At 47.1% G+C, this 141035-nt stretch overlaps 5 protein-coding genes and 2 long non-coding RNA genes across 27 annotated transcripts; 3 read left to right on the top strand and 4 right to left on the bottom strand.

Moving 5' to 3' along the window:
- Positions 1–32072: 32072 nt before the first annotated feature.
- On the top strand, positions 32073–44920 carry 4930443O20Rik (RIKEN cDNA 4930443O20 gene). The gene is made up of 3 exons (NR_040504.1): positions 32073–32183; positions 41569–41767; positions 43788–44920. It is a non-coding gene; the product is annotated as an RIKEN cDNA 4930443O20 gene (long non-coding RNA).
- Positions 44921–45485: 565 nt separating this feature from the next.
- Tnks1bp1 (tankyrase 1 binding protein 1) lies at positions 45486–70521 on the bottom strand. Of its 10 annotated transcripts, none has more exons than NM_001081260.2 (12): positions 67974–68074; positions 67561–67673; positions 65979–66609; positions 64182–64251; positions 59047–60408; positions 54518–56646; positions 48177–48546; positions 47777–47927; positions 47525–47661; positions 46671–46828; positions 46366–46438; positions 45486–45937 (listed from the first exon to the last, which is right to left on the bottom strand). In NM_001081260.2, exons 2-11 carry the CDS (start codon positions 67652–67654, stop codon positions 46378–46380), a joined length of 5163 nt encoding a protein of 1720 aa, NP_001074729.1. In that variant the 5' UTR covers positions 67655–67673; positions 67974–68074; the 3' UTR covers positions 45486–45937; positions 46366–46377. The 10 variants fall into 10 exon arrangements, with proteins under 10 accessions (NP_001074729.1, XP_006499274.1, XP_006499277.1 ...); XM_006499211.3 differs by lacking the exon at positions 67974–68074 and adding an exon at positions 70399–70521 and having other exon boundaries at positions 45489–45937; positions 64164–64251; XM_006499214.3 differs by lacking the exon at positions 67974–68074 and adding an exon at positions 70399–70521 and having other exon boundaries at positions 45489–45937; positions 64164–64251; positions 67561–67669.
- An 898-nt stretch (positions 70522–71419) lies between these two features.
- Ssrp1 (structure specific recognition protein 1) lies at positions 71420–81414 on the bottom strand. Of its 4 annotated transcripts, none has more exons than NM_182990.4 (17): positions 81206–81414; positions 80565–80740; positions 79996–80181; positions 78555–78660; positions 78079–78269; positions 77745–77975; positions 77512–77615; positions 77298–77426; positions 76878–77099; positions 76219–76291; positions 75703–75841; positions 75533–75578; positions 74086–74215; positions 72954–73124; positions 72762–72850; positions 72095–72281; positions 71420–71888 (listed from the first exon to the last, which is right to left on the bottom strand). In NM_182990.4, the coding sequence occupies exons 2-17, from the start codon at positions 80616–80618 to the stop codon at positions 71820–71822; spliced, it is 2127 nt and encodes a 708-aa protein (NP_892035.2). In that variant the 5' UTR covers positions 80619–80740; positions 81206–81414; the 3' UTR covers positions 71420–71819. The 4 variants fall into 4 exon arrangements, with proteins under 4 accessions (NP_892035.2, NP_001129553.1, XP_006499133.1 ...); NM_001136081.2 differs by lacking the exon at positions 81206–81414 and adding an exon at positions 81004–81083; XM_006499070.2 differs by having other exon boundaries at positions 71425–71888; positions 80565–80758; positions 81206–81343.
- An 11-nt stretch (positions 81415–81425) lies between these two features.
- Positions 81426–121985, top strand: P2rx3 (purinergic receptor P2X, ligand-gated ion channel, 3). 7 transcript variants are annotated; one of them, XM_030250185.1, is made up of 16 exons: positions 83293–83353; positions 83840–83957; positions 85168–85533; positions 85987–86013; positions 90941–91902; positions 93543–93678; positions 94081–94152; positions 94361–94424; positions 94958–95051; positions 95303–95380; positions 96045–96186; positions 96669–96805; positions 117784–117877; positions 118145–118210; positions 118851–118928; positions 119408–121985. In XM_030250185.1, exons 6-16 carry the CDS (start codon positions 93646–93648, stop codon positions 119519–119521), a joined length of 972 nt encoding a protein of 323 aa, XP_030106045.1. In that variant the 5' UTR covers positions 83293–83353; positions 83840–83957; positions 85168–85533; positions 85987–86013; positions 90941–91902; positions 93543–93645; the 3' UTR covers positions 119522–121985. The 7 variants fall into 7 exon arrangements, with proteins under 7 accessions (XP_006499273.1, NP_663501.2, XP_030106045.1 ...); XM_030250184.1 differs by adding an exon at positions 86793–86904 and having other exon boundaries at positions 83840–85533; XM_030250183.1 differs by having other exon boundaries at positions 83840–85533.
- On the bottom strand, positions 121975–130338 carry Prg3 (proteoglycan 3). 3 transcript variants are annotated; one of them, XR_866323.1, is made up of 7 exons: positions 130233–130338; positions 129742–129875; positions 129002–129309; positions 127001–127132; positions 125442–125550; positions 124369–124826; positions 121975–122497 (listed from the first exon to the last, which is right to left on the bottom strand). XR_866323.1 is itself a non-coding variant. In XM_006499901.1 (6 exons), the coding sequence occupies exons 2-6, from the start codon at positions 129800–129802 to the stop codon at positions 124768–124770; spliced, it is 669 nt and encodes a 222-aa protein (XP_006499964.1). In that variant the 5' UTR covers positions 129803–129872; positions 130233–130338; the 3' UTR covers positions 124645–124767. The 3 variants fall into 3 exon arrangements, 2 of the variants coding, with proteins under 2 accessions (XP_006499964.1, NP_058610.1); XM_006499901.1 differs by lacking the exon at positions 121975–122497 and having other exon boundaries at positions 124645–124826; positions 129742–129872; NM_016914.2 differs by lacking the exon at positions 121975–122497 and having other exon boundaries at positions 124648–124826; positions 130233–130319.
- Positions 126555–134821, top strand: Gm39868. Its single transcript, XR_866511.2, has 3 exons — positions 126555–126657; positions 134331–134617; positions 134755–134821. It is a non-coding gene; the product is annotated as a predicted gene, 39868 (long non-coding RNA).
- An 80-nt stretch (positions 134822–134901) lies between these two features.
- On the bottom strand, positions 134902–138073 carry Prg2 (proteoglycan 2, bone marrow). Its single transcript, NM_008920.4, has 6 exons — positions 138034–138073; positions 137139–137208; positions 136218–136528; positions 135814–135945; positions 135260–135371; positions 134902–135074 (listed from the first exon to the last, which is right to left on the bottom strand). Exons 2-6 carry the CDS (start codon positions 137194–137196, stop codon positions 135016–135018), a joined length of 672 nt encoding a protein of 223 aa, NP_032946.1. The 5' UTR covers positions 137197–137208; positions 138034–138073; the 3' UTR covers positions 134902–135015.
- Between the last annotated feature and the right edge of the window lie 2962 nt (positions 138074–141035).

Here is a 141035-nt window from a genome sequence, read left to right as displayed (position 1 = left end):
AATTCCAGCCCAGGCTACTATACCCAGCCAAACTCTCAATTACCATAGATGGAGAAACCAAAGTTTTCCACAACAAAACCCAAATTCACACATTATCTTTCCAAGAATCCAGCCCTTCAAAGGATAATAACAGAAAAAAAAAAAAAAACAATACAAGGATGGAAACCACGCCCTAGAAAAAGCAAGAAAGTAATCCCTCAACAAACCAAAAAGAAGACAGCCACAAAAACAGAATGCCAACTCTAAAAAAAATAATAATAATAATAGAAAGCAACAATTACTTTTCCTTAATATCTCTTAATATCAATGGACTCAATTCCCCAATAAAAAGACATAGACTAACAGACTGGCTACACAAACAGGACCCAACATTTTGCTGCTTACAGGAAACCCATCTCAGGGAAAAAGACAGACACTACCTTAGAATGAAAGGCTGGAAAACAATTTTCCAAGCAAATGGTCTGAAGAAACAAGCTGGAGTAGCCATTCTAATATCGAATAAAATCGACTTCCAACCCAAAGTTATCAAAAAAGACAAGGAGGGACACTTCATACTCATCAAAGGTAAAATCCTCCAAGAGGAACTCTCAATTCTGAATATCTATGCTCCAAATGCAAGGACAGCCACATTCATTAAAGACACTTTAGTAAAGCTCAAAGCACATATTGCACCTCACACAATAATAGTGGGAGACTTCAACACACCACTTTCATCAATGGACAGATCGTGGAAACAGAAAAAAAACAGAGACACAGTGAAACTAACAGAAGTTATGAAACAAATGGACTTAACAGATATCTACAGAACATTTTATCCTAAAACAAAAGGATATACCTTCTTCTCAGCACCTCATGGTACCTTCTCCAAAATTGACCATATAATTGGTCACAAAACAGGCCTCAGCAGATACAAAAATATTGAAATTGTCCCATGCATCCTATCAGACCACCATGGACTAAGGCTGATCTTCAATAACAACATATTTAATGGAAAGCCAACATTCACGTGGAAAATGAACAACACTCTTCTCAATGATACCTTGGTCAAGGAAGGAATAAAGAAAGAAATTAAAGACTTTTTAGAATTTAATGAAAATGAAGCCACAACATACCAAAACTTATGGGACACTATGAAAGCATTTCTATGAGGGAAACTCATAGCTCTGAGTGCCTCCAAAAAGAAACTAGAGAGAGCACACACTAGCAGTTTGACAACACACCTAAAAGCTCTAGAAAAAAAGGAAGCAAATTCACCCAAGAGGAGTAAATGGCAGGAAATAATCAAACTCAGGGGCAAAATCAACCAAGTGGAAACAAGAAGAACTATTCAAAGAATCAACCAAAGGAGGAGCTGGTTCTTTGAGAGAATCAACAAGATAGATAAACCCTTAGCCAGACTCACTAGAGGGCACAGGGACAGCATCCTAATTAACAAAATCAAAAATGAAAAGGGAGACATAACAACAAACCCTGAAGAAATCCAAAACACCATCAGAACCTTCTACAAAAGGCTATACTCAACAAAACTGGAAAACCTGAATGAAATGGACAAATTTCTAGACAAATACCAGGTACCAAAGTTAAACCAGGATCAAGTTAACGATCTAAACAGTCCCATATACCCTAAAGAAATAGAAGCAGTCATTAATGGTCTCCCAACCAAAAAAAAAAGCCCAGGACCAGATGGGTTTCGTGCAGAGTGCTATCAAAGATCTAATTCCAGTTCTGCACGAACTATTCCACAAAATAGAAGTAGAAGGTACTCTACCCAACTCATTCTATGAAGCCACAATTACTCTGATACCTAAACCACAGAAAGATCCAACAAAGATAGAGAACTTCAGACCAATTTCCCTTATGAATATCGATGCAAAAATACTCAATAAAGTTCTCGCTAACCGAATCCAAGAACACATCAAACCAATCATCCATCCTGACCAAGTAGGTTTTATTCCAGGGATGCAGGGATGGTTTAATATATGAAAATCCATCAACGTAATCCATTATATAAACAAACTCAAAGACAAAAACCACATGATCATCTCGTTAGATGCGGAGAAAGCATTTGACAAAATCCAACACCCATTCATAATAAAAGTCTTGGAAAGATCAGGAATTCAAGGCCCATACCTAACCATGATAAAAGCAATCTACAGCAAACCAATAGCCAACATCAAAGTAAATGGTGAGAAGCTAGAAGCAATCCCACTAAAATCAGGGACTAGACAAGGCTGTCCACTCTCTCCCTACCTATTCAACATTGTACTTGAAGTCCTAGCCAGATCAATTAGACAACAAAAGGAGATCAAGGGGATACAAATTGGAAAAGAAGAAGTCAAAATATCACTTTTTGCAGATGATATGATAGTATATATAAGTGACCCTAAAAATTCCACCAGAGAACTCCTAAACCTGATAAACAGCTTCGGTGAAGTAGCTGGATATAAAATTAACTCAAACAAGTCAATGGCCTTTCTCAACACAAAGAATAAACAGGCTGAGAAAGAAATTAGGGAAACAACACCCTTCTCAATAGTCACAAATATTATAAAATACCTTGGCGTGACTCTAACTAAGGAAGTGAAAGATCTGTATGACAAGAACTTCAAGTCTCTGAAGAAATTAAAGAAGATCTCAGAAGATGAAAAGATTTCCCATGCTCATGGATTGGCAGGATCAACATTGTAAAAATGGCTATCTTGCCAAAAGCAATCTACAGATTCAATGCAATCCCCATCAAAATTCCAACTCAATTCTTCACCGAATTGGAAAGAACAATCTGCAGATTCATCTGGAATAACAAAAAACCTAGGATAGCAAAAACTCTTCTCAAGGATAAAAGAACCTCTCGTGGAATCACCATGCCTGACCTAAAGCTTTACTACAGAGCAATTGTGATAAAAACGGCATGGTACTGGTATAACGACAGAAAAGTAGACCAATGGAATAGAATTGAAGACCCAGAAATGAACCCACACACCTATGGTCACTTGGTCTTTGACAAGGGAGCTAAAACCATCCAGTGGAAAAAAAGACAGCATTTTCAACAAATGGTGCTGGCACAACTGGTGGTTATCATTTAGAAAATGCGAATTGATCCATTCCTATCTCCTTGCACTAAGGTCAAATCTAAGTGGATCAAGGAGCTCCACATAAAACCAAAGACACTGAAACTTATAGAGGAGAAAGTGGGGAAAAGCCTCGAAAATATTGGCACAGGGGAAAAATTCCTGAATAGAACAGCAATGGCTTGTGCTGTAAGATCGAGAATTGACAAATGGGACCTCATGAAACTGCAAAGCTTCTGTAAGGCAAAAGACACCATCAATAAGACAAAAAGGCCACCAACAGATTGGGAAAGGATCTTTACCTATCCTAAATCAGATAGAGGACTAATATCCAATATATATAAAGAAGGTGGACTCCAGAAAATCAAATAACCCCATTAAAAAATGGGGCTCAGGGCTAAACAAAGAATTCTCACCTGAGGAATACCGAATGGCTGAGAAACACTTGAAAAAATGTTCAGCATCCTTAATCATCAGGGAAATGCAAGTCAAAACAACCCTGAGATTCCACCTCACACCAGTCAGAATGGCTAAGATCAAAATTTCAGGTGACAGCAGAGGATGTGGAGAAAGAGGAACACTCTCCACTGTTGGTGGGATTGCAAGCTTGTACAACAACTCTGGAAATCAGTCGGGCGGTTTCTCAGAAAATTGGACATAGTACTACCAGAGGATCCCGCAATACCTCTCCTGGGCATATATCCAAAAGATGTTCCAACTTAAGAAAGAAACATGCTCCACTATGTTCATAGCAGCCTTATTTATAATAGCCAGAAGCTGGAAAGAACCCAGATGCCCCTCAACAAAGGAATGGATACAAAAAATGTGGTACATTTACACAATGGAGTACTACGCAGCAAAAAAAAAAAAAAAAAAGAATGAATTTATGAAATTCCTAGGCAAATGGTTGGACCTGGAGGGCATTATCCTGAGTGAGGTAACCCAATCACAAAAGAACTCAAACGATATGTACTCACTGATAAGTGGATATTAGCCCAGAAACTTAGAATACCCAAGATATAAGTTACAATTTGCAAAACACATGAAACTCAAGAAGAACGAAGACCAAAGTGTGGACACTTTGCCCCTTCTTAGAATTGGGAACAAAACACCCATGGAAGGAGTTACAGAGACAAAGTTTGGAGCAGAAACAAAAGGATGGACCATCTAGACACTGCCATATCCAGGGATCCATTCCATAATCAGCCTCCAAACGCTGACACCATTGCATACACTAGCAAGATTTTGCTGCTAGGACCCTGATATAGCTGTCTCTAGTGAGACTATGCCGGGGCCTAGAAAACACATAAGTGGATACTCACAGTCAGCTATTGAATAAATCACAGGGCCCCCAATGGAGGAGCTAGAGAAAATTCCCAAGGAGCTAAAGGGATCTGCAACCCTATAGGTGGAATAACATTATGAACTAACCAGTACCCTGGAGCTCTTGACTCTAGCTGCATATGTATCAAAAGATGGCCTAGTCGGCCATCACTGGAAAGAGAGGCCCATTGGACTTGCAAACTTGTATGCCCCAGTACAGGGGATCGCCAGGGCCAAAAAGTGGGAGTGGGTGGGTAGGGGAGTTGGGGGAGGGTATGGGGGACTTTTGGGATAGCATTGGAAATGTAAATGAGGAAAATACCTAATTAAAAAAAAGTTTATGGCAAAAAAAAAAAATTGGTGGCTTGCTGGACATGGTGGCACACACCATTAGTCCCAGCACTCAGGAAGCAGAGGCAAGCAGATCTTTAAGAGGCCAGTTTTGGCTACATAGTGAATTTCTTTTTTATTTAATTTTATTTTTTAATTTATTTTTTACACTCCATATTTCATTCCCTGCCCCCTACCACCACCACCAATCCACCTTCTGTCCACATCCCACACCTCCTTCCCACCCCACCCCATCTCCATGTGGATGCCTTCACTCCCCACCCCACCTGACCTCTAAACTCCCTGGGGCCTTTGGTCTCTTGAGGGTTAGGTAAATCATCTTGAATGAACACAGACCCGGAAGTCCTCTACTGTATGTGTGCTGGAGGACTCTTACCAGCTGGTGTATGCTGTCTGTTTGGTGGTTCAATGTTTGAGAAATCTTGGGTTGGGGGGGGGGGGGTCCTCCTACAGGATCACCCTTCTCCTCAGCTTCTTTCAGTCTTCCCTAATTCAACAACAGGGGTCAGCTGCTTCTGTCCTCTCATTGGGTGCAAATATCTGCATCTGACTCTTTCAGCTGCTTGTTGGGTCTTTTGGAGGGTAGTCATGATAGGTCCCTTTTTGTGAGTACTCCATAGCCTCAGTAATAGTGTCAGGCCTACATAGTGAATTTCAAGCCAGCCAAGGCTACATAGTGAATCAACCCCCCCCCCAACACACACAAGTTTAGTGGCTTTTGGAAGGTGACTGACGTCTGATGCCCCCTGTAACCAGGTATGGGGTAACTCCTTTAATCCAGAACTCAGGAGGCAGAAGCAGGCCGATGTCAGGTGCTCTTGCTTTCCCAGCTCTGACTCACTGAGCCATGGTGCCTGCCCTGATTCATTCATTATTTCATGCAGTAGCTGCTGATGTCTACTGTCATAGAGAGTGCATCGATGTCAACACCCTGTTCTGTTTCAGAGTCCTCCCATACCTAGGTAGCGCTGTTTCTCTCTGCGCTGTTCTGCCCTCTATCTGCCTATTCCAGCTATTGTCTTCTCGACAGATGTGAAAACCACCCACCTCTAGTTCACCTTCACTCCATTTACTGTCAGTGGAGCACCCTCTCCCTCATTCTAGTCCTACAATCATTTTCCTTTTGTCTTTTTTTTTTTAATTTCCTACGAAAGACTAGATGCTGCAATAGTCTGATGGCAAATGGGGTCTAGGTGAAATTGTAAAATAAAGTCTTCAGTTTGAGCACGTATGTACTCCTATTTATTTTATAGCTTCTTAAAGGTTCCCAAATGTGTGTGTGTGTGTGTGTGTGTGTGTGTGTCCATGTGTGCATGCATCTGTGTGTATGTCTATATACATATGTATATATGTGTATACATGTGCCTTTGTGCATGCATATGTTTATACACATACAAGTGTGTAAATGTGTATGTGTGTATATATGTATACATATACATATGGTCTTTTTTCTATAAACCACTTGTTAATGAGTGACATCCTGCTTGGTAGCCTCTCTCCTATATTAAAATATGTTTTGTCATTGAATGAGCCCCCATAGGAGCAGCATATCACTTAATACAAATAAATTAGTGAATAAAGTGAACCCAATGGCTGTATTTATAACTATGTCTTGCCTACATTTCTCTAACTTTGACGTGGGAAAATAGCAGTTTCTGGTCACTCCGTCTCACAGTGTCACTGTCCTGTGCAAATTAGTCAGTAGCTTTGAAGGACTCTCCCTTGCTTGGATTTCCCGGGGAGAATATGCCTGCTCTGTCCTTGAGGGACACCTGATCCCTGCCTCTTCTTCCATTCTCCGGGCATCCTCTAAACACTGCATCTCTCAGAGGAAGTCTTAATGACTCTGGGGGACACAGCTATTTCTAGGTCATCAGCTCTCTTGAACCTCCTGACTTGAGTTCTCCTCTCACATTCTGCACTATCAAGGTTCCCAAAGACCTGGCAAAAGAGAAAAGGGAAAACAAGGAGGATGAAGAGAACTGGCTGTGTTCTAGGCCCATGGCCCAAGTGTCGCTTATACAGGGACAAAGGGTAGAACTCAGGCTCTTTGCCTATCATGATCAGATTCTAGACTCAGTCCCCAGCACCATATTAATTAACTAATTAATTAATATTTAAATGCCACATCAACTGTAGCTACCTTCTCTGGACCTAAAAAAGATGATCCCTATCAAGAATCAGTCAAGGAAGGAGGAGGGGGTTATGGGGCACTGCCCTTTAATTCTGACTATTGGCTATCACTAGATTCTGGGTGAAGGGGATCACTTTCTTTAGTACCTTCCGTGAGACCGACAAGCTTAAATGCATAATTCCAAACCTATAGTCATATAGATGGCCCCGATTAATCTTACTGAGGCACAGAACAAAATGAATAGGTATGAATGTAAGAGAGATTTGTTGGGGAGTGTGGATTGGGGTGGTAGGGAGGTGGGCGTGAGGGTTGCCAGTAAGTAAAGCATACATATGTACAATTGTAAATAATAATAATAATAATAATTTGTTATTATTAAAATATTCTCCAGGACACCTTTAAAAGTGAGAATGTTCCATTTTCCATGGAGGGATAGCTAAGCAGTTATGAGCACTAGCTGCTCTTTCAGAGACCTGGATTAAGTTCCCAGACCTACATGACAGGTAACAAGTATCTGTAACAGTTAATCTAAGGTCTTCAGTGCCCTCTTCTGGCCTCCTCTGGCACCAGGCATGGTGCACAAACATACATTACAACAAAACACCCAGACACATAAAATAGATTTTTGAAATTAAAGTGAGTGCCCTCCATTTTCCAAACAAAGAAACAGACCTGCAGATAGAAAAAGCCAGGCTATAGTCATTCATCGGCTAGAGCCAGTGCCTCCTTGTCTGTGATCTCCATGGGGACTCTCTGATTGCTTCTCCGGGAATATTTGATGGTTTTACAGAACCTTTGGCAGACCCCACCCCCATACCCAAACACTCCTTTTGAGAGGTGTCCGTGAAGAAATGCAGGGCTAAACCCCACACACTCTGCCTTGCCTCCTCCATCACATGGAGTGAGAACAACAGGAGAGGTGCTTCAGTAGGGCACACTGGAGCCATGCGCTCAGGCTGGCAGCCTCATTGGCACGGCTGAGCTGGCAAAGGGATGCTCGTGCAGGGCGATTGAATAATCATCCACGCTGAGCCTGGGCTTTAACCACTATCATTTTAAAGATGATTATGTGCAGTTATTTCAGCTAATTAAACCTTGAGCACCAGCCAGCCTGGCTTCCAGCTCGGAGATGATGCAGGCAGTTGGTACATCTCCTGCCTCAGCTTCTCTCTGCCTATCTGGGAAAGCAGAACTGTGGGCTAAATGGGGTGCTTTTCAGGCCAAGAGGATGGGGAGGGAGACTAGAAGCGGGATGCTCGACCTCCTATCAAGAAAGTAATAGGTCTACCTCCTGCTACAGGAAAACTCATTCTCTGTCACATCTCAGGAAAGTGCAGCTATGGCCTAATCTTTGTCAGCTCATCAGGGAAGGGCCAAGACTGGAGACCTCACACTGAAACATGGAGCTGATACCCAAACATTGAGTCAGGGTACCATCTTTACGTCTGGAAGCTGTGGCGATTTGAAGATTGCCTTGTCTCTGCATCTTTTTTTTTTAATATTTATTTTATTTATATGAGAACACTGTCTCTGTCTTTGGACACACCAGAAGAAGGTATCAGACTCCAATACAGATGGTTGTGAGCCACCATATGGTTGCTGGGAATTGAACTCAGGACCTCTTAACTGCTGAGCCATCTCCCCAGCCCCAGAATTCTTCTTCTTCTTTTTTTTCCACATTTCTTTTTTTTTTTTAATCATTAGATATTTTCTTAACTTACATTTGAAATTTTATCCCCTTTCCTGGTTTCTCCTCCAAAAACCCCCTATCCCCTCCCCACATCCCTTCCTCAACAACGAACCCACTCCCTCTTCTTGGCCCAGGCATTCCCCTACACTGGGGCACAGAGCCTTCACAAGACCAAGGACCTCTCCTTCCATTGATGTCCAAAAAGGCAATACTCTGCTACATATGCAGCTGGAGCCGTGGGTCCCTCCATGTGTACTCTTTTATTGGTGATTTAGTCCCTGGGAGCTCTGGAGGTACTGGTTGGTTCATCTTGTTGTTCATACTTATTGTTCCTCCTATGGGTCTACAAACCCTTTCAGCTCCTTGGGTCCTTTCTCTAGTTCCTCCATTGGAGACCCTGTGCTCAGTCCAATGGTTGGCTGAGTACATCCACCACTGTATTTGTCAGGCACTGGTAGAGCCCCTCAGGAGACAGCTATATCCGTCTCCTGTCAGCAAGCACTTGTTGGCATCCACAATAATGTCTGGGTTTGATGACTGTGTATGGGATGGATCACCAGGTAGGGCAGTCTCTGGAAGGTCTTTCCCCCAGTCTCTGTTCCATACTTTATCTCTGTAACTTCTCCCATGGGTACTTTGTTTCCCCTTCTAGGAAGGACCAAAGTATCCACACTTTGATCTTCCTTCTTCTTGAGCTTCATATTGTCTGTGAATTGTATCTTGGGTATTCTGAGCTTCTGGGCTAATATCCACTTATCAGTGAGTGTATACCATCTGCATTCTTTTGCAATTTTGGTTACCTCACTCAGGATGATATTGTCTCCGCATCTTTGATGCTGTCTAAAACTCAACTTCAAGAAGGCAGCAATACAACTCTGTACTATTTCCATCCAACATGGTAGACACAGGCGCATAGAGACATTTTAATTTTAATTAATTGGATGTTGAGAATATTGCTTCGTGGTACATCATATGCTTTAGCACGCTCCAGGCCCTGGGATCAACTCCCACCACCAAGACAAAAAGCTAAATCCTGATCAATTAATGTTAAACCAGAGTCTCCAGGAAGAAGTTTCTGTTAGTAAATGTCTTGCCACACAAGCATGAGGACCTGAGTTTGGAACACCAACACTCATGAAAAGCCAGGCGTGGTGGTGTATACCTGTAACCTCGGCACTGGTGAGGCAAAGAGAGTGAGGTCTCTAACCACCTGGTGAGCTCCTGTTTATGACTCAAAGGATAAGGTGGAGGCATGAAGAGAGATACACTTCCTTCTTGCGCGCGCTCGACTCGACCAGCAAGAACGACGCTGCAACAGGATCCTTCTGCACACGTTTATTGGGAGAGCTTGATTGCAGAGGCGAAAAGACTTCGAGCCCAGAACTGGTGCTGCTTTTATAGGCCTAGGAGAGGCGTGTCTCATACCCGGATTGGTTATGCACTAAGCCTCATTTGCATGTTCCTCATCTGATTGGCTACTCTCTCTCAGTACCTCACAGAGCCTCATTATCATATCTCATTTGCATGTCTCACATCCGATTGGCTACTCTCTTAGTACCTTACAGAACCTCATTATCATGCCTGGGCCAGGCAGTGTTTTTGCAAAAAACTTTCCTGCATATGTACACATTGGTTGTTTGTCCAATCTTATGTGTGGTGGCCAGCAGTAGTCAGTGCCACTCAGCAACGGCACATGTGGCTTCCCACACTTCCTAATGTAAATCTCTGGCTTCTACTTACATGTGCACACACATAGGAGTCCTGTATATACTCATATAACGCACACATATATACACACATATACACACACACTAGGAATAAAACTGGGTTCAATTCCCATCACCCACATGGCAGCTAACAACCATCTGTAACTCCTTCAGCAAGCTGATTGGCAGAGATCTCCAGAGGTTCCTGGACCAGTTAGTGTGCCATACGCAGCCACAAACAGCAAAGAGAACCTGCCTCAAACAAGGTGAAGAACCCAAGGTGGTTCTCTGATCTCAACACATTGTGACGGGCATGCACGCGCACGCACACAGTGAGAGAGAGAGACAGACAGACAGATTGACAGACAGACAGACACACGTGTATGCACACTTGCACGTACACACTCACGTACATGGAATGAGATCCATTGAAACTAGAGTTACAGGTGGTTGTAAGCCTCCACATTGGGGCTAGGAACCAATGTCCTTTACTAGAGATGCTTTTACCATTAAGCCCTCTCTCCAGCTTCACTCTTCCCATTTTTGCGATGATAAAGGTGGAGCACCCTCATCACTCCCTAGTCAGCTGGCCTAGTGAAAGAAGAGAGCTCCAGGTTCCGTAAGAGACCCTATTTCAGAAAATGTGGTAGAGAAGCAACTGAGAAAGACACCTGATATCCAGCCTCCACACGCACCAGCACATCCAGGTAGTCACACCCATCCCCCCTCCCCACACACACACACAAAGAAATAAATACATAAAAGAAATCCATGTTTTAAAGTTATCTCTAAGCCCAGTGCTTGGGCAGCACCACATCTTTGTTGTTTTGAGGATTGCTCAGGAGAAGGGGCCAGCACTGAGCTCATTGGCTAAGACTTAGATAGCCTACCATCTAGATTTGGGGCAGTTCATGACAGGATGTGACCTGAGTTAAGTGAACAATGTAATAAAAATAACAACCTCTGACTTTTCAAAAGGCTGGAATTGACAAATCATACTCCCAGCCACAATCTCAACTGACCTTACAATAACCCTGTGATTTAGACACGTTATCTCCATTGTGTGGGATAACGAGAAGGATGATGTAATCAGCTAGTGCCACACAAAACCTGCACAGGCTGGGCACTTCCCAGTGGTGGCTGTTTATTTGTTTAACTTTTTTATCATGGGTGTGTGAGCATTTGCTCTCATGCATGTGACTACAGGTAGTCACATGCCACTGCGCATGTGTGAAAATCAGAGGACAACCTCAGATGTCAGTCCCTGCCTTGCCTTCTACCTTGTTTAAGGAAGGGTCTCTCGTCATTCACCACTGGCCTTCTTAGGCTAGCTGGCCCATGGGCTTCAGAAACCTTCCTGTCTCCTCTACCCATCACCCCATATAAATGTGGAACTACAGACACACTCTCCTGTGCATGACTGCTATGTAGATTCTCCTGCAATAATCCCCTTGCTCACTGAGCCGTCTCCCCAGCCCTCAATGCCTGTTTCTAAACCATGCCCAGGGCTCTTTCCTCTGCAGGTAAATTCTACCTCCATTGCAAATTTTTATGGAAATTCACAGTGTGCAATGAGCATGTGTAGGCTTTGGGTTCCAGCACTTGGGTGTTCTGTGCATCAAAAAGGAGTTTAAGAGTGCAGACATTCCAACCAGACAGCTCTGCCACCTGCATGCTGGGTGGGTGGGAGCTGGCACGGTTATTCATTCCGACTCACTTCCCTTTTTGGAGACCTAAGGAATCACTGGCTAACCCTTAAACTTATAGCTGGGATTTAAACGGATAAGAAATACAAAATGCCTCGCCACTATGCCTGGCTCAGCATTAGAGGTTAATAAACATTGACGGATGTTGCCAAGATTTTTGTTGGAGACAGAAAGAGGCCACTGTCCCTTCCTTCCTCCCTAGAGTGTGATCTTACCTCACAGGGTTACACTCTGGCCTTAGTCAGAGGACAGCCTGGCCACTTCACCTGCTTCACTGCCTGTGAGAAGGACATGTCCCTTCCTTTGCCTGAGAATCAGCACTGACCACACCTCCCAGCCCCCAGGCCTCCCTCTTAGTTCCTTGGCCACCAGGTGCCCTGTCACGCTACACAGGAGCTGGCCTCAGAGGTGTCTCTTTTAGAATTATTTGCAGAGGAAACAGGAGGAAGGGGAAAACGAAGAGGGGAGGGGAGTGGGAAGGGGAAAAATAGAAAACATAGCCAACTCTCAGCGGTAGGTGAGGCATGAAAGAGTGGGGAGAACCCCACAGGTGATCCTGACAACCCCTATACTCTGCACCCTGAGATGGCCCTTCTCACATAAGAAAAGCTAGGGAGAAGAGAGTTTTGAAGGGGAACTGGAGGGCCCAGTCCCACTAGCACCAGGACTGCACGTGAGCTGTCGCCTCCTAAGATTGTGGGCTGTGCCCGTGGACCAGCCAAATGTTTATCTTCTGCCAGTTCTTCAGTCAGTAAACACAGGAACCAGGAAGTTCTGAAATGGCCTTTTCTAAACAGCCTTAAAAGTAAACCAACCTGAGGGACGTGTGGGAGAGGATATAAAGCATTTGCAGCGCACAATGAGAGGAAAGAGCAGCAAAGACTATGAATCGTCATTTCTCCAAAGGTGTATGAGGAAGCTGGCGAGACGGCACTCGCTACTCTCACCCGGTGCGGTCACAAGCACTTTTAATCTCAGAACTCCATCCAGAGACAGAGGCAAAGGACTCTCAGTGAACTCAGGGCCTGACTGGTCTACACAGTGAGTTCCAGGACTGCCAAAACTACACAGTTAGGGAAAATACATGGTAGGGAGGCCTCAGGAGCTGTGGCCTTCTTAGAGGAGGTGTTTCGATGGGAGCCGGCTTTGAGGTTTCAAAAGCCCAAGCCATTCCCAGTTAGCTTCCTACCTCATACTTACGGGTCCGCATGTAAGCTCTGAGCCACTGCTCCATTACCTACACCTGCCTGGTTGCTGCCATGCTTCTCACCATAATAGTCACGGGTTCCAACCCTCTGAAAACCATAGCCTCCAAATTAACTACTTTGATGTTTATAAGTTGTTTTGATTGTGGTATTTTATCACAGCATTAGAAAAGTAACTGACACACACACACAAACACACACACACACACACACACACACACACACACACACTTGCTGATCTTCAACTCAACTGGCAGCTGACAACCATTTGTAATTCCAGTTGCAGGGAAAATCTAATACCCTTTTCTCGCCTTCGGGGTACTGTGTGAGCATGTCCCTATACCTACAAATGGGCAAAACACATATAGACATAAAAATAAATGCATTTTAAAAGAAATTTTAAAAGAAGGCATACAAAAGTCCAGCATAAAATCAGAAGGTGGTCTGCATCCTCAGCCACTGGGTAAACACGTGAAACCATAGACAAGCCAGATGCAGGGACTCTGAACATTATGCTGCTGGTAGAGACAGGAAAGTGATGTGACTGCTGGAAAATAGCCTGGCAGTCCCTCAAGGGACTAAGCATAGAGGCTTATGTGGCCTGACAATACTACTCCCAGGTACATTGCCTAAAAGACACCTATGGATGCACAGAAAAGTTTAAAAAAGCATTATTCTTTTTTGTTTGGTTAGTTGATTGGTTGGTTTTTGAGACAGGGTCTCTCTGTGTAGCCTTGGCTGTCCTGGAACTCACTGTGTATATAAGTCTGGCCTGGAGCTCATAGAGATCCACCTGCCTCTGCCTTGTAAAGGCTGGGATTGAAAGTATGCACCAACACTTCCAATAGAAATGTATTGTTCTTAGCAGCCCAAAGGTGAAATCAGGTCAACCCCCCACTAAAGAGAACATATTATAGTCACAGCATGGACTATATAAAGGCATGAAGCCACCAAGAGTGGCAGCAAAGGCTACTCAGGAGTCAAAGGTAAAGAGGACTGAAAATTTAAGGCCTACCTGGAACACCAAGCAAGACCATCCCAAAATAATATATTTTAATGGTTGGGGGTCTTCATCACCTTTCATGAGCAAGTCCTTCAGCATCCTTTACCCTCACCCTAGAAAAAGTAATGAAACACTAACACATATGGTAACATGAATAAAGCTTAGAATCAGGGCTGAGGAGATGGCCCAGCAGGTAAAGGCACTTGCTGCCGAGCCTGACAACCTGAGCTGAATCCCGGGGGACTTCATGGTGGAAGAAGAAAACTCCTTAAAGTCTTTCCTCTGACCTCCACATGAGCACTGTGGCATGTGCATACCCATACATATAAACACAGATACAATCAATCAATCAATAATGTGATTTTAAATTTTTTATGTAGTTAACATTTTTTAAAAGACTAGTTTCCCTAAAAGAACAAGCAAATCACTGAGAGTTACTATTAATAGATTCTGGGTATATGAAATGTCTAGTATTGACAAGGTTATATAGCATTAGGGCTGAAGGCAAGATTGGAGTGAGGAGAAGATTATGGCTAAGAGGTATAAAATACCTTTATGAGATGATAAAGATGTGTTAAAATTGCCTATGATGACAGCTGTACCACTTTGAGAGTATACCAAACGCCGCCAAATTACACACTTTCAATGGCTGCTTTATTCTATCTCAACGCATTAATTCTATCTCAACAAAGCTATTTTTAAAAAAGATACAATAAATCAAATCCTTCTTCCCATACCAGTTTGAAAAAAAGAGCAGTTTGCAAGTCCCTCTCTCCCCACCCACAGGGATCACAGAAAGAAAGGCCTCAAAGCAGTGCCCTTCGGAAGGCAGGCCAGCTGCCTTGTTCTGCAGCTTCCAGTGTCCAAAGGCTTTTCAGGGCTGCAGCGGCTCCCTGGCCATCACTAACAGACCCAGACTCACCGAGGCTGGAGGCAGTGCTAGAGTGGATTGACGCCATGTCTCAAGGTGAGTAGCACAACTACAAAGCGTAAGGGATGAGTGTGAATCCAGGCAGCCGCCTTCAAGGCCGCTCATTCAGAACCATGGGTACCAATGACAGACAGGGCGAAGGCAGCATGTGCCTTGGTGATAGACAGACACCAACTGGCACTACTTGTCTTTCTTCCACCAGCATTCTGACCCCAGACTTGTCTTCATCTGTGAAAACAAACAGACAAATGGCCTGGGGAAGTGGTTCTCTTGGGAAAGTGTTTGCCATGTAAGTGTGAGGGCCTGAGTTCAATTTCCCTGAACCTGAATAAAGAGAGCAGGTGTGGTGGCACACACTTGCATGTAGGGTTGTGGGTCCCATGTCTGCTCCACCACAGGACACAGCCACTTTGCAGAATCACCTAAGCCTCAGATGTGTGCCCACCAAGTGTCTGGGTCTCCACCTTCTCTACCTTACCAAACTTCTTGGCATGGATTTACATCCCACACTTGTGATTAACATGCTAGGGAGGAGAGAACAGGTAGACCCCTGGGGCTCAGTTTCCAGCCTTGCTGAATAGCAAGATTCAGGTAAAAACCAGAGAGCTTATCTTAAAAAATGGTGTTGGCGATATTGAGGGATAACACCACACACACAATACATGCACATGCACGCACACACACACACACACACACACACACACACATTTTAAAGATCAATAATGATGCCAACCATGCAAGCTGACACCCCACCTCCACTCTCTATTTTCGTATTGCTTAGTCACATGTTAATAAAGGCTGCACAGCCACTAAGCACATGAACAATTCTCTCTAAGCATCTTCGCTGCAGCCCTAGACACACCTAGGACTATTCATTGTTTTTAAGACACGAAGAGAACTGAAGTTCAGGGAAGCCAGACAACCTCCATTGTCATATACCGATCACCAGCCCACTATACCAGTCATCATTTAATATGATAATATGGTATCATCACATTATACCATATCTATAGAGTGAAGATAGCATCATAGTGCAGGAAAGAAGGTGAACACAGAACTGGGTCCTCAGAAAAGAATGCTGTCGAGGCTCTACAGAAAGGACATCTCGTGACCAAGAGGGAAGCTGTCTCTATGGGCCAGCCTTCCAGCACTGTGTACCCAGCTCTGCTCCCGACATGCCCTTCCTTCAGGAGCTCTGTTAAGAAGGCAAAAACTTATGAGTGATGCCTTCTACTTCCGGGACATGAGAACAGAGGTATTCTAGTTACTCACTCTTGCTATGACAAAACACTAACCAAAACCAAATTGGAGAAGAAAGAGTTTGTCTTAACATATCATCCAGGGAGCCAAGGCAGGAACTCAAGGCAGAGACATGGAGGAACACTGCTTTCTGGCTTGTTTTCCATGGCGTGCTCAGGCTGCTTTGTATACAACTTAAGACCATCTGCCCAGGCATGACACCACCTAGGCTGGGCTAGGCCCTTCCACATCAATCACTAATCAAGACAATTTCCCAGAGACATGCCCATGGGTTGATGTGGTTAAAGCAGTACCTCAATTGAGGTTTCCTCTTCCCCCAAGAAACTCTAGCTTGTGTAAGTGTTGACAAAAAATTGAACACAGAAAGGTGGACACCAGATCTAAAAGTGATCAGGAGGTCTAAGGGATGGTCAGAGAATGAAGCAAGTAGACAGAGAGTCTGGAAAGAAATTTTATTTGTTTAGCTTTAGGTTTTTCCATTTTCTACCAGTAGGGAGATTAAAGTGGCCCTTCTAGAAGCCATCCTCTTTCTATCCTATTTATACTTACATCTTATGTTACCTCAAATTTTAACAACTTAAGGTAGCTATTGTATTCTGTACCTGTATGCCGTGGGTTAGAAGTTTGGACAAAGCATGAATGATATGGCCCGAAGGATGACATGTCTCAGCTCCATCATGTCAGGAACCAAGTAAAGTGGAGATTTCTGGTGTGTCATGTGATACAGACTCACAGGATGTCTTGCTGAAGCAAACTCACATGCTGTTTTGCCGAGGCAAGACTCATGAGAGGACATGTAATGTTTGGAGAGAGTATATGTAGGACTCAACAGATAGTGACTGGGGTGCTTGCAGAGCTAGTGGTTCAACTCATTGGTCTTGCATCTTCACTGTTCTTCACTTTGTTGAAAGAGGCACAGCAGAAAACTCCTGGCATTTTGGCTGGTCCTGCCAACTCTTGCCAATTTGGTGGAAGCCTGGTGGTTTCTGCTGGATCTTGCCACCATTGCTGATTTGTGTTTGGTTATACTTTTGAACATAACTGTTAGTATTCTGAAGCGCTGGTATCCTGACAAACAGAAATTAAAATCACCCCCAAAGAACTACTTCTAAACAAGTCCATATCCCCTTGTCCTATTTACCATCTCTTCGCCCCTGCCTTTGGATGGTGGGCTAGAAAGGCGGTCAAAGCATTTGAGAACCCTTACTAAAGTAGGTTTTGAAAAATCTAAGTCTACAATCAAGAATGGTTTGAATCTGAGGTTGATGTTATCTGGCTTTGTCCAAGAATATTCTAGGAACCCCAGATAGTGAGACTTACAAGCGTCTGTGCATGACTAACATGTCAAGGCAGTTCATCTCACCGGATGGTGGCCTCAGGGATATGAAGAGCTCTCCGATGGTAGCTTTCTTACCCTGTTGTCTATTAGCATGCCTGAATATCATAGAGTGTGTAGCTTCTATTAAAAGAAGAGGTTTATTTAGGCTGCCACCCACGGGGCTTGGGCCCTGAAACTCTGACTATTGGGCAGCAAGGAAATGAAAAACGGAGAGCCACGTCAACAAAAGAGCTGGAGTCGGGAAGGCAGTATGTGCTCTAATGGGATGCAGCTACTTTCACCTCAAACTGGAAGGTGGCAGTTCTCTATAGGTGTGCAGCCTCAGGCTGGAAACGCTCTGAAGGAAAGGAGGTTACACTTGGTAGTATTTGCACTCAGACCTCTAGGAAACCTTTCACCAACCCTCTTAGCCCAGCCCATATGGGAAATGGCTTTGGCAATCTCCCATGGGTTCTAGTCTTTCTTTGTCATGACTGTGCCTGTGTCAACAATACATATTCACTTGGGATGTCAGTCTCTCGGGCCTTCTTCTGTTCCCTACAATTTATCTCCTACTCCAGAGGCCTGGCAATCCAAGAGTGGGTTACCAACTTCTGATGAGGGCCTTTTACAGTATACATCTTTACATGGTGCATAGCATCATGTGGTAAGACCAAGCATGTTGGCTTGGGTCTCCCTCTTCCTTCAAATGTATTAATATTCCCAGGTATCCCTTCATGGTATCATCTAATTCTAATCACCTCCAAAAGGCCCCACATCCAGATACCATCAGCATTTAAGTTTGCAATTAAGACCCTAACAATGACCCTGAGCACCTTAAAACAAAAATTGAGACATGAAAGAGTACACACCAAGTGGTTTCTTTTCTCAGCATCCAAGGGAGGACAGAAGCTGCCCCCTAAGGTTCAGAGGCAAAACAGGAGCTTGTGGTCTTCTCTAAAGCTTTGTGCAATGGTGGCTTCACTATTGTATTTATGACATGTGAAGAATTAATCAGGCTCTGAACTAAGATGCTTGCAGCGGCCACGGCACCTTATACTTCAAATACAAATGTTTTTGAAAGGGCTGGGAACTGAGCTCAATAACAGAGCACAAGCCTAGCGCTCAAGGATCTTCTACAGAGAAAATAAAAGGGACGGGGAGATAAGAGAGGATACTAGGATGAGGAATGTGATCAAAGTATGTTGTTATGTATGAAACCATGAAAGAATAAATGAATAAACGAGCAAATAAAAAGAAGGTTAAATGATTAAAGTACATTGTACAAAATCCTCAAGGAACCAAGAAAAATATTTTCTACTTAAAACAAACAAACAACACGAAAAAACCAGCCAGCATGACTTTCCGTCCATTCTTGCCCTCCCCTGACCCCCACCAACCTTACATGCCTTAGGAAAGCAGATTCCCAAGCCACCCCACTCTGGCTGAGAGAAGCAATTCAGGGTGCCTCTATCCAGAGTGGAAATGTCTCCTCCCACCCCCACTTCCTCTGGTTTTCAGAATCCTGCAGGGAGGGCAGGGCCTGTAGTTTGTGTTGGGCTCACCCTCATTATGGAGAAGGAAAGCAGCAAGCAGAGGCGGCAGGGGAAGGTCAGTGGGAACCAGGGGCAGCAGCACTGGCCCTGGACCTTCTGAGACGCGGTGAGTTTACTAAAGGCAGAAGGCTGATGCTTGGTTTTTCTCCTCCCCTCCACACCCATAAAACTGTGCTCAGTGTGGGCTTTGTGTAGTCACGTCTGTTAAGTGCAAGTTTCTGGAAAGTTTCTGATAAGCTTCCAGGACCCACCCAGCTGGGCAAGGATCCCGTAGAGCCCAGGCAGAGGGCCAAAACTGACCCTTCCTTGGGGTGTGGCTCCAATGACCAGTACCAGTGGCTGTAGACTTGAAAGATCATATGCCTCCCTCCCAGAGTGGCCAGAGCATGGGGGACAGGAAGTTTGCTTTCCAATGAGCTTTCCCAGACCAAAAACAGCAGCAAGCACTTGTAAGTCCTAACGTGGGAAGCCCAATCCTGATACCCAAGGCATTCCCTCATCTAACTCCGCCCCTTCACTACCGCCTAGATCCACTTCCCTCTTTTCCACAGTCACCGAGCTAGAGGCTCAGGTGGGTTCTCTAAAATGTCTATGTTGTAGCCTCTAGTCCTTGAGCCTGTGACTAGATTTGGAGACAAGGCCTTTAAAGCCTTAGGACTGCTAGAATGGGCCCTCCTCCTCCAGCTAACTGGTGTCAGATTCAACAAGGAAATTTGGACAAAGAGACACTAAGGACACACACGCAAGACCACATGGGGCACAATGAGAAATTCCCCCATCTGGAAGCCAAGGAGAGAGGCCTCAGAAATTCAACCTACTAACATTTTGAGCTTGGATTTTCAACCTCCAGAGTCACCAGGAATTTAATTTCTATTAAGTCTGGGCATTTTTTTTTTATTATGTCCCTGACAACCTAATGTAAGCCCTGCCTTTCTGAGAGTTACACATTTTTACACCCAACCTTCGTATAAACTGAATTCCCTCAGGGAGCTCTTCTCTCCATTCTCCTCTGATGTAATGACTAACTCTACATTCCAGGCCTTCCTTGTTAACTCATCAGTGGCAAACCCTTCAAGCTTCATAAGTCAGTTGTTTTGATGAGTCACACATGGTCCAGCCATCCCCTCAACCCTTAACCCCTGGAGACATACTCCAAGGCCCCTAGTGGGCGCCTGAAACTACAAACACTACTGAACTCTGTACTTTTCATATATGTACAATAGAATTCAGATTATAGGTTATTTGTAGTAAGAGGTTAATAGCAATCTGTAATAATGAGGTTGTTGATGATAGCATTTTGGAATAAAGGATATATTTTCCCTCCCTCAAAATATTCTATTGCCTCTACTCACCTAACTTCTTATGATGTCAAAAACTAAGGAAAGCACTTCCCAGCCTCTTGGGCATATCTAAGCTGTCAGCATCACCAGTCTTGTCCTCTGAGATATTAAATAAAATTAAAGATGACTTGAACACAATTGTCAGGTGAGTAGTATATACAGTGTGTATACACTGAACCAGATGATTCCTGTCCCAGGCAAGACGGAGCAGGACAGCACAAGATTTCATACTGCTACTCAGAACAGTGTGAAATTTAAAGCACATGAACTATTTATTTCTAGAATCTCCCATTTACTAGTTTTAGACCACAATCAAATAAACATATGGAAAATGAAACCATGGGCAAGCTGACTACTATATATCTGTGGCCATCCTAAGCTCTATGACATCATAGTTTGTTTACCTCTTGTAACCTTTCTTACTAGACCTTGACCCTAGAGACTCAGCTGTATCTTGCTCTTCATCATCTCCCAAGGATGAATAATCGATGAACTAATAAAACAAATGTTGGCTTTGATTGAACTTGGGAGTCTGATGAGTATATCAGCTTCTCCCCTCAGCATTTCCTTAGACCCCACAGCACACCTTTTGGTGTATTCATCTTCTTCCTATGCAAATTCTAAGACCATTCTAGGGTCAGGAGAATTAGCAGTGCCCTAGAGAGTGTATAGGACAAAGCAGAAGTCCAGGGAAGAGCAGTACTTAACTAGAGATGTGGGTTGACTGTGTTAACGGTAGTGCAGGATGCCAGGCATGGAACATTGCAGACTTGGGGGAGGCCCTTACCACCTTTCCACCATCTGTCCCCACAAAGCCTGAGTCAACAGCTCCCCTCCCTCTCACTCGGGGTAAAGCGATCCCTAAACAGTTGACAAATCTTTAGAAGTATGCTTATATGATAGTGTGGCATGGCTGTAATATGGTATGAAGCTGAGGCAGAGGGATCAATAGTTTGAGGCCAGCGTGGGCTATACAGTGACATGTCTCTGAAAAGAAAGGAAGTGGTGAAGAAAGGCAAGGAGGAAAGGGGAAAATCAGAAGGAAGAAAGGAAGGAAGGGAGAGAGGGAGGAAAGGAAGGAAAGAAGGAAGATGGGAAATAGGAGTGAAGGAAAGAAGGGAGGAAGGGACAGAGGGAGGGAGGGAGGGACAGAGGGAGGGAAGAAGGGACAGAAGGAAAGAGGAAGGGAAAAAGAAAAAGGAAAGCAGGAAAAAAAAGAACAGGAGTAGGGAGAGTGTCTGTGTCTGTGTCTGTGTCTGTGTCTGTGTCTGTGTCTGTGTCTGTGTCTGTGTGTGCATGTGTGTAATGGAGCTCTAGAGAGAGTTGGGAAGAAGGAATGCTGAATCTTGGGGTGGGAAAAAATCCTACCTGTGTGGTGAGGAAAAGCTAGAATCCTCTGAGAGCCTAGAGAGCAATAGAAATAGCAACATCAGATCCAGAAAGGCCTAGTTTACAGCTTAGGGCTTTTCACTGAAGAAATGAGGCAGGCATTCAGATGAAAGGGTCTGTCTGGCATCAATGGCTCCTCTTCCATGGAGTACTACCTCTCTCTCTCTCTCTCTCTCTCTCTCTCTCTCTCTCTCACACACACACACACACACACACACACACACACACACACACCTCGGCCCTAATGGTGAATGCAAATCACAGAAGGCATTTTGTCCATTGCCAGGCTGGCTGGGGTTAATGAGAGAAAGAGCTGTTTCCGGAAAACAAAGGTCTGGGTCAATAGATCTAGCGCAGCAGCTATTGATCAGCAGGGCAAAGGCTCTCAGAGGAGGCTCGGTGCTTCTATTAGACCTGGGAACCCAGCTGCCCTGCAGGAAAGACAACCAGTGCCTGGAAAGGCCTTTTGTAAGCATGTCCTAGGCCACCATCCTAGAAGCACAGCGTCCTTCTCACCACCCCCGGGGCCTCCTCAAGGTCAGACTCAGAAGCATAGAGCTGGAAAAGATCCCAAGGGTTGCCCCATTCAGTTCTTTATCTGAAGTCTGTGTTAAAAAAAAAAAATTTCAGCCAAGAGTGGGGCTATAAAAGATTCACTCGGAATTTAGCACTTCTTTTCAACATAAACATAGCCAAGGAGACACATGAAACTAGGAGGACCCAGCCTGTCCTTTCTCGTTATGAGGAACAGGCTGAGCACCGAGGCTCAGACAGGCCTCTGCCCTAGCATTTGACCAGCTGAGACAGGAAGAGCGTGAGTTTTAAGTCCACCTGGGCTATATAGTAAAACCATGTTTCAAAAAACAAGCCTCCCTCCCCTGAGCGGTGTGCACAGTGACACATACTTCAGAGACAGGCGTATCACTGTGAGTTCGAAGCCATATCGAGTTCCAAGACAGCCAGGACTACACAGACAGATCCTGCCAGTACAAACAAACAAACAAACAAAAGAATGGCATTTGTCAGGGGTGAGAGGGGATGAGAGAGGGCAATGGACGTAAAAAGGACCAAAATAAATTACATACATACATAAAAGAGCAAAAACATCATAGATTTTTAAAAATTAAAAATGGAGGCTGGAGAGATGGCTCAGCAGGAACATTTGCTGCTCTTGCAGAGAATCCAAGTTCAGTTCGTGACACCCACGCATCAGCATAAAACTGTCCAAAATTCCAGTTCCACAGATCCTACATCTTCTTCTAACCTCTGTGGACACAAGATTTGCATACAGTACATATGCATACATGGAGACAAAACACTCATACATATAAAATAAGTAAATCTGAAACCAACAGATAACGGCAGGTATTTCATAGTTTGGTATGGTCATCGTGCAATTCACAAAACAGCATTATTACCTCAAAGTGACAGTTCTAGATCTTCGTGTTTGTTTGTTTTGGTCTCATGATTGCGTACATGTGTGCTCACGTGTGCATCAGGAAAGGGAGCGCACGAGCCACGGCACACGTGAGAAGGAGAGAAGACAATTAGTGGAGTTACTTCTCTCAGTTCACCTTTACGTGGATTCAGATAAAACTCGGGTCGCCGCAGGCTTACACGTAACTCTGAGCTGTCTCGCTTGCCCTAGACTTGATTGTTGAATGCATTACATGCACCGCTAAATACAAATATATTTCTTTAATATTTTGAGAACTTTTTCAGTATAATTAATTTGTTACAGTTCTTTTTTTTGTTTTTTGTTTTTTGAGACAGGGTTTCTCTGTATAGCCCTGGCTGTCCTGGAACTCACTTTATAGACCAGGCTGGCCTCGAACTTAGAAATCCGCCTGCCTCTGCCTCCCAAGTGCTGGGATTAAAAGTGTGCGCCACCACGCCTGGCTTATTTGTTACAGTTCTGTTAACATATACTTACTATATACAATAACGGGTATCCTTATGACATTTTCATTAGGCATATAATGTATTCTGGCCATATTTACACACCCATTACTCTTTCTTGTCCCCCTCTTACACACCTACTGATCACCTTCCTCTTCCTAGGTAAACCATCCTTCTTATGGTATTTTATTTTACCAGCTTGCCAGAAGAGCCCATGACACACTCAGACGCACACGTTTAAAAAAAAATGCTAAGAACGTCTACAGCTTGAGAACAAGTGTTACTGCTCCTGAGAGTATACACAGATGGTGGATAGATTACTGTGTAGAAGTGCAAATGAAAAAATAGAATAATAATAGCACTCCTCATCATGACTGAGCCAGTGAGCCTCCTAACAACCTTAGGAGGAGGGAAAGCCATCGTCCCCCGTTAAATGGGTCAGAAAACCAAGGCACAGAGACTTGACTTGGTTTACCCAAAGCTGCATCTGCACCTGGAACTCTTCTTCTCTAGGATTCTCTGAACCTGTTTGCTGAAGTGTGCTTTGGTGTGAAACTCTGGGATTACAGACCAGGGTTGAAGTCCAGCAGACTATACAACTTGACTTCACTACACACATCACAGTTGTCAACCACAACCTGAAGGCAGAAATACTACATCCATCCAGGGGTCACATGTGACTACATATGGTATGGAAAGAAAGGAAGCACACAGCACATAGCCTGGGACCTGGAAAGTGTTGGGTAACTTTGTTTTTAGTAAGGAAAGCTAAACATAGTCTCGTTTAGAACGGCTGGCTGTAGGTGTCTATTCAAAGTAACCACCAGAAATAAGATTAAAGGATGAAGACTGGAGCCCAGGTCCAAGCAACTAGCAAAATGGATATTTGCTAAGGTGAACAGATGTGTGGTGGGGTTTTGTTCCTTTGGAGAATGGTGTGGGTGGGGAATAGGTTCAAACTGAAAGTAAATGCATGAAAATATTAGTCCTTCATAATTTCCGTCCCACAGAGTACAGTGTGGGGCCAGCATGATGGCTCAGCAGGTCAAGGTCCCTGCTGCCAAGTTTCAGTTGATACAGTGTTTGCCTAGTACTCATGAGGTTTGATCCAAAGAACTGGCTAGCAAACACCTGTAATCCAAGCACTTGGGAGGTGAGGGTCATGCTCTGTTATGTAACCAGTTTGAGAGCAACCTAGGATACATGAGATTCTCTGTCTCTATTTCTCTCTGTCTCTGTGTCTGTGTCTGTATCTCTGTCTCTCTGTCTCTGTCTCTCACACACATACACACACACACACACACACACACACACACACACACACTTGCACAGAATGGGACAGGAAGAATACCTTCACAGTGGAGAACATTAGCGAGCACTCCACGGGTCCACAGGCCATCTGGTTAAAGTGAAGTCAACTGATAAATCACTGTGATAGCAAGTGCTTTCGATGTGAAAGATACAAGAATGCCAACTCACCTCCGACGCCAAAGACTCATAACCCCAGTTCAATCAGGAGAAAAATCTCTGACAAACTCAAATAAAACATTCTACAATTGCAAGGTGGTCATCAAAAACAAGGAGAGTCTGAGAACCTGTCATTGTCAGGCCTAAGGAGACACAACATCTTATCTAATGTGCTCTTAGATAGGATCCTGAAACAATTTTTTTAAAGGACATTAGGTGGGGCTGGAGAGAGGTCTCAGTATCTAAGAGCACTAGCTGCCCTTCCAGGGTCCAGGTTCAGCTCCCAGCATCCACCTGGTGGCTCACAGTCATCAGTATTTCTAGCCCTGGGTAAAGCTGGTGCCTTCTTCTGACTTCCAGGGGCACATACATACATGGAGGCAGAACAGCCATGCACATAAAAGAAAAATAAATGAATCTTTCTTTTTGAAAGGAGAGTGGGCAGAGAGTAAGGAACGGTACACAAATTACACACCTCAGTTAACAATGATGTGTTGGTATAATTTTATTTGTAACAAACAGACCATGATAGTGTAAGATATTAACACTAGGAAAAAATTGGAGGAGGGAATAGAATGCCCCACTGTCATTTCAACTTTTCTGTAAATCTAAATCTAGTCTAAAATAAAAGTATATTTCTTTTTAAAAAGAGGTTACAGCCAGTTTATTTACACGTGTGATTATTTTCTTCTTTTTCCTGAGATACTACTTCATGAAGCCGAGGCAGGCCTCAGACTTGCTTTGTAACCAAGGAAGACCTTGACATCCAGATTTCTTCTGCCGCCATCTTCCAAGTCTTAGGATTGGAGGTGTGCACCACTTCACCCAAGTGATGCCGGGGATAGAACTTTGTGCATGTTGGGTGAGCACTCCACCAACTGAGCTACACCACCAGCTCAGGCAGTATCTTCTCTTAGCTATCCTCCCGCATGTTCTCTCAGTTGTCTACAACGAATATGCTTTGTGTTTATCCCCAGAAAAAAATAGTCAATAAATATCGCTTTGAAAAATTAATGAATGGAGGTTAGGACATAGGAGACAGAGTGCTGTATAAATAAAAAGTATTATTAGAGTCATTCCTTGGACTTCGATTAAGACTCACTCTGCATCCAGACAGCTCTGGCCACCAGAGCTTGGCACCCATACCAGGGTGGGACAGGGTGACTATGAACCTTGCCAGGATTTTTTCTGTCTTTGATGGGCATTGAATAACAGGAGAAGGGCAGAAGTAAGAACAGCTACTGAAAGGGCCAAGGGGGTTTATACGTAAGCCAACCCTCTGGCTCTGAGGGACCAGAAACTAAATCAGCTCCCAAGAAAATCACATCCCACAGTCCCCACAAGCATCAGCATGCTCAGTATCATAGGCCATGGAGGCAGGAGGGCTGCACATGTTCCTCGGCCCTCACTATGTGAGCAAAGAAAAGGCAAGATGAGCCAATGCTTTGTCTCAGGGCCTGTGCTCACCCCTCTCAGACCGCACATAATCCAAACTAACACTCTTTTCATGCCTTGCTTATTTACCTATTTTTAATATTATTTGAGCATTTCACACATGCGTATAAATGCATTTTGATTAGATCCACCCCCATCCTCTCAACTCCTCTCCTATTCCTCCCACCACCACTTATCCTCCCAGCTTCATGAATTATTTTTAAAAACATACTGAGTCTGCTTAGTGCTGCCAACAGCACTAAGGCATTAGGACTAGCTATTGGAACACAGATAACCTACTTGAGGCAGACTGACTCCTACTCCTGCAAAAGCCATCCCTTGCCAATAGCACCTCAGCTAGCCTTGCCCCATCAATGCTGGGATTTTGGGATAGCTCGATCTTGTGCAAGTCTTGTGCATACGGTCATACACACCTTTCTTTTTTTTTCTTCATTTTTATTTTATATGTATGCTTTGCCTGTATGTGTATCACATGTGTGTACTATTCATGGAAGCTAGAAAGTTCATTGGCTCCCCTAAGACTGAAATCACAGACAGTCTTAAGTCACTATGTGGGCTCTAAGAATTGATCCAGTCCTCTGTAAGTGCAGCCAGTGCTCTTAACCACTGAGCCACCTCTCCAGCTCCCTTCGTTTCCTTTCCTTCTTCCTTCCTTCCTTCCTTCCTTCCTTCCTTCCTTTCTTTCTTTCTCTCTCTCTTTCTTTCTTTCTCTCTCTTTCTTTTTATTTCTTCCTGTCTTTCTTTCTTTCTTTCTTTTGTTCTTTCTTTCTTTTGTTCTTTCTTTCTTTCTTTTTTTCTTTCTTTCTTTCTTTCTTTAAAAACTTACTCTGATGGGCCAGGTGGTACACACCTTTGATCCCAGCATTCCAGAGGCAGAGGCAGGAGGATCTCTGTGAGTTCAAAGACAGCTTGGTCCACATAGTGAGTTCCAGGACAGCCAAAGTACTTAGTGACATCCTACCTCAAACAAACAAACAAACAAACAAACAAACAAAAGGTTTATTTACTGAGCTGGAGAGATGCCTCAGTATTGAAGAGCACTTGCTACTCTTGACTCAGGTTCCATTCCCAACACCCACATGGCAGCTTACAATCAACTGTAATTCCAGTTGCAGAGGACTCAGCACCCTCTTCCAGCTTCCACAGGTACCAGGCAGGCACACAGTACACATACATTCATGCTGACAAAACTGTCATAGACATAAAATAAGAATAATAAATCTTTAACAAAAAAGTTATTCTATCTGTTTACATGATCATGCAGGAACAAAGGCTAGAAGAGGGTGCCAGGCAGCCCACTCTGATAAATGGATATTATGGATGGCTATACACCACCCCATGGGTTTGAACAATTGTCCTCAGGATTGAGCAGCAAACATTCTTAACCACTGAGCCATCTCTTTAGTGCCCCTGCTTTTTTTGTCTTTTGAGGCAAAAAGTCATTTAGTCCAGACTGACCTCAGACTCTCAATCAACTATGGCTGACCTTGAACACCTGACCCTTCAGCCTCTGGCTCCCGAATGCTGAGGATGCAGGCTTGCCCCACTACACCTGGCATAGGCGTATTTCAATCTGAGCTCCAAGCGGATTGCCAAGGCTGTGAACTTTGATCTGTTCATTATGCCTTCCGAACTCTCCAGGGGAAGGACATACTTTTCTAAACTAACTCTAGGAACAAGGTATGGGCATAGTTGATAGCTGGACCACATCTCAGAGGCAGGATGCTAGAGGAAAGAAATTGCCACATATAATGTGTGTCAATCCTTCAGGTTTCCACAGTACTCTGCCACTACCACCACAAAGGTCCCCAAAGCTAGCTTGTTCAGAGAGCAATTCCTAGATCTTGGGAATGTGGGAGAACAGTAGAGGCTCCTGTCAGTTCTGGAAACATCTCCCACCATCCTGCAGCCTAGTTCGCACATGTGTGGTCTTCTCTTCGGCAAGGAAGGGCCTCTGAAGCAGAGGGCAGGGAGGAGAGGTTTGAGGCATTTCTAATTGTAATGGGATTAGGACCAGTTCCCTCTGTGGGCTACCATCAGGAGTCCCAAGGAAGAATAGCCAACTTTCTAAATGGTAAGGGAAGGGGATGGGCTGATTGTTTTTAGAAACATGCTGAGCTGCTGCATTCAAAGTGGTCCAGTGACTTCCAGAACTCATTCAACTCTCTAAAAATTGTCTTCAGAGCCACCCTCAACTCTGATTGTTCAGCCTGCTGATGACCCAAAGTCTCTCCCAGTATGAGTACATAAGACCCTGTGAGGCCACTCCTTAGAACCCGAGGCACTGTTTGAGAAAGGGCTGCATGAAAACAGTAACGTTATTCTTTCGGCAGCATCACAGACACCTGTCTTTATGTCACAGCCCTGTGTGTATTGGTGTCCTTTCCCTGACTCCTAACAAAGGCCCTACATTATTCCCCCAGATATAGAAAGAAAGTTTGAGACTCTGCTCCAGGGACTCCTGCCTCGCCTTTCTCCCAGTACCCACTCTGGCGCTGGGATCGACCCAGGCTCCATTTGTTCCCCTAATGAGTCTTAAGTGTTTGGCTTGGGTGCCTGCCAGTCCTGCTCGTACAGGGAGGAGGGGGTGGAAGAGAATGGGACAGAGCTTGTGCTGGCCCAGCCATACTAGGTCCTGGGAGGACTGGCTCAGAGGCTCCCTGACACACACCAACCCAGGAGTGCAGCCAGGCAATCCCTTTGAGGCTAGAGCTCTTCTTTCTCCTCTACTCTAGAGACTTCCCCAAATGCACACTCCTTGGGCATACTTCCTATATTGGATTCCTGGGGGAGAGCCAAGGAAAGTGCATTGTTCTTTTTCCACTGTGTGTGTGTGTGTGTGTGTGTGTGTGTGTGTGTGTATGTATGTATGTATGTATACGCACATGTGTATAATCAGCTTGCTCATGGATTCTGTCTCTACCTTCCCAGACTAGAATTACGGGTGAGATGCCGAGCTCACCGGACATTTAAGAGGATTCTGAGGCTCCTTAAGCATTTTAACCACTAAGTCCATCTCCCCACTTCTGGAATGCTCATTTTTAATCAGAACCCCAGAAGACAGTGATATGCGGTGAAGATTAAAATTTCATTCTTGGGCTGGAGAGATGGCTCAGCGGTTAAAAGCACTGATTGCTCTTCTGAAGGTCCTGAGTTCAAATCCCAGCAACCACATGGTGGCTCACAACCATCTGTAGTGACATCTGATGCCCTCTTCTGGGGTATCTGCAGACAGCTATAGTGTACCATATAATAAATAAATTTTTAAAAAATTCATTCTTTAAAGATTGGGGAGATAGTTCAGAGATTAAAGTACTTGCCACCAAAAAGACAGAAGTTTGGAACTCCAAAACCCAGGTAAATGCCTGATGGATATGTTTGTAATTACAGCCTTGGAAAGCAGAGACAGGATTCCCTGGGCAAGCTGGCCACCAAGACTAGCTTGTAAGCTCAGGAATGGGTTGAAATACCTTGCCTCAAAGAATACGGTAGAAGGACAGTAAAAAAGATTCTTGACATCAGCCCCAGTCGTCTACATGAGCATATGCACATGTACCAACACACATGCACATGTGGCCTCCTCATACATCCCAACATGCATACACACATGCAAACACACATATAAGAAGATGGGGTGGGGGGAGAAAGAGCAGTGCTTTAGAAAAATGCGGTCTCTAACATCACAAGAGGATTTTATGCAGTCACAAAGAAAAATTGAATCATAACTTTTGCAAAGAAATATATTGTAACTGGAAACCATTGTATTATATGAAATAAACCAGATTCAGAAAGACAAATACCACATCTTTTCTTGCATATGCAGAATATATATATACATACACACACACACATGCAGACTGGAGAGATGGTTAGTTCAGTCAGTAAAAGTGCTTGCCACATAGCATGAGAACCTGAGTTCTGATTCCAATAGTATGTATCTGTAATCTTAGTTTTGAGAAGCCAAGACAGAAAGATCCTTTGAGTAGCTGGCCTGCTAAGTCTCCCTGAATCAGTGAGCTCCAAGTTTAGTTAGAAAGCCAGTCTCGAAACATAAAGAGGGGGCTAGAGAGACAATTCAGCAATTTAAAGCACTTGTTGCTCTTACACAAGACTTGGGTTCGAGTCCCAGCACCCACATAGCAGCTCATAACATTCTTAACCATAGTTCCAGGGATTTATCATCCCTTCTGACTTCCTCCAGCACCAGGCACATGGTGCACAGATACACATGCAGGCAAATTTTCATATATATATATAAAGTTAACAAGTCTTTTTTATAAGATGGAGAACAATTGATAGAGTCACTAATGTTAATCTCTGGCTCCCACATGCATATACACCTGCGCTTCTGGACACACATACATGAACATATACACTCAACATTATATATATGCATGTAGGTCATGAAGTTAGAATTAGGATGAAAGAAGAGATGGACAGTAAAGTAGTGGATTACATAATGGGAAAGCCAGAGGGAACACTAACTAGAGGAAGATGGGAAGCAGCTGCACCAAGGAAAAAAGGATGAGAGACAGGGAAGGGGAACACAGAACAACAAAGTACAGCAGCAGCACATATGTATAAAGGTGCTGTGACCAAACTCACTACTCATTTTTTTAAATTAACAACAACAACAACACCCAATGCTTTTAGGAAGTTGAAAGTAGGGATTCTGGGAACTTTTGAGACATTTTATAAAGTCATATGTCCCAGTTTGCTTTCTATTGCTGTGATTAAAACACTGACCAACGTAAACTTGGAACGGAAGGGTTTATTTGGTTTACAGGTCACAGTCCATCCTCAAGGGATGTCAAGGTAGGAGCTCAAGATTCAAGACTCAAAGTACCAAGCTGGAGTAAAGTTCACTCTATAAAGACTAGAGCAGAGCTCTAGATGACAGAGCGCTGACAGTGTAGAGTCACAGGAGGGGCTTAGTGAGAACAGACAAAGCCTATTATTCCAGGAACCAATCCTCTGACAAGAGGGATGACTTTTCTACCAGTAGCCAGCCTGTGCGCTTAGCCACATAATGAAACTACCTTTCCCAGTTGGCCTTGAAGTTCCTAACAGCCAGGATTTGAATCTTGCCCAGTGGAGTCTAATCTGGGTCTCTAAGTTCCAAGTGTTTGCATTCCTTACACTGAGATTCATCTGCTGAAGTCAAAATCTCCAGTGTGATGCCAACAGAAGGTGGAACCTTATGGAAGGTGATTAGGTCACAGGAATAGAGCCCTCCTGAAGGGCTTCTGTCCTCTTTCAGGGGACCAAAATGCAGCTGCCTTGTTCCTTCTATGTGAGACAAAGCAAGAAGTGAATCACAGGCTTTTTGGACAGGGAGAGGGAGAGGGCAAGATGTAGCTATTAGTGTCTTCCATTTATATGGTGAGTCTGCCAGGATTCACCACCTGAGGATTTAGATTTAATATGGCTTACAAGATTAGGATTCTAGTTGTTGCTCCCAGCAAGTGAGTTACCATTGTTTCCGAACTAAATTTGTGTGGCGTTTTCCTTCACACAGCAGTTTGACTGGGTTCAAGGGCAGCAAAGCGTGGGTTTGCCAGATGTGTACCACAAAGGCCGTGGGGGGCCGGGGGGTGAAGCATGGGGCTGGCTGGCAACGACCCACCAGTGGGAACTTAGCAAGCTGAGTGGAGAGATTTTGGAGCTCTGAGTCAGAGTCTCCACGAGGTAAGAACTGGCTGGTGAGACCGCCAGGGTTGAGAGTAGTTGGGTCAAGAGCAGGAACTTGCCGCCCTTTTTAATATTTCCCGCAACAGACACTGTTTCTGAGGGTGATTTGAACTGTACAGACCTAGCCCAAGAGGTTTCAGTGGAGAAGAATTTCAATATGTGACCTAGAGACTGTTTTTATGGTATTTTGGTGAAGAATATAGCTGCCTTTTGCCCTTGTCTGAAGCGTCTACCTGAGGCTAAGGTAAAGAGATTTGTATTAACTTCATTGGCAAAGGAAGTCTCAAAAAAAAAACCCAGCAGAGACTTTGTTCTCTCATTTAGACTTATGAATAGCATTCTGATCGAGCATAGCAAACTTAAAAAGAAAAAATACAAACTGTATGGTTAAAAGGGTACCAAGAAGTAGAAAGGAGATGAATCCTTATCTCCAGTTCAGGGAGATAAACAGATTAAGGGAGTGGTGAAGAAAAGCTTACGTCCAGGCATGGTGGTACACACATTTAATTCCAGCATTCAGGAAAGAGAGCTGCGCAGATCTGAGTTCAAGGTCAATCTACAGAGTAAGTTCCAGGATAGCCAAGGTTAGGCAGTGAAGGAGTTGGAAAACAGAAAACTGGTGATAATGTAATAGAACAAGGGGGCCATGTTTCAGTTCCAACAAACATCTGAACTCTGCAGTTTTGGCCACATGGCTCCAGCTTTAGAGTCAAGAATAGAAGTGACTACTGGGACAATTGATGCTGGTTAGCTAAAGCTAAGAAATTGGTGGTGATTAAGAAGAGACCAACATGGCTTCTGGGCGGCGCCATCTTCAGCTCCAGACAGCCGGCCACCTTCCTGGTGAGAGCACGGGGGTCTGCCTGGCCTGAGAGGTTTGTGGCACAGGCGCCGGCGGGAGCCTTCTTGGCTCCGGGACTCCGCGGAGGGCAGGCTGCACGGGTGACCGTGTGGAATACAGAGTGCCAGCTGTTTCTGGGACGGGCGAGAGAGTCGCAGAGCTTCTGGGCGGCGCCATCTTTAGCTCCAGACAGCCGGCCACCTTCCTGGTGAGAGCACGGGGTCTGCCTGGCCTGAGAGGTTTGTGGCACAGGCGCCGGCGGGAGCCTTCTTGGCTCCGGGACTCCGCGGAGGGCAGGCTGCACGGGTGACCGTGTGGAATACAGAGTGCCAGCTGTTTCTGGGACGGGCGAGAGAGTCGCAGAGCTTCTGGGCGGCGCCATCTTCAGCTCCAGACAGCCGGCCACCTTCCTGGTGAGAGCACGGGGGTCTGCCTGGCCTGAGAGGTTTGTGGCACAGGCGCCGGCGGGAGCCTTCTTGGCTCCGGGACTCCGCGGAGGGCAGGCTGCACGGGTGACCGTGTGGAATACAGAGTGCCAGCCGTTTCTGGGACGGGCGAGAGAGTCGCAGAGATTCTGGGGCGGCACCATCCTCAGCTCCAGACAACCAGCCACCTTCCCGGCAAGAGCCACAGAGCTTCTGAGGCTGCGACATCTTCGACTCCAGACAACTGGCCACCTTCCTGGCCAAAGCAACACAGCTTCTGGGAAAGATTCTGTTTTGGGCCTTCACCTTCAGCCAGGAGGAGGTCCAAACACCAGATAACTGTACACCTTCCCTGAGAGAGGAGAGCTTGCCTACAGAGACTGCTCTGACCACTGAAACTCAGAGAAGAGAGCTTGTCTCCCACGCCTGCTGATAGAGGGTAACAAAATCAACAGAGGAACAATCTTTTAACAAAGACAACTATAACAACTAACTCCAGAGATTGCCAGATGGCGAAAGGTAAACGTAAGAATCCTACTAACAGAAGCCAGGACCACTCACCATCATCAGAACCCAGAACGCCCACTTCGCCCAATCCAGGACACCCTAACACACCTGAAAAGGTAGACCTGGATTTAAAAGCATATCTCATGATGATGGTAGAGGACATAAAGAAGGAATTCAACAACTCACTTAAAGAAATACAGGAGAACACTGCTAAAGAGTTACAAGTCCTTAAAGAAAAACAGGAAAACACTGCTAAAGAGTTACAAGTCCTTAAAGAAAAACAGGAAAACACAACCAAACAGGTAGAAGTCCTTATAGAAAAACAGGAAAACACATCCAAACAGGTGATGGAAATGAACAAAACCATACTAGACCTAAAAAGGGAAGTAGACACAATAAAGAAAACCCAAAGTGAGGCGACGCTGGAGATAGAAACCCTAGGAAAGAAATCTGGAACCATAGATGCCAGCATCAGCAACAGAATACAAGAGATGGAAGAGAGAATCTCAGGTGCAGAAGACTCCATAGAGAACATCGGCACAACAATCAAAGAAAATGGAAAATGCAAAAAGATCCTAACTCAAAACATCCAGGAAATCCAGGACACAATGAGAAGACCAAACCTACGGATAATAGGAGTGGATGAGAATGAAGATTTTCAACTCAAAGGACCAGCAAACATCTTCAACAAAATTATTGAAGAAAACTTCCCAAATCTAAAGAAAGAGATGCCCATGAACATACAAGAAGCCTACAGAACTCCAAATAGACTGGACCAGAAAAGAAATTCCTCCCGACACATAATAATCAGAACACCAAATGCACTAAATAAAGATAGAATACTAAAAGCAGTAAGGGAAAAAGGTCAAGTAACATATAAAGGCAAGCCTATCAGAATTACACCAGATTTTTCACCAGAGACTATGAAAGCCAGAAGAGCCTGGTCAGATGTTATACAGACACTAAGAGAACATAAATGCCAGCCCAGGCTACTATACCCAGCCAAACTCTCAATTACCATAGATGGAGAAACCAAAGTATTCCACGACAAAACTAAATTCACCCATTATCTCTCCACGAATCCAGCCCTTCAAAGGATAATAACAGAAAAAAAACAATACAAGGACGGGAACCACGCCCTAGAAAAAACAAGAAGATAATCCATCAACAAACCTAAAAGAAGACAACCACAAGAACAGAATGCCAACTTTAACAACAAAAATAACAGGAAGCAACAATTACCTTTCCTTAATATCTCTTAATATCAATGGACTCAATTCCCCAATAAAAAGACATAGACTAACAGACTGGCTACACAAACAGGACCCAACATTCTGCTGCTTACAGGAAACCCATCTCAGGGAAAAAGACAGACACTACCTCAGAGTGAAAGGCTGGAAAACAATTTTCCAAGCAAATGGTCTGAAGAAACAGGCTGGAGTAGCCATTCTAATATCGGATAAAATCGACTTCCAACCCAAAGTTATCAAAAAAGACAAGGAGGGACACTTCATACTCATCAAAGGTAAAATCCTCCAAGAGGAACTCTCAATTCTGAATATCTACGCTCCAAATGCAAGGGCAGCCACATTCATTAAAGACACTTTAGTAAAGCTCAAAGCACACATTGCACCTCACACAATAATAGTGGGAGACCTCAACACACCACTTTCATCAATGGACAGATCGTGGAAACAGAAACTAAACAGGGACACAGTGAAACTAACAGAAGTTATGAAACAAATGGACCTGACAGATATCTACAGAATATTTAATCCTAAAACAAAAGGATATACCTTCTTCTCAGCACCTCACGGGACCTGCTCCAAAATTGACCATATAATTGGTCACAAAATAAGCCTCAACAGATACAAAAATATTGAAATTGTCCCATGTATCCTATCAGACCACCATGGCCTAAGACTGATCTTCAATAACAACATTAAGAATGGAAAGCCAACATTCACGTGGAAAATGAACAACACTCTTCTCAATGATACCTTGGTCAAGGAAGGAATAAAGAAAGAAATTAAAGACTTTTTAGAGTTTAATGAAAATGAAGCCACAACGTACCCAAACCTTTGGGACACAATGAAAGCATTTCTAAGAGGGAAACTCATAGCTCTGAGTACCTCCAAGAAGAAACGGGAGAGAGCACATACTAGCAGCTTGACAACACATCTAAAAGCTCTAGAAAAAAAGGAAGCAAATTCACCCAAGAGGAGTAGACGGCAGGAAATAATCAAACTCAGGGGTGAAATTAACCAAGTGGAAACAAGAAGAACTATTCAAAGAATTAACCAAACGAGGAGTTGGTTCTTTGAGAAAATCAACAAGATAGATAAACCCTTAGCTAGACTCACTAGAGGGCAAAGGGACAAAATCCTAATCAACAAAATCAGAAATGAAAAGGGAGACATAACAACAGATCCTGAAGAAATCCAAAACACCATCAGATCCTTCTACAAAAGCTTATACTCAACAAAACTGGAAAACCTGGATGAAATGGACAAATTTCTGGACAGATACCAGGTACCAAAGTTGAATCAGGATCAAGTTGACCTTCTAAACAGTCCCATATCCCCTAAAGAAATAGAAGCAGTTATTAATAGTCTCCCAACCAAAAAAAGCCCAGGACCAGATGGGTTTAGTGCAGAGTTCTATCAGACCTTCAAAGAAGATCTAATTCCAGTTCTGCACAAACTATTTCACAAGATAGAAGTAGAAGGTACTCTACCCAACTCATTTTATGAAGCCACTATTACTCTGATACCTAAACCACAGAAAGATCCAACAAAGATAGAGAACTTCAGACCAATTTCTCTTATGAATATCGATGCAAAAATCCTTAATAAAATTCTCGCTAACCGAATCCAAGAACACATTAAAGAAATCATCCATCCTGACCAAGTAGGTTTTATTCCAGGGATGCAGGGATGGTTTAATATACGAAAATCCATCAATGTAATCCATTATATAAACAAACTCAAAGACAAAAACCACATGATCATCTCGTTAGATGCAGAAAAAGCATTTGACAAGATCCAACACCCATTCATGATAAAAGTTTTGGAAAGATCAGGAATTCAAGGCCCATACCTAAACATAATAAAAGCAATCTACAGCAAACCAGTAGCCAACATCAAAGTAAATGGAGAGAAGCTGGAAGCAATCCCACTAAAATCAGGGACTAGACAAGGCTGCCCACTTTCTCCCTACCTTTTCAACATAGTACTTGAAGTATTAGCCAGAGCAATTCGACAACAAAAGGAGATCAAGGGGATACAAATTGGAAAAGAGGAAGTCAAAATATCACTTTTTGCAGATGATATGATAGTATATATAAGTGACCCTAAAAATTCCACCAGAGAACTCCTAAACCTGATAAACAGCTTTGGTGAAGTAGCTGGATATAAAATTAACTCAAACAAGTCAATGGCCTTTCTCTACACAAAGAATAAACAGGCTGAGAAAGAAATTAGGGAAACAACACCGTTCTCAATAGTCACAAATAATATAAAATATCTCGGCGTGACTCTAACTAAGGAAGTAAAAGATCTGTATGATAAAAACTTCAAGTCTCTGAAGAAAGAAATTAAAGAAGATCTCAGAAGATGGAAAGATCTCCCATGCTCATGGATTGGCAGGATCAACATTGTAAAAATGGCTATCTTGCCAAAAGCAATCTACAGATTCAATGCAATCCCCATCAAAATTCCAACTCAATTCTTCAACGAATTAGAAGGAGCAATTTGCAAATTCATCTGGAATAACAAAAAACCTAGGATAGCAAAAACTCTTCTCAAGGATAAAAGAACCTCTGGTGGAATCACCATGCCTGACCTAAAGCTTTACTACAGGGCAATTGTGATAAAAACTGCATGGTACTGGTATAGAGACAGACAAGTAGACCAATGGAATAGAATTGAAGACCCAGAAATGAACCCACACACCTATGGTCACTTGATCTTCGACAAGGGAGCTAAAACCATCCAGTGGAAGAAAGACAGCATTTTCAACAATTGGTGCTGGCACAACTGGTTGTTATCATGTAGAAGAATGCGAATCGATCCATACTTATCTCCTTGTACTAAGGTCAAATCTAAGTGGATCAAGGAACTTCACATAAAACCAGAGACACTGAAACTTATAGAGGAGAAAGTGGGGAAAAGCCTTGAAGATATGGGTACAGGGGAAAGATTCCTGAACAGAACAGCAATGGCTTGCTCTGTAAGATCGAGAATTGACAAATGGGACCTAATGAAACTCCAAAGTTTCTGCAAGGCAAAAGACACCGTCAATAGGACAAAAAGACCACCAACAGATTGGGAAAGGATCTTTACCTATCCTAAATCAGATAGGGGACTAATATCCAACATATATAAAGAACTCAAGAAGGTGGACTTCAGAAAATCAAATCACCCCATTAAAAAATGGGGCTCAGAACTGAACAAAGAATTCTCACCTGAGGAATACCGAATGGCAGAGAAGCACCTGAAAAAATGCTCAACATCCTTAATCATCAGGGAAATGCAAATCAAAACAACCCTGAGATTCCACCTCACACCAGTCAGAATGGCTAAGATCAAAAATTCAGGTGACAGCAGATGCTGGCGTGGATGTGGAGAAAGAGGAACACTCCTCCATTGTTGGTGGGATTGCAGGCTTGTACAACCACTCTGGAGATCAGTCTGGCGGTTCCTCAGAAAACTGGATATAGTACTACCGGAGGATCCAGCAATACCTCTCCTGGGCATATATCCAGAAGATGCCCCAACTGGTAAGAAGGACACATGCTCCACTATGTTCATAGCAGCCTTATTTATAATAGCCAGAAGCTGGAAGGAACCCAGATGCCCCTCAACAGAGGAATGGATACAGAAGATGTGGTACATCTACACAATGGAGTACTACTCAGCTATTAAAAAGAATGAATTTATGAAATTCCTGGCCAAATGGATGGACCTGGAGGGCATCATCCTGAGTGAGGTAACACATTCACAAAGGAACTCACACAATATGTACTCACTGATAAGTGGATATTAGCCCAAAACCTAAGATACCCAAGATATAAGATACAATTTCCTAAACACATGAAACTCAAGAAAAATGAAGACTGAAGTGTGAACACTATGCCCCTCCTTAGAAGTGGGAGCAAAACACCCTTGGAAGGAGTTACAGAGACAAAGTTTGGAGTTGAGATAAAAGGATGGACCATGTAGACACTACCATATCCAGGGATCCATCCCATAATCAGCTTCCAAATGCTGACACCATTGCATACACTAGCAAGATTATGCTGAAAGGACCCTGATATAGCTGTCTCTTGTCAGAGTATGCCTGGGCCTAGCAAACATAGAAGTGGATGCTCACAGTCGGCTATTGGATGGATCACATGGCCCCCAATGAAAGAGCTAGAGAAAGTACCAAAGAAGCTAAAGGGATCTGCAACCCTATAGGTGGAACAACATTATGAACTAACCAGTACCCCGGAGCTCTTGACTCTAGCTGCATATGCATCAAAAGATGGCCTAGTCGGCCATCACTGGAAAGAGAGGCCCATTGGACACGCAAACTTTATATGCCCCAGTACAGGGGAACGCCAGGGCCATAAAAGGGGAGTGGGTGGGTAGGGGAGAGGGGGTGGGTGGCTATGGGGGACTTTTGGTATAGCATTGCAAATGTAAATGAGCGAAATACCTAATAAAAAATGGAAAAAAAAAAAAAAAAAAAAGAAGAGACCAACATCACTGAGGTGAAATCTTCTGGGAAGTGTTTTCTGAGAGTGTACCTTGTGCTGCAGCTGGACTTGGTAATGTGTAAGACTTGCCCAGGTGGTACTGGTTTTGAAGGCATGAAAGGGTCATGGAGAGTAGCTGTGGCTTGGTACTGTGAGAGGCCAGGAAAAGCCATTGGTGAAGGTGCAGCCTCAGTTGCAGTTGTAGTCCCAAGACTGAAGGGGTCATGCAAAGAAGTCGAGGCTTGGCACCATGAAGAGAGCCTATGAGAGGCTATTGGTGAAGCCTAGCTGCAGCAGAACACTCCAGAAAATTAGAGATGCCAGTATCATGGGATAATCACCAAGAACAGCAGCAGCAGTGGAGTGGAGTCAACCAGAGCCTAGAGTGATACAGCAGGCAGAGCTGGAGAAGTGACCCAAGCCCTTTGGAGGAGCTCAGAAAATCACATGTAGACCCTAGACACTGGAACAAGAAACTGTACTATTAAAGTTGCCTTGGTGGCCCCAAGATGTTTGAGATGCCAGAGCCATGGGTCACCTGCTGAAGAAAGCTGCTAACAGGGAGTGGACCAAGCCCAGGAGAAAGAAGTTTACTGAGAGGTTTACTGGGAAAGAAGTTTTCTTTCATCGAGGATGAAAGAAGTTGGAGATCTGAAGAACTCTTTGACATTGGACATGGAGATATGGTGTTCAAAGTTTGCCCATCTGGTTTTCTGTCTTGCTATGGTCCAATATTTCTTCACCAGGACATTTTGGAATGGTAACGTATATCCTGCATGATATTGGAGGCCTGCTCCATGACATGGAGCCTACATCTAGTGATGTCAATGAGGCCAAGAACAAGGAAAACATTTCATTGGAGCTTGCTTCCAGTTCCAGAGTTGGATCCATTCTTGTTGTGGCAGGAAGCATGACAGCATGCAGTCAGACATGGTAGAGGAGCTGAGAGATCTATACCTTGATCGACTGGCAGCAGAAGAGAGACTGCCACACTGGGTGCAGCTTGAGCTTTTGGGACCTCAAAGCCCACCCCCTAGTAACACACTTTCTCTAACAACACCACACCTCCTACTACTGCCACTCCCTATGGGCCTATGGGGACCATTTTTATTCAAACCACAACCATGGCTGTGAAGAAACATAGATTCACATATGAACTTACAGAGAGTAGGACAGAGTACACAGGCCTTTTGAAACTCAAGGTAGGCAAAAATCCCTACATTGTGTAAGGCATGAAGTCCCACCTGTACCCAAGGAGCTATTGGAATTTGATCGATAATGGGCGAGGAAAGGTTAGCTTTCTTCAATAGAGTGACACTTGAAGTATCAACCACACGTGAAGGCAGGCTCCGTACCCAGGAGTAGTTATCCAGCAAAAACTAGACTCGGTTTGGTTTGGTTGTTGTTTGTTTGTTTTTGCTTTACTTTGGTTTTTTTTTTTGGGGGGGGGGGGGTAGTAGAGAGGTTGAGGATGATCTGGGAAGAGTTTGGGGAAAAGGATGGAAGTGACCAAAATATACTGTTTGAAATTCTCCAGGAATAAATCAAACTATTTTTTTTAAGGCAAGCAAGCTGAGGAACCCATGAAGAGCAAGTCGGAAAGTATCTTTTGATACAGAAGCCAGAAATTCTTCCACGGTTGCTGCCTCTGTTCCTGCTTGAGTTCCTGCCCCGATTTCCCTCAGGAAGGGCTCTGTAATCACGATGTGTAAAGCAAGCAACCCCATTTCTCTCCAGTTTAAACCACCACCACCACAACAAAGTGAGCCACAAAACAGGTCCTCCCCAGATGCAAAATTTTCAGTGCCTCTGTCTTATGCGTTCTAGCTTCCCAAGCTGGGCTCTGTTGTGCATACACGATCTAGTTCATATTATTTCCCATGGCAGCTTGTGATCTATGACATAAGGTATTTTGGTTTTCAACCATGGTTTCTGGTTTGTAGCTTCCTCCCCTAGGGAGAAATTCTGATCTTTCCAAGCTTTTCAGTGGCCATAAAAAGGATAATCTGATTTTCCTTGTCTGATTGTAGGTCCTAAAACCCACTTCACTCCAGCGGTCCTATGCATTACCCTTCAAGGAAGGAATGTCGAAGAGGAGGTCCGCATAGCTTTCCCCAGCCAGTTGGTTAGCAATCATGTCTATACAATGAAATCTCCATTAAAATAAAAACCAAATTAGGGTTTGGAGATTCTGGACAGCAGAACTCATGGAGGTTCCCAGAGGATAACTGTTGTGGTTTGGATCTGATATACCTCCAAAAGCCATGCATTGAAGGACTGGCCCCTAGTGCTGCAGTATTATAGGCAGGACTTTTGGAGGTGACTGGACCATAAAGGCTCTAGGCTCCTCAATAGATTAATTCATTGATGTATCCATGGCTCAGTGGGCTATTGGAACTTTTGGAAGTGGGGCCTATTTGGAGGAAGTAGATCAATTAGGTTCAAACCTTGGAAGGGTATATATCGTCCCTGGTGCATTCTCCACCACTACCTACCCTCACCTCCTGTGTGCGTGTGTGTGTGTGTGTGTGTGTGTGTGTGTGTGTGTGTGTGTATGTGTGCATGCGTATGCGATGTATGTATGTATGTATGTATCTCTGTCTGTCTGTATCTCTCCCCTCTTCCCTCCTCCTTCCTGTCCACTGTGAGACAGGCTATTCTCTGCTACCCTCCCACGCCATGATATATTTATTACCTGGCCTCAGGCACTAAAGCAACAAAACCATGGGCTGAAATCTCTGGAACTATGAACCAAAATAAATCTTTTCTGTTGTTTTAATCTCAGATATTTGGCATAGCGGTAGAAAGCCGGCCAATCCAGTGATGCATCCAGAGAGGACAAAGAGGGACACCCCCTCTTCTCCACATCTCACAGTGTAAACGTCTTTACTGATGGGTTTTTATAATCATATATCCTTCATAATAAACCAGTTAAGTGCCTCCCCTGACTTCTGAGAGACATTCAAGCAAATGAATCAAACCTGAGGAGAGTTGTGGGAGCCACATCTGACAGCTGTTGGTCAGAAGCTCAAGTGAAAAGACATGTTATTTGGCTGAAGAGCCCCTAAGCAAAGAGTTGGAAATACAACTTGGCTTTTGTTTAATTCTTATAGTATAACATAGAAAGGATTTAAGGGTGAGATTTTGAGGTAGATGTTAGTTTTAATCTGAAATGTGCCTGCCCCACCCCACCCCCACCCCACCACATATATGCAGTTTTGAGCACTTGGACCCCTGCTTATGGGCTTCTTTTGAAGGCGTGGAGCTTCTGAGAGATGGAGCCTGCACCTGGCCCTGATTTAGCTATCCTTGCTTCCAGGTCTATTCTACATGAGACCTCTGCCACCAAACTCTCCATACACCATGGGCCATGCTACTCCATTTTGCCTTCTGCAGTATGACAGACTATAACCTGAAACCAGGAGCCAAATGAAGCCTTCCTCACCCTCCCTTGTTTCTGCCACTGCACACAAATGGCGTAGTGTGTTTAGGGGGAACACCAGGAGTGTGGTCAGGTGATCATCCCATATGAACATTAGTATAGACCAGCCAAGTGCTACTCATCTAGACAGTGAGGAACAAACTACCCTGTGGCATTTCAGAAAGGGGCTGAGCCTTCCACAGCAGGCCAAAAATGTTAGGGCCTGGGCAAAAGAACCATTCTTAAGGAAGGGTTCAGGAGCGCCCACGACGTGACTGCATACCCACTGCATACTGACATACATACAGTGCCACTTCAAGGCTCTACTCACTCCTCATCACTGTACTTCTTGTCTCTTCAGGTTCAGTTCCGTAGGCCCTGTTACAACAAAGGCTGCTCTCACAACAGAAAGTACAAGTAGGTGGTCAACTTCAGTGGCAGCTAGCTGTACAGTACCATCTCAGCGGGCACACAAGATAAACAAGTCTTCAGGGCATGGCTACCTTCACCTGAATGCCAAAGAATGGCCAAGGGTGTCTCAGGACCCAGAAAGGGAACAGTGAAGGTGTAGACTTAATTAGAGTCACACAGCCCACTCAGATCATGTCCAGTGGAGCCATGGGCTCCATGAGACCTCAGGACAGAAGGGCCATTAGCGTATCATCCCACTGTGAAAGCTACAGGCATACAATATCAACAGAGCCACAAAAATCAACCCTGGGCGCAAGCCCACCAACCAAGAAGCTCTAGAAGGTGTGCCCTCTACTCTGGTGATCCCAAGAGGCAGAGCCTTGAGACAAAGATTGTTTTCCAGGTGAAAGACTTTGGACCTTCTGAGAATGCTTGACTCCTGCCTTCTTGTCTGCTTCTCCCTTTGGACTGGGAATGCCCAGCTCTTGACTGTCCTGTAAGTGTAGTCAGGACACCTATAAAATGTCTGGTTCCATGGGTTCACAGCTGGAAAGCAATGCACCCCAGGATAAACAGCACCTCGTACTGTTATCCATGGCTGATTAAGTGATACTGAGAAAAGACCTCGGATGGCTGGAATGTGGGTCTGGAGTGCCTGTCACTGGACTGTTGCAATCCTAACCTCAAGTGGACGATAGGAGGAATAATGGGTCTCTTCTGGGAAGTGACGGAGAGTAGAGACATCATCCATGAGATCAGTAGATGATCAAAGGCCTGGAGCTGCTTGGTCACTTCCACTGTGTGCAGACACAGTGCAAAAGGAACTGTTTGTACACCATGAATTAACTTCTCACCAGCCATGGAATCTGACAGCACTGTGATTTGACATCCCAGCTGACAAATCGATCAGAAATAAATTCCCATTTCTAAGCCACTCAGCCTATTGGATTTGGGATTATAGCAGCCCAAAGTGATATAAGACTGTCCCTGCTCCCTCCTCTGAATGCTTGGCAGGTCACCCCACTACCAACTCATACAGGGCTGTACCATAAACAAGAAATAAATATTTTTGTGTCAAACTACTGAGATGGGGTAGTGGTGTTTAAATTGGAATACCCTCCTGCAGAGACACTAGGCTCAGAGAATGGAAGGGGAGTGACGTGTCTAACAGACATCTGAGTGAGTTCCTGGCAGCTGGAGTATGCTTGCTAAGTCCATTGGACCAAGACGAGCCTAGGTTAGCAGCACACATCTCTGTGGTCTAAGGAGGCATTTCCAGAAAGGGAAGATTCAGCCTGAATGTCCCCGATACTACCCAACAGCCTGAGGAGCAGGTAGAATAAAAGCAAGAAGAAACCCACTAGCCCCAAAACGAAAGGTTTCTCTGCTTCCCAGATACCATATTGTCTCTGCTCTGTTCTAGCCTGCCCTCTAACCCCTACACCCCACCCCCAGCCCTGATGGAGTGAAGCCATGTCGTTCTTCCATTGAGGTGTTTAAATAGTTTGTCACAGGGAGGAAAAGCTAAGCTCACACAGCGGGGAAGTAGCATTCTCCAAATGCTGCCCCACAGTGGGGGAATACGAGTCACACACACACACACACACACACACACACACACACACACACACACACCACAATCCTGGACAACCCCAATTCCCAAAAAACTTTATTCATTGTTTCAAGTGGTAAAATGTCATTGGTCTCTGTGGGGCACCTAGTGGGGCAGAGGGAGACCTGGGGTGGGGCTTGGGGTGGGAGCCCACCCATTACAAAAATCAAAGGCTTTTATAAAAATGCTATAAATTGGTATCAAAAGAAAACCCAAGGGAGGCAGAAGATGGAAGCAAAGAGGGTAAAGGGAAGAGACTGAGGGAAGGACAAGACCTCCCACCACTGGGCACGGGAATCCAGTTGGGGGCTGAAGGGGTGCAAGAAGTTGGGACGGTGATACAAAGTGCATAAATGTGCCTCCCAGACACTCCTCAGAAGTGGAGGGGAAAGGAGGCTGCAGTCTGAGCCCTGGTGGGGCTCCAGCTGTCTCCTCACTTGGGGACCCCACAGGAATGGCACTGCCTGAGACTGCCAGATGGGAAGGACCTGCATTGGGTGGAATAGAGGACAAAGGTCAGAGAAGAGATGAGGCCCCTGCTTCCTCTGCCCTCTGGACATCCTGATTCCCTCATGAGAGCCCAGTGCTGAGGAGGTCCCTGCTAGGACCTCAGGTTAGAAGCTCTAAGCTGCACAGTCTAGCTCAACACATAGGGGCAACCACAGCACCTGAAAGACTGTCCAACACATAGGATACAGGCCGGTATGGAAGCCCCTCCCCCTCTTCAGAGCCAGGATAAACACCAGCCTTGGGAATAAACTTAGAGGAGCCAAGGGACCTAACCAGGTCTCCCTTGTCTCCTCCAACCTCTCACAGAAAGAGGGGACCTAAGGGCTAGAAGAGAGCACAGGACAGGGCCTCCCAAGTTCTCCATACCAGGCGCTACTCTCCCCCAAGCCCAGAAGCACAGCCTCACCTTGGCCCCTGATCAGATCTTTTTCTTTTTTAGCTTCAGGGCTTGCAGCCAGTTGGGCGACGATCCTTCTGACCTGGAAGGCAGAGTACAAAGGTCACAAAAGCAAAGTTTAAAGAAACTGAACAAGGTGAGAACAGCTACCCTCCAATCAAAAGAGGCAGTCGGGTTCAGTTGCAGGTCTGGGTGCCCCTACGTAACATGAAGCAATTAATTTCAGTTTTCCACCTCTATAAAATAGGTTTCCTCTTCTGAGGATAATACCCGAACCACAGGAAATAAAAAAAGTACCTAGAAGTGTTACTTACCCTGAGGATTTTTCTGGCTTTGGGGGTAATGTAAGGGGCTTCCCTAGCCCTGGGACCTTGCAGGACTTAGAACGCTGGACGGAAGACTCTTTCTGGCTTGATTTGCTCTCTGTCACCTCCCCCTCCTCAGCTGAGCGGTTCCGGGAGCGTAGCTTGGCCTAGGAGACACAGATGAAATATAAACAGGCAGCAAGATTCAGAAGACCAGGCCTTTCCCAAGAGTGTGCAGTCCCCTGAGCCAGGCCTGAACCTTCTACAGACAGCCAAAGATCTGTCTCCCTCAGAGCAGATCCTCACAGCCTGAACACATCAGAAAGATGACAGATGAACAAAATTCAGTGAACAAGGCTGAACAAAGAGGGGTGACTTCTCACACCTATGTTTTTACTTGTCTGTTCCTACCGCAGAGCCAACTCCTGTGCCTACCTCAAGGTTAGGAGAAACTGCTTACAAGAAACCCTACCCAAGCCACCTCCCGTTCCCAGCCACGGTCAGGAAGTAACTCCTTCTACTGAACAGGCCAGGCCATGGCTGTACTCCCCCCTTTATTCCTACATTTCGCCCTTCACCTAAGCTACTCCTGGGTGTAGACTATGCCCACCCTTCAACCCCCACCCATTACCCTGGAGGCCCTGAGATGAAAGAACACCCTGTTCTTTCTTCCATCAAACTTGGCACACTGCATAGAGTCGAGCAAGGAACAAGGTAACCTTCCAGAACCCACAATGAGAGTAGAGATGAGAAAAGGGACTATAAGGTGCATGGCTGTATGGATGGCTGGTTGGTTGGAAATGCTGGGTAGAAGGCTGGCAGGCCAGATGGCTGGGTGTGTGTGCTGAATGATCAGACGGTACCTTCAAGGCTGATGGGCTCAGGCCAGGAAAGAGGTTGACTTTCAGCCCTTTAGTGCCCAAGGACATCCGTGTCCGGCGGCTCTGAGGCTCCTCTACAACCTCCTCATCTGAAGATGGCACCCGGGAGGCCCTTGGCTCTGCAAACGTTAGGGAACGTGAATCGAGACCTGAGCAACATGCCAGACACCACCCTTACCCACACACAAGCCAGACACTGACACAGACTCCATTCAATTAACACACTGATCGTACCGGTTGAATCTTGGAACAGCCGAGTATCCGAGTCTGCTGTCTCTGACAGTCCCAGGGTACCCCCAGGCCGGATGGCTGGGGCCCGGTGCCCCCGCTTACGTCCTAGGTTGGCACGACTCCGATACATGGCACTATCAAGGATCTCAGTGTCCTGCTCAAAACAATAGCAACAGCATTGCTATTGCTGACCCGGAGCCCTACATCACCCCAGAGGAGCATCTCAACATAAACCAGGAGCTGATTGATGGCTGCTGCAGTTTCTTGTTGCCATGAGATACCCCACAGCCTATGTCTGTCTCCCATGACTGCTCAGGAAAGCTCTGAGAATGGGGCTTTGTCACCCACATACCCTGACCCCTCCAACAGCCCGTCCACCACGGCCAGCTCACCCTCCACTGACCTCTATAAAAGAGAAGTCCTCACTGGGGCAGCTGGGCAGAAGTCCTCGGGGAGGCCGCCGGGGGGGCGGGGCTGATGCCTGCTCATTTTGCCTAGCCGCCCCCGTAAGACTCCACGTGCCATCCACCTCTTCTACCTGGCTGGCTTCGCCATCAGGCTGAGGCCTCGAGGATGGCAAAGGAGCTCTGCTAGGCTCCTGGGGCTCCCCTTGGCCGGCACCTGCAGCGAGTCCTTCCTCCTCCAACAGAACCCGGGAGCCGGAAGCTGCTGATTCCCTCTGAGGAGCTCCCTTAGAGCTGCTGGCTGTCATTATCCCCTCCAAAAGGCTCTGGGAGCCAGAAGGTGGCGAGCGAGTCAGACAACTGCTGGGGCTGAAAAAGGGACAGGCCAGAAACCAGAGTCATTCACCTACCTGTGAGACCTCATTTCTCTTCCCTGAAGCATACAGCATACAAAGAAATGGCTGAGCTGCTTGGTAGCTTGCAGGGTCCCAGTCCAGGTTTTTTTCACATGCTACAGGCTGGGCAGCTTTTATCAAAATGCTTTGGGTCTACTTATAGAGTCTGGACTTTTCCAAGTTTTAAAATACTTGCACATGCATAGAACAAGATCCCTTTGTGTGTCGGTGCATGTGAACCTGTATGCTGAAGCCAAAGAACACACACCCTCCTCTCCTCGTGTGTGCCTCTACCATGTGAGTCCCTTAGATGAAACTTGGATCGTTAACACTGACAGACAGAAAGAACTTTTGCCGGCCCTGCTCTCTTTTCTTTTGACAGGATCTCTCAGTGGCCTGGGACTGAGGTAAGCTAAGTGGGCAGGCCAGGGAGTCTCAGGAACCTTCTCCTCTTCGCCTCCCCAGCGCTGGGAGACTACCACACTACCACGTCTAGCCTTTTTCCTGGGTTCCAGGGGCCAAACTCAAGTCTGTAAGTGCTTTCCTGGCTGAGCTGTCTCCCTAGCCCCTGGAGGAGCTACCTGGAAAACAAAACCCAAACCAAATCTCATATCTACCTTGTACAGACTCACCCGCCACTGGAGCCGGGTGTGCCTTTCTATGTGACACCATGCTGTGCTCAGAAAGTTTCAGATCGTATGGAGCTAAAGGGGTGACAGGACCAGCTAACAACCATTTCTAATTCTAGTTCCAGGAGACCTGACACCCTCTTCTGGTTCCCACAGACAATGCATGCACACATGATACCCAGATATACATGCAAGCGAACCACCCACACACATGAAATTTAAAAATATGTGAATCTGAAGAAATGTGTTTTAAAGTTTCAGATTTGGGGTTTTGGATTTTTGAGTTAGGAACAGTACCTGTACCTGAGCCCTTGTGTGATTCCCTTTGCCTGTGAATACCCAGTGTTCCTCTACAGAGCCATTAGTGAGAGAAAAATAAAAGCCTACGCCTGTCAGCATAGCATCCAGCACTCAGGACATTCCCAGAAATAGCATTTATTACTGCTGCCCTAAGTTACTGCTGTTCAAGATCCACTCAGGAGCACATGCCTGGATGATCACATTTTCTGGGATAAGCCAAGAAGGGGCCCATCTGCTCTCTCCCCAAGCTTACACAACCCTTCAGCCCTGAGAGCCGTGAGCCCTAACCTACAGCTCTGACTGCTTTCAATCCTGTGTGTTTGTCTTTATTGCCTGTCTGGGGGCTCCTCAAGGGTTTGTCTTTGTGCCCCCAGCATCTCTGCCCCATAGATGAGACCACACAAATGATGAGAAGGCAGGGTCACCTTGGACTTCAGCACAGCAGTGTGCCTTCTATCCAATGTTCTCTCAGAGCAAGCATAAATACCAGGATGGTATCACCCACACCATGTCCAGCTGCCACTCCCTAAAACATGCTCACTCATCAAACACCTAGGATAGGGTGGGTGGGTGCTGGTACTCGCCACACCTACATGCACAGCCCAGGGCAACACCCTAACACAAGCAGGAGTAGTAAAGGCTAGCGGGCAAGGCCTGGAAGCCAGGCTGCTGAGTAGCTGGCGATACTGCAGAAGGTAGAGAATCAGGTGAGTCAGTCTTTACCAGGAAGATGAGACAGGGACAGGGAGAAATGTGTCAGTCTGTCCTCCCATAAGCTGCTGACAGATGGAAATTAAAGCAGCATGGGAGGGAGAGAGGGAAGGAGGAGGTGACAGAGGCTATACGGTACAGCAAGACGAAGGACTTGAGAGCAAATCTGGATGGGAGCCAAAGCCAGCTCACCCTGAAGCCAGCTTAGAGTCAGGGAGGTGACTCTAACCAGACGGCAGCAATGGTACCCCACCCAGCCCAGACAACAAGGCAGGCCGCTGGGAGGACGTGAACCAACTAAGAAAGAAAGATCTACTCTCAGCCCACTGTGGGCAGAAAGGAGTAAGGAACTGTCAAGTGGGCTCTAAGGGTGGGCGGAATACGGAGTCCTGGGGAATGGGGTGCACACCCACCCAAGGGCCTCTGCCTTCTGCATCTGAGAAGCGTCCCTCGCTGGGAGCCCAGGTCATCCACAACCTAAGGGCTTCCTGGCAGGACAGGAAGGACAAGAATCTGGGTGCTGAGCCTGCTAAGCCTACAGAGACATAGGCTCTGTCCTGCAGCCACAGCAGCCTCGGCCCCAAGTTACATGCCCTGTCCAAGCCTCTGCTTCGTCATCTGGTAAATGGGAGCCATAAAAGTCCCAGAACTTTACTGGGCTTCCCAGCAGGAATGTGTGCCCATGACAAAGTTGATACTTGATAGATACAAATTGCTACCATGGTCCTTGTCATTCTGGACAGAGGTTCCTCGCCTGAGAAGACGCTTTACCTAAACCTTCCACATGAACCACCCAACGTGGCTACCACCCAAACTGTCCAACACTACTCTCCACCACTGTTTCGGATGCAAATTCAGGGGAGAGATCTGCAACTCGCCCTGGTGTTTCCGGCTCTAAGACTTGGAATGAGGAAGCATCAGTTCCAGGGGCTGGGATGATGCATCTGAAGGGACAAAGATACCACAGAGGAACATGGAGGGGACTCAGAAAGTTAGGGCCCACACGGACAGAGAGGCACTCACAATCACAAGCAGTGGGAACTTGTGTAAACCACACTCTCCCTCTGCGCCTCGGTTTCTCCATCCCTGAAATGCGGTAGCCAGACTGAATGACCTTTGAGTCTTCCTAGAACCTACAAAGATTTCAAACTGGCTGGGAAGGGTTTGTATTGTGGGGTCCAAAGGGCAGGAGCAAGGAATGACCAAGAGACCAGAAAATAAGGATCCTGCACAGCTCTGGCAGCCCCAGAAGTGCCACTCTCTCCAGGATGAGATGGCCCTAGATCAGGCTGAAGCGCACCCCCACACCATGCTAGTTTATCATAGTTATTCCTGCCAGCAGTCTGACCAAATGACTGCCATCCACAGTGTATTTGTTCAACATGAGGGCAGCAACAAAAATATCCCCAAGGGGCCTCCCTTTCTGGACACTTCACATCCACACTTGCAAAACAGATAAAAATACAGGAGACTAGTTTTTTTGGGTTTCTGTTTTTGGTTTGTTTGGTTGTTTGTCTAAGCAATTAGGCCAGGAGAGGCAGGGTCGATCACTTTACACGTGTAAACCTTCTTCATGCAAACTCCAAGAGTGCCTGGAGTAAATTCTCAGTTTACCTATGACGATATGGGTCCTGAGGTTGAGAAGGCCAAAGGCACCCTGAGGAGAAAAGGCAGTGCTTCAGGTTACTCACCTGAGGTCACAGAGGTGGGTAGAGAGTCAGGACTACCACATGGGCTCCAAGCCAGACTACTCTGACCCATTCTCAAGGGTTTCCTGATACAAAGGAAATCGCCAAATTTTTCTTGAAAGGTAAGCACTCCATGGTGTATTTATTTCCCCACATTAGACGCTCATAGCACCAGCTCACCAGACATTAGTCAGGTAAGTCTGGAAAACTTTGCTCAACTTCAAGTCCTAGATATTAGACACTGAGTCACGTGCATGGCCACAGAGCACACAGCTCTCTCCAAACATGGTACTGTGTCAGAAAGGACATGTATCAGAAACACAGCATACACCCAAACAGTGATTTCCTTCCAGCTGTGGATGAAACATGTTTTCTGTTATATACAATGAGATTCAGGTGCTCGTGCCTGGGATAAATTCTAAGCTCAGATGACCATGTAGCTGTGTCCAAAAACACATGGCTGCTTAGTGGGAGCCTCCAGAAGCCTCATCATCAAAGCCATCTTCAAGCTGCCACTGTCCTGTTAAGCCTGCAGGGAGCCTCCTCCATCCATCCTGAACAGAGAAGAGAATGCTGCTCTCCCTCTTCAAGAACCAACCCCAGTGGGGCAGCCGGCAGACCCCCACTCCTTAGAAATCTGCTTTGAATAGTGGCCACACCTGAAAGCGGTTATGAGAGGGAGTCGGAAGGTGGAGGACACCTCAAGAACCTGACAGAGACTTGAGATGCCCAAGAATCAGTAGGGGAGCCTCTACCACCTTAAGATGGTCACACCATCTCTCAACTTCACAAGAGGCCAGGATCAAAGTCCCTCTCCTGCCACATGGGGCAGCCATGAAGATCCGGGCAGTAAAATGCACCGCTGAACACTCAGGCAGAGAGGGCTGAGTCCCAGGAAGAAAACCGAGGACACAGAACCTGTGTTCCCTTCTGCCAGGACTGTTGCTGCTGGAACCCTGAGCCTCCCACAGACACTGGTAAAACAGAAGCTCAGAGTCCAACAACCAGTCCAGGCGCACAGGAACACACACCCCCTCTCGCCCCCACCATTTAGATCTGCAAATTCCCAGCCCCTACTGACAGCCATTGCAACCTCAGCCACTCCCTGTCCCCTACCCCTCCTCTCAACCCGATGAGTGGTCTGAGAACACCCTGCCTCAGCTCCCTTCCTAACCCTGAGCTCTCTTCCTCTTCCACCTCCATGCCAAATGCCTCTCTCAGTCCCCACCCGGAGCCTCCCAGTCCCTTCCTGGTCCCTCCTGCTCTCCTCCCACTGCCATCTGCCCTTCCACTTAGAACAGCCCCCACCCAACACCTCCCTCTCCTTCCCTTCCCACATGGAAGCTCCCACTCTGGGCCTGAGAAAGGTAAAGCGTTCTCCACACTGAAGAGAAGAAAACCGAATCCCAAGGCATGAAAATGCTAACGGACGAGAAGCAGTGCCTTTCCGGAAGTACCCTTTTCACAAGCTATGGAAACCATGTGGGTTGGTTTTAGAACAGCCATGAGACAGACTGGTTGGTTCTTACCAGCCTGCCTCCCACGTGGCATGCCTTTAATCCCAGCACTCAGCAAGCAGAAGCAAGCCGATCTCTCTGAACTTGAGGCCAGCATGGCCTACCTAGAGTGTCTCGAGGTCAGCCAGGGCAAAGAAAAGAAAAAGGGTTGGGGGTCAAGGTCACAGGGCAGGGACTTGGTTCTCAACAACTTCAGATTCCTCGGCCACTGCTCTTCTGGGTACTACGACAAGAGCAGGCGAGATTCCTGAGTTCCCAAACCGTTGATCAGACGAGCAGAGTCACCGTCCACTATAACATAGGCTTCGGTAACCTGGGCTTCCACAGGGTTCCTTCCACTACCTGTGCAAGCATTCCAGGAGCTCATTTTCCATCAGAGCTTGAAGCCGACAGAGCTCAGCAGAAACCATACTAGGAAGATACATCACTTGGTGACGTGCTTCCCTTGCAAGAGTGAACACTTGAGCACAGTCCCCAGATCCCACGGTGTCTTCTCTTTGCTTTGCTTTGCTTTGCGGGAGTAAAAAAGGCCAGACACAGTGGTATATGCTTATAATACCAGCATTGGGGAGGCAGAAGCCAGGTGACCCGCCTGGGGCTCCTTGGCCTGCCAACCTAGCCTACTTGGCAAGTTTCAGAGTAGTGAGACAATGTGTCCCCAAAAAGATAAGACAGTGACAGAGATGACAGCAGAGGTAGTGTCATTCCACAGGCACAGAAGCTTGTAAATATGTGCCTGCACACACACAAACTCTCAGAGAGAGAGAGAGAGAGAGAGAGAAAGAGAGAGTGTTAGCTCACCAGAAACCAAAGATGTAGCAGGTTCTACTTCCCTAGACAGCCATAACTCACGCATTGAGAAAGCCCAAAATGGTGCCTCAAATTTTACATTCATCTTCTAAAATAGAATGCATTTAACTTTTGTGTTTCAAAGTTCATCATAAAATATAAAACGTGGAACTGAACAGTCACGGCCCTAAAGGACTCTGTTTTCCAAACACTAGAGTCCACTGAGAGAGCTGGGTTTCCCTCCTCAGAGAGGCCCCTTATTTAAAGAACAGTCACACCTTCCCTCCCAGCTCCAAGATGGAGAACCGTACCTGGCTCCCAAGCTGGGTGCTTCTCCCGTATCCATTCCAGTGTCTTCAGAAGGAGTCTCAAAGGAAGGTGACGAGCTGTCTTCACCCTGTGTCTCTGGCCCACTTATTTCACCAACCCCCAGCTCCCTGGCTTCCAACGGGTCTTCAGTCTCCAAACCAGGGGACAAGCTACCACTACTCTTGGGATCTAGCTCTAGGTCAGGGCCCACTCTCCCCACCCCACATTCCCTAACTTCACTTGGGGCCCCACAGAGCCTAAGGTTCCGGAGTCCCAAGTCTTGGGCCCAGTCCATTTGCCCAACTCCACAGCCCCGAGAGCCTCCCGACTCTAGGTCACAGGACACCTCCAAATTCCTCAGGCCTAGATCGTCACCCCAGTCTACCTGACCCACCCCAAGTTCCCTGGGCTCTCCAGGGCTGCAGCCTGCTCCTGGGGCCATGTTTCTCAATCCAAGATCAGGTGTCCAATCTGCCTGTCCAACTCCACGCTCTCTTGACTTAAGGAACTCTCCGGCCTCTGCCCCTGACCAGTCGGGCTCCCCCACACCACTCTCTCTGGCCTGGCTGTGCCTTCCTACCTCTGCCTGCCCTGGCAAATCTCTGTTCCTCGCCTCCACGCTGGAAGTCCAGTCCTTTTCCCCAACTCCCAGGCTCCTGGGCTCCTCAGACTCTCCAGTTCCTAAACGCCTGGCCAGATCTCCATTGTTCAAGCCCAGGCTGTCTGACCAGCCCATCTGTCCTACAACATTCTCTCTAGCCTCGCTTGGGCCTTCAGAACTCACACAGCTAGACACCTCCAAGTTCCTGAGACCTAGCTGGTCAGTCCAATCCACAGCCCCGGCCTTTGTCTCTCCGGGAGGCACAAAGTGGCCACCTCCACTCTTCCTGGAAGGGCTGAGGCCAGCACCACTCACTCTGTCATTGCCGATGATGCCAAACTGATAGCTACTCTCAGAGGCCTCCACACACACGTCCCTGCTCCAGTCTTGCCGCCCTGGACTAAATGCTGCCTCCGACTGGGCTGCAACACCGAGGCTGAACTCCCCGGCCCAGCCTCTCTGCTCTCTCTCTTTGTCTTCCAGGTCCACGTTGGTAGGGCTCTGACTTTCTGCCTGCATTCTCCCCTGCAGCCTTGTGATCTCCTGGCTGGAGTCACCATCTTGCCAGCTGCCTTCGTCTTTTGGCCTGGCAGCTCCATCTCGAGAATGAGGTGTGCTGGGGCTCAGCAGGCCCCCAGATGCTCCTTCTTCCAGGTGACCCACATCCCTGCTGGCCTCACAAAACCTGTCTTCACCAACTGGGGTCTTCTTCTCAAACTCCTCATCTTGCTGCTGAGCTTCCTCGGGGCTGAACCCTGAGCTCAGAGATCGAATTCCGAAACCTCTCTCCTGTGAGCCGAGCACCCTTGAGCCGCCACCACCACTACTGTAATCCTGGAACCAAGCACTCTTCCCGAACTCCTGGTTCTGCTGGGCTGTGGCCCGGCTGCCATGGATGTCCAGTACAGAATCTCGCTTCTCAAACTCCCGGTCCTGCTCTTCAGCATCCTGGCTGCTGTAGCCACGAGAGAGGTTCTTCATCCCCAGTTCTTGATCATTCTCATCTGTATCCTGGTTGGTGCTCACAGACGCTCTCTTCCCAAACTCCCAGTCTTGAAGGCTTGCATCTCGGGTGCTGAAAGAACCCAAGGAATCTCGCTTCCCGAACTCCTGGTCCTGGAGCTCTTTGTCGTGGATGGAGTGAGGGTCCTGGGACTCCCTCTTCCCGAATTCCCATTGCTGTGCATCAGCCTCCAGGCCCTGAGCACCAAGCTGGGCCGGCCTTCCCACTGCCCGCTCACGGACAGGCACTTCGCTCTCGTCTTGGCTGCCACCGATTCCAATCACCTCTTGGCCAAGGCTGTGTCTGCTGGCCCACTCCCTAGTGCTCCCCTCCCCGGACCCTTGCCCACACTTGCTGCTCCAGTCTCTTTTCCCAAGACCTGTGTCTCCAACGGGGCTCCTGCCCCCGAGGCTATAGTTCTGAGAAGTGTCTTGAGACCAGCTAGAAGAACCAAAACTGCTGTGGTGTGAGTCTGTGGCAACCCCAAATTCACTCTGCAGGTCTTTCTGGGCCCAGCCAAGGAGTCCCTGGGAAACAGGGGAAGAAGAAAAGACAAAAAAGAAAAAATAAAAGAAAAGAAAAGAAAAGAAAGTAAACAAAAGAAAAGGAAAGAAAGAGGATGGGAGGGAAAGGGAGGAAGGGAGAGAGGGAAGAATTTTAGAATTAATCTGTGTGGGAGTCATTCCAACTTGAGAGTGATAGCTACCTAGGGCCTTAGAGCCCCACTTTAGCAGAAGACCGCTGCCAGGATTTCAGCTGTGTGACCTTGAGCAAATCACTTAACTACTCTGGGCCTAAGGATCCTCATTCTTAAACAGGGAATTCCTACTACATGGGACCTTTGTGTGATGATCAATCAAGAGCCATTTAAACAGCCTGGCGCACATGCACACGCAGCTGGACAGTCCTGTGGTCATGTTTACAGGCCATGGGCAACACCTGGCTGCCAGCCAGGAGAGGTTCTGCCTGAAAGAGAGGCCTAAACCTGGGACTGGGAGGAGGGGGTGCACTGTCAAAGAAGGGCAAGTGATTTACAATTTACCTTGCAAACCAAGGACCTAACACCACCCAGAGCTCTTCTAGCACCAATGAACACCCAGGCCCTTCTTCCCCTCTGCACAGCCTTCCCCAGAAGACTCCACCCTTAGTCAGCCCAGGAAAGTAAGGGCACAAGGCTCCCTGCACCCCCACCCAACTTTCCCTGACTCACCCCTGAGCCAGAGGGCGGGTGGGCTTGAGGCTCCGGGCTTCGGAGCCTGCCAGCATCGTCCCGCAGTGCCGCGTTGGCCAGGAGCCGTTCCAGGACAGACATACCGGCTTCCCTCTCCCCTGGCCGGGCCATGCCCCCCCCCCCCACCTCCCCACTGACCACCCTGGGGCTGCTGGGTGAGCCAGGTACGGGCACAGGGCTGGGCTGCTCCCCTAGCCAGGACCTGTCCGACGGCTCTGGCTCCTGCCTGTCCTGGTCTCGCTCCTGGCTCCCTCCCGGAGCAGTTGCAGTTCTGGCAGCCCCGCCCAGAAGCCAATTGAGTCACCCACATCCTGGGACAGACACACCTACTGCAGGAGTCAGTGTGGTGTTAACCCTTTCCTCCTCCTCCCTCCTCCTCCTCCAAACTCCAGAGGGCCTCCAGGAGCTCCTCCTTGCCTCCAGCTCCACCCCGACCAGTCCAGTCTAGGACTGAAAAAAAAAAAAAATATGTCTCAAAAGCCACCTGGATCCCAGCCCTTAAATGCAGTCTGGTAGGAGAAAGGGCACGGAGCCGACGACTGGACTGGTCCTGGCTTAGACCCAGCTAGTAACTCTAACTCGCTGGGTAACTCTGCACAAGGCACCACTTCCTCTGGGCTTCAGCTGCCTGTCTACAAAACAGCTCCTGGACTCAACGGGAATTCCAGTTGTAAAAGCCAACACTTAACAAAGCATTTATAATGAGCCCAACACTAACCTCGGTCCTTTTACATGCCCTAACTCATTTAATCCTCTCACTCTCTGAGCTACAGCCTATCACACCCTTTGACAGACACAGAGACTGAGGCTGAGGGTAGAAAAGTATCTGACTCACACCTGGGCAGGGAACTGGTTAGAGCCAACTGAGCCCAGGTAACAGACCTACCCTAGCAGATGAACCCAGGCCCTCCAAGTCCGCACAACACTCCCTTGCATAATAGGCCCAGGGAAAACAGGTTGTCTCCTTGCAGTGCTGTACACTGCATGAGGCACTGTCTCCAGTTCACTGGAAGGCTACGTAATGAAGGTGCTTACAGCACAAGCACTGGCACTCAAGTTCAGCTCCCCAGTACCCAAAGGACTTCGGCACGTGTCTTTAATCCCTGTGATGGGATGGGGAGGCAGAGACAGGAGGATCTCTGGAGCTCGCCAGCCAGCCAGACTAGGTAAATGGGTGAACTGCAGGTACAGTGAGACCCTGTCTTTAAAAACTAAGATGCCTGGGGGGCTGGAGAGATGGCTCAGCAGTTAAGGGAGCTGGCTGCTTTGCCAGAGTTCCAGAGGTTAATTCCCACAACCCTCTGTAATGGAATCTGATGCCCTCTTCTGGCATGCGAGTGTACGTGCAGATAGAGTACTAACCACATAAAAATAAATAATAAATCTTTAAAAAAAAAAAAAAGATACCTGAGGCTGATGTGGCCCGTGTATGTGTGTGCAGCATGTGCAGACACTTTTATGAAAGGGCAAAGGTTACAATTACGTTTCACTCCTAAGACCGCTCAGCTAGCGAAAACTGGTGTCAGGACTGGAACTTAACAGCTGAGCCCTAAGCACAGCCCTAGGCAGTTCTGCAAGCACCTGCAAATAATGAGATGTGGGTGCACAGCCCTCTGTGGTGTCCATGTTAAAAGAATGAAGCCCACCTGCACCCTACCCCTGATGCCCCATCCCTCCCTCCCTTTGTCCACCTTACCTCAGAGCAGGTGCTTGGTGACTGTCTATCCTTTAGCTCAGCTCCAGCTGCCCGCCGCGCACTGCCCGAGTTGGGTGGTGGTGATGCTAGGAGGTCATCCAGCCATCGAGAACTGCTTTCAGGGCCTGTAGGCTCAGGAGACACACTACAGGGTTCCTGAGCCTCTGTCATGGGCAGGGTCGTCTCCGCCCAGCCTAGGGTCACCACGTCCTCCTCAGTAGACAATGCCTGCTCAGGATCGGGCACATCCACAAAGAGGATGCAGGGTTGGTCAGAGGGTGTTGGCTGCTGCTGTCCCAGCGCTGGCTCTAGCACAGGTAAGGCCGCCTCCCTTGCAGCCAAAGTAATGGGGGACTCGTGCCCCACTAGTGGCTCCTGGTCCTCATAGTTCTCCTTTGCCTGCAGTAAGGGTGCTCCAGGTGGGCCCTCAACTGTAGAGGGAAGAAGAGCTGGGGACCGAGGCTGACTCTCTCCATCATCTCTCTGGGGTAGGGATATGCCTGGATCATTTCCCTGAACCCCAGAAATAGGCTTTCTGGGGCTCTCTGGAGCTGGTGGGGTTCCTGGTCCCACCTGGGACACACCTTCCCCCCTGCCAGATACAGCCCAACTGTCAGCTTCAGCAGCCTCTGCGGCCTCACTGGCTTCTGTAATGGGAGATGGAGGTGGGGAGTCCAGCCGCCACACGCCCAGACCTGAGGGCCTTGTGGGAAAGGTCCACTCAAATGACTGTGACAAGCTCCAATTAGACTCTGTCCCGCTTCCGAAGGGACGATCTAAAGCAGATTGGCTCCCCTGACCTTGGGGCAGAGTAGCCAGCGAGCCTCCCAGCTTCTCTTGGTCCTGGCTAGGTGGCTGGAGCACGCCTTCTGAGAAACGACGCTGAGCCAGGCTGCTGGGACGAGATTCCGTGTGACCCCTGGCTGCTGCCTCCTCCCCACAGGGGAACGTTCGTGTAATGTCCGGCAACTCAGCCCCCTCAGTCAGGAGTTGAGGCAAGAGGACTGGGGGCTGCTCTGGGCTGTGGTGCCCTGAGACTGTCTCCACAGGAGAGCTGTTGGGGCTGAGGGTTTCTGGGGCTGCCTCAGCAGGTAACTCTGAGCTAGGAGAATGGCCGGGAGGCTCAGCAGGCAAGACTGCACTGGGGGAGGCTGGAGTCACAGGGAGGCAGATGGAAGAAGCCTCAGAAGCTGCAGGACTTTGGGTTTCTGAAAGTTGAGAATGGCAGGGAGAACTCGGGCGGCTTGAAAGCCGGGGAGACTCCGAGGCTGGGACAGAGATGTTAGCCAGGCGGACTGCACTGGTAGAGCCGCCATGCTCTGAAACAGGGTCTGCACTTGAGGTGACCCAGGTCTTGGAAACCTGCAAGAGAAAGATCAAGAGTTGTCACTCGGTTCTCAGCTGAGTCTAAACTCACACAGGGAAAGGCTCAGGAGGTGAACTCAAGCAAGGCTCCTCTACCAGGTCATCGCCCCAGAAAAGGTGCCACATTCTAGTCACTTGGCAACATTCTCACTGTTTCAGTGGCTCAAACCCCAAGGCTCACCTAAGGTTCTCCTCTGAGAGGCTACAGTTCTCGGGCAAATGACCCACACTTTATAAATAGAAGAAGGGGGAAATGTTGACTATGTACATGAAACGAAGGGAGAGGGCTTGCCCCCAGAACACTACAAGTTCATTCCAAGCCCAGAGCATCTCCTAGGATGGCCAAGTGGAGGAATGGATCTCCATCCTCTGCTCTGAGCACAGGTCTCAGTACTACCCAAGGGAGCACGGAGGCTGTGGATTCAAGCAAAGAATAAGGGGAGTCCTGAAAGGCACGTGGCTTCTAGCAATCCTTGGACTGTCTCCTATAAGTTGAACATCTCATTTCCACGGGATCTCTTCGGTCCTCGGGTTCACACCTGTACTTTAGGACTGATACCAACGTCTATGTCAGAGTTAGATAAAGATTAAATAAGATTTATGCATATGGGCCCCCGGTATAAAAGAAAAAGAAAAATCTGCTGTGGTTACTGGGAACAGAGAGAGGAGATGACATCAGGGAAAGGAAGGAGACAGAGGTGGCACCAGGCTTCTGGTTCTCCTGCACTGTTCCACTCTGCTTTCTCCCAAACACATTAAGTGAATTCACTTAATTTGAATGAATACAGACACTTGCCCAACTTCTGAACCCTCCCCGCTATGCCTGAGCCACTGCCTCCAGTGTTGTCATCGCCTGCTGGATCTACTTCTTTTCCAACCCCTAACCCCAACCCCCAATCTCCCCTGCCATAATCTAGTTCCCAAACCTGTGCCTTTAAACTGTATCGTTAATGCCCCATCCCATCAGTCTCCTGAGAGCCACTTATTCTTTGAAAACAGTGGTCACTGGATGACCAAAAGCCTGCCAGCATCACCTTTACAATTCAGAGTGGTTCCGAGAGCAGTCAGCTCTCTAGCATCCTTTGGTTCCGTTCCCTGCACTCTTCTGAGGTCATCCATTTAGCCCCAGCCCTTCCCAATAACTCTCATCACCACCATCTCCAGTCTCAGCTTCAAGTCGGCCACCAGCCCAGTCCATTTCCTATTTGTCCTGTTCATTCTTTTTATGTCCCCAGCTCTCTCATTCCTCAACCCCTTTGGGAAGCAAGGGTCAGGAACCCTACTTCCTCCTCGCAGCTCCATCCCCCCACCCCCACCCCCACCCCAGCCCTCAACTCTCTTTTACCACTATCAACAGTTGCCTTTCTCACAACCCTCGATGCCTTCTCTCTGTTCCTCATACTGTTAAAATGCAGCTGTCTGCCCGCTCAAGAACCTGGGCAGCTACGTGGCTACAGAAGAAACACATAGCAATGACACTTGATCTCCCTTCAGATTCATCACCTATCTACAAACCGGTTCCACAGTGCTCATCAACCTACTGCATCCCACCCCACACCCACCCATCACTACCCTATCCCCATTCCATGCCCCACAGACAACGTCTCCCCTCAAGCTTCCAACACCTCCTTCCCATCCTCTCTCAGCTAACAGCCTTGCTTCCGGTTCTCTGAGAACAGAAGAGAAAGCCAACACTCTGCACCTTGCCTATCCACCACCAGGAGCGTGGATTCCTGTGACCAGGCACTGTCCTTGCTCCAGGCTAAGGCCAACCCCCTTCTCTCTCTCTCCTGCATCACTGACTTTTCCCTCTCTACCGGATCCCTCCCACAGCACACCAATTGCTCTACTTTCCCGTCTAACAGAAAACAATAGAGATAGACAGAAAAAGGAGAGCCCACTCTGGCCTCACAGAGCTCTAGCTTCCATGTGTTTTCTTGAAAGTATTGGTTACCTTCACTATACACGGTTCCTCTTGCCTCACCTCTCCTAGACTCGCTCCACTCGGGCTTTCTCCTTCACGCCTTCCACCTAACTACTTGCCAAGGTCACTGTGGACATTCCTGGAGCTACAGCCAATTGATGCTAACCAAAGGAGGCAGCCCAACCTAGGTACTGGCAGCTGCTGCCACACTCCTGCAGTGGCCACACTCCTGCAGTGGCACACGCTTTGCCTAGTCAAGCTCTAGGGCTGTCCTCCCTGTCTCCATTGCTATGCTTTGGGCCTTTTCCCTTCAGTATCCCACCTATTCCCTTGGTGACCTGAGTCAGTCTCCAGCCACCATCTCTACACTGACAACATTGAAGACTTCCCTTCCTTCCGACACACTCACTTCCCCCTAAATGTCATACTCTATCCGATCATTCGACTGGCATTCCCATTTGGATGTCTAAAGAGCATCATGAGTGCAGCAGACTCCAAAGCAAACTCCTTATATGTCTCCCAGCTATGCTTTGCCTTTAAAGGTCCCCCTCTTAGTAAGTGGGAACCTCACCATTCTGGTTGCTAAGGCCAAATGCCTTGGGATTCCTAGATTCTGAATGCTCTCTCCCTTCCTCCTCAGGAGAAACTCTGAATGTCCTCTCTTTGTCACCGACAGATTCGATCCAGACCCCACCACTTCCTAACAGATGCCTCTGTGGTCCACGCCATCATCATCCGTCAAGGCACCTGGATCCAGCTAACAATCCCCTTGATCCTTGCTGCTAATCTGACCTCCTTCCTGCGACCTGCTCTTAAACCTGGGAAGCAACATATCTCCTTACAACTGAGCCATCAGATGCCACTTCTGTAACTGTTCAGACTGCTCAATGGCATCTTCTTCTTGCTCAAGTCATAAAGTCCATAGCAGCTTCCAGGCCACTGTACCAGCCAGGACTATTGCCTCCTGGTCCTCACTACACCTAGTCGTCCTCTCAATGCACCCCAGATCTCTTGGCTTCTTTGCCTCTCTGTATATGGCTGAGTGCTGTTCCTCAGGCACCTGACCTACATAGTGAAGACTTCCCACTACCCTCACCCAGCACATGACCTTCCCAGTTCTCCCAGCAACACCTTGTGCATCTGCCAGTTTACAGGACGTCTATCTTAGGGTCTGCCTGCCTGCCTTTAGAAGGTGAGGTCCTTACAACAGACACAATGCGTATTTTATTCTCTGGTGTTCCAATGCATAGCACACACATACATAGACTCATATCTCTATTCCAGGGCACTTGGGACAGCCTCTAGCTGACAATGGCTCTCCTAACAAGGGCCATTTTTGACAGAGTTTGCTCAGAAAACTGGGCTTCATAAGAAGAGGGAATGAATAGGAAACCCAGACTTTCCCCTTTCTGAACCTAGGCATTGCCAGGGAGATTAGAGAGTCAGATACTTCAGGTCCTGCCTCAGGCCAAGAGAGTTACTTAGCCTGAGTCCTGGCATTCTCATAAGAGGCTGACAAAGCCTACTAGCTTTGTTACCAAAAGGATTAAATTGTCTAATGTCCCTAGGACATGCCCACAGCGCACAGTAGGGGCTTGGTCGATGCTAGCAGTATTATAAGTACTGCCCCTAATCATCATGACCAACCATACTTAGCTACCTTAATGACCAGGCACACTGGCCTGGGAGTTTAGAAAAAAAAAATCTGAGTCTTGACAGCATATCGCCAGGCAAGTCCATGGGTCACAGTTTCCCCCATCTAAACTCTGAGAGAATAAGAGGTGATCTCAGATGACTCCCCAACTCCACTCTACACAGCTGTACTCACAACATGAAGACAACTCACGTCGGTAGGTGCTTCAGAGCAAGCCAGTTTAGCTAGGTCCCCATTCATTGCCGGGCTGGAAGTGAGGTTCCTGAGAGGAAGAGAGACAGAAGAGGAGGTAAAGAAGTTCGTGTTAAGCTCGTGGGGTGGTGGGGCACTGTTGCTCATGCCTTTGATCCTGAATTGGGAAGGTAGGGCACGGTTGCTCACGCCTTTAATCCCAATCCTGGGGAGGCAGGGGAGGCTGATTTCTGTGAGTTTGAGTCTGGTCTACAAAGGGAGGCCCAGGACAGTCATGGCTCTACACAGAGAAACCCTGTCTCAAAAAAACAAAAACAAAAGCAAGACAAAAGAATGCTGAAGTCTGTTGGCAAAATAGGAAAGGGGGGAAGTTATCCCTCCTCAGCAATGTTAACACCACCCAAAGATTAAAAACCTCAGAACTTATTCCTGAAGTTGGTCTGAAAGCTCTAAGGATAAGGAGCCAGGTTGTGCCTGCAGAGCAAATGCCCAGGACATAACACCCACTCCCTTCCTGTACACACAGGGTTAAATTCCCCCCTCTCTTATAGAACAGCATCATGTGGGTCCAGGTCCCTCAGAGGTTCCCAAGAAAATGTCTTCCTCTCCTAGTCCCTGAGGGATTAAAGTTCTTCTCTGGCCAGAATACAACTGGTCCCGGCAGCCCTGCTGATATTTCCTAAAGGACTGGGGACTGGGGGTGGGGGTGATTTTCTAAAACTGAACCCTTCTCAGATGGAGAGAGGCATCCAGGCCGGGAAGCAGGACGGCCTCCCAGCAGCCCTGGTCCTGGGGGTGCATCACACCCACCAGGTGTTTCCAGTGAGAAAAGGGCAGGCTGGAGGGTGGGGTAAGGTAGGGCAGGGCAGGGCAGGGCAGGGCAGGGCAGGGCAGGGCAGGGCAGGGCAGGGCAGGGCAGGGCCTTCAGCTCCAGGCTCAGTGCAGACCACAACAGGCCTGGCCACCACAGTGGGAGAGGGAAGCCAACCACTGGGCCTAGCTCTGCATGCTTCAGGCTGGTGCTCTCTTGTCCCGAAAAGCCTGAGGTGGCCAAATCCCTCATGTCCCTCCAGATCATGTGTCCACTAACCCAAGGAGGCCTCCCTTACATGCAGGCCGGCTATGGGTAAGAAGTGCAACTGAGAAAATGTCTCCAAATAGAAGAATTCTCTATGCAGAAATTAGTTGAAGCGCATCACACTCCTCCTCAGAGGGGAAATCTGTACTGTACAGATTCCAACATACCCCTCCCTGAGGTCCCCGCATGGTGCTCTGCCACATGAGACCTAGCAGTTAAGATCACAGGTTTTAGAATCATACACATCGGGATTTAAATTGAGAGACTCCAGGAAGTCACTCTGGAGCCTTGATTTTCCAATCTCTAAAATGGACTTATCAATCCCTTCCTCCAAATAGCACGGATATGTACTCAATGGACTACAAACTAGTCTGCTGAATAGTATGCCTCTCTAGCATAACACGTATCAACTCTGTAAAGAGAACTACAGTGGGCTGGGGATGTAGCTCAATGATAAAGCACTTGTCTAGCATGAACAAGGCCCTGGGTTCAATTCCTAACACTACACATGCACCACAGACACAGACTCACACACACACACAGAGAGAGAGAGAAGTAACTCCACCATTTGCTACAGAGATGCTCTGGGCCTTAGCCTGGGTTTGCCTGAATTCACCTAAGTAACCTGACAGTAAAGATGATAACCCAAACTTGAGCCCACTTCCTCCATAGCCCCTTTAAGACTTCAAGGAACTATACAAACTCTTCTCAGCCCTTACCTCTCCTCAGGAGTCTTGCTATGCTCTTCCTGGCACTCTGCAGGAATCTCTGCTGTCCCCTCCTGGGACCGTCCTTTGGCAGGGGACTTACTATCCTCCTCTCTGGGGCAGGGGGCACCATAGGTCCTGGGGCCATATCGAGAGCTGCCATCGTGGTTAAAAGTGAGGCGGGAGCCCCAGAGGCGGTCAGGGCTGGCCAGGATCTCTTTCCGTGGCTGCTCCATCTTGGCCAAAATTTCTTCTACTGTACAGGCTGCAAACCGCTCAGAGGAGGGACGGAAAGGGGCAGGGGCCTTCCTCACACCTCCCAGGGCAGCGCACCGAGCTGGGGGTGTGAGAGGGGGCAAGTCTTCTTTCCCAGCATCCTCCTTCCCAGACTCTTGGGTAACGTCTCCTCCAGCGGTTGCTTCAGCTGAAGGCCTTGGTGCAAACGGGAGGGGACGCTTGCTGACCCCATAGGGCTGAGGTCCTGCCAGCATGTTCATCTTCCGGGCAGAAGGCAGCTCAGCCAGGGGACCCCGAGGAGGGCGAGGCCCAACAGGCACCAGGAGGCTGGGTTTGGCAGGCAGAGCTGGCTTGCTGGGCAAGCCCCGGGGTTTGGGCTTGACAGGGGGCTTGGCTCGTGGGTCACCTTCGGAAGGAAGGATTCATTAGGAACTGTCAGAAGAACCATGAGACATAAATTCTTGTGACTCCTGCTGCACCGAATCTTCCACACTCCAACCTTGGAACCCATCGTTCTAGGTGCAAGTCAGTACCGCCTGTTCCAGGAAGGCTTCCTTGGTTTTTCACATCCCATTATATAGCCTACCTTCTCCAAACTCCTACAACGTGGGCTTTGACCCCTTATCCCTCTAGCATCCTATTTTGCTCCTAACACAGGTTCCTATCGAATGAATGAATGGAGCAGATAAGCATACCCACTTGCCTGGCCTCACCATACTGTCAGCCTGGGAACCCGATGGAGCCCTATTTCTTTACACCACATTTCCATAGTGAAGTTTTGACCCTAGCTGAGCTCCCCTTGTACACCCTGCTGCACCTCTTCCTCTTGCCACCTCAGTCATCCAGTTCATTATCAGGAATGCAAGCTTTCTATTGACCTATGTCAAACAGAAGTAAATCTGCCACAGGAAGGAAGAAGGAAAAAAAAAAAAAAAAAACAAGGGCAGAAATCCACCTTCTATATAAGGCATTGTAATGCCAAATAAAAGACCTTGGGAATTACTCACGGCCACAACCTTCTATAATAGAATCTTGTATCACCCACTCATTCAGCTAAGCATTTAAAAAGTCTAGACAGGGAGAAAGAAGGGCACTCCATTCTCCTTCTGTGCCTCAGTGTCTCCTCCTCCAAGGCTCCCTGGAGTTGTCTCAAAGGCTCTGCTTCCATACCGGCTGGGGCTCTACCTCACTCCCACCAGATGCCAAGGCCCGTGAGCACTCATTTCAGACTCACTGCCTCTCACCTCCACTGTCACTCCAGCTACCTGCCGGGACGGAAGAGGGGTGCAGCCTCCACCCCACCCCCGGCCCTCCTCCCAGCCAACGGCCCCACCCTGCACCCAGCACCCATTGGTACCTGGCTCGGAGCCAACAGGCGCCAGCTCCTCCTCCATATCCTGGGGCAGTGGGGAAGCCATGGCTGTGCCTTCCCTGAGAGTGGATCCTTTCATCACATAGGGCACACCCTGCCTGAGAAATAGGAAGCAGTGTGAGCCGGCCGAAGTGACTGAAGACCCAGGGAAGGGAGAGGTGGAGAAGGGAAAGCTGAGAAAGGCAACAGGCTTAGCCAAGGAAGTCTATTTCTAACCCAGGCAGTGTGGGACAGGAAGAGCGAACTCCAGGGGGAGGCCGGGAAGGTTCCCACAGCCACATCCTCAACTCTTGACACGACTCTCCAACCCTTGGCTCTGAACCTCAGTGATCCAGCACAGGAGGGAGCCACCTCCACCCACACCACCCCCAGGATCCGTCCTGTGATACCCTACTTACAGCTCCTGAGGCAACCCTCTCGGGTCAGGGAGCCCCACTAGAGGTGTCCACTCTGAGCGGAGCAAGAAGGCCAGAAACTCTCAAGTCTCTGGAATCACCTCATGGGACGGGAAAAACCCGCTCCTCCCCAACCTGGGGCTCCGCCCCACAGCCGGCCCCCCTCTTCCCATTCTCCTCCCTCCCTCCACGGCTGGGAGTGGCTCCCTACCCCCCCCCCATTCTCCTTTCACATCCCTGCCCCCCTCCAGCACTCAAGAGCTGTCTCATCCAAACACAGGGACATAAGAAATAAAAAGTAAGCATCTGGAATACATTTTTTTCCCTTTAATTTCTCAATCGTTTTGGCTTCAGCTTGGAATTTGATGAGGTAAAGCCAGGGCCTAGTCCTGTTACCATAGCAATGGCCTCCCACTGGATTTCCAGGGCCTAGCCAAGGGGAAGGAGGAGCCGGCCCAGGATGGGCAGGGAGGACAGACTGGGCTTGATTGCTTGTGGGGTGGGGGGTGTAACTGAGAGGAAAACTCCCTGGGGTTGCCCCTTCCAGGACAGTCAGGGAGGGACCTGCAAAAGCCTGTGACATAGGAATGGGTGTGCACCCTAAAGGAGTTTTGAGGGGTCAGAAGAAACTAAACCAGATGATAGCCACATGGTAGTAGCCTGTGCCAGGAGCCTCTGGAGCTGATATTGTAAGATCTAACAACTAAATGGGTCTGTCACTTCAGAGCTGTGCGACTAGTCTAAGGCATACTGCTTAAAAAAAAAAAAAAGTATTAAATGAGTTTCAAGTCAAACAATGCATGCAAAATACCAAGCCTGGAAGTGGTAAGTAACAGTTGGCCATTATTAATGTGACTCCATTCAGTGTCTCCCATGAGCTAACTAGCATCCTTGGTAACCACCTCTACCTACCTCTCCCCCTACCGTAGGCTGCGTCTCTAGACCATTCCTTCATGTCCCCCCCACCTCAAATTCTTCAGGCCTTCCACCCCCTCAGTTCCCACCCTGGCTGCTGAAGCACCCTCCCACTCTCAAGCCCCCCCTCCGGCTCTGGTGGTGACTAGTGAACACTGCTCCTCTGGTTCAAGAGCAAGGGAGACATGCCAAACACATGGAATGCACAGAGCCCTGGAGGGCAACCCAACCCTCTCCAACCTCAAGGCTCCCCTCCCACTCCAGCTGCTCTGAGAAGACAGTTCTCAATTCTAAGAGACCTGTGGTGCCCAGCCTTTGCAAAAGATGTCCCCATCCGCTTGACCCTGTCCCAGCTTATTTAAAGAGGGTACAGACAGTAACTCCGTCAATGTCAAAAGGCTGATCAGCCAACTACCAGGGGCTGTTTTCCTTGTATGTGGGTGAATAACGCTTGAAGGCGGAGAGATGACAGAAAAATTAAATTAAATTAAAAATATATACAAGATTGCTTGCTTGTCCTTGAACATTATTACAAGGGATATGGTGAAGGTGGTTAGAAATGGAGAAAAACTAGTCCAAAACAGAAAAACCCTCTCACCTGCGGTTGAGATAGGGGCTTGATGGACACCTCTGAGGTTAGAAAGAGCTGCAGAGATGAAAACAGGCTCCGAGTCCCCAACAGGGGAGGCGGTTACAGTACACAGGCCCCAGCCAGGAGCCCCAGGTAACCAAGGCCATGTCCATAAGCTGCAGAATCGCAGTACCTCAAGAACTCCCCACTCTTAGTGGTCTAGGGAAATCAGGCAGCCCTGGGAGTAGAGGCTGCCCCCAAAGAATGGAAAGGAGCTATGTAGCCCCAGCCCTGGACAGACACTCAGAAGGGCCTGAGGGCAAGCAGGGTCGTCCCTAAAGGTCTACCACTGGATGTTCAGCTAGTGCGATCAGGAGGGCTAAGTGTTGGAAGAGGGGGGCCAACAGGAAGATGGAACAGCCCAGGGCAAGGGGCTGTTTGGAGGGCCTCCGTGGGGAGCTTACGGACACCGAGCGGCTAGCCGAAGAGGAGGAGCAGACGAGGGTGGAGAAGGAGGGGGCGGCAGCAGCGGAAGACTGAGCGAGATGCCAAGCAGCCCTCGAAGGAACAGACGGAGGACTGACGACGAGGACTCGGTGGGGGCGGCCTAGCGTGGATGGGGGCGTGCCGTGGGAGCTAGGGAAGGGGGCCGGTGAGGGCAAGGAGGGGGTCCCTCGAGCAGCTCCGCCCGCCCCCGGCCCCGCCCCACCCTCGCCTCTCCCCGCTTTCTTCTGGCTCACTGCACGGACGCCTTCCACCCCCGCACACACGCGCCAGCTCCGCAGCGCCCGAGCGCCCCAGGCCCTCGCAAACTTTCCTGGTGACCCCCTCCCACCGCTGCCGCCCCAATCTAAGGTCCCGGCTGCTAGGCGCCGGGTTCTTTCCATGCCCTTCCCCGCCCCCATCCCCAGACCCCGCCTCCTCCGGCTGCCGCGCACTCACGCGCTCCCCCGGGACCGGCTCCACTCAGCGAGGCACCCCGACGCCAGTGACCGCTGCTGCCGCCGCCGCCACCGTCACCGCGGGACCGAGCCAGTGCAAGCCCCGGGGCCCCTCCCCTCGCTCCGCCCAGAGACACGCCCCCATGTTGCTCATGAATATTCATATAGGAAACCGGGAGTAGGAAAACGAAGCTGAAACAGAGTCGGGCGCACCATATGCAAACAAGCACAGATCCCACATAATTATTCATGACCTTGTAAATGAGGGGCCGGTCCTGATTCAGATTTAGGCGAAACTGACGCAATTTTACCCCAGCGCCACCGAGATGACTGCCTAGAGAGGAAACCGCCCTGGACAGCTTTCCCTGAGCCTACACTGATTACAGCACCATAGAGCGCGGGCAGCACGAAGGGAACTGTTGGCGGACTGAAGAGTCTTCCTGTTACACCTGAGCCTCCTGAGAGCGGCAAACGACGTGGCCACCCCCACGTGGATAAATTCTGATTGAGAGCCGCTGTGACAAGTGGGGTAGTTTTTTCCCTCCTGTTATGTCTCCTTTAAGATCTTTTAAATACAGTTACCAAACACAAAGTGGTGTAGCCCTCCCTTGCCAGAATCTTCTTACACTTAACTTCACAAACATGCACAACTCATTTTCTACAATCCTCCTGACTCAAGTTTCCACTCTACGCTAGAAAGTCGATCCTCATTCTATTATCTCAAGCCTTGTAAGACCCTGACTCATAAGGTGATTTTAAAAGGAGCTCAGAGCCGCCGCCGCCGCCCCCCTCTGTTGGCTAATGGAGTGGAGTGAACTATGAGAGGCTTCCTAATCAGATCAGTACTCATTTCTTGACTCTCATGTGGCACAGTTCCCCAGACAAGGGTGAAAACCAATGCTTGTCCGGCTGGAAAGGACACGATGTACCTGGAGACTTGCTTCCCAGCTGGGCAGGCAGGAGGGCCCTGCCGGTCAGGGAAGGTAAACACCACATGCAAATTGGGAAAGGAGACATAAGGACATCGTTTCCAAAGTCATTTCCCTTTATTAAATTGTTTTCACAGACCAGAAATACAAAATAAAAGTAGAAATAGGCCCCTATTAGGAGCTACAGGCCTGACTTGGCATGACCCCTGCTGCAGCAACTTGAACAGGACAGGAAGCAGCTTTTACTACAGTCAGAAAGTAGGAAAGTAGGCTGAGGACTTGGGTCCTTCAATGCACTGCGAGTAGAAGACAACACACTCCTACCGAGTCTCTCTCCAGATTGCAAGGAGCCTTCCTTGCAAAGCAGCAGAGGTTAGGTGCTTCCCTCAAAGCCTCAGGGCAGTGGAAGCCACCAAGAGCAGTTACTCAGATGGCACAGAATCCAAGGACTATGTGAGAGACTGGAGCTGTGACGAGGTGGGAATTCCCTCCTTTATTCATCAGATCCCGAGGCAGAGTCCTCTGAGCTTGGAGGGGTACTGGCTAGCTCCTCTTCAGAGTCCTGAAAAGCAAAGTTCTTTTAGGGTAAATGTGTCCCAGCCAGGTGGGAAGAGGGCTGCTAAGGCCTAGCTCTTCCTTCAACTCCTGAAATCACCAAAACCTCACAAGTCCACCCGCCCACTCCAACTCATTCCTCTCAGACCAACCAACGGGACCTGACCCACCCCAGACACACACAGCCCTCAACCCCCCACATTCCTGCCGCACCTCGCTCCGCCTCCTCTTCTTTTTGCTCTTGTTCTCGCCTGAAGAGCTCTCATCACTGGACACAAACTCTTTGCTCTTGAAGCTGTCACTCAACTGCCTGGATGAAGACTTGGATGACGAGCCCCGGGAAGGAGTGGACTTTTTTTCCATCTTTGCTTTTACTTTCTTTTTCTTCTTAGACTTGTCCCTAGATTAGGCACATGGGAAAGAAACCAGGTCATTAGGCTCTCTATTACTACATAGGCGATGTATCTCCTAGCTTTAATGAGGACTTTTCCCAGTACTGGCCACACTATTCTCACCATGACAAATGTAGTGTCAGCCGTCAGCCCAAAGTGCACCAACGGATAAGTAAGTACCCCCAGAAAAACCAGGGTCACAGTCTAAAGCAACTCACATGCAAAACTTACCGGACACTTTTGTCGTATTTAAAAGCTCACGTGGACTTTTCTTTCTGAACTATTATATTACTTCAAATAAAACTGATCTAGGAAAATGGCCTATATTTATCCCCCAACCTGAAAGCATCACCCATACTTGGCAACGGCATTCAGGGATTTAAGAAGCACTACTCAAACTGCTGTCAAAACCGAATAATTCTCTATTCTGACCTGGCAAACACAATCTGCTTTAAGCGGTTATTAGCCGTTTTGTTCCCAACACTCACCTTTTAGATGAGTCCCCTCTTCCTCCTTCATACTCTTTCATGGCTTTCTCATACTCCCTCCTAGCATCCTCAGCCTTGCGGTCCCACTCCTGCCACAAGCACAAATACTCCTTCAGACTGATGCAAGCAAGTGACACACCCTGCACCCCTACAAAGCCCTTCCTGCTCCCCCTCCTTCCCACCGCTACTCACCTCCTTCTTCTCTTTGGACATTCCCTTCCAGATCTCCCCTGCCTTCTTGGAAAGATCTGTGATACTGATGCCAGGATGATCCGACTTGATCTTCTCGCGGCTTGCATTAAGCCACAGCATGTACGCAGACATAGGCCTCTTTGGGGCGTTTGGATCTTTACCCTTCTTTGCCTATATAAGAAACCAAATGCCACCAGCCATCCACATCCCACAACTATCCCAAGCTTCCCCCAAAGAAACTATTTGGGAAAGGAAGAGATGCAGGAAGAACTAAATCGACTTGGGCTACACAGGCAACTTTTTTCTCCTCCAAGAGATCCCCTGGGGCAGAGGCAGGTATCTTCTAATTCAGAGACTCACATCTGGTCATGTGCTGAGGCTAAGGGACAACCGAGGGCTCAGTCCTAAACAGAACATCTGTATCACCAAGGCCAAGGCTAGAAGAGGGAGCAGGTAGTAGGCAGGAGCCAGAAAAGGGGAGAACTGCTAGAACACAATGCCCAGCATGGCTGCATGACTGCAAGCACTCACAGCTAAGGGTATTTGCCTGCTGGAACTCTACCAGAGACAGGAAAGGCATCCGTGAGGGCTTACTCCCTCCAAGGAGCTATGTGTAGTTAATGGTTGCTAAGAGCACATGGATCATTTCCATCAGTGGTGTAGCCACTGGTAAGCTACTGATGCTCCAGCAACTCACCCTCTTCCCATGCTTACCCATCACACAAGCGATTCTTACTAAACTCAGAAAAGAAAGAAGTAAAAGAGGTACCAATTAGGGAGCTGAGGGAGGGGGGAGGGAAATCATAGTACACTAAATATATGTATAAAATTGTCAAAAAATAATAAACTAGTTAAATGAACAAAAAAATAAAAAAGCAAAGAAACAAACAACAACCCACCCCAGATCCTCAAGAAACAAAGTATCCTAGGACCAAAAAGAAAAACTTAAGAAAATACCTACTGGGCCGGGCGTGGTGGCACACGCCTTTAATCCCAGTCTCAAAAAAAAAAAGAAAAAGAAAAGACCCACTAAGTCATAGCCAGCCTACAAAAAGCAGCACAACCAACAGCATCTACTGGTAGTGAACAGGAGGAAGGAAACAGAATCACACACATTCTTTTTTCCCAATACCTCTGAAGACTTCCTGCGGCTCTTTCGATCCTTGGCCATCTTAGCCCTTTTGAGCTGTTCCCGTTTCTTCTCTTCACGGTCACTGTCACCCTCATTGCTGGAGGAGCTGGCAGAGGCATTGCTGTCAAACCTGCCAGAACGAGGCTTAGACTCAGGAAAGGAAGGAAGGATGCAGCGATAGAAGGAAAGGGAATCTAGACATCTGCCCAGAAAGAGCCAAGGGAGTAAGTCCCAAGGACAGCTTCCACCACCATTTGCCACCCCAGCCTCCTGCCCTTCACTAAGATGGCTTCAACATCCCTTCTCAAAGCGGCCACCACGAAAGGTTATTTGTTGACTCAATCAGTGGCAAGCCAATGTTTCACAGGGCTCTTCTGCTCTAAGGCAGGCTTTCCTCTACTTCCGCCCTCCAGGACTGTACAACACTGTCTCCTGCTGGCCTGCAGGACAGCAAGTCTACTTCACCATTCCAGGTGGTCATCTCCTTAGTTTATACTACAATCTTTTCTGATAACGAGACAGCCCTAAAACGGAGGAAAACCAGCTTCAGCTGAAGCCAGTCCCTATGTCCGACTGTTCTGTCCAACAGAGCGCGTCTCCTCTGAGCAGCTGCTGACACCCACCCGCTGCTGAAAGATTTCCAAAGCACTTCATAAGCATCTGTGCATTAAGCTTTCTGAGCAAAATCAGTGGGCTTCGGAAGGATATTCACCATTTGGTTTTAATTCTACTACCCAATCTTTCTGGATCAACAGTTCCAGTTTTCTGCAGGGAAATAATTCATTCCAACTGCAGGGTCTAGGGTGGTTCTGGTCCATCAGAGCCCTGCACATAAGTATTATCTCAAGTTCAGGAAGGGGCAGGTGACCAGAGACCACACTATCCACGTGCTGTTCACCAGGAGGTGGTTCTGGGTGTTACACTAGCCACATTAAGCCTATCTAGCATTCTGAGGGGCATGGACCATTCTTTCTAAGAATAAAAGCAGGAGCAAAAAAATAGTTTCTCTACTATTTCTGAGCGCCTAGATCCAGTAGTGCCTAAAGTCAACTACACCCGTATTCTCTCCAGTTACATAAATTTAAAAAACAAAACAAAAAGCCACAACCCTGTAGAGCCAGGCTGGGCCACTTTCTTACAAGGACCACCAGAGTGTTAAGCGACTGTCAGAAGCACAAGGGTACTGCTGCCACTTGCCAGGTGAGATGCCTAAGCACAGCCTATTCCCATTCCCTTCCAATTTCTCTGGCTTCAAAGCACGCCGTGCACTAATATATATTCCTGGGCACCGTCACAAATGCATCTGTGTAGCGCCCGCCTCACGGCAGGTTACTTTTCCTTCCATCTTGGACCGCTGGCTAACTAACACTGGGACATGAGAACTAGTCAGAAACTCTCAAGTTTATAGGCCATAATCTCATCCCTGTGTGGTCCAGTCAAAACTCACTCCTCTGCCACATCTTCTTCTTCTTCACCAGGATTGAAGGACTCATCTGAAAAAGAACAAAAAAGGCATCAACTTCCACTCCAGTGGAAGCCCCACCCCTTAGCCAGACACCCAGCCCAGGCCACAGGTAGAGCCGGACTGCCCAGGCCGCAGCAGAGAGGCTAGCCCACCAGTCTCTTCTCCTGAGTCGTCGCTGCTGTCATTGGCATTCTCCTCCCGGATCTTGCCCTCCTCCTTCATCCTCTCCAAATAGGCATCATGCTGGTCTTCATCAGAGTCAGCATAATCGTCATAGCCTGGGTTAATGCCCTAGCGAGGGAAGACATGAGTGTCAGCCACCGTGTTCAAACCAGCACTTCTGCACACTCAAAGCACTTCCCCACGCCTGTGAAATCAGGAGACCGTGAGCGAGCGGGAATGTCTACACAGCCAACATGCAGGGCCTACTACACGGAGTTAATCCAAGCCCCTCCCTTTCCTGGCCCCACGGGGGCTCCTAAGAGGCTGCATAGACTGATCTAAGGCCATGCAGAGAGAACCTGCTCAGGAAGGGGAAGGAGCCACACGCACCTCTTTTTTCTATAAGGGTAAGAAGAGAAGAAAGAGTGAAAAAGAAGCCACCAAGTCTCTGCTCCTTTCTCCTCTACAGAAAGAGCAGGAGAGAGGCGCATCCTTCCCACAGATACCTCTTTCAGTCCTCTGTTCTTGATGTTGAGCTTTTTCGCATTGACAAAATCGAAAAGCTTTCCATACTCCTCCCTGTGGGGGGGCGGGGGGGGGGTAACAAACAGCATTAACAAACGGTCAGGACCAGCTCGGGACCAGCTCGGGAGGGCTCAACCATGTTCTGATACTGTCGGGCTGGGTGGGGCTAGAACTCATGACTATACTACGCAGGACATCAGTAGGTGAGATACAGCTCTGAAGAGTTCTGGGACAGAAAAGGCCAGCAGACGTATAGCTAGTCACCAGTCAGGCACAGAGCAGGGCATTGTACGAAGAGAGTTTCATCTTTTTACTGGTCTGCATTTCACCCTTCACAGGACTGTTATGAAGGTTAAACAAGGAGATTCCATAAAATGTTTAGCCCTCAGCTGAGTACTCAATAAACATTAGTTGCTATGTTCCTGGGCACAGAGCTCATTCCAAGAAAGAGATAATATTCCCACCATAGAGGAAATGGAGAGGAACGGGCTAGAAGCATAAACAGCTTTCATAATATAAAAAAACTAAAGCCGGACAGTGGTGGTGCATGCGTTTAATCCCAGCACTCAGGAGGCAGAGGCAGGCAGATCTCTGAGTTCAAGACCAGTCTGGTCTACAGAGTGAATTCCAGAGTCCTTACCTTTCAATGCTGCTGAAGGTATACTGAGTGCCTTGCTTGGTCTCAATCTCAAAGTCGAAGGAACGAGTGGTCGTGGTGCCACGGGCAAAGTTGACAAAAGAGATCTCATCAAAGCGGATGTGCACAGGGGGCTTATGCACGTAGATGAAGCCCCGCTCCAGTGGGTACAGGAGTCCTGAGCTGGCCTTATAGGAGCAGGTAATACACTGGGCCCCTGAGTGCCTGGTGGAGGATGCAGGAAGCCTTGTCAGCACCAACAGGAGCAGAGCCCAAGGGCAGATTCCACTAGGGGGCTTTGACCCAAGTGTTGCCTATCACAAGGGCACTCAGGCTTCTACCAGAGCACACCCATCACAGGAGAGACTTCTTTACTAAGGCAACACTTCCCGCCTCATCCCCATCCTCGGCCCATATTCTTACCCTTGGAAGTTGCCTGGGACTGTGATTTTACGGTTGACAAGTGCTTTCATGACCCGACTGACCATTTCATAGAGGGATCCTGACATGTTCTTGGTGAGTCGCCCCTCAAAGCGCTTTTCTACTTCTTCCCTACAAACAAAGCAAGATGAAGTCCAACGGCGGGCCTGCCTCCTACGTAAATAGCAGCAAGAAGGAAGTCCAGTGAGACACTCACTCATTCATGTTGAGAGTCAAGGAGATGTCCTCATCCTTGGAGAAGAGGAGGATCAGGAAGTGGTAACGAGTTTGGCCCTGCTTGATGGGAGGATCCAAGCTGATCTGAAAAGGACAAGCGGGCACGGCTGCGTTGAAGCCCAGGCGACTGAACAACACGGACCTCTAGGCAGCATGACCTTTATCTACTAAAAACTTAGGCAAAACCAGGCACCCCATGAGGGGTTTGCTCACCACAAAGAACATCTGTCTCTGATCCTTGTGTGGTAGCAGGAAGAGACGGAGAACTGTAGTATAGGGGATCTTGTAGTCAAAGGTCTTGCCATGCAGGTGTAGAAAGGTAGGGTAGATCCGGATATCGTATCGACCGCGAGGAGTCAAACACTGCAGCTCCCGGAAGATGCAGATGGCGTCTCCGGTGGCCTGGATCACATCTGCCTTTGACAGAACATTCTGGGCAAAGGCCTGTGAACACAGGTGGGTATTCAAACAGCTGGCCTCTGCTCCCAGGCCAGCCAGCCAAAGTCTATTCAGCAACCTCCACCAGCCCAACGTGAAGAAACCTCACCTCCACAGGGTCCACACCATCTTCCTGCGTGGGAGGAACATAGAAGCGCACCTCCATGAGAGATACTTCAGCATCGTCATTCTGGTGGAATTCCAGGGTCACCTCATTCTTGCCTGTGGTACACTGGGACACATTGCTTAGGGGTATCTCAAAGACTGGTTGATCACCAATGTCAAAAGAAAGCAGCTGTCCTGTAAGGAAAGAGCCTGTCACATCGCAGACTCCTCCCCGAGAGGCTTCGGAAGCATCCCCACCAGTCCTGAGGCCCGTGAGCGAGGTCAGAGGACTGGAGGAACTTTGTTCACACCGTACCAAAACCAGGCACAGTGCCTGATGGACCGTACATGCTGGAGAAACCCATGCTAAACACACAAACTGAAATTAGCAATCAGAACCAAGGAAAGAGTACAGAAAGGTACCATCTGAGGCCCTCCTTCACCCCACCTTCTCCCCAAACCTCAAGCTTGCCCACTCACCTCCAAACTTCACTGTCCCCCAGTTCCAGCCCTTCACACACAGATCCTTCTCCATTAGCTCAAGGCGATAGTGAGTTTTGAAGAAGTCAGAGAGTTTCTCAAACTCCTGTAAATCAAACGGAGAAAATGCAGATCCAGTTAAACCTCTGGGTCTCAACACAACTAACAGGTCCTGAGAGTCTCTAGCTCAGGTCACCAATGTATCTTCCTCAGGAACTTCAGCTAACTGAGTATACCAACTCCAAAACTGTTTCAAAACAATTTCCCTTTGTTAGTGGAGACTGTTTCTAGAACCCAGATGCCTTCTGCCCTACTCTTCAAGGATGTCCTTCTTCCAAGCCTCTTTCCTTCCCTTAACCTTTGTGCTTAAAACCTTTTAAGTGCTAGAGACCTGATGGCCCAGCAGTTAAGAGTACTTGTTCTTGCCAGAAGACCTTGGAGTCCTTCTCAGCGCCCCACAGTGGTTCACACCTGTCTGTAACTCTAGTTCCAGCTGATCCAATGCCCTCCTCTGAGCTTTGTGGGCACCGGGCATGCACATGGTGCACAAGCTAGCAAAGCCTCATACAGATAAAATAAATACTTTTTAACGAATGAAAATTATTTTTTAAGACTTATTTATGCCAGACAGTGGTGGCACACACCTTTAATCCCAGCACTTGGAAGGCAGAGGCAGGTGGATTTCTGAGTTTGAGGCCAGCCTGGTCTACAGAGTGAGTTCCAGGACAGCCAGAGCTACACAGAGAAACCCTGTCAAAAATAAATAAATAAATAAATAAATAAAATTATTTATTTTATATATGAGTACGCTGAAGCTGTCTTCAGACACACCAGAAGAGGGCATCAGATCCCATTACAGATGGTTGTGAACCACCATGTGGTTGCTGGGAATTGAACTCATGATCTCTGGAAGAGCAGTCAGTGCTCTTAACCACTGAGCCATCTCTCCAGACCCTGAAAATATTTTTTAACAATAACCACAAAAACTTTTTTTCTGGGCCTCTGGCTAAGAGTAGTAAAGAAACTTAAATTCCCAGATACATGCATCACCTGAGTTTCTAAACTTTGTGTAGGTGATCTTTTGATGAAAGTGAATATTAAAACCAAGTAACTCAAAAGCAGCTCAAAATGGAAAAGCAAAATCCTAGAGCACCAAGCTAAGATGCTGAGCCAGGACAGAGGGAGCAAGTGGAAACCATGGTATAAGTTAAGATGGTAGAAAACCTCCTGGAGTCCAGGTACACGACACGTGTACTGAATACACAACACTGTTTTTTTTGTTTGTTTGTTTTGTTCAATAGTCTCCAACAGCCTTGCTTCGAGGAACCCAAATGAGCAGTAACATGATTATCAGAGAAACGCCAACTGTCTCTAGAAGATTAAAAATAAAAAAAGACAAGGCAGTTACAAAGAAAGTGGGTCACAGAACAAGATCGCTCACCGATTCGCGGAAGCCATCGTACTTGTAGACATGCCCATTCTTTGTGAGCAGTTTAAGCCCATGGCCTAATGCTACCCGACGCCAGATGCCTTCTGTCAACTCCCCAGCCTGGATGTTGTCCACTTTGCCCGTCTTGCTGTTCTTAAAGATGATACCCTGACGGCTCAATCGAAGCCTCCCATCATTCTGCCCAAAATACAGACCCAAAATCAGAACAGGGTAGTGTGTAGTGGATCCTTTCTACCCCTTACCCATGGGATGCAGGATGGCCAGAGTATCAATTGAAAAGCGGTCGTGGTGAAATCAAGTTAAAAGACACAACAGACATTAAGTCTAGACTGCAAGCTTGGCTCTGGCATCAGAAACCCTGTAAGGGCCCCAGTTTCCTGGTTTTCTAATACAACTCAACAAACTCAACATCTTGCAACTCTTTGAGACTTTGCTCACGTTTTCGCTTGGGGGACACACTGATACACTGTTTCCAAAAAAGTAGTCAGAGTTAAGCTTTTCGTTCATAGATTCGAACTCTTTCCCCCTCTCTGCCTTTCTTTTGCCCAAGCCATTCTCACCATGGACCCTTTCACCTCCTGGAAGATGTCGTTGAACTCCAATGTCTCTGCCATGTTCACCTGCCCGTGGTGGCCTGAGCACACAGCCCTAGGCTGCACCAGAGAAAACGAACCCTTCTCTGGATGCTGTGCCCCAATTCCTGGTTAGTTGTGTAGATGTCCAGCAGGGTGGGAATCTGAATTCGGGAAGGAGACTGATAAGCAAGAAACAACGCCACCTTACTCCGCTCAGCCATGTACCTGGTATGTCTCAAGTTCTTTGCTGCCTGGGGATCTTACTGACCCGTTCTGCAGGGCTCCTGAGGCCAAGGCCCAGGACCCTAGGTGCAGAACCAGGCCTATAGTGGCGCTTACACCCCAACCCGACACCCTCTCGGTACGTTCCACGGACAGGCACGGCAACAATCGGCGGAACCTGAGACCCGCTCAGAGAGCGCACCTCAACTCCGCTCAGAGGGTAGTGTCCTGATCGCAGAGACCCCACCACCCCGGGGCCCCGCGTGAATCTACGTTTCTCCCCCTTCTTTTAAAATGGATTCGCCCATTGCCCGCGAATTTGAACGCGGATCGATCCATTCCGATCGTCCCGCGGGGGAGCGGGGCCCATGCACACCAGGGGCCCAGGGATCGCGACCACCCACCTCTAAGAGCTGCAGCCTCGCGACGGCACAGTGAGGGCGGTGGGCGCAGGGGGACGCAGGGGAGGGGGTAGGGATGCGGGGGAAGGGATGCCGGGGAAGCTTTTCCCGCGTGCGCAGCCCCGCGTCCCGCCACCGGAAGTCGCGCACGGACCATAGAGAGGAAGACTTGGCTAGAACGGCATCATCCGGGCCGACCAACGGGTACATTCGCCTAGAGCGTCGGCACTCCCCCTGGTCGGCTAAAGCGAGAGGCTTGCTATGGAATCCCACGCGGCTGAATTCTTGACTAGAAAACGGGAACACTCTTTAGAAAGTTACAAGCTGCTCTTCAAAGACTAGATTCCGAAGGGAAATTATGCGGTTTTATTAGGTGTTCAGGTTTGTATGTTTGTTGGAATCATGCACGCCCCTCCCTCCTGTGAAATAATCTGGGAAGGAGTCTGTTGAACAAGAAAAATACAGAGGTGTAGCCCCACTAGCTGCAAAGGAGATGCGGGTGTCGGCGATTGTGCTTGCTTTCCAGCTGTACCCTGGCAAGTAGATCAGATCCTTTCTGCAGTGAGTTCACCTACCCCCAACACTATCCTGTCCATATCCCTAATTTGTGGGTTCTCAGGAAGAGCCTAGCAGATGGCTGCATTAAATTCAAGTGGTGGTGTCGGATTTACCTTTGAGCTAGAACTTACTTGAAATCACATCAGCCTACGTTGGCAGAAGCCCGGATGGCCTCACATAGCACCGGAGTGCATCTTGCAAAATCTGAAGCCAGGTCTGACAGAGATGCTTGAGTTTATCTCATTTTACAGATGAGAAAAATGAGACCACAAAAGATTTGCGACTGGGTGTCAGTCCATTACCATCAAAACTGGAACCTAGAACACAGACTCTTTAACATCAGCCTTTTATAATCATGAGGGTTCAGGGTTTAGAGTGATTGCTAGCATATGTCCTACACAAAGACAGGATAAGCCCACAGTTTCCCTGAAATATCACTGCACTGACTTGCTAACTCAGTCCTGGGATATGATATAGATAAAAATGTGTTTTGTCATTCGGTGCTTGTGGCTTTAACCACTATCATTGCTAGCACTATTTAGCTAAGTCAAACTGGGCTTAAGACATAATGAAAACCTATTAATGCAGCACGTTTCTAGGATCTGACAAAACTGTTGAAGATCGTTAAAATAGCCCAGCCTCTTAGGAGCACATACCCTAACAAAAGATTTTAATAACTTCGGGGTTTAAAAAGAGAGGGAGTTCAGTAATTTCTGTGCAACTTGAAGAGTTGCAACCAACTAGAGTTAGAAATAAGCGACTTTCCGCTTTGTAGTATTACAAATCTGTAATCACAACACTCAAAGACTGGGGCAGGAGGATTGTGAATTTGAAACATGGCAACATAACAAGTTAGACAACATAATGAGATGCTGGAGGGCAGAGAGGAGGAGATGGTAAGAAATGCGTGTCTTCCTCCCAGGAGACACAGAACTGTCAAGAACCCTTTCTCCCTATTTGTGCTATTAGATAGAAATCGACAGACACTCAAGAGTGGAGTTCTTGGCTCAGGCAGATGAGCTAACTCAAGAGTGGGCAGTTACAAGGGGCTTTGGAGAATACAAAGCAGCTGGTGAGCTGGGATAGAGATGCCGCGTAAGAGAACAGAATAGAAACAGTAGACAGAGTGCAGATGAAACATAAGTCCCAGAGGGCCCTAGCCAGCTGCATCTCAGGCAATCTGGAGCCCGGGATTGGAGACCCCACCCCTGCTGTGACATCACAGGGGAGTGGAGTGAAGATGAATAAAAAGGTGGTCCACCGCCCTGGCCCTGGACTGTTGGCTTCTAGAGTGTCAAGAGGAGAGACGAGGCACTGGACTACAGTTGCCTGGCTTATAGGAACTGGCTCTTTTCCTCAAGCCCCATTAAGCAGCCCACTCCAGTTCTTGATCTCTGTCTCCCAGTCCTGAGGTCTTTTCTCTCCTTGGGCTGCATCCACAGCCTTTCTGGGTGGCTGTGAGCACTTTCTCAGTATGAACTGTATATCAGACTTCTTCACCTACGAGACTACCAAGTCGGTGGTTGTGAAAAGCTGGACCATTGGGATCATCAACCGAGCCGTTCAGCTGCTGATTATCTCCTACTTTGTGGGGTGAGTCCATGGTCCTTCGGATGGTGGGACAGAAGGGCTACCTGATGTCCTTCCCTCCCTCTCCCAAGGCTGCTCTGCAGCTCCTAGACCCTCTTCTCTGGGAAACACTTTGATTTGTGGGAGCCATGTCCTCAGGATTGGCCTCTGCCACTCCCATCTAGACCCGTCTCAGGTGCATTATTTTACCCAGAATCTCTTCCAGGATTCTAGACACATACGCCAAGAATATGAGTCCATTCCCTGGTTAAGAAAGGACCCATATGGTCCATCTTCCCAGACCAAAACAAAAACAAAAACCAAGTCAGACCCCTCCCCACATTTCCCCATTCCCCTCCATTGAGTCTTTAGAGTCCCAGAAAGATAAAGGAACGCAGGAAGGAGGAATGAAAACCAGGGAGATGGGCTGATGTGTGGAAGAAGAACCAGCTAGAGAGGAAAGGGGAGAGCTGGCTTTAATGTAGACTTAGGAATTTCTTCTTGTCATAGGGCTAGATGGTGAGAGGTTAAAAAGCAAGAGACATCTGTTCTTGGAGAGCAGGAGAACTGCCCCCCAAGCTAGACAGAGGCACAGACACACTCAAGGGAAGACCTGCCCAAGAGAAAGGTACCTTTTCTGACTTAGTGTGGGGCTTTTCCCCAGGAATGCAGAAATGATACCTATTGTTAAACAGCATAAATTCTCGCCTCACTCTGTGTCATAAGACACATGCTAGGGGTTGCTCAAGGACCAGCCAGATCCCAACACCGCCCTCCTGCACACATACAAAGGGACTTTGGCAAACAATGGCTGGGAGGAAAGCACGGGTCTGTCCTTCTTGCGGTCATTTCTACACACTGGTTGGCACCAGGAAATGCAGGCAGAAACCTCAAGGGTTTTCTTTCCTGGCTTGTGGGTCTGTGGTCGCTTGCCGTTCCTTGAAACGATGAGTCTGTTTGTGAAAGACAGCCACTGACTAGATCATGAGTTAATTCAGGCAAATCAAAGAGTATGTCCTGTGTGCTTGCAGCTGGAGCTGAAAGGTGGGAGTAGATAGATAGATGGGCAGATGTGGTTTTTCATAGTTCTGTTCCTTGGGTTTGATGAGAGTCTGTAGGCTTTAGTATAGCATTGTGGGGACATCAGAAGGAATTCAAGCTATGGAGTCGGATTAAATGGCCTTGAAGCTACTTTCCTATGTTGAAGTTTTGTGAGAAATGTTTAGATGTTCCATGTCCCTTTCTCCAAATTTGGCTCAAAACTGGTTTTTTGTTTTTTTTTTTTTTTGGTTGGCTAGTTGGTTAGCTTTTGTTTTGGAGACAAAGTCTCATCTATCCAAGGTTATGGACTTACTACACAGGTGAAGGTGACCTTGAATTCTTAATCCTCCTAGTGCTGAATTGCAGGTGTGGGCCACCACATCCATTTTTATGGCTGGCTGAACCCAGGACTTTGTGCATATTAGGTCAGCACTCTGTCAACTGAGCTACATCCTCAGCTGGTTCTTAAGCCTTCTGTGTGCACATATATATTCAGTGCCTTGATTGTTGATAGCCACAGGATGGTATATTGGTCCAAATGAAAGAAAAAGCTTTTCAGCACATTCCTAACCTGGCCTGGCTCTCCTGGCTCCAGGCAGGACGTTGATGGAAGACAGAGACAGCCATCTCCTAGATGGCTAAGCCCCCTTAGCTCTGCACTGCTCTTGGCTGCCCTCTCATCAGAATCAGATTGAATCCTCCAATGCTGGGGTTTTGAGTCCAGTCTGCTCAAGGGAGCATGAGAGAGGCTCTTTGGCATCTTGATATACAACCCCATCCATCTCCTATCCTGACAGCTCCCTGTGCAACAGTGCCTCACAGTTTCATCAGCACACTCAACAGCCCAGCCCCCTGGCCCAAGCCCATCTCTGTTTATAGGAGCACAAACACCATGTGACTTCATGAATGCATTGTGATTAATTTAGCAAAAGTGCATCAAGCGTCTCTTCATGTCAGGCATTATTGTACAGTGAGGGTAGAGCAATGGGCAGAAGCAGACAGGGTCTTTATCCTGTGAGCATCATACCGTGAATAGAGCAAGAAGTTGATACTAACCCAGTGATCCTCACAAACAAATGGAAAGTTTCAATGGCTTCTAAAACGTGCACAACACCTGAAAAGCTGCCGCTGTGGAGTCACTTTGGCTTCATCTGAAAACTGAGGTGAGTTTTCTGGAAATGCAGTGTCCAGGTTCTGAAGGATGGGTAGAAGCAACCAGGGAGAAGTCCACGTAAGGCAAAGAACCCACATCTGTGGAGGGGAAGAGCCTGGTCTGTGGGAAGAAGAAAAGGAGTGTAGAGCAGTAGAGGCTAGAGTGTAGAAAAAGGTCCCTGGGAACTCAGAGGTCAGGCCTGGCATCCTGTGAGAACCAAGAGCTTTTGTTTCCACAGAAACGTAAAGAACGAGAAGGAAGTTACTGACACTGTTCAACCATTTGGGGGGGGGGGGCTGAGACTGAGGAAGAGCACTATAATCAGATCTGAGCAGTCTGATGTGCCCAAGGATTAAGAGTAGGATCGGATGTAGGAAAGCTTACCGGAGAAGCTAACACTACCTCAATAGAATTCTAAAGTTTTGTTCTTTTTTTTTTTTTTCATTTTATTTTGTTCCTTTAGGGGCGTGGAGCATGGGTATGTGTAGAGGTAAGAGAACTGTGGGGTGGGAGTGTAGGGGGTGAAATCAGTTCTCTCCTTCCATCATGTGAGTTCCAAAGATGGAACTCAGGTCCTTAAGCTTGGCAGCAAGTACCTTTCCCCACTGAGCCACCTGGCCTGTCTGCCCCTTGAAGGGATATTTGATGTGGTGGTGTTGGCACTTAACTAATACCTGAGTCTTTCCCCTGTTATTTTCTGCCAGGGAGAGAGGACACAACACCTCACCTAGGAAGTGTATGAGATGAGCCGAGTATTCCTCTTGCACACTCACAGCAGCATACCACCTAATCATCTGGGCTCTAGCCTTAGCTACCCGGTGTGGCTGACACTTCACTCAGCTTTGGTGTACAAGACCCTGGGGATACATACCATCCTTTTGACACCAGGTAGCAACCAAGGTTCCATGTCAGCACGCTAGGTGACATGCTAGGAGGATCAGTTGGAATCCCTCATCCTCTAGGTACAAATGGGGAACGACACCCACTGTTGCCTGTTTTCTCCCTAGACCACAGTCTCTGGATAAGGGGACTACATGGTATGACTACAGCTTTGACACAGACCTGTTGTCTTAGGGATTCTATTCCTGCACAAACATCATGACCAAGAAGCACTTGGGGAGGAAAGGGTTTATTTAGCTTACACTTCCATACTGCTGTTCATCACCAAAGGAAGTCAGGACTGGAACTCAAGCAGGTCAGGAAGCAGGAACTGATGCAGAGGCCATGGAAGGATGTACCTTACTGGCTTGCTTCTCCTGGCTTGCTCAGCCTGCTCTCTTATAGAACCAAGACTACCAGTCCAGGGATGGTACCATCCACAAGGAGACCTCCCCCCTTGATCACTAATGGAGAAAATGCCTTACAGCTGGATCTCATGGAGGTATTTCCTCAACTGAAGCTCCTTTCTCTGTGATAACTCCAGCCTGTGTCAAGTTGACACATAAAACTAGCCAGTACACCTGTGAATCTCAATTCCCATGATCTAGGAAATGGGTATAAGGGTACCTCCTATCAGCATGTTCTTAGATGACATATGTCAAGTGCCTTTCCCTAGATGGTGACTCAGTAGTATTAAGTTATATATGGTAACTATTACTGTTCCTAGACTCCCTGTGGTGCCTTCCTCTTTCCCTTTACCCATCTCACACCTTCCTAAGAGACCCCTCTCCTCTGACACCCACAAGGCACACGTTTCACACCCACTCCCTGGCCTCCTCCTTGACTCCCTGGGGATAGACGGGAGGGTGTGGAGGTGCTGCTTGGGCCTCTTTCCTGCACATCCCACCTGCCAAGGAGCTGCCACCGCCTTCCGCTCTATAAATAATAAACCAGAAATGCGAGGAAAAAAAAGAGAAGTCAGAGCAGCAGCATAAATGCCAAGAATCAGAGGCTCAGTCCTGCTGCATCTAAGTCCTGGCCTCTAGAGACAGCCTCAGCCCCTCTGTTCTGGAAATGAAGCAACCCCTCACCTCCCATTGCTAGCTACCCTGATGACGTTCTCAGCCCCATGGGGCCACTGAAATTCTTCCATTTGTTAACTCAGAATTCTAATGTGGCTTCTCCTCCCTACTGGGCATACAAGGAGTCTTAAAGGAAGAGGAGGAAGAAGAGGCTGGTTAATTGTTTCTCCATCCCAAGCCCCTTCCTCCTGAGACCTTCCTGAGTTAGGGGATGCATTTCTATCAGTGAAGCAGGGGCTTGAACTGAGATGGAGCTAGTGACCTTACAGTGGGGTGATTGGAAGTGATCCAGAACAGATTGCCCTGTTTGGAACCTGCTTCCCAGCTATGTGACTCTGGGCAAGTTCACACACCCTTCTGTGTCTCTTTCCCCACCTGTGGTATAATGGTCACAATATAGCTATCTCGTTAAGGCTTTATGGAAGGGGGTCAACTTAGTGTCATAGAGTTGCTTGTATGATAGGGCATCTACAAATGTGCCCTGACTTCAGAGACAGGGGACTGGGCTCAAAGAACCATTTCTTTAGCTCAACAGCAAGAAACATATCCATCTGCATCAAGACACACTGGACAAGGCACACTGGAGTTCCAGAAGTCTGTGTTTGGACCGTGGCTTACTCTCTGATGAGTGTTCAGCAGCAGTCACCATCTTAGCTGAATCAGAGACTCAGGCCCCCCAAACCTCATTCCCCATCATTCCAGAGGGCATGAGGCCATGAGCTAATGGTGCTCTTTCAGATAACTTCCTCAGATTCTGTAACAAGATGCTGCCTTCTTCTCTGTTAGAATATAACATGCTGAATGGGACTTAATGAAATTCCTCCCCTTCAAAAAAAAAAAAAAAAAGAAAGGAAACTATTGCAAGAGTGAGCGGTAAGCAAACGGCACTGCAGACTTCTGAAAGGCGTGGTGCTCAGAAGAGCATTTTACAAGCATGTGGAATGTGGATAAGGCTTAATGGCACATTAATCAACTTGCCGGTTGCTACAAGGCAGCCACAATAAAGCAGGTAACAGGTCTGAAACCATTTGGCGGATCTGTGACTCCACCCTCTTTCTCTGGTACAAGAAAGCATTCAGAATCCAAGTGAACGTTGCTACAAAAAGAAGCAGATAAATAGGAGATGTTATGCTAATTAGTTTAATAGACTCATCCTATAATGTATACTTGCATTAAAACATTCACATTGTGCTCCATAGATACAGACAATGATTGCATGCTAATTACAAGTTAAAGCTGGGGAGATAGCTGAATGGCTAAAGTGCTCGCCTTGCAGACCCAAGGACTTGAGTTCAATCCCCAGAACTTGTGTGAGAAGGCCCTGGCATTGTGGCTCATTCTTCTAATCCCAGTGTTGGAGAAATATCTCTGGGATTTGCTGACTAGTTGGTCTAGCTTAGATGCTGAGTTCCAGTTCAAAGTGAGAGACTCTGTCTCAGATAGATAAATAGGTAGATAGACAGACAGACAGATGTTGCATGAGTAGGACACATGTTGCATGGGTCAAGGGTGCAGGGATGGTTAGGGCAATAAGAGAGCCTATATGTAAATCTACTTTCTACCATGCCTGACTGAACTAAATTCAGTCACCAAGACCCTCAGAACAGAAGTAGAGAACTGGCTCCCACAAGTTGTCCTACCTCCACATACACATCTCTACTCAAAAAAACAAAACAAAACAAAAAAACTAACTAATTAAAAAGTAGGCAGTTTCTGGGGGTGTCACTTTTATTTCCTCAGATGAAGAGCTAAGACAGGAGCCATACCCAAGCTGCATACACACCTCGAGCCTTACCTTCTCTGTTAGGGATTAAAGGTGTGTGCTAAGGGCGTGTCTGGATTCCAGCCAGATCATATCTTTGGATGTGATCCCTTGCCAGTTCAGCCATATTGCTGGATTAAAATTTCTCTACACCTTTAGGTGTAAAGGAACCAAGAGTTTCAGTAAGAGAAGCCCTGTTCTGAGGATGGTACTGAACAAAGAGGAATGTGCAAACCCAGAGGAAATGCTAAGCCCAGAGCATTTCCTTCTCTGTTCTAACTAAACCAAGGCCTAGGCCCAAAAGCTTCTAGCCTCCTTACAATCTAATCTTCTAACCTGACTGACTTAATTCAGCTTCTTTGGGCTTCTAACTGAATTGCTTTGCCTGGCCTCATACTAACTTGGGCAATATGTTCTAATCTTCTGCTCATTGACTTCACCTGTCTCGCTTGTTCCCTCTGTAACCTGTCTCTGTAACACTGTCCCAGTAAAACTGCCATGCACAAACACCACCACCACCACCTTTTTTCTCTCCCTGCACTGCTCTTAAATAGTCTCTCTTCCTCTGATGTTCTCCTGTGAGGTGGGCGTATCCTATCTCTGATTCGTCACTTTGCCCCTCAATTAGACATCACTTTCCAGCATGGCTGCTTCCTTTTACAAACTAACCTTACCTTCACTGTTAGAGATTAAAGGTGTGTGCTGATGGCATGTCTGTATTCCAGCCAGATCATACTACAATCTAGGGAGTGTCTGGATTCCAGCCGCATCATATCTTTGGATGTGATCCCTTGCCAGATCAGCCATATTGCTGGATTAAAATTTCTCTACACCTTTAAGTGTAAAAGAATCAAGAGTTTCAGTAAGAGAAGCCCTGTTCTGAGGATGGTACTGAACAAAGAGGAATGTGCAAAGCTCAGCCTCTATTTGCAGCAAGTCTGTCTTTCCTACAAGTGGCTCTAGTTCCATCAGTGTCCTTAGAACAGTATCCTCTAACAGTATAAGGACCTCAAAGGCCATACAATTCAACCTCCACCCAAGAAAAATGTCTCCTCTTAACATACAAACAACATAGGATAGCATGTTAGTGTCCAGCCCTTTCAGCTATGCAGTACCCACCACTTGTACCACCTTCTTAAGCTGCAGTTGATGCCAACTCAATGACGAGGATTCCTGGGCTGGACACCATTTCTGCCTCCTTTTAAATGCCTCATGCCAGCCCAGCCCTGATATTGTCTCTGCAGCTACCCTGCCAGGGACCCCCACAGCAAGGGATCTTGTGAGCAAAACTGCCTCAGATTCCCTCTGTCATCTCCTCATGTGGTTTCCCAACCTTTGGTAGAGGCAGAAAATGCTAACCCAGCCGTTCCAAGGTATGCTGTTCAATGCTGCCAATTGTCAGAAATTCTCTCTCCCCAGCTGGATTCTCTGATCAGGAGGGCTTAGGAGTATAGCTTGGTGATAGAGGGCTTCCCTAGCACTTGTGAGGCCCTAGGTTCCATACTCAACATTGCAATAAAATAGCTGTAGTAGTAATAATAATGATTGTGATAATGATAAAACTAAAATTTTTTATCATATTACTAGTTTGTTATATAGATCATTCATTTTTCCCCAAACTTATTTGATATGTTTTTCTCACCTATAGAATAAAGACAGACAGTAACTGTTTTTGCCTTCCCGTGTGTCACCAGGACCAAAGGCCTCCATGTGTCGAGCTGGAACAGTTACAGAGACTGAGTATCTTGAACTCTGAGGGCTATGGTGGCCGCACAAAGAGGAAGTCCTTCACAGTTATGCAGAGTCGGTAGTAGGAGGCCCTCCCTGCTGCTGGGCAAGTCTGGGAGGATCTAAAGTAGGAGAGAACGGAAGAGAGGGAGACTTGCCTCATCCACTTGATACCATAATGGCTCAAGGGAGTCTGTGAGGGTGACTCTACCAGAGACTCCTAGCAGTGGGGGATATGGAGCCTGAATGGCCTTCTCTTGTAGACAGGCAGGACTCCCAATAGAGGAATAAAGACAGCAGCCCACCCACAAAACCTTTGACCCAAAATTGGTCCTGCCTACAAGAAGTACAGGGACAAACATGGAACAGAGACAAAGATGGAGCAGAGACTGAGAATGGCCAACCAATGGCTGGCCAAACTTGAGACCCAAGTTTGAGACCCATGGGCAAGAACCAATCCCTGACACTATTAATGATTCTCTGTTTTGCTTGCAGACAGGAGCCTAGCATAACTGTTCTCTGGGAGGCTTCACCCAGCAGCTGATGGAGAGACCCACAGCCACACGTTAGACAGAGCTCAGAGAGGCTTGTGGAACACTTGGGGAAAGGACTGGGGGATCTGGGGGCAGGGTGAGGGGATAGGGACTCCATAAGAAGTCCAACAGAGTCAACTAGCCTGGAGTCTTGGGACCTCCCAGAGATCCACCAACCAAAGAGCATCCATGGGCTGAGTGTCACCAGAACCTGGGCTCCCCGAACACGTAGCACAGGTGCAGCTTAGTCTTCATGCAGGTCTCCCAACAGCTGGAGTTGGGGCTATGCCTGACTCTGTTGCCTGCCTGTGGATCCCATTCCCCTAACTGGACCACCTTGTCTGTCCTCAGTTAGAGAGGATGTGCATAGTCCTGCAGTGACTTGATGCGCCAGGGTGAGTTGGTACAGGGGGTGGAGGGCCCCCCTTTTCAGAGGAGAAGGGGAGGGGGAGGAGCTTCTAGAAGGGGGACTGGGTAGAGAGGGAAAGCCTGCAATTGAGATGAGTAAGTAAATAAATTTAAAAAAACAAAAACTACAGGAGATAGGTAATGGGCACTAGGTGGAAGCACAATGCAAGGAATAAGATCAGTGTCCCGCCTTCCCAACAGTACCCACATCCTGGCAGAGGCACACACTGCCCCTCACCCTCTCCCTCCAAATTTCTCAACTGATCCTTGGTTGGGTAAAGACTGCCTAGTGCTCTGCTCCCAAGGCCTCTCACCAGTTCCTTTCTTAAACAGTCACTGTGTCTCCGGTACACGGGGCACAAGCATGGATAGAGCTCAGGATGCAGCCTGAGACTTTCCATCTCTCCCCCCCCCCCCTTGGTGCCTGCCCCCCCCCCTTGGTGCCTGCTAGAGAGGGGACCTCATTAGTTATCAACAATAGTTGCTTTTAGACATGAATGTGGCCACAAATGGATAGAAATTCCTTCTTAGGAAAAAAAACAACTAGGTTTTTTTTTTTTTTTTTTTTTTTTTTTACTTTTTGAGACGGGGTTTCTCTGTATAGCTCTGGCTGCCCTGGAACTCACTCTGTAGACCAGGCTGGCCTCGAACCTACTCCCTGGGATTAAAGGTGTGTGCACCACTGCCCAGCTCCTGTTTTTTTGGTTGGTTTTTTTTTTTTTTAGATTTATTTATTTAATGTATGTGAGTATCCTATAGCTGTCTTCAGACACACCAGAAGAAGGCATCGGATCCCATTACAGATGGTTGAGAGCCACCTTGTGGTTGCTGGGAATTGAACTCAGGACCTTTGGAAGAGCAGTCAGTGTTCCTAACTACTGAGCCATCTCTCCAGCCTCCCAGCTCCTTTGTGTGTGTGTGTGTGTGTGTGTGTGTGTGTGTTTAAATCACAAATAGGTGGAGACTGTAGCCTAATATTAATAGAGCACTTTCCTAGCATTCTGGCATCACTAGTGCCACCTTTTATTAAAAATAAAATTAACACCTGGCATGACAGAATATACTGTAACCTAGTTCTAGGAAGGTATAAATAGTAGATAGAGGGCTCACTGGCCAGCCAGTCTAACCAACCACTGAAGACCAGGTTCAGGGAGACCTTGTTTCAAAAATAAGGTGGACAGACAGTGATAGAGGTGATGTTGGAGTGTCTATCTCACTATCAGCTTCTGATACCTGGCCTGGTGCCTCTAGTACTTGGAAGGCACAGACAGATAGATCCGTGTGAGTTTGAGGCCAGCCTAGTCTACAAAATGTGTTTTTGTCCAGTCAGAGCTGTTTTTCTGTTTCAAAGAGAAAAAAAAAAGGCAAATATCAACTTCTGGCCTTTTCCACATGGCACATGCTGGGATATTAAGAGTTTTCACAGGGAAGCAATTAGAAAAAGAAGCCCAAGGGTGCTCCTTAGTGGTGGGTTTGAAGATCCTCTGAACTAAGCAGGAACTCATCCCAACACATCCTCCTGCCAAGCACCCCCATGTGACTCTAATGTTGGCGGGAAGGAGAGTTATCCCATGCCCTGTCTCGTGAGCCTGTGAACTTTCTCTGCGCCCCTACTCTTCCCTTGCAGGTGGGTTTTCTTGCACGAGAAGGCCTACCAAGTGCGGGACACGGCCATTGAGTCCTCAGTAGTAACAAAGGTAAAAGGCTTCGGACGCTATGCCAACAGAGTCATGGATGTGTCGGATTATGTGACCCCACCCCAGGTATAGTGCCCTACCCCGGGGACCTGTGCATGCCCATATCCGGGGAGGATGGGGACAAAGGGCGAGTGTCCCAAACCAGCAGTACTGTTTGAGAAACAAGAACCAGCCTCCAAAATGCAACACTGGATATCAAGAAGCTAGACTCCCCCACCCCACCCCCGACCCTGTCCTGCCTGTGTTTTAATGGTGACCAATACAGGAAAAAAAAAAGCAAGAGGGGCCATCAGGTGGTTAGAAAGAGTTGGATTGGATGCCAGCTGCCAAGTTCCTTTGGATGCCCCTTGTTAGCCCTGCCACCTTGGCCAAATCATTCTACCTAGGACTTCCTGTTCTGTGGAGTATAAACAGCTTCCTGCCTCCACAGATTGGGACTGGGCTTTTCCTCTCCCTTCTCCTCCCAAGGGCACTTCTGTCTTTGTCATCATCACCAAAATGATCGTTACTGAAAATCAAATGCAAGGATTCTGTCCAGAGGTGAGTGGAACAGGTCAACGAAGCAGACTGGCAGGAGTAGGGCAAGTGGTGTGAACAGAGCCTCATAGTCTGGCCTCGGAGCTGTGACTCCACCTGCCACCCACTAGAGGCCACAGCTATGGGAACTCGTGGGAGGCAATGGGAATTAATGGGCTGACCAGGGCCAACAGAGGGGCCTTCATACACCTGTGACCCTGTCCCCCCACAGAATGAGGAGAAGTACCGCTGTGTGTCTGACAGCCAGTGTGGGCCTGAGCGCTTCCCGGGTGGGGGTGAGTGCAGTCCTTTCCCCCCTCCCTCTCCAACCCCAAGCCTTCATGGGACTCTAAAGGGCAGAGGATTTGGTGTGAGGATAGCCCTTTTCAGGAAATGGGTCCAACCTACTCTGTAGACTTAAGCCAATGTCACAGAGGTTTGCTGGGTGCCCAGACCCAGCTAGGGATGTGGAGGTGGCATGGTTACGGCCCCAGGAGTTTAGTCTGGGTACTACAGAGTGGTACACAGCAAGTAGTACTAAGGAAACAGAGGACTATGGGAGGAGACCCAGGGGAGGGAGCAAGGTTGTTTCAGAGAAGTGGCTTCAAAGCCCTCCTAGAAGTGGTCTGAAGATGGCAAGATGGAGCTTCACGAAAAGCACTCCAGGCAGAAGGGATAGCTCAGGCTCAGAGGCAAGGAAGAAGGGTTCTGGGCTATTTAGGACACATGCAGCAGGTTAGCTTGCCTGGCTCATCTGCCAGGATCCCTGGTGAGGAGGGGCATGGGGGTGGTAAGGGGCAGGATGCCAACTGTCAGCTCTGCCCTCCAGGGATCCTCACCGGCCGCTGCGTGAACTACAGCTCTGTCCGTCGGACCTGTGAGATCCAGGGCTGGTGCCCCACCGAGGTGGACACCGTGGAGATGTAAGGCTCTAAGCATCCCGAAGCTAATGGAGGGTTATGTGGGTCCCCAACTAGTGTTCTTTCTTGGGGTAAGAATGTGATCTCAGTGTGCCATCTCCCTTGCTCTGCCTCTGCCTCTCACCCTCGCTGCCTCAAGCCCGTGATCTTTCTATAAGATGCCTTCTTTCAAGAGGCACCTATAAAGAAAGATTCCTGAGAAAAGCCCCCTGTCTCCCCTCTAATGGAGAGCTGAAGCCCCATTTCCCCCACAGGCCTATCATGATGGAAGCCGAGAACTTCACCATTTTCATCAAGAACAGCATCCGTTTCCCTCTCTTCAACTTTGAGAAGTGAGTCCTTGATTCTTCCCTTATTCACCCTGCCATAGAGGTCACTCATGTTCTCTCCATCTCCCCATCTCCACGGAGCCCCTGTCCCTCCACAGACCTCGATCCCAGATATCCGATAGCCAATTTCTCTGCCAGTTTTCCTGCCGTGGAGCTCTGAGCCCAAATGGGAGTTCTGCTTGGAGCAGGGGAAAGACAACTTAAACTGGCTGTGGACACCGAGGCCTCCTGCAGTTGGAGTCTGAAGTGTTTGTCACTTGTATTTCTTCCCATCTCAAACCCTCAAGTGGAGAGTTTTTTGTCTTACTTTGCTCCCACTGCCTCTCGACTCCTGCATTCAACAACTGTCTGGTAGTCGTGTATCCATCCTGTCAGGCACTGAAGAGATGCACCAAGTAATTAGGAGAGACTCTGGTCACTAAGAGGCCCAGCCTGGTAGTTTGGAGAATTAGCCACATTCATAGCCCTACTATGAGATGGAACATGATGGGGGTTTCAAAATCATGAGGGGAAAGTGGGGTGATATATGGGAAGTGACTGAGAGATGGTGCAGGTAGATGCCTCCCCTGGATGTGGAGGGCCTGAAGCATCCAGAAGATGAGAGCATTTAGGCATTTCCATCTTTATTTTAATTCTGGGCCTAACTACTCTCCTCTTTCCATCCCAGGGGAAACCTCCTTCCTAACCTCACCGACAAGGACATAAAGAAGTGCCGCTTCCATCCTGAAAAGGCCCCATTTTGCCCCATCTTGAGGGTAGGGGACGTGGTTAAGTTTGCTGGGCAGGATTTTGCCAAGCTGGCCCGCACGGTGAGAACTTGTCCCTTCCCTGTGACCCCCTACCTTCCTATCTACCTGGAAAGCTCAGCCTTAGACTTCAGGGAAAGCCACTGGGATGCTGGGCAGGAACTTCAGCAAGACAATGCCACCTGGTGGAAGCACTCTAGACCTGCAGATCCCTGGATCCCAAATCCTATCCATCCATCCCCAGTGATCTTGCCTCTACCTCCCCTATCCTCAGTTGCCCATTCTCTCATTCCATTTCACCTCAGAAGAGGCCTTTGGTCTCGGAAAAGTACCACACCACAGGACAGTGAGCTGCAGTAGTGTTCTGAATCCTGTGTTGTATCGTGGGGACTTTAAAGATCCAAGTTCTTCCCCTAAAGGGCACCAGTCATGCTCTTCCCTCCCCACTGCCACCTCCTATCCAGAGAAGGGAAAGAATTTACTCATTGGAAACCCTCAGCCCTGACTTGGCACAAGGGAGACCTCATATTTGGCCCTTTTTTCAGGGTGGAGTTCTGGGCATTAAGATCGGCTGGGTGTGTGATCTGGACAAGGCCTGGGACCAGTGCATTCCCAAATATTCCTTCACTCGGCTAGATGGAGTTTCTGAGAAAAGCAGTGTTTCCCCTGGCTACAACTTCAGGTAAACCCCACTCCTAAGCAGAAGTAGAGGACACAGGCAGCCCCAAAAAAATTCGTCTCAGGCAAAAGTGCACAATCGGAAGGAAACTCCTCGTGTCCTTCTGCTGCCTGTCAGGCTTCAGTTCCAGCTTGCGAAGGACTTCTTGACAGCCGTTCCTGGTGGGTGGGTTGTGCTATGAGGTTTGGATTCATGTCTTTAAAAATGATCCAACTAAGAAATCTGCTGAGGTAGGTCATTAGATCAGATGGCCAAAGGTCATCTGGAGTAATTGATTCTGTAATTCTTTACCTGTTTTTAGCTACAATGTGCCTCTTTTGTATCCAGACAGCCCCACTCCCTGTGCTGCACCTGAAATTTTAAGGCTCTTACTCCCAAAAAGTAATCACAGTATCTGGCCTTGTTTCTTTTTCCAAAATGGTAACTTGGCATTTCTTTCCAAAACCAGGAAATCCCACGATTCACAGACAGCAACTATCGATCACTAGTTCTTTAGGGATTTTCGGGCAGGGAGAAGCTTTTACATATCATCTAATTGATATTCCATATGGCTCTGTGCCCTAAAGGATTTTTACTTTGGGGGCTTTTTCCATTAGGAAAAAGGGAAACCGGGGGGTGGGGGGAGGAACTCTGGGTGAACTGTTTGGAATAGCTGAGCCCTTGAACAAGTCCTTGACCTCTTCCTTGTCCATGTCCCCATCTGTGAAATGCTAGTTCACCTGTGAATCCTACTGGTCAGTGCATGAATTGCTTTGGATTTCAGTTTTGTTCTCTCTCTCTCTCTCTCTCTCTCTCTCTCTCTCTCTCTCTCTCTCTCTGTGTGTGTGTGTGTGTGTGTGTGTGTGTGTGTGTGTGCCAACACTCATGATGTGGCATATGTACAGAAGTCAAAGGGCAAACTTTGCTTGTTCTTTGAGGCAGGATCCCTCTTGGTCATTAGTGCATGTCAGGATAGCTGGCCTACACACTCCAAGTGATTCTCCTGCCTCTGCTCCCCAGCACCTAGTAGGATCACACTGGGATGACAGATGCCAGTGCCACTGCATCTGGCTCTTGCACATGATGTGAACTCAGGTCACCAGGCTTATACACTGCACACTTTTGTCATGTGAGTTATCTCCTCAGTCCATCCCTTAGTTTGTGAAAATCCCAAAACTTCTTAAAGATCCTGATTTAGTATACAATGTTATGAGGTAAAAAAGCTAAGAAGACTAAATAGGTAGTGGTGGGGCAAATATATAGGAGACTCTAGCCTGTGGGTTGATGCAACCACATTCCTGCTTAGGTATTCCCACCTAAATCAACACTCCCTCACACATGGCTAGAAGTTTGTCTCCTAGGTCAATCTAAGTCCTACCACATTGATAATAAAGATTAACAATCACAAGTCTTCATTTTGTCAACTTGACACCCAAGCATATTGTTTTTAATCATAGTATTTCACTCCTGATCTCTAAAATCTCATGTTCATTTTATAATACAAAATACATTTAGTTCATCTCTATAAGTCTTCAATATTTCAACAGTCCCAAAAGTTCAGTAGCATAAATGGAGTTGTTGGAGTTTGTCAAAAGGCCCTCACTCACAAAGACCACAGAGATCACCATCGCTGCAAAACACATGAGGATTTTTATGATTCTAACATGTTGGGGACTCCCCTCTCAGCATGAAGGCCAGAAGAGAGACACTGAACAAAGAAAGAACACACTTTTTATACCTTTGTAAGGGGCAGATTTGAGCAACAGGGTTTTCATTGGTGTAGCAAGTAACCCTTTCAGGCATTAGTTGGTTTGCATAGTGACTAAGTAACCTTTGGCCTAGTGACTCACTTTGCTTGCCCCCATGGTGGGTTATTATGATTTGCAGCAAAGCAATAGTACATTTTGAACTTATGGGTCAGCTATTAATGTCACAGCTATTAATGTCACAGGGAATCCTAGCAAGGTCAGGGTGGTTTGTGGTCTTCCTCAGAATTCAGTATGGGGCAGGAGGGGGGGGCAGGAGAAGTCTTCTAAGAACTGTTATTTTTGTTATGGTTATTTCTCTAAGAACAGCTAATATTATTTTGGCAGCTGTAGGCTTAATCATTTTGACTGCGAAAACTATGTTTTTACATATGTTTAGTCAGCCAACTTTCTTATCTGGCTCTGCACTTGGCCTGTGTCTTAGTTAGGGTTTTACTGCTGTGAACAGACACCAGGACCAAGGCAAGTCTTATTAAAAAAAAAAAAAAAAACATTTAATTGGAGCTGGCTTACAGGTTCCGAGGTTCAGTCCATTATCATCAAGGTGGGAGCATGACAATATCCAGGCAGGCATGGCGCAGGAGGAGCTGAGAGTTCTGTGTCTTCATCCAAAGGCTGCTAGTGGAAGACTGACTTTCAGGCAACTAGGGTGAGGATCTTATGCCCACACCCACAGTGACACACGCATTCCAACCAGGTCACACCTGTTCCAACAAGGCCACACCTCCAGATGGTGCCACTCCCTGGTCCAAGGATATACAAACCATCACAGCCTACTATTCAGTTTGGAATGTCCTTTTCGAAGGGGGAAGGTACTGGGTGGTCTTGATTCATTTTGGATACTACAGAGTCTCTTAAGAGACTTGGGACATCTCTTAGCCATGAGCCTCTATTTTAAAAAAAAAAAAAGCCTACCACTCACCGACTTCTCAAATACAGTGGCATGAAAAAAAATTTCTCCTTCCAAAAAGGAAGATTGGGAATAAAGCAAGGAAAGACTATGCCAAAGCCAGACTGGATCACAGTAGGGCAACACCAAATTCTGTAGTCCTGTGTATGGCATCTGGGGCTCTTGGTGACGTTACCTTGGCTGCATCTGCCTTGGGTAGCTGCAATGTCCTTGTTCTGGTGCCTACAGGACACATAGACTCTCTCTTGGGCTAGTTCTACTTCATGCCTGCAGTTTTTCTTAGAAAACATTCTCTATTCCTAGCACCTTCAATATCCTGGAGTCTCTATTGCAGCTTAGGCTTCACCTTCTCAGCTTCACGAAACAGCCTCTTAATGCTTCCTGACCTGACGCAACTACACATTGATTGGCTATAAGTGGCTTCAGTAGCTTCTAAAACCTTGGTGCTAACCTTTGTGACTCCTTCATTTCTCTATCTTTCATGCCTGTAAAAATTAGTGCCATATATACATTGCCTCCAAGTTCTGCTGCTAGATCAAGATGTAGCATAGCCCTCTTAGACAACTGCTACAGCAACTTTTATGGGCCTTTGAGGAAGACCTTGGGGAAACACTTCCCTATGTGGCCATTTGGGACAAAGAATACCTGTCCTCTGTTCTGGTGGTGGCATTCTTAATACAGACTACCTCTTTTTCAAATGAATTTCCATTTCACCAGTTGGAGTTTTCTGTGAGTGAGTCTTGCCCTCAGGGTACCTTCCTAGTTGCTCTAGCACATAGTACCAATTTCTCTATAAGGGAATTGATTTCTTCAACAGCTAAAGCTGCTTTCTCTGCACCTGCTTTGTCATCAACTTTAAACTTGCTTATACTTCCCATCACACTTCGTGTTTTTCTACTGTACTTGCCTGTTCTCTTTCACTGTAGACCTAGCACCAAAGTGGTCCATTAAGCTCGTATTACATCATTTTAGAGATTCTCTAGTCTGGAGCTCCAAATTCCTCCTGCAAACTAGTCCCAAAGGCCTGCAAACCTACATGATTACATTTATCACAACGTGACCCTGCTCCTGGTACCAACTTTTTTGCATTAATTACTTTTCTAATTTCTGTGACAAAATATGCAACAAAAGCAATTGAGGAAGGAAGACTTTATTTTGGTTCATGGTTTGAAGGCATAATTCACAATGACAAAGAAAGCATGGCAGGATTGTGAAGTGACAGGCCACATGGCATCCTCAATCAGGAAGCAGACGTACGTGAATTCGGGGTCCACTTGCTTTCTCCTTTTTACTTGGTGGACACTGTAGCCTATGTAATGGTACTTACTGTCCAAACACAGGATTGTTCTTTACTCCTCAGTTAAATCTCTTTGGAAAAGTCCTCAAAGCATAAGTTGGTCTCCTGGGTATTTTAGATCTACCCAAATTGACAATCAAGATTAACCATCACAATAACCTCCTTTCTTTTCCACTTTACTTCACAACTTTAAGAAATAATGGCCCATTCCATTAACTTTTACATTTGATACTTTAAGATATATATGTATGTTCTCTGAAAAGAAGAATTTTTAAAAACTGAAATTGCTTTCATAATCAACTCCAGAGTTTAAAAAACCATAGGAAACAACACATATTTTAAAGTAGGTTAAAAATACTGTTTGGCTCACTGAAAGAAATTGGCATATTTATTCAGTCAGTTCATCACACTGAGATCAATACAAAGGATATTTGTATGGTGGCTTAAAAATAGTGATATATTTTAATAAAATTCCCAGTCTAAAATACAAGTTTCCACACTTATAACTCCCCTTTGGCCATTAGAAGGTCTTCAGTCCTCCAGATGACTCATTTGGCAGAATGCTTATGAATACCATGACTATGATGAAGAACCCAATTACTGGTACCATACAGGTTAGAGAGTAGGATCTTTCATTTGAAGAAGAGCTGCTTTGGAGTTCTGTATCTCCAGTTGATTATGCAGTGACTATGCCCTACCTAACTAGGCACAATAGGACCTGAGATACACTTAGTTCTAAATAAGCTTTGATTGAGGGTATAGATGTAGCTCAGTTGATAGTGTACCTACCATGAAAGAAGCCTAGAGTTCCATCCTCAACTCAAAACACACACACACACACACACACAAAACCAAAGCCAGGAATGGTGGCATGTGCCTGCAACCACAGCACTCAGAAAGTGGAAGAGAGAAGATCAGTGTAAGGTCATCCTTGGCTATGTAGGGAGTTCAAGGTCAGCCTAAGCTATATGAATCCCTGCCTCAAATAAAGAAATTAGTTTAGACAGTTTATTTGGGCAAGACTAGAGAGATGGTCTCTGAGGACTCTTTCAGTATAACACTCAGGATCTAAGGGAGCCACCTGAGAGGTATGGTCTCCACTAAGGATCCCAAATAACTTACTCTCTTAGCAGAGGTGGATGTACAAAGGAGCAAAACTACCGAGTTGGGCCCTGGGTAAAGTTCCCAGAGAGTTCAAAGAAGAGTGCTGTCAGGAGATATCTGGCATCCATGCCTAACAGCGCTCTGCCTAAGTGCTACCACATCCCTCCACCTGGGTCCACCACCACTCTCATATAGCAGTTGACACTCAAGGCCAAAGGCCACAAAGTCATCTTTCTGAATGTTCAGATAAGAGAAGAGGGTACACATTATGGTTTCAATAACACAGTGATCTTATGCTGTTGTCTAAGTCTCACAAAGCTACTTAACAGTAGGACTGACACTCATTACCCCAAGTGCATAGCATTCTGTATGCTTTGGCCAGTTATTCCACACCTACTCTCGAAGGAAGATGCTACAATCCTTCCACTGTACTAATGAGAAAAGACGCGGGGCTCATTGTGTTTACTCACTGCCAGTGTAACACATGGAGTACATTTGAAGACCTGGATATGAATAAATATTCTTGACTGATATCCACCACAACCAGGAAAGCTTAGAGACATTCACACTAGTTAATCCTCAGTGAGACATGCATAGCTGGTTGGTACCTTCTACCCTGCTGAAAAACAAAGAACCCTAGTTCTAGGGAAGTGAAAATACCAGCAGATGCCAGCGGCACAATTCACAGCCTGGCCTTTTGCCTCCCAAACAAGTTCATTTGTCTCTCTCTGCAACAGAGGCCAGACTCCTCACCACTCTATTGTTGCCATCAGCTCTGGAGAGAGTGAAATTATTCAGACTAGATTGGCCTTGCTCTAAGCAGCACATTTGATACCCAGGGGCAGCTAGAGACCTGCACCTCCATCACTAATTACATCTGCAGCTCATTTCCATGCCCCCACCTCCCAACTTTCTGCAGCTCTTTGCTTGCAGAATCATTGATTTTGAGATTGTCTAGGTGTTAAAAGATCCATTGGGCACTTCTAGACAAAGCTGTCCTCTTTCAGAGAGGAAACAGGAGCTCTGAGGGAGAAGTGATTTGTCTGAGATTGTGAGAGCAACTTAGTATATATAGCCTTAGAGGTCATTCTATCCTTGCTCCCGCATCTGTCTTCCTAAGACATAATCCCAAGCACAAGGATACTTCATACGGTCACCTGTTTGTAATGAGCCAGGTCCAGTTACTGGCAAAGTAGCCTTGGGGGTGCATCTCCCTTCAATCCTTACCTAACGTGCTTGGTTCTATCCATCTATACTATCCATCTATATTAATTTTTGTATGTTCACTAAAGGCTTTTGTTCTTTCTCCACCTGCAATTTGGTGGAGAGAATTTTCACTCCTTGGTTTGCCTATTCCCCATAGGTAAATATTCTAATTATCCCTCAATATAATGTTTTCAAAGCTTTTTTCCAAGCATATTGAGAATGCAGTTGCTAGGGTTGTCTGGATTTGTGGTGGACAAAGTGCAGCTGTATCTAAAAATAAAACCTAGCAGTTCAACAATGCAGATAAAAGACCCCCAGGAGGTGGCATCCCGTAGCTTAAACACAGGACTGAGAAGTGGGTCTTGCAGCTCAGGTAGACACTCAGTTCACCGGTACAGGGTTTTAAGATGGGCTCCTTGTTGTAATTGTGTGAGCACAGAGAGCATGTGAGGGCATTAATGTGTTCGTTAGCCACTGAATGTGGCTAAGTCTGAGTGAGAGCAAGTCAGTGTGTGTGTGTGTGTGTGTGTGTGTGTGTGTGTGTGTGTGTGTAGGCACTGATGGTTTAATGACAGATTTATAACACTGTATCTATCAGGGATTCGGCAGGAAGCAGATGGCAGTTTCAAATTGGGTAATTCGAGGAGAGCTTAATAAAGGGGCTGATCTGAAAGTGTGGGCAGAGTGCAGGGAAATTACAGGCCCCAAAGATAGGACATGGGTCTACAGGGCAGAGGACAGAAGGCAGGGGCTGGAACTAAAGTCACATGGGCATGTGAGGAGAGGGGAAGCCCCGCCAGCATCCAGAACAGAGACAAAGCAGTGCACCAAGTCAGGGAGAAGCTTGAACCAGAAGGTACATATGAGATCTAGTCCAAGTCCCTCTACTACCAGGTGGAGGCTGCTAATCCCTTTATACTGTTGCTCAAAGTGTGAACCATTGCCCAGTAAAAGAACAGGCACTCACAGACATAAGCAATTTTTTTCTTAAAAGCCATTTTATCTACAAATATAGATTTTCTTTTCTTTAAGATTATTTATTTTATGAGTACACTGTAGCTGTCTTCAAACACGCCAGAAGAGGGCATCTGATCCTATTATAGATTCCTGTGAGCCATCTTGTGGTGGCTGGGAATTGAACTCAGGACCTCTGGAAGAGCAGCAGCAGTCAGTTCTCTTAACCATTGAGCCATATCTCTGGCCCCCAAATATACATTTCCTTAAAAGATACTCTTTTTTAGACTAGAGACGTAGCTCAGTGGTAGACCACTTTCTTAGCATGCCCAAGGCTGTGGTTCTGAGGTCAGTCCCTAGCATGTCACTAAAAGATATTTGTCTGCAAATATAAGACTCACAGGAAGTAGTGACATGGGCCCCCTTTCTCTCATATAGTTCTGTTACCCTCACAGGAAATTAGCATCCTAGATGGGGGCAGGTAGGTCCTTCCAGCTCCGTATACATTTGTACATATGCAATCTAAAATTCCATGTCTTTGAAGACCTCAAAAGCTCACCTCTGTTCCTTATGTTAAGAGCCCTGAACGGTGAACCTGTGAAACCCTTTCTTTCACACCTGTGCTTCTGACCTCATTCACAGATCACCACACCCTCCCACGCAGAAAGGTTTTGAAACTTGTCAGAAATGACCCACCTTCACCAAGGCTCAAAGCCAGAGTCTTGGTCTGTATTCATTCCTTCTAACTTACCTTCAACTATTATGACTTGCCAACAACACACAAATGTAGTAACTGTAAGATTACAGTGCTGATTAGTAGGGGGAAAGCAGAAGCACTTTTTAAAACTCCTTCACCTTTAGTAAAGAATTTTTTTTTAATTCACTTTACATCCCACTCACTTTCCCCCTCTCCGTTACCCCCTCCCACATTCCTCCCCCCCCTCCATCCTCCCTCCTCTTCTCCTCCAAGAGATTGGGGCCCTTTGGATATCCCTGCACCCTGTCACATCAAATCTTTGCAAGGCTAGGCACATCCTCTCCCACTGAGGCCCGGCAAGGCAGCCCAGCTAGAAGAACATATCCCATGGACAGGCAACAGCTTTGGGGATAGCCCCAGCTGCAGTTATTCAGGACCTACATGAAGACCAAGCTGCACATCTGCTACATATGTGCAGGCAATGATCCAGCCTGTGTAAGTTCTTTGGTCAGTAGTTCTGTCTCTGAGGACTCCAAGGGTCCAGGTTAGTTGACTCTGTTGGTTGTTCTGTGGAGTTCCTATCCTGTTTGGGGCCCACAATCCTTCCCTTATTCTTCCATAAGAGTCCCCAAGCTCCATCTACGAACAGAAGCACTTTTCATGATGTCTGGTTTCTCAGTTTCCCTCTAAGAGTTCCTAAGACAGCATTGCTCCGAAAAGGCAGCTCAATTTTGGATTTCCTCTCTTGGTGTCTGGGACAAAAAAAAAAAAAAAAAAAAAAAAAGGCCTGTTCATCTGCTAGCTGTTCCTCGCGTGCTAGGTGTTTCCAGCAGGCGCTCTGTGTTGGAAACGCACCCACAGCAGCTTTCTCAAAACGCAGAGTTGGCCTGGTTCCGCTACCATATCACAGCGTGCAGATCACTGAGCTCCTCGGCCAACTGAAAGAGTCAGAGCTGAAGTGGGCCCTGGCGCTCGTCACTTCTCTACAGTCTGCATTTCCCCTCCTCCTTCCAAATGCCACAGGACATGTGTCTTTAAAGGCAGCCACTTCAGTCCTTTTCACAGAAAACCATACCGTTGGAAGGCCTCTTCCGTGGGGTATGTTTTTTTGTCGCCATGATCCTTTTCGCTCCTCACCATCCTGTGGTAGTAATGAGAGGGCCAGTGGTCCTGGGTGGACCCAGCCTTTTCTAATGTGTGTTTCCATCCTGTCAGCACAGCAACTGATGTTGTTAGTAGAAAATAGGATCGAAAACTTTTTGAGTGCTGACCAAGGAACTAAGAGGGTTATCTTCTCACCTCTGAGGAACTCTGGGCCTCAGAGTCTCCTTTATCTAGCCAAGGCCACATACCTTATATAGTGCCAGAGAAGGTATTCAAAGACTGGGCCGCTGGCCTCACAACCTACACTTGCAGCTACAGATAACATAGCAGGACCAGTAAGGTTGCCTCCCACGCCCTGCTTGCCCATGTGGCCCAGACTAGCCTACAGCTCATGTGACCCAGGATAGCTAGCTTCTAACTCACAGTAATCCTCCTACTTTCCTGATGCCTAGATGACAGGTGTGGGCCGCTCCAGCCAGCTAGTAATGTGCTTTTAAAAATCAACAGCAGACTTTTTAAATGGCTGCTTTTGCAATTAATCAGGTCCCTAGACTCTTAAGTAAATAAACTTGGCTTCAGGCCTGTCTCTCAGGGGAGGAGTCCCAGCAGGCTCTAAGGATGTGGCCCCCGTCCCAGATGCAAAGAGACTGCCAGGCGATATTTTCCTATCGGTACGGAATCAACTGTAAAAGTGTATTTCAGCTGGCAAAATGACTTCCCAGCAGGCAAAGCTTTGCTGAGAACAGCACCTCCTTCACAGAGAAACCCAAATTCCAGGCCCAACTCTTCCTTCCCAAGTCAAACCCGGATCCTGCATGTTTATTGCTGTTTTTCCTGCTGGTTTAACAGTTTTGAGTCCTGCTTTAGAAAGGAGTTTCCACTACTCTATGGGAGGACAAATCATTTCTAAACAGATATATGAGTGCTTCCAAGGGATTTGTGCACCGTGTTAAAAACCCTTCTCCATTCAGCAAACACTGCTGAATGTCAGCTCGGCATGGGGAAGCCCTTGCAATGGCTGGCACTACTCAAAGATAAATTTGGCTGCCTGCTTCCTTGCACAGGAGTGTTCAGGCCTCAGGGATGAAAACTCTTACAGATAATGATGAGATGACTTTGAAGGTCTCTTTCAGCTTCTAGTTCTATCACATGCTGAGCTTCATGGTGGACAGAGAGTTGAAAGAGGCAAGTTCCTGTGATCAAGGGAATGATAAACCTGAACCCAAATAGCAAAATTGTTTATCCATAAAAATGCAGGCAGCTTTCCTTAGCTGTGGGCTCTATATCTGTGGACACTATCAAATGTAGATCAAAGACATTTGAGGAAGCAATTATACACACCCCAAAGAAGAGCTGGCTTTGTTTCCTTCTTATACCCTAAAAAATACAGAAGAACCACTATTTGCACAAAATGTACACTTTGTTAGGCATTCATTATAAGTTATCTAGGGAGGCTCTAACACAAACAAAGCAAGGGGCACAGTTTATAGAGAAACACTATGCAATTTTATATAAAGGGTTTGAGCCTTATATAAAATGGGTTTTGGTGTCCACGGGGCTTCTAGAATCAACCTTTTGGAAATACTGAGAGATGACTAAGAATAATTAAGCTAAGAATAACTAAAACAAAGGGGGTGTAGCTCAGTTGTAGACTATTTGCTTAGTATACACAAGGCCCTGGTTTCTGATGCCCAATCAAGAACAAAACTAGACATGGAGGTACACACCTGTAATTTGAGCATTTGGGAGACTATGGCAGGAGGACCCTAAATTCAAGGTCATTCTCAGCTACATATTGACTTTGAGACCAGGCTGGACTACAGGAGACTAACAAAGCAAAAAGAACAGTCAATATCTACCTTTACACCTAGCACTCAGGATGCAGAGGCATGCAGAGCTCTTTGAGCTGTGAGTCATCTTGGTCTACATAGTGAGCTCCAGGCCAACTTGGACAGGTTAGGCTATATAGTGAGACTCTGTTTTTAATAATAATAGTTGTTGCCACCATCATATCATCACCATCTCCACCACCACCATCATCATGAAACAAAGATGAACTAGTTAGAGCCCAGGGTATGGATGGATTCCAGCCCAGGGAATAAGTGTGATTGAGAGCAAGTCTCATTCCCTCTGTAAACCTGTTTCTATTTCTATAAAATGGGCTGTAAAGACTCTGTAAACTCTGAGAGCCTAAATTAACACACATAGGTGTCTAGGGGCATGGCCAGGGAAGGGCTTTGGAAGCTGGGGCTGCTGAAGGGTGCACTGTTATTTATAGCCCTGTCACACTGGGATGGAGCTTCAACCCTGCCCCACAGAAGCACCTCTGACAAATGATTTATTACAGCAATTGGCGTTTGTACTTACTCATCCTTTATCTGTCCCCGCGGATGGCACAAGGGAACACATGTAAAGCATCTCACTACTGTCAGGCCTCAGAATGGCTCAGTTTGGTCCAGCGTTGAAATGTTTGGTTTGGTCACAGAACAGGTAGGTGTCTCTGTGAACATCTCAGTAAGAAAACACAGTCAGCCAGAGCTTGGGGAGAAATGTACACCTGAGGAACCAACACAGGAGCAGAGGCAGATAGATAGGAAAACTGGGAGCCATTACCACCCTAGATTTGTAGTCGTTGTGGGAGAAATGGGTGTCTAGATTTAAACGAGGATCCCTGGCATATGCAGCACACAGGCACAAACAGGCACAGCCAAGATGGGACTGAGAAGCAGTACACTTGCCTTCTGGTCCTCAGCCATCATCAACCTCTCATCAACCAAACCTGCAGACACCAGAGAGCAAGAGGGCAGTCCTCAAAAAGCAGAGACCCACTCTAGAGACAAGAGAGGAGTGCTTTACAGCAGCCTCCTGCCAGTGTCTGGCATCAGTGGCCCTTCTAGGTAGGCCTGGTAGTGATGCTTCATCCCTGACAGCTCCAGCCTTGTCTCCTCTCTCCTTTCTCTTCCCCCTCTCAGATCAGCACTGGCAGCTGCTTGAGCACTGTCTCTCTTCTAGTACTTAAGCATCATCAAGTCAGAGCCATGGTGTGCTTTCCTTGATAGCTGTTGGAAGCACCTACTTAACAGGCTTCTTGCCTCGTGGGACTGCAGTCAACTCTTTTTTTGGTTTCCAGCTTAGGGAATTAGTAGACTTGGCATTTGAGCAGCCTGAGTTCAGATCTCAACCATGCCCCTCACCTGAGAGTTGTCCTTTTCTGTAGCTTGCAAGATCAAAGATAGAGAGTCTGGGTGTTGTGATATACAGCCTGTAATCTCAGCACTTGGGCGGCAGAGGCTCAAAGGTTGCCACAAGAATCTTTGTTTACAGAGGGAGTTGCTGGTCAGCCAAGCTACATAGAGAGGCCCTGTACCAAAAGCAACCTAAGTAAAGGAAGGGAAAATAAAACAGGTTACACACACACACACACACACACACACACACACACACACACCCTACTGAATCTGTTTAGTGTTGCTCTTACGTACATGTTTAGGAATGACAACTTAGGATTGAACCACATATCAAAGAACTAATTTCTGGAGAAAATTGATTCTTCCTCTCTCAGCAGCCACTGAGCCATTGATTACCTGTAGCTCTTCAGCTAGGAGTGAGGCCGTGTGAAATCTCCCCCACTGACATGGCATGTCACTGATGTTGTCATCATGCAGGTCTTGTTTAGACAACCATATTATTGTGATTTTTGTGGATACTGCTTCCCAATTTGTCTAGGAAACACTATCTAACAGCAGGAGGTCCTTTGGCTCTTAAAATCTTTCCATGCCCCCCCCCATGATGTTCTCTGAGCCTTAGGTGTACAAAATGGCTGTGTTGTAGATACATCAGTTGGGGCTGAGCACCCCACAGTCAGCCATTCTCTGCATTCTGACTAGTTGTGACTTCTGTAATGGTCCCCATCTGCTGAAAGAAGAATATGCATTGAGGAGAGATGAGAGCTAGTTTTAGCTTTAAGTATAAGGATTAGTATTTGTATTTAGAAAACAGTTAGGAGTTATACCAGCTTAAGAAAGTGGCAGTTGTAGGTGCTTCTCTGAAACCTCACTAGTTCTGGGTAGTTGGCTAGATTTACAGTATGATGCACGATTTTTTTCCTGTTCAGCAAGCCTTAAGTCCAACTATAGACTGCTGTTGGTTAGCATCAAGCTATAAGTACCACTATTTCATTTTCAGGGATATCTTGCTATGCTGGTCATTGTTGTGATTCATAGGCATTACAGCTGGGTAGATCCTTTCTTTGGCAGCTTGTATGACACCTTCAGATACTATACGAGCGAGGCTTCAGGTCCAGAGGAGTTCTTCCAAGTCCTGTATATGAAGTGCACTAGGATCTTACTTTCACATTCCAGTGTCTTCACACTAGAAAACACCAAGGGCAATGACAGGAGCCTCTTGGGCTCTCCTGATCTGCAACTTAAAGTGAGATTTCTCATACCTGGCTTTTAAAAAGATTTATTAATTTATTATATGTAAGTACACTGTAGCTGTCTTCAGAAAATCCAGAAGAGAGCGTCTGATCTTGTTATGGATGGTTGTGAGCCACCATGTAGTTGCTGGGATTTGAACACAGGACCTTCGGAAGGGCAGTCAGTGCTCTTACCACTGAGCCATCTTGCCAGCCCACTCTTATATTTTTAAAGCAAGCTTATAAAACAATGTGTTTCCCTATACCTTTTTAAAACATCCTTACTGTCATTTACGTATGAGTACTCTGTCTGCATTTACAGCTGCATGACAGAAGAGGGCAGCAGATCCCATTATAGATGATCATAAGCCACCCTATGGGTGCTGGGGATTGAACTCGGAAACTCTGAAAGAACAGCTGGTGCTTTTAACCACTGAGCCAACTAGCTCTATCCATCGTTTATTTATGTCTCCTTTTTCCCTCTCCTGCTCTGCTGAAGTATTTCCTTCCCCCTCCCAATGCTAATTTATCCCCTTAACCACTAGGTGCTGATGCTTCCAATTTACAGATAGGGAAACTGATATGCAGATAGACAGGGCAGGTTGGAGGTGGGAGGGGCGTTCACAAGGTCGTATAAAGTACGTCAATTAGTGTTCCACATACCTTATGTCCCCCTCCAGTGGCATCTATCTTTCTACCTAGCCAGCTGCCAGATCTCAATGTTTCCTGTTTAAGAGAGAAAACAGCATGTTGTTACCACCATCCCGGCTCCATCTGCCAAATCAGGAGACTCAGGAGGAGCCCAGCCAGCAGAAGGATGCCCAGTCTCTGGGGTATGGGATGCCATTGTCTGTAGTGTAAATACTCCGCTGTGGTCAAGCTACAAGGGCAAAGTCACTGGAAATGAGATTGGGAAGGCATCTACACTGTTAGTTGTCCTACCTAGCCAGAACCATACATAGCCACTTCAGTTTATCGCTACCCTCCAGTCAAGACACACTCTCAGCTTCTCCAAACCACGGTGTCCTTTCCCACAAGAGCCTGCTATTCTCTTAGCCGGGAATTCTATCTCCACCTCTCTCCCAGCCCTCCAGTCTCAGTGTGTTGTTGTCACCCAGAGCTTTGCCTGAAGCTGAGCCTAGGCCAAGAGTCTTTGCTGCCTGTTCTCTTAGAGCAGTGTTCCTTAGCTTCCCAGCCCCCTTCTCTATCCCATTTTGGATGGTATGACTGACTGATACACCTTTCCCTCTAACAGACTGTCAGCGGTGCCTAGCACACACTATGTACCCTAAGCATTTTCTGACCACTGAAAACATGACAGCTGTCTGACCTTGGGCCCTACTGAATAAATAGGCATTCACAGGGTGGAGAGGAAAAGCGGGGCGAACAGCGTGAGCCAGAGCTCCAACGTCTATGGGGAGCACGTTCAGGACTTGCAGGACGGCAGGCATGTGCTATGGCAGGGAGGATGTGTGTGGAGGGCCTGTACTCCAGGCCAAGGTGGCAGTGAGTGTCCTTGTCATCAACCCCACTTCCTAACCAAGAAATTAAAAACTAGAGGCATCAAAAGGGGCTGGAGCAGAGGTCAGCCTTCCCCTTTGCAGATGAAGAGGCTGGGGTCTTTCTTCCCACTCAGTGGCTCTCCTGAGCTTCCTGTGCTAGTCCTACTTACTGATACCAGGTACCCAGACGCTGGCAAACGCAGTAGATCCTTTAGCTTCAGAGCTGAGAGAACTGACTTAAAGCATGACCTAAGACAACCCAGGACGGGGAGGAGAACAATTCTGGCTGTCCTGCCTTCTTTTCTGTTGCTAATGACAATGCTGTAGCTGGGTAAGGACAAAGAAAGGAGGTTTATTTTAAATTGGGATTCTGAGCCAAGGTAGAAGAGACACATCTGGAGATGGTCTTCTTGCTGGCAGAGTCCCAAGGCAGCACAGGGTATCACAGTGACAGGTAGCATTAAAGAGACCCACCAGACCTGCTGTTACAGCACACCCTCCCTTTTGTTCTGTTTTGTTCATTTGTTTGTTCTCTGGGTTTGGTTTTTTGTTTGTTTTGAGATGGGGGTCTCTCTATATAGCTCTGGCTGTCCTGGAACTCGCTATGTAGACCAGACTAGCCTGAAACAGAAATCTGCCTGCCTCTGCCTCCTGAATACTAGAATTAAAGACCTGGCCATAATATATAATATAATATATAATATATACACATACACACACATATATTTGTGTGTATGTATATGTATGTGTATATGTATATGTAATGTGACACCATATGAGACCTGGTATCTGTGGAAGTCAGAAGAGGAAGTCAGATCTCCTGGAAATGGAGTTATGGAGAGTTGTGAGCCACCATGTGGGTGCTGGGAACCAGACCTGGGTTCTCTGCATGAGCAGCGAGTACTCTTAACTGCTGAGACATCTTCCTGGCCCCAGCACATCTGCTCTTGCTGCAACCCTTTATCCCATTTCTTCATTAATCACAGAAACAGAGATTCATGAGGGTAGGGCCTAATCACTTCTTAAAGGTCCTGCCAATACCACTTCTTAATATCTTGCCATGGAGATTCAGTTCCAGCATGCATTTCAGGGAAGACCAGCCATATTTTTAAATTCCAGCTTTGCTCTCGCAACTATTGACTTTTATGGCTTAGACTTTTTTTAAAAATTAATTTATTTTATTTATATGAGTACACTGTAGCTGTCTTCAGACACACCAGAAGAGGGCATCTGATCACATTACAGATGATTGTGAGCCACCATGTGGTTGCTGAGAATTGAACTCAGGACCTCTAGATGGACAATCAGTGTTCTTTACCATGGAGCCATCTCTCCAGCCTGTAGATAGTATTCTTTATCTTGGCCTTAAGATAAGAAATTAACGCTTAACTCATTCTCTCCACAGTTTCCTTCCACCCTCCATTTTCACTAATGGTAAAAGTCTCAGAGAGGATGAGTGACATGCTCAGGGACAGAATGCTAATTTAAAAAGAGCCAAGTGGTACTCTCAGCTCTTGGACCTTTTAGAGAGCTTATTCCTAGGAATGACCCCTCTGATCTAGCCCTTCCCAACTCTAACTCCTTCTTTGTCCTTTGGAAAAAGCTCTTCGAAATGTGCCTCAGTCTTCTCAGTGACTAAACCAGTGGGGAGTGTTGTAACAGTCAGGGTAAGTCATTGCTAACTGCTGTAACAAACAGTCCTCTCTTCTCATCAGTGCCTTAACATTGTGGCTCAGTGAGGTTGGAGAGCTCTGTGCAGTCATTCTGGGCTCTAGCCTGCTGCCATCTTTATTCAGTCTCATCCAGGACAGCCTCATTAATTGATCCTGGTAAGGTACACTGCACTGAATCAGGTAACAAGCCTCACCTCCATCCACATTCCATTATAAGAGCCAATGATGGAGCACCAATAATATCCAAGTGTGCCTCAAAAGAGAAGATACCCCAAGCCCTTATGACTTGAGCCATCCCCTGTCCAGGGATGTGACAGCTTCTGTGACCTCCATTGGTTTCCCTGGAGCAGAGTCTAGACTCCAGGGCTACACCTGTCTTCAGCCTAGACCCTCCTCTGTAAGCTCTGCAATTCCCCCTCCCAACAAGAAGAGATGCCTTCCCTGCCAAGCCTCCTTGAGGGTGGGTGGCTGGTGAGATAATGTAATGATCTTACCACGCTTATTGCCTCTTGGAAGGCAGGTGCTGGAAGAAAACCAAGCCTGCTCTGATTTTTCTCCCTGTTCCCTTCACATTCCTTCCCGGGATAAATTTAACCAGTGGAGCCTAGGATGCCAACTTCTTGTTCTCTGAGTCCATGTCAGAGCATTTGTCATGGATGCAGATGTAGGCTGGGCATGAAGGCCACAGGACCACAGGCCCGACCTCTGCCCAGCCAAGAATATCTGTGATTCATCCCGACTCCCCATGCCCAGTTGCCATGAGCACAACATCTGGGACAAGGGTCTTGAATTCTCCCATTGTATGAGAACATAGAATTTAGAAGGATTCTGAGATCTTGTACCAGGATGCCTGTACCCTTAACAGCTAGCTAAAGACAGATGGTTCAGAGATTCCAAGTTTGGGCTGTGGAGTCATAGAATCAGAAGTCATCAGACTCAAGCAAGTCACCTGCTCTTCTCTCTCCAAACCTATAAAATGGGTCAATAATAGTGCATTATTCATGAGGTTAACTGAGGTAATCTGCATATATTTGTGGGTCTCTATATTTAGTGGGTACTGAGATGGTCATGACCTGTTCAGACCCTCAAGCTAGCCTGAGAGCCACAGGTTTCTAAAATCTTCTACCCATCTCAAATACTTCTTTTCCTAACTTCTTCAAGATCTCCCTGGAGGTCTCCTTGGAATCCCGGGTTCTTGTGTCTCATCACGGACATAAAAACAGTCCCCTTCCTTTTGTCCATTTCATCATCCTCCTGCTGCTTTGGAGTGGAATTCATTCTGCTTTGCCTTGACCTGTGAAGCACGCTCCCACCATTACCCAGTGGGAGACATAACATGCCAGAGTTGCCCAGACATAACTTACCAAAGTTAAAGATGGCCTTGTTCCTCACACCCTTTCCCTGACCTCCAGGCCCTCCTTCCAGCTCAGTGGCTCTGCTTCATTCAGCATCCCCTAGGGGGTCACTTTCATTGTCCCCTGGGCCTCACTCTCTGGAGAAGAGACTCCTGCCTTCCCTCACTCTGCCCACAGGGATCACCTTTGAGTCAGTACCCCCTGAGAGTATTTCCACTGAATGGTTCTCAGTCTTCCTCAGCAGGTTCAGCACTCAGGCCTTGCCCAGGCACAGGCAGGGCCAGAAATCTGTCTGCTACCTGAACTTTCCTGTACTGCTGCTTGATCATGACAGAGGCGTCTGGGCCTGAGCTTCCTCTTCTGTAAAATGGGAGCACCTAGGATAGGAACCAAGGGGACATAGACTGCCTTAAAAGATGCAATTACGTGAAACACTGCACAAGGGTACACATGGAACAAGAGGAGTCTACATAGGGAAGGACCCCAAGGTTGGCAGCCTGTGGAAGCTGTTATGCTGGGGCTGGCATGGGCAAGCAAAGGGAGAAAAGCCCAGAATGTAGATGAGGCTGAAACTGTTCTGTAAGCCATTGGCCTGTGGGGAGCTAAGCAGAACTACATGCCCTGTCCTTTCTGTGTGCCTGCTGATACTTCCTGGTGGATGAACTCAACTAAGAGCTAAGCAAAGTGCTTGACAGCAATAGCAAGAGACAGGCACCCTGGGCTGGGAGCTGGGCAGAGATGGGGCAGAGAGGGACAGTGTCCAGTAGACACAGTCGCTGACATGGAATTCTTAACAGTGCACACCTCAGAGTGTCAGTGAGTATTCACCCACTGCTGCCAACAGAGCTTCGACAGGACACAAGCACCCCTATTTTTATAGACACGGAATCCCCGAGGACTAAGAAACATTAAAGGCCACGCTATTTGCAGGTGACAACTATGGGATCCAGACTCATTTCTGCTGACAAGAGAGTTCCCTAGTCATCCAGAGCAGTGGCTGACATTCCTGACATTCCACCATGCCCTTCCTTCCACACCTCTCCTGCTCCAGCTCTGGCCCACTTGGGATGCGCGCTTTCTTCTTCTTCCATCTGTACGGTTGCAAGTGTGGGCATCCCTGGGAGAGAGATGCAGCCTCTACCACCGCACCCATTCAGGGACTGAGTTCTCTGACCCTCCCCCCCCCCCCCCACTACCCAACACAGCCCTTTACCAGCAGGCAGGGGCCTAGGGATCTGTGCTGACCGGGGAGACTCAGAGAACCCAGCCCTGAATGAGAGCATCTTTGGCTTTACACTTAGAACTTTCTGGGCGCTTTGTTTGGTTTTGTTGTTGTTTGGTTGGTTGTTTTTCTTTGTTTGTCTGTTGGCTGGCTGTCTGTCCTCCCCAACCCCTCTCTGCAACAGGGTTTCTTTGTGTAGCCTTCGTTATCCTGAGACTAGCTCTGTAGAGGAGGCAGGTCTGGAGCTCACAGAGGTCCTCCCAGCTCCAGAATGCTGGAATTAAAGGTGTGTGCCACCACTGCCCAGCCTTCCGGAACTCTTATTTCCATTACACTACTTAGTCCTGACATCAGAAAGCCATTTCACAGTAGTGGAATTCTGCCTTAGTACTGGCCCGTGAAGGCAGAGCCGCATAAGGAGAGCATATTTGATTTAGAGTCCAGAAGTCCAATGCAATTCCAGTTCCAAGACCAGCACTTAGGAGCTGCAAAGCCACAGGCAACTCCCTTCCCTGCCATAGGCATCTGCAAAATGGGGTGAGTGCCACCCTTCTGTGTGGGTGCCACCTGAGTCCAGGGGGAGAATGAAATGTGATCATTCCTCTAAGTCCCCAGCTCATCCCAAAGTACCCAGCAGCCACAACTGAGGAGCAAAGGACTGAGCAAAGGACTGGGGCAGATGTAGGCCGAGTTCCAGTGGGAAGTCCTGCATGAGTCATGTAACCTCGCAGAGCATCCTCTGAAAAGTATGAATTGTTTCCCTTCGCCATGGGACGCAGTCGAGGGTAGCAGGCGGTGAGGGATCCGGAAACACTTTTCTCAGTTATATATAAACATAATTCTTCAGCAAATAACAATGGCCAACCGCAGGAAATGTTTCCAGTGCCCAGGGCTGCTCTCCAGCACTGACCCGTGTGCTTTTGACTCTCACAGCAACCCTGCGGTGCAGGACTATTGCCGCTCAAGCTGTGGCCGCTGAGTCTCAGGAAGGCTAAATTGCTGGCACATGGTTCTATGAGTCAGGTTCTGAGCCCGAGTAGGTTAAAGTTGGGTCCTGTGATACCCAAGCAAGTAGACCTGAAGAAGCCTAGAGCCAGCTGTGGTCAGCTGCAGTCCAAGCTTTTATGCTCATAAAAATCTTGGGGAGAGAGGTTTTCAGAGATGGCTCAGTGGGTAGAGTATACTTGTTGCTCAAGCATGAAGGCCTGAATTCAGCCCCCCCCCCCCCCCCCCCGCACTCATGTTTTTAAAAGCCACATATGGTGTTTTGTTTTGTTTTGTTTTGTTTTGTTTTGTTTTGTTTTACAATTCCAGTGCTGGGAAGGTGGAGCTAAGGGGTTTCCAGGGTCTCTTTAACCAGCCAGTCTAGCCAACTGATAAGCTCCCAGTTTAGTGAAAAACCCTGTCTCAGAAGATAAAGTGGAAAATAATCACCGAACTGATCTAATGTTGACTTCAAGCTACCCACACGCATAGGCCATGACAGCCACACCCGCCATTACATACAAACACACACCCACACACACATACACATGTGCACACACACAAACCATGTAGGCAAATTGTTTTAAAATGGGAGAGTCTTGATCCTCACCAACAAAGATGCTGATTCTGTGCAGTCCGGTACGACCCAGGAATCTGCTTGTTAAAATCTCCATGGTATCGGTCCAGGAAGAGCTATGGCAGGTATCTTACCAACTATCAGTTGCTTGGTGATGACTGTGGAGCTCTAAAAAACCCTAAGAGTTCAGGCAGGAGAGTTTATAGGCAGACCCATTTTCACCTCTGGCCTCAGGTTTGCCAAATACTACAAGATGGAGAATGGCAGCGAGTACCGCACGCTCCTGAAGGCTTTCGGCATCCGCTTTGATGTGCTGGTATACGGGAACGTGAGTCCTGGGACCCATCAGATGAGGGGAGCAGGGGAAGCTTCCCAGACCTGCACTTGGGCCCTGAAGAGGCTCTCTGGGGGTGAGGGTCTTCCACTGGCCAACTGGCCATATCCCCCATCAGCTTCCTATACTATGTAGGGTGGAACCCTTTCACCCACCAGAACCCCTCCAGGCTCCACAGCCTCTCTGACAGGGAGTCCAAGTTGACCCCCGGTCCTCCCTGTTGTGCCCTCTGTCTATATGCCTTGGTCTTTGTACATACAGGCTGGCAAGTTCAACATCATTCCCACCATCATCAGCTCGGTGGCTGCCTTCACTTCCGTGGGAGTGGTAAGTTCCACTTACCAGAGAGTTTCCAGACTCTCACAGGGCAGCGAGGGTGGGGCCCAACCAGGCACAGTGCTACTAAGCAGCTCAGCTAAGCCCTCCCTCTGGCCTCCAAGACCTGCTGCTAAGTAGCCCTGGTCTGGGCATTTCTCGACATTACCTCCCAAGGCTCATGGCCTCCAGAGACTGCCTTCCTGTTTTCAGGTAATTCCACTTATAAAAAAAAAAAATTCCTGCTTCTCACCATGAAGGAAGGGGGAATGTTTCCACTGTCCTAGGATGCCTTAGTGAGGAATAGAACCTTGGGGAAAGGTGGGGACAAAGGCCACTCCCAGGGACTCCTCCCCAGCCCTCTCTGCTTCTCCCACCACACCCTCTGTGCATGTTATCTGGTGATGTTTCTTAGGAGCTAGAAAGGTAGGCCATAGAGGATCCTGCATAGCTTCTGGGCCTTCTCTGAGAAGAGCTGCACAATCAGGTCTGTCTGGAAGACTCAGCCCCTACATGCCCCCTTCCTCAACAATGCTTCAGCCATCTGTCCGCTGAAGGTAGTCCCAGCCAAGAGCTAGGCAGTTAAGAGGCCATGTGAGCCCTGGCCAGCTCCAAGCTGCTGTTTGAGCTTACGCTGTTCCTCTTCCTCCAGGGGACTGTTCTCTGTGACATCATCCTGCTCAATTTCCTCAAAGGGGCTGATCACTACAAAGCCAGGAAGTTTGAGGAGGTGAGTTGGGAAAGAGGCTGAGAAGTGGAGGAAACTGGGCAGGGAGGGCTGCTGGACCTTGGAGACTCTCCATGACTTACTCTCCAGGGTGTCCAGAGGTTCAGTGGGCTTCCATTAGTATATGGGGTCCAAGAGAGGCTTCAACTAAGAATGAACTCTGGAGGGTTGGGGCTGGTTGTAGCTCAGGGGTCTAGTGCTTCTCTAGCATGCACAAAGCCACCGGCTTTATTGGGAGGGATAGCTCTGTGGGTTATTGTTGTCAATGTGTCCACTTTTGGAGCAGAACGGATCCTGCCTGGTGATGGCCTCGGTTACAGTTTACCCTTGGAGTGCATGCAAAGCTCTAGGTTCCCAGAGACTTATTCTATCTCCCTAATGACTAGCTGTCCCCCACCCCCACAGCTGATTCTGTCAAATAGGTCACATTGGAAGTTCCTGCCCAGTGTCAAATATGACCATGCCAACCCTTCTGCTTGCAGGTGACTGAGACAACACTGAAGGGTACTGCTTCAACCAACCCAGTGTTCACCAGTGACCAGGCCACTGTAGAGAAGCAGTCCACAGACTCGGGGGCCTATTCTATTGGTCACTAGGGCCTCTTCCCAGGGTGCCATGCTTATCCTTGGGCTGCAGAACCTTCAACAGGCCACTCTATCTCAGCAGACAGAGGTGGGAGGGGGAGAAGAGGGGCTCTTATTTCTGATGTTCACCCCAAAGACCAGGTATCTAGACCCTCACTGTTCAGCAGACAGGCAGTGCTTCCCGCTAAGACCTGAATCTTGCCTTTACCCCTTGCATGCCTCCCATCTGCTTCCCTGGGTCCCAAGCATCCATCCATTTCCAAAGGATAGAGAAAATGGTAGCTAAGGTTACATCCATAGAACCTACCACATACCAGGGACTCCCATACACATTATCTCTTTGCACCCTTAAAATAATCCTATAAGGTAGATTTCTGGGGGTGGGGGGTGGGGGGTGTTTTGTTTTTGTTTTTGTTGTGTTTTTAAGAGAAGGAGGAATGAACTCTCTAGGTGTCTACTCTTCTGTGTCAGTTGCCTTCCCTGCCTTCCCATGATGCCCAACAGTGAGCTTTCTCAGGAATGCAGACCCTACTTTAGGAGAGCCCAGGGAAATGCAATATAAACTCTGATATAAATTCTGCAATATAAATTTCTGATATGGCCAAGTCCAGCTTCAGCAGGAAATAGAAGGTGTGACTGTCAGTGGATTTTTCCTTGCCTCACCCCGAATCTCAAGCTCAAGCTGAGGAATAGACCTTTATTCTCCCATGAGGTCCTCACACATCCACACATCTGGACCCTCCTCCAGAATCTAGACAGAAGACACACACATACATGACTGACAAGAGGCAGTTTCTAAACCTAGCACCATGCCCCAGGACATCAGCTGTCCTAGTTTACAGCATTGTTGGTAAAGCCACAGTTAGGGGCTGGGGATGTAGTTGAGTAGGCAGAGTGTGTTGTCTATCATGTCAGCCCTAGGGCCAACCTGCAAGACTTCATAAGCCAGGCACGATGGTACACATTTGTAATCCCAGCACTCAGGAGGTAGACATGGAGGATCAAAAGTTCAAATTCATCCTTGACAACACAACAAGTTTGAACCCAGCCTGGGACCCACGAAACTTTCAAAAAGAAGTGGGGAGACCCAGTAAGATCCAATACCCTACGAGCATTTGGCCAGGTCAGCCAGGCCTGTTTTCACAGGATCCTAACAGGTGATCAGTGAGAAGCTAAAGAAGCCTCATAAACCATCATGGGCAGCATTCTTGCTTATAGATCACTAACCCCGAGGCTAAAAATGAAAAATGGCTTGCCTTGTGCCATTGTGAGGGGCCATGAGAGGGCACAGGTGTCCTGTCTCCATTGCCCAGGTGTCCCATCTCCTTTTTGAGTCTTTAAAGAAAACAGGAGATGAAGAGGAAGCTCTAAATTGTAGAGGGCAAAGCTCAAGAACAGATCAAGGTGTAGGAAAGAAGCAGCTTGAGAGGCTCTTTTGGTTTGGCTTGTTTATTTGGTTGGTTGGTTGGTTGGTTGGTTGGTTGGTTGGTTGGCTGGCTGGCTGGCTGGCTGGCTGGCTGGCTGGTTGGTTGGTTGGTTGGTTGGTTTTGATGAAAAGACTTTCCTATGTATTTCTGGCTGGCCTAAATTTACAGATCTCCTCCCTCAACTCAACTCTTCCCCAGTATTGGGATTTATAGGCAAGTGCCGTCATACAGCTGGGGGCATCTCTTTTAAAAGAATATATAACTAAGTGTCAGAAAAGTTCATGCAAATGAGTGGGCCTGAGGTATAAGTTTAATTAGTATCAGGGTCAATCTGCCTCTTAAACATGGGCACAATGCTGAAAGCTTAGCAGAGATGAGCATGCATGTAGACAGAGGGCTGGCCCCTCACTGGAAGGTGCAGAAAGATGTGGGGGAAGGATAGTCTAGGAGGACCACAGGAGTGCTCACACAGACCCAACCCCAATGGTCCCCACCCACCAGTTTCATCAACCTCCCCTCTGCTTGCTCACAGCCCCATCATTATGGGTGATGGGGTACTGTCTCCCTAATAGCAATGTCAAGTCCTGGATAGTGTCCAGAGACCTGGCCAGGCTTCATCTCTCCAGCAGAGACATCAGCAAAGGAAAGAACGCAGCCTCCAAGAAGGAGGTGCACAACCCCCTTACGCCGAGGCTGAGTTCACCAAGATGCTCCCTAGAAGAAGATGGAGACACTGTGTCCTAAGAGGATCCTGTACCCCAGGCTAGGGTAATTCTCCCCCAGGTGCCTAAGCCTCTTCTGGGACATCAATAAGTGTGTAAACTCCACCCTGTACTCCCCTTGTCCAAAACAAGTCCACTTCTATGTGCTAGATGCCAGCTAATAGTAGAAATTACAATCGCCAGCTTATATCTGATATACTGTGGTTTACTCAGCGCCATCCCTAACATGGTCACACAGGCCCTGACCACACCTAGGGGGGAGGGGTTCTGTGGTTTGTTATTAACCTTGTTTGGAAGAAAAACAAATAGACAGTTCTTGGAACTAGAGCTGGAATCTATGTTCTCTCTCAAGACTACATTGCTCAACATGTACACTGTCATTCACTGGTGGAGTGGCTCACCTTTGGCAAGCTGCAGGCTCAATGTATGACAGACATTACATAATTTAATCATCATTTTACAAAAGAAACCAAGGCTGCATAAAATTAAAGAATGGAAGAGGAACTGACATGAACCCAGAGATTTGTGATGCTAGAGTGAGAAATGTTGGCTTCTGTGGGATATGTATTAGGGGAAAGTCAAGACATTTGTTGGCTCATCTTTTAATGTTGATTTATCTACTTATGTTACCTGGACTAAGCAAGATCTTGCTGCAGTCATGAGTAAATTTTAGATGAAGCAGCTAGGCAGGATAAGACACACAGACTCCCAGTGGCAGGGAAACCAAGAGCTGGAGAACTGTAAGAATCAACTTGTGCCCAAACCTGTATTAGGCAGAAGCAGGGACACGTTACAGAGCCAGCTTACTGAAGGAATACCAGCGCTGTCCTCTCGAGTTCCTAGGAAAAGAAGACAATGGACCAGCAGTCTGCTTCCCTTCTCTCGCCCAGATCCCCACCGTACCCTGACAGTTCCACACCCTTCCCTTCTGTGTCCCTTCACACAACACCTGTTCTCAGCAAATTACCCATTAACCTCCTGGGGATAGCTTCTGGGGAGTGTCTTCTCTCAAAACTATTTGCCTTTTAATCAAGAGCTAAACAAGACTGGAAGGTGTTAAACAGACAGCAAGATTACTACATAAAGGCAGAGTGAAATACTCGAGCAGTGCCAGAGATTTGTGAAGCATTTTACTAGCCCAGGTCTGCCCTAAAGAGGCTCTAGTCAAGAAGGAGCTTGTCGTCGTCGTCCCCCCCCCCACACACACACACAAACCTCTGCCTGTGGTTTTGGACATCAGGATGTTGGGCTACTTAGAGACCATTCTGTCAGGGAAGGAGAGGAGAAGGAGGAAGAGGAAGAGGAGGAAAAAAAGGGAGGGAGGGGGAGGGAGGGAGGGAGGGAGATTGATGTACCCCTGAAATGTCTTCCTTACTGCTTATCCTCTCATCCCCTGCAACAATTCCACTGTCTGTTTAGAAGCATTGAATTAAGGGTCCACTTAATTCACTGTTCAATGCACTGTTCAATGATACCCCACTCCTAGGCTACTCTACCTCTTGACCTGATTCTATGTCATGATTAGTAGCTAAGGCAAAGATCCCTCTACCAAGACATCCCTGCGAACCAGCATCAGTAGGGTGCTGTAGGTTCCACGGCATATTAATCAATTGCCAAAGACTTCCATGTTCAAAGGGCTTATGTATAGTTTCTCCCCAACCCACTGTCTAGGACTATGCCTCATCCCTGTCTTTATTGCCTCAAACCCCTTAGAGAGAGAATATGTAGAATACTGGGGTTTTTGTTTGTTTGTTTGTTTGTTTGTTTTGTTTTGTTTTGTTTTGCTCCTGAAGCCATGTTGTATCTGGTATATATACAAACATAAATGTGAACATAGTCATACACCGACACACCTACATCCATATGGCTAAAGACACAGGTAAACGTAAATGTATATACACAGAGACTCCAGCACATTCAGGTGTGAATATATAGAGAAACACATCTATAGAAAATATCCACAAATATGCAGGGGTTAAAAAATGTACCCACAACACACCAGTACAAACACACAATTCACACGCACCCATGTCAGTTCACACACAGATATGCATGCACAAAAATGCAAATGTGCATGTGTACTTGTACAGAAATTCACCATAAGCATATGAGCACACACACACCAGAGAGAGAGAAAGAGAGAGAGAGAGAGAGAGAGAGAGAGAGAAGAGAGAAAGAACTTGTGACTCTCTTTATATTTTTAATACCCAATCTCACTGAACTTCCTGTTCTCTCTACTCTAAATCCTTTTTGCAAGGTCCTGCTAGCCCAGTGTCCCAGCTGGCATAGAGTTAAAGGTAGCAGAGATATTCCCTCTTAGTCTCTCCCAGTTTGAGAAAGTGAGGTGAAGGAATGCTGAAGCCCAAGATAGTAGAACTCGGGATGGGATCTATGCTCTTGCCTTTGGGTTATGAGCAGACTGCTGGGGGACAGAGCTCCTCAAAACTGTGTCCAAACTACAGAAAGGGTAGGGGATACAGGGGGAGAGGACATTCTCTCTCTCTCTCTCTCTTTCTCTCTCTCTCTCTCTCTCTCTCTCTCTCTCTCTCTCTCTCTCTCTCTCCTGCTGCTGCCAGGATGGGCATGGGAAATGAGAGTCATTGCTGGATGCCAAGAACCCCATCCCCTCAGGGTGTTCCCACACTCATTTCAATATTGCACATCAGCTCTTGAGTGAGTCTCTTCCCATCCATCTTGGAAAGTTACTCACCTCTCCACCTCATACTGATGCCAAGAAAAGGTGGGAATCTTCTCTGCTCTCCTCTCACTGGGTAGAAAGGTGGAATCTGAGCCCAGTGAAGACAGGACAGCAGAGAGCATTGCTCAGCTTCCAGGTAACTCAGTGCTGCCACCACACAGTGCCCCAAACTTTGTCACTGCTCCCCAACTGCACCAGACTGCCTAGCACCACCATCTTTTACTTCCAGGATTTTCCCAAACAGGCTGGGGTCTCCAAGAAAAGGCAATGAAGAAGAAAGATGTAGGGTATGCTGTGGAAAGCCTGACTTTATGACCAGGAGGGACTGGGGACAGAATTGAATGCCAAAGGATGGGGATAAGCAGCCAGGGCTGTGAAGGCAGGAGATTCCAAGTAGGATCTAGCTCCATCTTAGAAGGAGCAGATGAAAGGCAGGTGACTTTTGCATGAAGCTCTTCGCCAATGGCCCCCTGCAGCAGAGAACACAGTGATATAAACTGGCTGGGGTCTGCATTGAGCTCCACCCAACCCTTGTCAGATACCACTCTATCCCCTTCCTTGGCTATCATCAGCTTCAGAGGATAAAACAAACATTGTGGCAATAACCTGCTATACCATAACTGGTAGGTGGGTACGTAGGTAAGTAGGTAGCTAGCTAGCTAGGCTAGGCTAGGCTGAAATGTGAATCACAGCACTTTTGCTCCAGCATGCACAGTTTCTGCCATGACACTAAAGTGCCTCACATCTGTCACAAATGCTGTTCCCCACATTTGTAGCTGAAGATGTCTCAGCTGTCACTTATTCCTATATCCACACCTTCTATTCATACCTGCTGGTCTGTTGATCACATAAGTCATTCAAGTTTATCAACCATGTACCAGAGGAGATCAAGGACTCCTAGCTACCTCCTCTACAAGGCATGCCCTGAGAAGCCCTCATATCTCTGCCCTCCCCACAGACCAAGTTTTGAGTTCTCCATGGGGAGTGAGTAGGTTTGAAGAGGTGTGTCCAGCCAGCTCGAAGGAGCAGCTGCAAAAATTGTACTCTGTCATTGCATCTCCTTGGCTGGAGCCTATTCCTCTCACCTTTGGTACACAGAGTCACACAGTGTCCTCCCCCACTCCCAGGCTGCCCTGGGGCCCAGTATCCAAAATCCCAGCAGCTCCCATCCATCCAGCAAAACTTCTTCCAGAACTAGAGAAGAAAGAAAATGGATCAGAGAATCAGAAAAAGGGCAGGAAGATCTGAGCCACTGCTGACTCCCCTCACTGTCTGCCTGGCGTGAAACTGCATGCATTTTCTCACACCCATCCCTCAGGGTTTGCAGGGGATGTGATGGAAAATAACCATTGCTCCTGGACACCATATAGGCCAGGTTTATCCAACTGTACTGTAGGGGATCCTATTAACAAGCAGGCTCAGATTCAGGAGGTCAGGCACGGAGCCCATGATTCTACACCTCTAACAAGCTACCAGTTGATGCCGATGCTGATGGTGCTGACTTATTCGTCCACAGTCTTGGGCCTACTCCTAAGGAAACAGATCCTCATTTTACAGCTGAGGAAAAGCCAAGAGAGCTCCTCAGCTAGCAAACAACTGAGATGAGCCCTGAGTCCCTTGGAATCCATCGCTTGGAATCTGTCTCCTCACTTCAGTTTTATATGACCACATGTTCTGAAAAAACAGCTCTGCGGGTGGAGAAATCTCTAGCACCCACATTAAACACCCAGGCATGTTGGTTCACACGTGTAGTAGCCATGTTAGAAAAGGAAAGATAAAGGGATTCCTTGGGGTTCATGATCAGCCAGCCTACCTGATCAGAGAGCACCAGGTCTTAATAAGTTAACCAGCTTCTGAAGAATGGCACCTGAGATTGGCCTGTGGTGTTCACATTCAGGTATACATAGAAAACACATGCACGTAGAAACACATGCACATACAAACACACAATCACACACATACCAACTCTGGGGAAGAGTGAGAGGGAAGTAAAAAGGACTCCTTATTGTGACATGCTCTAATTTTGATCTGAACTGTCTCGCTAAGACTATGTGTTAATGTCTGTGCCCCCCCCCCCCCCCAGCTCATGGTAGAATGGTAGAATCAGAAAGTGATAGACCTTTTACGAGACAGACCCTACTTGGAGAAAGTTAGGCCATTGGGGCCATGCTCTTTAGGAAGATACTAGGACCTGAACCTCTTCATTCTTCTTTGCTTTCCTGCCCCACAGGTGGATAGTCAGTCCTCTTCATCCACACACTCCCACTATGACATACTGTGTGTCCAAACCAACTCCTTCAAGTGAGTGTGAAATGAAGCTTCTGAAACTGTATGTCAAAATAACTGTATGTTCTTTCTCATAAGTTGATTCCCTCGGGCATTTTGTCACAGAGACAGGTAACTAAGTGATAACAATTGCCAATTGTATTGGTGTAAATTTACCATGGCTAATTTTGAGCCACAAGCCTGAAGTTTTTGAACATGGAGTTAGTGAGAGATATGGGTAACCAATTCTCCCAAGAGAATACAGGCCATCTCCAGAATCCTATTTGCCTATCATTTAAAGGACACCTTAACTACTTGGCCAACAAATGATCCCTCGATGTAATCAAAACTTTCTATACCGAGTTGGGTCTTAACTTACCCATCCCCTGAGGATGCCTCCAATCCAGACGATGGACTGATTGATCTTCCTGGCCAAGTTCTGAATTTGGTAGTTGAAACTATAACTGTGGACGGAAGCAAGGTTGCCTCGGTAGCATCTCCTGCAGACTCTCTGAAGAGAGAAGAGTTAGGGAGTGTGTAGATGCACACATGCAAAAGCCAGAGTAGGTCATCAGGTGGGATGGCCTCTACCATCCTTTGCCTTATTGTCTTGACACAGTGTCTCTCATGGAACCAGAAGGTTGTTCCTTGAGATAGGCTGCCTGGCCAATGAACTCTCAGGGTCTACCTGTCTCTGCTCTCAGTGCTGAGGTCACAGGCGTACACTATCACAGTCAGATTTTTCCATGGCCCTGGAGATTTGAACTCAAGTCCTCATACTTTCAGAACAAGCTCACTTACCACATAGCCATCTCCCCTGAAAAGGTAGGGGGTTTTTAGTTATGTTTACTCTGAATAATACTCTTTCCTTTGACATTAGTCCCCAAAAGTAAAGTACAAAAACTATTCTCATGACATTTACACCGCAGTAGGTATTATAAATAATGTAGAGGTGGTTTAATGAACAAAAGATGGGGTAGTGAGATCGCTCAGAGAGTAGGTAAATGAGTTTGATTCTAGATCTCACATGGAGGAAGGAGAGGACAAACTCCTGAAAGGTGTCTTCTGATCTGCATGTATATGTCATGGTGCATGCATCCCTACACAAACATACAATAAATAAATAAGCATAAAAGTTTTTTAAAAATACTATGCCATTTATATGTAAGCACTTCGAACAGAGTCAGATATTGGTGTCCACCTTGGGAGTGCTGGTACCAAAATCCCACAGAGACTAAGGGACAACTACATGTCTTAATTTGGAGGAGTCTGATCTCTGGAAGATGAGCAGAGTTGCACAGAAAACAGAAAATAGCCAACGAAAAAAGACAATATTTAATACAGGGGTTTCTTTTCTTTCCCCCTTTAGCAATAAGATTACTCTTTTAAAATTTATTTCAGTGCAGTTGTGAAATCTTGAGATTTCTTAGTTAGCATGTGTGTGCACATACACTCACACACACACACACACACACACACACACACACACACACACACAAGCCCTACAGCGGTCCACACAGAAGAATTGACAGAGGTGCAAAAGGGTAGGTCTGTTATTTTGAATATTTTTTCTTATAGGAGTTAATTTTTAATGATTTATATGATTTTAATACAACATTTTACTTACTGCGAGGTTCTCAAATATACATAGAATGTGTTTCAATTGTTCATTGCCGCACTCCCTCCTCTAGCTTTTTCTGAATCACATACACACATCACTTTCCCAACTTTATATCCTCTTTTTAGCAAATATGTGGCCCCAAAAGACTAAATAATTCTCCCCAAACATGTATGACCATAATCAACCTACCAGTGGCCACCCCCCAAAAAATTGACTTTCTCCAAGCAGCCATCAGTTACCAATAACTCTTCATCTAGAGATGAGGGCTTGTGTGCCCCTGAAATCCATGCTGGAATATTGACTAGCTTGATCTTATGCAGGTCTTATGCAAGCAATCACAGAGATTGTGAGTTCGCAAGTGCAATGCTTCTATCATGTCCAGAAGACAATACTTCACCCTAATTCCCACCCCAACCTTTAGCTCTTACACTTTTTCCACCTCCTCTTCCATAAAACACAACTATCTCTATCACCAAAGTGTTTTTACACAGATCAGTGGCTCTAAAGGTCCTTAGAACAAGAAGATCTCTTAGATAGAGATTCCCAGGACTTTGCTACAAATGCCAATCCTCAGAACCTCCCCCCAAGCCTCCTGATTCAAATACTGAGAAGGTGGAACTGCAAACTCTACATCTTAAGAAGACTTCCAGGCAATTCTGCAGCTTTGAGAAACACTGGTCTAAACGAATAGAGAACAGAAGTTTTAATCCAGTCCCTTTCCTTCCCCTTGACCTTTTCACCATGTCTCCTGTCTCTTACCTGAGCCTTATCAAATGTCTCGGGAGTCCTCACCAGCACATAGTTGCAGCTCTTGCACCCAGGAGTTCCCTGAAAATGAGTTGTGTCCTCTTCCTTGGGGCAAGCAGAGTCCTTATTTAAGGCATCTGGATCTGACTCCATTGCCTCCTCATCCTCAAAAATGTCTTGGTGTTGGGAACCCTCAACCTCCTCTCCCTCTGTCTGCTTTGTCTCTTGAGTCAGAGCCAACTCTCTCCCTTGCTCCCTCGAACCATCTGCTTCCTGCTTCAGGCTTTCCTCTCTCTTGGGATTCTCCAGATGAGCAGTCTCTAGGAAGAAGAGATAACCTGCCATCACTTGCGAGGCTCTCTTCCTGCAGAACCTCAGACAGCTCCAACCGTCCACTTGAGCTTTCCTAGGTTCCAATTTGGGGTCACACAATAGGAAGGAACTCCTTTTCTAGGTTGGGTAAAGAGAGATGTCTTAATCCAAACTCATAGCCTGAACTCTGACTGACACGACAGGTATGTATATGGATGGGAAGACCTTGTGTGAGGAGCTTCAACTGGCCCTTCATCTTAATATTTAGATCTTTTGTTTTTGTTTAGTTCTGAGTCTGAGAGATATCTAAACTAAAGATGTGTGAGCAACCTGAAAAGAGCATACTGTGACCCTGGCTCTATGATAACAACAATGACCAAGAGAGTGGGACAGAGGAAAAAGAAGGAAGAGACATGTGAGAATAAAAGGGAAAGACTTACCCAGATGAAAAGCAGAAACCATCCCCAGCAGGAGAAAGGACAGGATCAGGGGCTGTTTCATGTCTACTTGATCCTGTAGTAGAGACAATTCCACCTTCGTCCTCACAGCTGTCCTTTTGTGTCCAACGCAGCTTCTGGCACATGGCATGATACTTGTTTAATTACCTGATAAAAGGGAGGGCTACTGCTGCCTCCTCCTCTTCTTCCTCTTCCTTTTCCTCCTCCTCCCCCTCCTCCTCCTCTCCTCCTCCTCCTCCTCCTCCTCCTCCTCCTCCTCCTCCTCCTCTTCTAAAGACAGACCCTGAGCCAGAGTCTGAAACAGGCATCAGGGGTGGGCAAGATGGGCAACTGAACTTCAAACTTCTCCTAAGATCTTCCTGGCTGTTCCCTAGGACCACATTTTACCCAAGTTCTAGACCTGCAGGGACAGGTCAGCTCCAAGCCAGAGCTGACTTCATTTATGTGGGGAAAGAAGAAGCAAAGACAGTTACCTATGCTGATCCTAAAAACAGGCCCTCCAGTTGGGATCCTGGTCTGTGCTATGTGTGAGCACAGCACTCACTACCCAAGGGTCTGTGACCTCCACGCTCAGTGGCTGTGGTTACTGCCCCACAATCAGCTCTTATACTGTGTTTTTGGGGAAGTAGGAAGGGGCCAGGGTGATTGCCCCAGGCTGAGCTTGAGGATAATAGAACTGATAAAAAAAAGTTTCAGTTTTTTTCACCCCAGATCCTGCTTTCTGCTCACATGACAGAGCCCTGCTTTCAGGGACCTGTGGCCCTAAATGGAAACCCATGTCCACCAGTTTATTTCAGAGGCATGTGTAACACCAAGCCTACCAACCAGAGGAAATTAGTATTAGTGTTTCTAAAGTGGCCAGCCTGAAAGATATCCGTTAATTTGGAAGCACCCTTCCAAAGTCATTCTAGGACGTGATATGCAGAACTCAGGGAGCAGCTAGGAACTATAAAGGGAAGGACGGAGAGGGGAGGCGAGCCTGAGCATCCATATGAGGGGCGTCATAAGCAGCATGCTCCTGATCCCTGCCTTCACCTATTCCCACTGACACTATAGGATTTTCCTGCTTCACAGATGGAAACAATAGGATTCAGAGGAAAGATCACCAAGCTCACCTGATGTCCTGGCTAGTTTCTATGTCAACCTGACGAAAGTGAGAGTCATCCGAAAGGAGAGAACTTCAACTGAAAAAACAAAAGTCTCTGTAAGATCAGGCTGAAGGCAAAATTACAAAGCATTTTCTTAAGTAGTGATTGATATGGAGGGCATAGCTCACTGTGGATGGTTCCATCCCTGGGCTGGTGGTCATGGGTTCTATAAGAAAGCTGGCTGAGCAATCGATGGTGAGAAAGCCAGTAAGCAACTCCTCTCCATGGCCTCTGCATCCTGCCTCCATGTTCCTGCCCTGTTTGAGTTCTTGCCTTAATGGCTTTCAATGATGAACAGTTTTATGGAAGTGTAGGTGAAATAAGCCATTCCACTCCAAGTTGCTTTTGATTGTGGTGTTCTGTCACGGCAATAAAAATCCTAAGATTGATTCATAAGAAGTCAGGAAGCAGGGATTTCTAAGTCTTAAACATTCTCTCTCTCTCTCTCTCTCTCTCTCTCTCTCTCTCTCTCTCTCTCTCTCTCTCTCTCTTAATATTTAGGACCATATATTAGTTGTGGGAGCTGCCCTATGCATTATCTAAAGTTTAATAGCACTGTTTGTCCATATCTACTAGATGTCTGATGTTCACACACACGCGCGCGCACACACACACACACACAGAGAGAGAGAGAGAGAGAGAGAGAGAGAGAGAGAGAGAGAGAATCACAACTACTTCCACAGAATATTCTTCTCTGGATCATTTAGAGACCATAGACTAGACTATGGCCTAGACTATATCACTTCATCCAACCTCTAGACACACCTCCAGGGCTGGCAAAGACATAGGATCTGGGATGAAAACCTCACACTAAATCTTCCAGTCAATCTGTGAACCACCTTGCCCTCCCTGCCCTCACTTCCTACTTCCCACCAGCCCTCTGACACCACCAGGGTTAGGACCAGGATCAAGCAATTCAATAGTAATCTCAGACCACGAATTTAAGAAGACACTAAAAATTTCAATATTAAATATCAGTAATATTTAATGCAAACTTTCTTAAAATCAAATTGAATGCAAATATATTCACAGTGACTAATTTTATTTAAACAACCAAGCTCCCATCCATCCACTGTTGGCCAAAGAGAAAGCAGCGAGTGTGTAACCCTGGCTTTGCCACATCTTCCCGTCAAGCTGAGCTGTGGATTGTTGGAAATGAGGTTCATGCAGTTTGGAGGTGTTCTATTGGACAGCACAAGCCTGTTATTTATATATTGGCCCACACCTTCAAAAAAGCAGACACAGGTCATCAACAGAGCAAGATAACCTGGATACCTTGTTTTCCTCTACTCTCCCAAGGGACCTACAATTGGAGAAGAAACTGAGAGGTCACTTCCTGGCCTGATTGCAGAGTAACGATCTTGACTTTTATCTCTCCACCCAACAGACCAAACTGCCCGCTTATCTGCCTGATACTGGGAAGTTTGGTCAATTCAAGTGCCCTCAAAACTTGGTGAACAATTTTCAAGTTTGAGGTTGCCCCAGTGAGGAAAGGAGAAACATAGATGACCTTGTCTACTTTTCTCCTTCACCCTGGGGCCCATACAGCGGTGACATTTCACTGGATAGCGGGGATGAGCCCCAGGGGTTGCTGTTCTCATGAGCCAGCACCGCCATAAGCCTTGTATGCATTGATTTTCATTACAAATCTTCACATGTTTAAAAGAGTTGCCCAAAATTCCATGACAAGTCAGAGACCAGCCTAAGCCCAGGGTTCTATACCCCTCACCTATCCCATAACAAACTTCTTCTCATGGATTCTCAAATCCTGACAAAAGACATTCTAATGCTTCAATAACCTTGCCAAAGTTCACAGGGGCTCTCTCTAATTGAAAACCAGAAGTAACATTTTTGAAGTTTTACTTCAGACCAGGCACTATGTTTCCATAAGATTTTTAACAACCACTTCCATATGTAATCCTAACAAATCATCCTACAAATTGGGTATTGCCACCTTAAGTTTATAAATTATATACATACATACATGCATACATACATACATATACATATATATGTGTGTCTCTCTCTGTGTATATATATGAAGTAAATGACTATTCCAGTTTTCACCACTCAGAAGTCCTTGTTCACATCCAAATGTGTGGCTCTGACAATCTAGCCAATGCACAGGATCTCAGGATCAATGTCTCAGGATCACTATTGTCATTTATGTTCAAATGAGTTTCTAAATCAAGCTCTTGTCCCAAGACTCAGTCCAACCCCATTTTACCCAAAGGATGAGTCTCATGATACTAAGCCAACATCATGATATGTAATGAAGTCACCAGGTCAGAGGCAACTCCTGCGACAAGGACAGTGACAAGTCTCCTCTAAAGCAGTGTTTCTCAAGCTGAGGGCCCAGCTTCTTTGGAGGGGAAATAACCCTTGCATGGTGGTCCCGTACCAGAGCTCATGGTCAGCTCTGTCTCAGCTATATCCTCATAGCACCCACTTCAGACCCAGAGGCATGGATTTCCGAAGTTTACCATGCATAAAACCAACAGCTGACATGGCACAATGGTTGCACGGACCAAAAATGTGTCTGTCTCTCAGCTTGTTGAGGAACTAACCTTGAACAAATAGCTCTCTTTCTCTGAGTCACTCAAAAATCTTCTTTTGCCTCCCCAGGACGCTAGACCAATATAGATTTGGAAAATTCCTGAAAGAAGGGGGTTCCTTCATCCTGCTTATCTCCCTGGTAATATTAGAGCTGTCCATTCCCATCTTTAACTGGGCTTCTTTGCCTCTGGATATGTTGAGTTTTGTGCCTCAAGGTGAAGTCCAGTGTGAGGGACATCAGTCAGGACTTCCGAGCATGGAAACACAATGAATAGAGGAGCAGGCTTTGGAACTAAGAAACTCAAATCTCAGCATCGGGAACACCCAGATGTTCTGTCTTGAGCAAGTCTTTCATTCACGTATAACTTCTCTGAGCCTGTTTCTACATGGCGGGGATAATAATGATCGGTGGTATAGTGTGATCTATGCAAGGCCCTCGCCTCAGCTGGTGAGTGCTCAATACCAGTCTCTCTCTCTCTCTCTCTCTCTCTCTCTCTCTCTCTCTCTTTCTCTCTCTCTCTCTCTCTCTCACACACACACACACACACACACACACACACACAGCCTGTGTCTTATATCTCCAGGCCTGATTGAAGTTTCTGACTCATATAAAAAGTTTAATATTGGTTTTTCTCTAAAGCAGAGCCTGAGACAAGGATTTGAGTACACATCCTATAATTAATTTGGGAAAGTGTAGAAAGATTGCTAGAAGAAGAGAGAATTCATCTTGGGTGAGGCAGGCAGTATAAAATATATGCTGTAATGTCAGTCAACTTAATAGATAACAGAGAAATGGTGCCTAGTACACACTGTGTGTTTGTTCTGTTTACTATGCGTGATGGTTAATATTGACTGTTAACTTCATAGGTTCTTCAGTTACCTAGGAGACAAACTTCTGGTCATGCCTGGGAAGATTATCCTGATTGCCACCTTTCCCTGGATTGTGTTTGAAAGAAGCTAGCTGCACACAAAGGTTCATCTCTCTGCTTCCTAAGGATACAATGTAACCACCTGCACTGAGTCCCTTCACCAGGACTTCCCTACCATGATAGACAGTACCTTTGACCTGTGAACTCAAATAAGCTGTCTCCTTGAGTCAGGTATTATGTCACAGCAACAGGAAAAGCAACTAACAGTGAAAACGAAGACCCCAGGTGAGAGTCCACCCAAAACCTTCACATGTTTGGAAGCTGTGGGTGGGGGTCCTGACAATACCCTATCTGCATATACTATGTAGTTTCATCTTCTGAGAGCACTTAGGAGACATCCGCACTCATTTCTCTATTGTCAGAATGCTTCTCGGACCCCACTGCACCATCACTCCTTGAAGAGTGATAACATTGTGGCTTCTTCATAAAAGGTATGGAGTGGAGTGAGATGATAAAGCTGAACACTCAAAATCAGATGGCTCGACCAATGACCACAGGAAAAAGGAAATCTGTTTAAGTAAAGCGGCTTTATTTTAGGGAGGGGAAAGAACGGGGACATCTGGCAGGAAAGAAGAGGCAGTTACCCAGGAAAGCATGAATTTGAACTCCCAGCTGGAACCAGCTCAATACGAACAGATGAAGGGACGTCTCTTGACACAGTGAGATAGACGCCAGTGGCCTCCTGTGAAGTGGGAATAGGAGAGCTTCAGCCCCTTGTCTGCCCTCACGTGATACTAGGAAGGTCCTTGTTCTCATCACCTCTCTACCTCACCTAGGAAGCATCTCTCTGAGTAGCCAGGCTCACTTCCTGCCACTCTTCCTTGACTCTCCCTGGCCTTCCTTTCATTCATTTCCAGCCAGCCTCACCTTGAGTACACAGGGTCACACATCTGCCACCACCAGGGCAAGGCTGCCCAGCAGCCCAGTATGCAAAATTCCAAGAACTTCCATCAACCCATCGAAAGCGTTTGCATCGGCCCTAGAGAAGGTAGGAAGCAGAAGCATACATGGGGGAAGGAAGAGAGGCAGAGCCAGCGTTGTCCCTGTTAACTCCTCCTGACATCCTTGACCACAGGACCATGATGGATACTGGGCAGATGAACTAATGGTCCACAGTGGTCATCACCAACCCATTCTCTGACATGATCATCCTTATATCACAAACCAGTAATGGGGCAAGGGAAACCATGTGCAACCTACAGGTAAGGACACAGTCCCCAGGCCACAAAGATAGAAAAACTGGGAGGAACTTGGACTCAAACCTGATTCTAAACCCTTTGTGATATCTCGATGTCTTGCCTAGGTGGCCTTCTGTCCCCAGCTCTTTAGGGGATAGTAAAGGGGAAATACGGACAAAGCTGCAGCAAGGTAGATACTGGATGGGATCACAAGGGGCCATTCAGGTTTGGTATTCCTCTTACCCAGCCCTTGATCCTGCCTCCAATCCAGACTTGACCCTGGTTGATTCCCCTGACAGCGGACTGGATTCCGAAGTTAACACTGAAACTGTGGATGGAGGCGAGGGTGCCCCGGTAGCAGCGCCGGCAAACTGACTGCAGAATAAATAAAACAGAAGAGGAAGAAGAGAGAGTCCCTCTCCCACTAGGAATTCACATGGTCTCTGAATCTCAAAAACCCATTCCCTTCCTCCCTCCCACCCTCTGTCCTTTCTTTCTACTCTTTCCCCCTCCCTCCCTAGCTACAGCCATTAGAAGACAGCAGAGCAAAATACAATACACGATCTTCTCCCCACCCAGCATCTCTGGCACATGGAGACATGTCCCCTGTCTGTCCCTGTTCCCAGCCTCAGCCACAGACCACTCACCTGAGCTTTGTCAAAGCATTCAGCCCTCCTGACTAGGAGGTAGCGACAGGTCTTGCATCCAGAGTCACCCATAAGACTTGTTGTGTCCTCTTCCTTGGGGCACTGAAGGTCCACGTCTGTCACATCCTGACCTGAGACAGCTCCTTCATCCCCAGGAACACCTTCACTTCCAGAACCTTCTTCCTTCTCCCCCTCCAGTGGCATTAGCTCTTCCCCTGGAGGACACTCTTCTCCTTCTGGTCCTGATATCTCTGCATCCCTAGGCAAGTTCTCATCCATCAATGGGCTTTTGGAGTCAGAAGTTTCAGAGCCTGGCAAGTGGAAAATTTAAGTGTCTTTCCTTCATGCCTTCCCTTACTCTCCCTAGAGCTTGGTCATTTTCTGCCCCACCCCCTGAACACTGGTGTGCACGAACTCTCTAGAAAGGAACCTATAGCCACATCTCCACGAGGAGACACCCCACTTCACACATGAGGTCAAGGTAGCTAAACACAATAGTTTTGAGTCCAGTCTTTGTGGGTTTGTGTTCTGCACCCAGCAACTACCAGCTTTATTTCTTTGTTTGTGAAATGAGTATACAGTCTCCAGTACTTCATGGGGGTGCTATAGTGTTTAAAGGACATAACATGGCAAGAAAATGCTCAGTAAACTCAAAAGTAAAAAGAAGCCATTGTTACTGTGAAGGATATTAGCATTAGGTAGAAAGGACAAAATTGGAAATGCCACAGTAGAGTCAAGGCTACAGATATAACAGATGCTCTCAGGAGTCTTGAAGAATCCCTGCTCCACTGGTGTACAGGGATTCTGAAATTGGGAATGATGAGGGATGGTACTGTCTATGTGATTCAGATCTCATCTATTACACACAGGAGAGAGAGAGAGAGAGAGAGAGAGAGAGAGAGAGAGAACGAACTAACTCACTCAGATGAAGAGCAGACGCTCCCCCGACTAGAAGAGCCAGAAGTAGAGGGAATTTCATCTTGGCTTTGTCCTGAAATAGAGAACACAGAAGTTTTGCACACACACACACACACACACACACACACACACACACACCATAGCCAGACCATTTGGACCTGTTCGAGGAAGATGGAGGAAAAGAAGGCAAAAATTTAGGATGAACCAGGGCTAATGCTGAGCCCAGACTATGCTGTCCCAGAGAATTCATTTATTCTGGTTTTGCTTATGACAAGGTTTCATGTAACCTACGTAGCCTGGAACTCAATGTGTAGCGGAGGGTGGCATAGAATTCCTGATTATCCTGCCTCTACTTCCAAGTGCTGAGATTATAGGCATGTACCCTCACACCTGGTTTGGTTTTGGGGGGATTGGACCCAAGGCTTTATGCTTGCTGGGCAGGCACTCTACCGACTGAGTCCCAGCCCCAGCTCCAGGCAGGCCTTTCTGAAATAAAGCAGACCATAAGGAGCAGCTCAGGCTAGCTTTCCCACAAACCTGTAAGTAAAATGGATTATTTATTTATTTATTTATTTATCCATTAATCTACATTAATGAGCTCATCAGGGTCTGCAATATGAGTGAAAGGAGAAGCAAGATTGTTGACCTTCCTAGAAATGCATAGCACTTAAATCACGTGTTTCTTCCCTCAAAGCAGCATATGACACCTGCCCCCCTTTCCTCACCTTGTGCCCTTCCCTGACAAGGAAAGTTTGCCTGCCCCTCAGAAGTGATGCTCCTTGTACTAGCACCAGCAAAAGCTGAGAGCCACATGAAGCCCTGTTAGCCTTCCAGAGCCCTCAGCCTAGGTCAGGGGCTGCTCCAAAAGCCAGAAGGTCCCAGTAAAGAAAACACTTACAGGCCCTCCTGGGTCTTGTCAAGTTTGCAAAGCTGGCTCCTCCCTTACCCTGTCTCACAGTGGCATTTATAGACACCTTGGAGGAAGTCCCCTAGGGAAGGAAGGTTTGTGTCAGCCAGAGGGGGAGGGTGGGCTGATAAGAGCCCTTTCTTCATTTCTTTGGGGAGTCTAATCCTTAGTCACCACATGTGGAGGGAAGCATTGAGTTCTTAGTCTGAGCGAAGAATCCTCACTCTTGGCTGCATTTCTGACTCTCCTTGGGAGCACCTCCAATTTGTGGTTCTCCTGCTTTATCTAAGGTACTGGAGGAAGCATCTGTTAGAGTTTAACATGCACCTTTGACCAGTTTTGCTCTTTACAGACCATTGTTTTAGACAGACAATTTTCCCCACCTGTATGTAGGGAAATTTTTACAAAGTTATTTATTGGTTGATTAAAACATCAAAACAACCGGGCTACTCACCCATGGGACAGTGACTAAAATGTGCCTAGTCTGTTGGAGAGAATGTACAGCATCTACACCTGTCCCTCTGACCCTAAGGAGCTAGCTATGTGTGTGCCATATTAGAGAGGCAACAAAGCAAGACAGACAGAAAGACATTGAGGGTTTTTGTGTTGTCTGTCTGTTCACATTACCTTTTGGGGCGGGAAGGCTTTGTTCTTTTTTTGTTTTGTTTTGCTTTTGCTTTTGCTTTTAGTTTATGAGACAGGGTCTTGCCATGTGGTCCTTGTTGGCCTGATATTCATTATAGAGCTCAGATTATCCTTAGACCTGTAGCAGTGTCCATGTCTCGGTTCCTATAGTGCAGAGACTGCAGGCATGTGCTAGCACCACACCCAGCAAGAAGAAAATATGCAGTGTGAAAACACAGTTTTACAAGGAGAAACCTTGGGCAGCTCCTTCCTGCGAGTTTTCATTATGAGACCATATTTAGATGCGTGAAAGAAATCACACCAGCCTGGTGACCTTGGTGGCCTCCATGAGTGAGCAGAGAAGTAGCTGCTTCTTCCTTTATTATTCTCTAGTGATTACAATCTATGTGTACAAAATCTATAATTTGAAGTGAGACTTTATTAACGATTTAAAAAAAACCGCATCAGACCTTCCCTGGGAATAGAAAACAGATGCCTGCATTTAACATGCCTAGGTTATTGGGATGAAAATGGGCCTGGAAATCACTGAGCTAGAGATCTCAATGTTCAAGTATTCTCAGGCTCCCAACCACTCACCCTCGGAATTAGACCCCTTCTTTGGCCTACCTAGCACCTTCATAATCATAGTGTTACTGTAAAGATGTCAATGATGTGTATGAAAATATTGTCTCATTTAATCTTTGTGTGTAGTACACACATGTACATATGTGCATATGTGTCCACATGTGTGTTCAGGAGGTGCTTCATCTTATTTTTGAATGAAGGCCTTTCTCTAAACCTGGCACTCTCTGGTAGGCCAGCCTGGCAGGCCACCAAGCTTCAGAGAACTGACTCCACATTCCTCCTTCCTCCATAGCACTAGGGTCATATATGTGTGCTAAAATCAATCCAAACAGAGGTCTCCATAATTGTGCTACAAGCACTCTACCTACTGGGTCATCGCACAGCTCTAATCCTTAGAAAAAGAAAGTGAGGGGCTGGTGAGATGGCTCAGCGGTTAAGAGCACTGACTGCTCTTCCAAAGGTCCTGAGTTCAAATCTCAGCAACCACATGGTGGCTCACAACCATCTGTAACGAGATCTGAAGCCCTCTTCTGGGGTATCTGAAGACAACTACAGTGTACTTACATATAATAAATAAACAAGTTTAAAAAGAAAAGTAAAAGAAAGTGAGCTGGTTATTGATCTCCATTTTTACACATCCGCACATGTGCACATCTACACATACAAATATACACACTCAGTCACACACACACACTCAAAAGACTACATCGGTGTCAAGGGCATAAGTAAGAATGAGATCCGCTGGAGCGGGGTGCTTTCTCAAGCCCTTTGACTAGAACATTCTCCTCTCAAATCATAAGCTACAATATGATCAACTGGCTTGTGATTTGCATGAGTAAAGAACAGGGGGTGGGGAGGGGGCTTGGAGACCAATATCTTCCAGCAAGAGGGCTTGATGATCATCATCAAACTCAGATTTGCCTCCTTCCTCAAGAAGTGGTGGATCCTTGCAGGGGCCTGATACTTGAGAGTTCTTGTTTCAGGCCTCAAGGTTACTGTAGAATTTAGATGATGTTGGGGAGAACTAAATGTCCCAAAGCATGCCCCATCCCCATCTGGACTTCAGTACTCCATAAAGGGCTTTTGAAGGTCACCCTTGCACTTAGCTTCATAACGTCCTCTGGAGCACATTCTACCTTCAAGCTTATCACTCCAGTGCCAAGATGCAGACCTGGGAGCCAAGGCTCTGTACTGATACAATGTGGGCTGTTGTTGCGCTATGTATATATGGGCTGTTACCCCTATGTACATACGTACACACACATATACATATACATATACATATACATATACATATACATACATACATATATACCAGACACTGAATAAAAGTCACTTTGACAATTGTGGTCATCAACAAGAACTGGTTTATCTCCATTCCACGCCTATCCACCCCCCCCGCCCCCCCACCCCCACCAACACACAGCAGCTGGAAAGTAGAAAATGCTGCAGTTCCAGATATAATCAGTATCACCAATATGCCTGTGAATTCTGAGAGTTTTTTTTAAAGATATTTTCTTTATTTATATTTCAAATGCTATCCCAAAAATTCCCTATACCCTCCCCTGCCCTGCTTCCCTACCCACCCACTCCCACTTCTTAGCCCTGGTGTTCCCCTGTACTGAGGCATATAAAGTTTGCAATACCAAGGGGCCTCTCTTCCCAGTGATGGCCGACTAGGCCATCTTCTGCTACATATGCAGCTAGAGACATGAGCTCTGAGGGTACTGGTTAGTTCATATTGTTGTTCCACCTATAGGGTTGCAGACCTCTTCAGCTCCTTG

Source organism: Mus musculus, chromosome 2 (assembly GCF_000001635.26).
Source record: "Mus musculus strain C57BL/6J chromosome 2, GRCm38.p6 C57BL/6J".
Lineage (NCBI taxonomy): Eukaryota > Metazoa > Chordata > Mammalia > Rodentia > Muridae > Mus > Mus musculus.
The sequence above is the reverse complement of the archived record's forward strand: the minus strand, read 5'-3'. Positions and strand labels throughout refer to the sequence as shown.

Bases quoted from the DNA above. Each gene is read 5' to 3' on its own strand.
- Tnks1bp1 (XM_006499211.3), bottom strand. From the start codon at position 67,654: ATGAAAGGATCCACTCTCAGGGAAGGCACAGCCATGGCTTCCCCACTG. The intron at 56,647-59,046 runs GTAAGGTGGACA...CCTGTTTCCCAG, and splicing joins CACCAAGCACCTGCTCTGAG to GGACTCCTTGGCTGGGCCCA. The intron at 48,547-54,517 runs GTACGGTTCTCC...TCCCTTTTTCAG, and splicing joins GCACCCAGCTTGGGAGCCAG to CCCCAGCAGTTGTCTGACTC.
- P2rx3 (NM_145526.2), top strand. From the start codon at position 83,235: ATGAACTGTATATCAGACTTCTTCACCTACGAGACTACCAAGTCGGTG. The intron at 93,679-94,080 runs GTATAGTGCCCT...TCTCCTCCCAAG, and splicing joins ATTATGTGACCCCACCCCAG to GGCACTTCTGTCTTTGTCAT. The intron at 94,153-94,360 runs GTGAGTGGAACA...GTCCCCCCACAG, and splicing joins TGCAAGGATTCTGTCCAGAG to AATGAGGAGAAGTACCGCTG.
- Ssrp1 (NM_182990.4), bottom strand. From the start codon at position 80,618: ATGGCAGAGACATTGGAGTTCAACGACATCTTCCAGGAGGTGAAAGGG. The intron at 75,579-75,702 runs GTGGGCTAGCCT...GTTCTTTTTCAG, and splicing joins CGACTCAGGAGAAGAGACTG to ATGAGTCCTTCAATCCTGGT. The intron at 71,889-72,094 runs GTGCGGCAGGAA...TTTGCTTTTCAG, and splicing joins AGAAGAGGAGGCGGAGCGAG to GACTCTGAAGAGGAGCTAGC.
- Prg3 (XM_006499901.1), bottom strand. From the start codon at position 129,802: ATGAAACAGCCCCTGATCCTGTCCTTTCTCCTGCTGGGGATGGTTTCT. The intron at 127,133-129,001 runs GTAAGAGACAGG...TTCTCTCTTCAG, and splicing joins AGACATTTGATAAGGCTCAG to AGAGTCTGCAGGAGATGCTA. The intron at 124,827-125,441 runs GTGAGAGGAATA...TCTCTGCTGCAG, and splicing joins TGTGACTCTGTGTACCAAAG to GGGGCCATTGGCGAAGAGCT.
- Prg2 (NM_008920.4), bottom strand. From the start codon at position 137,196: ATGAAATTCCCTCTACTTCTGGCTCTTCTAGTCGGGGGAGCGTCTGCT. The intron at 135,946-136,217 runs GTGAGTGGTCTG...TTTATTCTGCAG, and splicing joins AATGCTTTGACAAAGCTCAG to TCAGTTTGCCGGCGCTGCTA. The intron at 135,372-135,813 runs GTAAGAGGAATA...TACCTTCTCTAG, and splicing joins GAGGCAGGATCAAGGGCTGG to GGCCGATGCAAACGCTTTCG.